The sequence below is a fragment of the Astatotilapia calliptera genome, chromosome 15 (genome assembly GCF_900246225.1).
Source record: "Astatotilapia calliptera chromosome 15, fAstCal1.2, whole genome shotgun sequence".
Taxonomy (NCBI): Eukaryota; Metazoa; Chordata; class Actinopteri; order Cichliformes; family Cichlidae; genus Astatotilapia; species Astatotilapia calliptera.
This window is the reverse complement of record NC_039316.1, coordinates 32,220,636-32,344,239: the sequence shown is the minus strand read 5'-3', so window position 1 is coordinate 32,344,239 and position 123,604 is coordinate 32,220,636. Positions and strand designations below refer to the sequence as shown.

General features: G+C 41.8%; 7 protein-coding genes and 1 non-coding gene across 15 annotated transcripts; 6 read left to right on the top strand and 2 right to left on the bottom strand.

Moving 5' to 3' along the window:
* Positions 1 to 7,111: 7,111 nt before the first annotated feature.
* On the bottom strand, positions 7,112 to 35,952 carry LOC113037257 (protein bicaudal D homolog 1-like). Its single transcript, XM_026194139.1, has 11 exons — positions 35,707 to 35,952; positions 25,693 to 25,905; positions 23,749 to 23,904; positions 20,948 to 21,252; positions 20,535 to 20,709; positions 18,363 to 18,857; positions 16,072 to 16,250; positions 15,423 to 15,801; positions 14,568 to 14,762; positions 12,841 to 12,992; positions 7,112 to 12,032 (listed from the first exon to the last, which is right to left on the bottom strand). Exons 1-11 carry the CDS (start codon positions 35,938 to 35,940, stop codon positions 11,027 to 11,029), a joined length of 3,489 nt encoding a protein of 1,162 aa, XP_026049924.1. The 5' UTR covers positions 35,941 to 35,952; the 3' UTR covers positions 7,112 to 11,026.
* A 296-nt stretch (positions 35,953 to 36,248) lies between these two features.
* strap (serine/threonine kinase receptor associated protein) lies at positions 36,249 to 48,892 on the top strand. Of its 4 annotated transcripts, none has more exons than XM_026194136.1 (10): positions 36,249 to 36,312; positions 37,290 to 37,483; positions 38,520 to 38,655; positions 41,106 to 41,187; positions 45,284 to 45,356; positions 46,004 to 46,103; positions 46,190 to 46,327; positions 46,490 to 46,626; positions 47,476 to 47,667; positions 48,217 to 48,892. In XM_026194136.1, exons 2-10 carry the CDS (start codon positions 37,372 to 37,374, stop codon positions 48,276 to 48,278), a joined length of 1,032 nt encoding a protein of 343 aa, XP_026049921.1. In that variant the 5' UTR covers positions 36,249 to 36,312; positions 37,290 to 37,371; the 3' UTR covers positions 48,279 to 48,892. The 4 variants fall into 4 exon arrangements, with proteins under 4 accessions (XP_026049921.1, XP_026049922.1, XP_026049920.1 ...); XM_026194137.1 differs by lacking the exon at positions 36,249 to 36,312 and adding an exon at positions 36,994 to 37,161; XM_026194135.1 differs by lacking the exon at positions 36,249 to 36,312 and having other exon boundaries at positions 36,994 to 37,483.
* A 72-nt stretch (positions 48,893 to 48,964) lies between these two features.
* Positions 48,965 to 59,524, top strand: tmpoa (thymopoietin a). 2 transcript variants are annotated; one of them, XM_026194132.1, is made up of 6 exons: positions 48,965 to 49,864; positions 53,419 to 53,536; positions 53,861 to 53,986; positions 55,648 to 55,775; positions 58,120 to 58,220; positions 58,616 to 59,524. In XM_026194132.1, exons 1-6 carry the CDS (start codon positions 49,625 to 49,627, stop codon positions 58,968 to 58,970), a joined length of 1,068 nt encoding a protein of 355 aa, XP_026049917.1. In that variant the 5' UTR covers positions 48,965 to 49,624; the 3' UTR covers positions 58,971 to 59,524. The 2 variants fall into 2 exon arrangements, with proteins under 2 accessions (XP_026049917.1, XP_026049919.1); XM_026194134.1 differs by lacking the exon at positions 53,861 to 53,986.
* Positions 59,525 to 61,402: 1,878 nt separating this feature from the next.
* On the top strand, positions 61,403 to 66,879 carry slc25a3a (solute carrier family 25 member 3a). 2 transcript variants are annotated; one of them, XM_026142457.1, is made up of 8 exons: positions 61,403 to 61,612; positions 62,055 to 62,217; positions 62,964 to 63,088; positions 64,498 to 64,677; positions 64,936 to 65,117; positions 65,600 to 65,772; positions 65,941 to 66,051; positions 66,428 to 66,879. In XM_026142457.1, exons 2-8 carry the CDS (start codon positions 62,076 to 62,078, stop codon positions 66,586 to 66,588), a joined length of 1,074 nt encoding a protein of 357 aa, XP_025998242.1. In that variant the 5' UTR covers positions 61,403 to 61,612; positions 62,055 to 62,075; the 3' UTR covers positions 66,589 to 66,879. The 2 variants fall into 2 exon arrangements, with proteins under 2 accessions (XP_025998242.1, XP_025998241.1); XM_026142456.1 differs by lacking the exon at positions 62,964 to 63,088 and adding an exon at positions 63,935 to 64,059 and having other exon boundaries at positions 61,404 to 61,612.
* Positions 65,187 to 65,386, top strand: LOC113007211 (small nucleolar RNA SNORA53). Its single transcript, XR_003269889.1, has one exon. It is a non-coding gene; the product is annotated as a small nucleolar RNA SNORA53 (small nucleolar RNA).
* A 12,361-nt stretch (positions 66,880 to 79,240) lies between the features above and the next one.
* On the top strand, positions 79,241 to 89,247 carry ldhba (lactate dehydrogenase Ba). Its single transcript, XM_026142292.1, has 8 exons — positions 79,241 to 79,417; positions 83,213 to 83,349; positions 84,434 to 84,551; positions 84,648 to 84,821; positions 84,913 to 85,086; positions 85,175 to 85,292; positions 87,930 to 88,053; positions 88,376 to 89,247. The coding sequence occupies exons 2-8, from the start codon at positions 83,221 to 83,223 to the stop codon at positions 88,541 to 88,543; spliced, it is 1,005 nt and encodes a 334-aa protein (XP_025998077.1). The 5' UTR covers positions 79,241 to 79,417; positions 83,213 to 83,220; the 3' UTR covers positions 88,544 to 89,247.
* A 10,357-nt stretch (positions 89,248 to 99,604) lies between these two features.
* Positions 99,605 to 113,614, top strand: gys2 (glycogen synthase 2). Of its 2 annotated transcripts, XR_003269760.1 has the most exons (17): positions 99,605 to 100,477; positions 103,052 to 103,233; positions 103,981 to 104,172; positions 104,309 to 104,494; positions 106,111 to 106,255; positions 106,606 to 106,723; positions 106,828 to 106,948; positions 107,032 to 107,138; positions 108,028 to 108,087; positions 108,188 to 108,266; positions 109,885 to 109,998; positions 110,253 to 110,379; positions 110,486 to 110,581; positions 110,682 to 110,845; positions 111,384 to 111,464; positions 112,470 to 112,567; positions 113,048 to 113,110. XR_003269760.1 is itself a non-coding variant. In XM_026142474.1 (16 exons), exons 1-16 carry the CDS (start codon positions 100,354 to 100,356, stop codon positions 113,264 to 113,266), a joined length of 2,115 nt encoding a protein of 704 aa, XP_025998259.1. In that variant the 5' UTR covers positions 99,611 to 100,353; the 3' UTR covers positions 113,267 to 113,614. The 2 variants fall into 2 exon arrangements, 1 of the variants encoding a protein (XP_025998259.1); XM_026142474.1 differs by lacking the exon at positions 112,470 to 112,567 and having other exon boundaries at positions 99,611 to 100,477; positions 113,048 to 113,614.
* Positions 113,615 to 114,068: 454 nt separating this feature from the next.
* Positions 114,069 to 118,481, bottom strand: spx (spexin hormone). 2 transcript variants are annotated; one of them, XM_026142476.1, is made up of 6 exons: positions 117,029 to 118,481; positions 116,500 to 116,583; positions 116,297 to 116,354; positions 116,108 to 116,170; positions 115,221 to 115,307; positions 114,069 to 114,661 (listed from the first exon to the last, which is right to left on the bottom strand). In XM_026142476.1, the coding sequence occupies exons 1-6, from the start codon at positions 117,032 to 117,034 to the stop codon at positions 114,597 to 114,599; spliced, it is 363 nt and encodes a 120-aa protein (XP_025998261.1). In that variant the 5' UTR covers positions 117,035 to 118,481; the 3' UTR covers positions 114,069 to 114,596. The 2 variants fall into 2 exon arrangements, with proteins under 2 accessions (XP_025998261.1, XP_025998260.1); XM_026142475.1 differs by lacking the exon at positions 114,069 to 114,661 and having other exon boundaries at positions 114,847 to 115,307.
* Between the last annotated feature and the right edge of the window lie 5,123 nt (positions 118,482 to 123,604).

Genomic DNA, 123,604 nt, shown 5'->3' with positions numbered 1-123,604 from the left:
CCTGGACTCACACAAACTTGATACTGATGTGAAACTAGAGGCCTCTCTCTCACACACATCCCAGTGATCTCTCACCCTGTACAGGAAGCTGCACAAGGTCTTGGTGCAGGTTAGTGTGTATGAATGTGAAGAAGCTATCTAAGTGACTGTTGTATGATATTCGGTCTTCGTCTGTTAGCCTTGCAGGGCTGAGTGGGGCTGCAGTGTGTAAGTAGGACAGTGCTGATTGATGCTGCTACCTGAATAAAAGCAAAGAGTCAAAGCGTGCCGTTTCATCATTCCTACTTCTGTGATCGCCAGTTTGACCTCATGAACACAATAAATAAGAACACAGCTGGCACTACAGTATAGGGGAAATAGCCCATTCTGTTTTCAGTAGTCTGAGGGACGTCTTTTTGGTTTGTGAAGACATTTCAGCTCTTATCAAGGAGCCTCTTCAGTTCTAACAACTGATGGAGACTCCCATTTAACCCAGACTTGGTTTGTGACCTTGGAGATGGTCCTGAAGGTCACTAACCCAATAATCATCATGTGATTTGTCCGAAGCCGAGGTGTAAAACAGCTATGTAAGGGTCCAAGCACTCCAAAGTGCACCGCACAGCTTAGACTACATTTTCATCCATTCTTGCGCCACTGCTGCCAGGATATCTGATACATGATGTGTCTTGGCTGTGTGTTGAAATCACCTCCCCAGGCACCCTTGTCAGACAAGCATTGTCCTCCACAGTAATGAGAAGAACGATTTAGCACCTTTTTATAGTGTTAACAAAATGCTTTGATCCATCCTTCCATTTTCTTCAGTTTACCCGGGTCGCGGGGGCAGCAGCCTACACAAAGAAGCCCAGACCTCCCACTCCCTAGCCAGCTTCTCCAGCTTATAAATAAAATCTCTCCAGTGTGTCCTGGGTCTGCACTGCACTACCCAGAACACCTCACCCACGAGGCATTATTGTCTGATGCCTTTCAATGTGGAGGAGTAGCAGCTCTACTCTGAGCCCCTCCCAGATGGTCACTTCACACTGGCCTGTGAACCACTCCAGTGCGAGCTGGAGGCCACCATCCTGATAAAGCCAACAGAATCACATCATCTACGAAAAGCAGAGAGGAGATTCTGAGACACAACTTTTCAGTTTGGCTTTTAACCCAGTACAGAAATGTTCATTTTATTCAGATTTTGTTGTCTTTCTGATGTTGGTGTTCTATATTGTACTTTTATTTTTACTCTGGCAGTAGGGTGAGGCCCCACCTCACTTTGGTTATAAGACACTCGTGGCTTAGTGAATGTAACCTTCACATACTAAAAGCAAAAATAAAATTTCTGGTTGAAATGTTGTTGCCACCAACAGAACCTTAAGTCAGCCATTCCCTCAGTTGAAACTGACACCTTTGCCAAGCTCGACCTAACGACCTAGCCAAAATGTTCAGTAAGGATCTAGCTCTCTCTCTTCCTTATGGTGCAGATGATTGTTCAACAGACAGAACATGAAGCCATGGATTGTGCATTACTGACTCATTAGTACAAGGAATGATCTGTCCTTCATTATCCCCTATGCACAGGTTTTTTCTTTGTAGAGAAGAAAGACAAGTTCCTTTGGCCCTGTATCAACTTCCGTGGTTTAAGATAACGACAAAGAATAAATGCCCTCTACCCTTGCTTACCTCTATTTTTGAGTTGCTCCAGGAGTGCGACTGTTTTTACCAAGTTGAATCTCAGTAATGCTTACATTTGGTGAGAATAAAGGATTGGGGATGAGTGGAAGACAGCAATTAATACACATCTGGGTCACTTTGAGTACTTGGTGTAATGTCTTTTGGTTTAACAAATGCTCCTGCAGAAATTTCAGACCCTCAAACGATGTCCAGAGATTTCATTAACAACTTTGTCAATCTTGATACTCTTGATCTTGATGATACTCTCATCTTTTCCAAGACTTCTTTGGTTTCATTGTGGAAAGAGGTCCTTTAAAGTCAGACACAGTAAAGGTTCCATCAGGGTGGAGTAACGGAGGGAGCTAGCAATAACAGTCAGGCAAGCAAGCCATGTTGCTCGGCCATACTCGCCTCTCTCGACTAACCCACAGAGGATGCCTTGCAGTGGGTGAGCGTCTTTACTGTGGCACAAAAGGTCATTTTGTTTCTACTTGTCCGGTGTGGCCAAAAGGCTGTGCCAGCCAATAAATCTAAGGATACTGGCAGTCAATATCTTCTCCCTAACAAGTAATACCTGCTAAGATATGTCATCAATACAGTTTGGTAGACTGTGAGGCCATAAAGTTTCATTAATTACTATCACCTATAGATCTGGTTATCAAAATGTCAAGATAGTTTTCAACGTCTGACTGATCCCCTGACTAGAAAACTATCCTTCCACCCACCTGCATAATTGGCTCCCTGGCTTTGAGGCCAAGGGAAAACCCTTGGCCTCAAAGCCAGTGATGTCTTCAGCTTTCTGGACTTTAAAAAAATATTGTGGAAAAACCTGACCGGAGAAGAAATGGGAAAAAAGTAGTAGTAAATGTTTATATTTCCTTATACAGAAGTTTAAAACAGGCAACAAGTTTTGTTGTATAAAAAGCTAAAGCCTTGTGCATACTTTATGAAGTGCAAATGAGGGTTTAACCATTCTGTTATGGGAATGTTTTGGGGAAAAACACTGGGATCACAAGGATGGAAAGGGCTGCAGACGGAGGTGAGAGAGAGGCTGCAGTCAGATGTGGACAAAATGATAAACTTGAACATTTCTGCTTTTTTCGTCATTTATTATCATCTTAACATTGAGGCAGACAGTGAGCTTGTTTTTTATTTTATTTTAAGATAAATAATACTACCCTTTATCCAACGTTCAATTGGAACCTCTCCATAATGCTCTTCTTCTATAATTATTAAATTGATGTGTGACGTTTGTTTTATTTATTTAGCAGGTTCTGAAATACATTTTATCTAAAAGGTTTGAAATTAAATGATCTAAATCATTTGCAAAACAAATAAAACCTTTAAACTTCACCTGACTTTGTATTATTGTAGTTCTAGGTATTGTTGTTACTCAGATTAAACTCAAACACCTTGCTTCCTCAAACCCCTGTTTACTTTCTTCATCTGTAGTTATCCCTCTTTGTTTTTTGCTAACCTCTTCCTTTGAATATTATCTTGCGATCACATAATAAAACCGGGCAACAAGCCAACTGAGACATAATAACCACAGTGAATGACACAAATGGAGGATCTGACCAGCACTGAATGGGTTGATACACAGATAAAGAGGGACTGTGGTTCATGTTGCTCTCCTAGCAGTAGAAACTGTCTCAGTAATATTTTTGATTTTTCAAAGTAAACATAACCAAAGATATTGTGGAACAGTTCTCTGGTCGAGTCTATGCAGAAACGGTTTTGCAGTTCTTCTGGGATGACAGTATCACAGACTGGTATTATGGGCTCTTTTCAACAGGTGATGAAGACTCACAAACGTCTTCTGAGCAACGGAAGAGGGTCGAGGAACTGCCACTGCTGACGATATGAAAGTTCGAGTTAGAAATCATTGTTCAGACGTTATGCAAAACAGATTAAGACCAGAGTAGAAATATATCGGCACCAATCCATTTATGATTCACCGTTCTATTTATGACATCAATACAAGTACACAAAGATTGCATGTTGAACATGGGGCTTCATTCACTCCTCATTTGGTAACTTTAGATTTTTTTTTTTTTTCAGTGTTATGATATTGGTTCTTCTTACCGGGATACACTGCCACGGTCACACCTCCAAATTTTGGAGTGTAGAGAAACTTGAAGCTTAAAGAACCTTAAAGTATGAGCCACATTAAACCATACAGTGTTTTAAGTACTTTATCTGTGTCACATATTGTGGGATAAAGCCAGAGTACTCAGAGAAACCCACTCAGGCTAACGCGTTGATGCCGCGCAGCCCCACACACGGGGCGATACGCGGTAACTCGCTAACGGAGATTTGCCGCGTTAATGCTGTTATGGCGTTAACGTAGTTTTAACGAGATTAACGCTGACAGCACTAATAATTTCTTAATTTGTTCTGCGAGCATGTGAAAGAATCTGACTGAAACTTACAGGTGACAACAACATAATAATCTAATGTTGGATCAGAGTTTAAAGCGATGCAGGGAGAATGCTTGCCAACAGATATCACACACCTGCTGATATGTTGTGCCATTGCTGTTACCTGTGATCAGTGCTAAGAAGGACAAACCCTCAGCTGTGGGGAGTGAATACGGAACGGCACTGTGGCAGAAGGCTACTGACAATCTGCAAGAAACTGACACTGTTAGATGGACGCAAACCAACTTTGAATGGTATTATTTCACATTTAACCACTTGAATAATAAAGGCTTATCAACAGGAGATTTAACACTTACCAACACATCCATGAAGAAAAAGGTCAAATTTGAATTTAATATTTCATATAAAGTAAGATTAAGGCTGTATATTTGCAGATTGTAGAGAGGCAGAACTACAAACATCTAAATACAAATGAAAATCATGGAAATTTGTCAAGTGTAAGTGACTTGAGCAGTGATCAGTAGCAAAGAATGACACATGGTATTCAATTGTATTTGCAATATACATTTACATAAAGCTGTACATTTAAAGCTTTGAAATACTCAGTATGTACACCTGCTTATCAAGTGGTTAGAAAGCAAACAGGCATTGAACACATTCAGCTGTATGACATTTAATAGTCTGGGTGCCAAAACGACAGATCAATAGCTGTTTGCACAGAACACCCAGTATGATCACAGCATGAAAAGAAAGCATGAATCCCGGTGTTGTGTAGTACATTCAGCAACATGATACTGGAAAAGCAGATTAAAATGTTGGTTATAAATTCAACAAAATTATTTGTTTTTAAATGCAAGCAGTGCAGTGCCCCTGCCTCTGACCAAAGTAAAACTCATACAAAGTGATGGAAACTACAAAAGATACAAAATTAGTCTAGAACTGAATACATAATAAGTGGACTTTATTCCCTTAATTAAATTGAATCATTCTTGGTGGGTCTATGGATGCATTTAAGAACAGTAGAAACATAGCAGCCACTTAGTTCCATGAAAGCTAAAGTGAAACTCATCTTAAAACTTTACATTTCCACAAACCCTGGTGTGAATTTTTCTGTTCCTGCTCGTGATGGTACATTGCTAAGTATATTGATAGTAAGCCAAGGAGGTGACCTCAACAGCATGTTCCATAAAGGACAAGAGGGGCAAAAACAGAAACCACTTAACCCCGGGGATCCAGTATGGCCTTCAACAACGCCAAATCATTTCTCTCCACATGATCATATAAATTGACAGGTGCCACATGATCCCACACCAAAATCGTTACCGTTACATAATCTGTTAAATTTATGTGGCTATGCTACATGAAATGCTGTGATTATGAGCCACGGTGAACAAGTAAACTGACATTAAAGTTTGATAAAAGTGCTTCAGGGTGTGCTAATAACTGAAGTAAAAAAAAACTGTTTCCTCCCTATTGGACGATTCTTTTTATACTTCGTGTTTATAGCTACCAGTTGATCAGAACACCAAAACTACTTTGCTGTGTGTTCATAAGAGGGAAAAAAAGTTACAGTTGCATTGAATAAAATAAATATGTGCATTTATATATATAATTGCTGCCCTTTTCATAAACTCCTGTGGTGTTAAAAGGCTCTAGGTATTTCATATGACCAGCATGTGAGCATTTAAGGTAAATGTTATCCCTTTAAATATTTATCTAGACTCATTTTTTTAATGTTCAAGCTTTCCTTGAATCTTTCTTGTCTGGACATCTAAACTATGTGGCTCTCTGTTATACACTGTCTGGAGAAGCCAAATGTCCAGATACAACTAATTATTCATCTCAGGCCACAAATCCACCAATGGTTAATGTAGCCATCTTACAAATTGAGCACTTTGAAGACACTTCATGGTAAGAGGGACTCCCACAGGTTTCAGAGAGACCTCCATTTATACCACCTGTTATGACCCTAATAGGGTCTGTAGGGATTTTGATTTCTCCTGCCTTAGGTGTTGTCCTTTCCCCAGCCAACTTTACTAAGCAATTAAGGCGGAGATTTTAAGGCTGGAGAAAGGGCGCTCTAGTGCCAGAGAGTCTTGTTGGTTTGCAGCCAGGGACCCGTGTGTGGTAGCTGTTTAATCCTGTTCTGGTAGCACTTTTTGACTTACTTTTATATTTAGTCACCGACTACAGAGCCTTGTTGTGTTTCCATTCTTCTAAAGGCGATGGCGACTTGTCTCTTTAAGCTTGATTAGTTAGAACAGATTAATAAGAATATTTAATCTAACCATGTTGCCTTCACATCTTCTTTTTTTAAACCACATTTTGTTGCTTTTCCACATCCCCTGGACCTTTTAGGGAAACATGACAACAACCAACCAGTTCCACCAATTATTCATCGGATTTCTTTCAAGAGGGGTAAAAATCCCTCCAGCAAATAATCTAAGTTGGATTTCCACAACATCCAGAAAGACTAATTGACTAAATCAGGGTTCTAATAATTCACAAGTATGAATGTCTTAAATTTCCTCTGTAAAAAACTGAACAGAAAATTGGACTACTTATTGTGAAGTTCCTGAACATTTATAAAATATCAACTCCTGACAAGGATCCGTTTTGGGGGAAAAGAAAGCTCAGAACTTACTTCAAAATCAAAATTGGAGGATTTTTGAGAAACAACTGTAAAAAAAATATAAACAAAAAACTGGTATGAATAGGACTGGACTGGTAGTCTGGCATAATTGAAAGGCCACTGTGAGGATGAGAAAGCGAGAGGTGAAATTAACAAGGAGAGAAAATAGATGAAGAAAGTAATCAGAAAGGGAGCAAGTAAAGGATTCAAGTAAAGTGAACGGCTACTTTAGCTATTAGCAGTGGCTAATGGTCAAAGTGTAGCTTTTTGCTACATGTGTGCAGTGCAGCTAAGAACTAACAAAACAACAACTGTAACAACGTGATTAACAAGAATAACTGTTTCAAAACTGTGTGTGTGTGTGTGTGTGTGTGTGTGTGTGTGTGTGTGTGTGTGTATGTATGTATGTATGTATGTATGTATGTATGTATATATATATATATATATATATATATATATATATATATATATATATATATCTTTGAGCAATCATCTGGATTGAAAATGCCAGGACCGATTTTGTGACCGCAGACAGCCATGCTGCCCATCACTGTAACTTGTCTTTCTGGGTGGGAAGTAACAAAGTACAAATATTTTGTTACTGTATTTAAGTACAATTTTCAGGTATCTGTTCTTTACTCGAGTAGTTTCATTTTCGACTACTTTTTACTTTTACTCCCTACGTTTTTAAACAAATATCTGTACTTTCTACTTCTTACATTTTCTAAACAGAAAACGTTATGTTTGCTTTAACGGATTTGGGTCGAGTTACTTTGTCACTGCGAGCCTTCAAACATCAAACCCATTTGAAAATAATCACTTGAAAGGCAGTCCTGCGTGTTTAATAATCACCGGAGGATGTTGCATAAAAAAAGAGAGGACATGTACCACAGTCGGGTTAAAGTGGGAAGGTGTTTTTAACTTTAACTCGGACAACATGTGTCCTCTTTGGCTTCACCGATGTAACTAAAGTGATATACTGTATGACGCGGTAAATATGTCTCTGAGTGATAAACCTGCAGTGTTGCTGACAATACTGTTGGCTTTCCCTGTTTCCTGTAGCCTTCACTTAGTTCACTTCTGCACTGAAATCAAATTGTAGTATTCATCATGACTACAAAACAGTACAAGCATTGTTCTGCTGTGATCTTCTACACAGTTGTCTCCTGGAGCATGATTTGGCACACAGCCCTACAAACACGAGTAAGAAATCACATTTTTTGTCTGCTTTTTCCCAGCTTACAGTAGCTAAACATATTTATGTATTAAATGACTTCTGTAATGAACTAACTGAACGCTTGTGGAGAAGGAAATGCAGTATGACTGTTCTAGATCAGGACAATGTGAATGTGTTTGAAATGAAAGGACCGCAGTGGATAAGATTTGACGTTCTCTTAATCTGCTACATGTAACCAGTGTGGAAACATTACTGTTATTGTGTGCCTTAGTGAGTGACCTCTGTGCCTGAAGAACTGACCTCAGAAAGCTGTGTCTCTATTTTGTAAGCCCTGTATGCTAAACCCAGCACAGTAAACTGGCCTTACAGGGAGGCTGTCATACAGTCAATGGGCAGAAGAGACTAACAATGCTGAGGGCAGGTGTCTGTAGAAGGCCAAGCTGTGACTGTGAGTCAGTCTAACGAGCGTGTGAATACTCAGTGTGTATGCTAGTGCACGACACATTTTGTTGTACGTTATGGTTAAGTAACAAAGACACGAGGACTCAGACATCCTCACTCCAAAGAAGGCGACTGCTGGTGCGTGTGCTGAAGGCCTGACACCCCAGGGGTGCTCCTTGGTTTATTTGGCTCTGCGCTTTGTCAATGAATGGCACTGCAACAAACAAATCGTTTATTTATTTATTTATTTATGTTTCTGACTGTTTTTAGTATCAATTAAATCTAAAAAGCAAGTGACAGGCCACACAAAGTTGATCATTTTGGCTCCAGATTTTTTTCACGAACAGTATCCAGACCAAAAAAAGTATTATGACTAAAAGTAATCCAAGCCAAAGACAAATACGTAAAGAACAGCATTTTAGCCTGAGGTACAGGAGGAGTAACATGTAAAAGGAAGCACATTATCTGTTTGTGTCCAGGTGAAGGCAAGCTGCCAGAGCAGGCTAAACTGTAAGTACCGTGCAGCTGGTTCCTGCTGAGATATCAGGTGTAACAGAATTTTTAAGGCCCGTCAAGCATCTTTCAAAATAACTGTCAGTAGACTCACATCACAAGAAGCTTCACATCATCTGTCAATCAAGAAGTGGTTACACAAGAGGCCAGTTTCAAAACAGATATCAACCTTGATTAACAAGCGTATTTCTTTTCACTCACTCACTCGGTTTAGCCAGTCTCTTCTCCCAGTTCAAACCACACCATGATGCTACAGGTCATCCAGCTCCAGGATGACTCGTGCCAGGCTGAATAACATATGTCAGGTTCACTAACTTTGGTGAGGTGAGCCCTCAGCTATGCTGAAATCATTCATTCTTTTACAGATGCTACACTGTTGGCATGCCATTACAACCAAGTCTACCATGACAGGAGTGAGTCAGAGTAATGCTTAATCACTTCCGCTCAGTGTCTATGACAGCATATTACAGAAAAAGTGATTTTAGGGAAAATAAATACATGAAAGAATTCAATGATGGTTCTGGAGGATATGGTAGCTTTCCAAGAAAACAACACAGTGATCTACTAACTAATGTGTTAATAGCTAATGTGCTCTTCCCTATATATCCATGCCATACATGCAGTGTGTTCTGTGATTATGTTCATGGGTCAGCGCTTCTTAAAAAGAATATGCAGAGAAAAGGATTTCCTCAAAAAAAATCCTTAAAGGAATGAACACTGATTAACTTAAGCTAGGTTATTCATTTTTAGGGTAAATATCTGGTAAAGACTATAAATTGGTCTTGGAATGATGGATCCTTGAAAAATCTAAAATATTTGGATGTCCAGTCTCTGCTATCAGATTTAGAGGCCTGTAGAGAGCACAGTGTTGAAGGTGGGGGCTGCTGTATTCTGTACATTTCTCGTATACAAGGCACATAATTCATATTGTTTAACCCTCACATACTGTTCAGGTCAAATTTGAGCAGTTTTGACATTTCACAGCAGGAAAAACATCCTTCATTTCGTTCTTTTGCCACAAAATGTGATGACTTTTACTAAAATGACCAAAAATGGACAAAAAGAAACACACAGAAGTGTATCTTTCCCTTTGAATCGTTTCAGGCAAATCTGAAATTTGATGGGTTGGAGAGCCTGACGCAGCCTTGAGTACTGCGCAGAAAAGAAAAATCAGAAATGTGTGGCGTCTTCAACTAATAAAATTATTAAACTTTTTCTTCCTTTTAACGAAAACTCTAATCTTTGGGGAAAAAAACTTAACCAGAAAACTGTGTGTTGGCTACAAGAACACATGAGATGAGATGGTACGGTTGGTATACTATAGTATCAACTGATCATACGGTGATCATACAGTTTAAGGTCCCTCATCCCAGCTTCCTGTTCATCTTAAAAGATTTTCTCCATCCCAAACCTTCCAAACAGCCTTCAACTGCAATTACACAGACCTTTCAAAGGCAAGCGGAGGGACAGTGAACATGCATAGCTGAGTGTATGGCTATATATAAAAAAGAACACTGGGTGTTGCTAGAGATGAACAAAAAATACTGAGGGATGAGCTTTATCATGGCAACACCCTGGACAAAGAAGACCACAACGGGAGGAGTGTCCCAAGAATGTACACTGGCCTGCAGCGAGGGAAGGAAATGAAAACGAGCAGCTGTAGACAATTGTCCACACAACCTGTGGGCTCCACGAGAGTAACTGAGTGCCCAAGCTATGCATCATTATCTGTGCCATGAGGATTTTCACCGTGGTCTAGGACAGAGGACCCACAGCAAAAACACTGCTTCCTCTGTGTCAAAAATGTGTCGGTTTAGAGGATATGAGACAGACTACCAATCAATGTGAGTATTAAACTGAATACAGAGTACAGTGTTTCATGTGTCATGAGCCCCATCTAAACATGTAAGTGTCCAGTCAATGTGTAGTCAACCTGATTCATCTAAATGCTAAAAACTTTGGAAAGTCTTCGTTAATGTCCTCCTGTGAACCAGTCAGCAGTCTCAGAATAAAAGAAGGCGGGGACGTTTGTGCTCCATATAATCCCTGAGCAAAGTCACTGAACATTCAGAACCCACTGGCCACGGCTTAGGCACAGGAAACGGGAAACCAGTCTGTCCTCCTTTCTGTGAGCCCCCTCTTAGGTGATAAAAGAGAAGCGTTATGGGGGCTGCAGTTTGTTAGAAACGGGGAGCTCAGTGCAGTAGCCTTTGACAGACTTGCAGTACAGCGTCATTCCCGGGGCCTGTAGGAGCTGTAGAATCTGGGGTAGAGGGGCGTGTAGTGTGAGGAATGGCTGTAGGAAGTGGAGGTGCCAGAGGTGAGGTAGGAGCTAGAGGGGGTAAAAGCAGAAGGGGAGCTGTAATAGGCAGATGAATAGCTGTGGGAAGAAGATGGGGAGTAAGGGAAGGAGTAAGGGGAGGATGAGGAGGGAGTGTAAAGGACGGATGAGCGTGTCATGCTGGGCAGGGGACGAGTTCGAGGTGAGGGGCTCCACGTGGACCGTCTGAGACCCAGACCAGGGGACCGATAGGGAGAGGAGGGAGCAGATCCTGGCTGGGTGGGCCTGGTAGTGGGGGAGAGAGGAGGGGTGTGAGTGTGTGGAGTGCAGTGCCTGGATAGGCCTGAGGGGCGAGCGGGAGCAGGGGAGATGTTGGCGCTGAAACTGGGGGAGTCGACCACAAACGTCCGCACCCCAACCGTCCACTGGGAGTGAGAAACCCTCAGAGGGGTTGAGGGTGGGGTCTGTGCTGAAGGAGGCGAGGGGGGCTCCAGAGAAGGGGGGCTCCCTGGCATTGGAGGGCCACTCAGCGAGGCAACCGATGGTAATGACGGACTGTGAGGGGATGCGTGCGAGGTGAGGGAGGTGGTAGCTGAGGCCAGAGCCGCAGTGGCTGGGCTAAGGTGGTCAGAGGGATCATTGCGAAGAGCTGGTGTGGGGCTGATAGAAGGGAGGCTGCCAGGGGCCAAAGCTGGACTGGACCCTTGAGCAGGATTGGAGGCTGTAGTCAAAGTCGAGGGACTTACTTTGGGGGTGCTGGTTTTTCCACGGGTCAACCTGCTCCCCCGGGTGCGATGGGACTGCTCCTGATCAAAGGCCAAGTCCTCCAAACGCTGGGTGAGGGCCAGTTTCTGCTGGATGGCCATTCGCAGCAGAGAATTCAGTGTCTTCTTCTCGTCCTCAGCAGCGGCTAGCTGTCTCTGCATCTCATCCAGCTGGGTAACATACTGATCACAACTGCACAAAGCAGACATTTGAGTAGTGTAGAAAATGAACTAAAATGTAAAATGTGGAAAGAAAGACAGATGATGTTTGCACTCTAATTGGATAGCTACACATTACCTGGTGGAATGTCTAAGTTTGAGTATGGTGAAAAAGATACGTGATGCTAGTTAATAAGCTCCAGATAAAAGCAGCTGGGTGCTGTGTGGAGCATTTGTAAAGACTGAAACAAGTAAAATGAGGAAAATGTAAATGCATGAAATATCAACCTATTCTTTAAGATGACAAAGTCTGTTGACTGAGAGGAAACACAAAGCTGAGTTTTTGGACCGTTTGTCTTTAGAAATAGAGCTGGGCTGTGATGTACATTAGTACATTAATGAAGTACATTCCTGGTCGTCTGTGTGGGTGCTCGGTCATCCAGATCATGGTAATCCTAAGGAGCTTGGAAAGAGAAATGACTGGACTTCTTATTACATCCTGGTTAAATTCTTTAGAGGCTTTCCCTGACACACTAACCCACAGGTATCGAACTCCAGGACTCGAGGGCCGGTGTCCTGCAGGTTTTAGATCTCACCCTGGGTCAACACACCTGAATCAAATGATTAGTTCATTACCAGGCCTGTGGAGAACTACAAGACATGTCGAGGAGGTCGTTTAGCCATTTAAATAAGCTGTGTTGGATCAAGAACACATCTAAAGCCTGCAGGACACCGGCCCTCGAGGCCTGGAGTTCGACACCCCTACACTAACCCAACACATGGATTCTCAAAGAGTTTCTGGAAATGTTTGTGCTTCAGTATGTTCTGTTTTGTTCTCTGACCTGGTAGCAAACATGGCTCGCAGAGAGGAGAACGTGGCGGCGTCTTCCTTCAGGGCCTTTAATTCGTTCCTCAGCTTTGTCATGGTGTCGGTCACCATGGACTTCTCCGCCTCATACTTGCTCTTCAGGTTGGCCAGAGCCACTTCAGCTGTCTAGTTAAACACACAGACATATTAGTGACTGTATATTAAGCCCCTTTTCCATTAGTACCTACTTGGATAAACTGGTTTTGAATTACTGTGAAGTGTCTGTGAAGGTTCATCGTAGTCTAAAAAGCTTGGAAAGAAAAGCATCTGGACTTTAAGTTTCTTGAAGACGTTTCACCTCTCATCCGAGAAGCTTCTTCAGTTCTAAAAGCAATTTGTGGAGAGTTCCAGATTTTCAAGCCCTATTGGGAGTGTCCCTAAGAGGTTCCTCTGTCTAGGGAGAATCAGAAGGGCAAATGGAACAATACTGTCAACCCTTATGTAGCAGGTTTGTCAGAGAAACTCCGGAGAGCCTTCTCAAAGCACGACATCCAAGTGTACTTCAGACCAGCCACACAGTCAGACAAAAACTGGTTCATCCCAAAGACAAGTTTAACAATGTGGTGTATGCTGTACAGTGTAGTGAGGAATGCTCAGACCTCTACATTGGAGAAACCAAACAGCCACTTCATAAACACATGGCACAACATAGAAGAGCCACCTCCATAGGACAACACTTGGCTGTCCATCTGCATCTAAAGGTCAAAGGTCACTCTTTGAGGATGCCAATGCTTACAATTTGGACAGAGAGGACAGATGGTTTGAAAGAGGAGTAAAAGAAGCCATCTATGTCCACTGTGAGCGACCATCTTTGAACAGAGGAGGTGGCTTATGACACCAACTGTCTGCCACCTATGATCCAGTTTTGAGATCCTTCCCAGACGCCTTAACGCCCACTCACATCCTGGGTCATTTGACCTCAGTAAATCACATGATAGGGTGGGGCCAGGTTTCACAATGGGTTCATCCAAAACCTTAGCTGATTGTGATTCACACCTGTTTTCACACCTTGGCTCGTGTGATTAGGTAGAGGATCAATAGGGTTTCCAGGACCCTCTTATGGACACTTATCTGACAGCCAATTGACATGAAGTCACATTTTAGTACCTGCTCAAATCGCTTGGAACCCCAGCTGAGCAGGTACCTGGTATCAGGTACTATGACCTTGATCCAAGTAGGTACTCGTATAACAGGGGTTTTAGTGTATATTATGCATACCGATTCAGAATGACTTTCCTTGACTATTTGTCTAGAATATTTAGCAGTGGACAGCAGTAATCAGTTGTTTGCAAATATCATTTATATGTTTCATATGCATAACGGAGAGGAAGAAAGCAAATGTGAGATGTACATGGCCAACATGTGAGGAAGTCCAAGAACCAGTTTTTAGGAAGAAGGGAAGTTGGCATCTGTGACTGTTAGAAAGAAAGCACTTAAGCATAAAAACCAAACTGCTCCGTCCATTCAAACCAACAGTTCTTTTCTTTTTCACTGTCTATGAGAGAGTAGAAAAGCACTATATAAGAATCAGTCCGTTTACCATTTATTTACATGCTTATGTCACTACTTGTTGGGTTGGTGCTTAAAACTCTCTGAGGGGTTTTACTTTTTTGTTAAATACACGTAGGGAAATGTCAGCAATGGAAAATTATTGAAATATTGTTGCCTATAATAACTTAACCATCACGTTTCCATACTCACCTGTTTGTTAGCCTTGAGCACCAGTCGAAGAGTGGCTATCTGCTCTCTCTTGGTGCTGAGTAAAGATTTGAGCTTCAGGATCTCCTCCATGCAGCTTTCCTTATCCTTATCCAAGAGAGGAACCAGTTCCCGGGCTGCAGTCCTCTGTTTGGACAGCTGCAGTGACCTGTCCACTGCCCGCTGTAGGTGTTTCACCTGGGGAGGAGACAGGAGCAGATAAGAAACAAGGAAACCACTGGAGGTGTCACATCTTATGCCGGAAGAAAACAAGGTGGTAGAGAGGAGGAACAACGATTAACACTATATTGCCTAAAGTATTTGCTCATCTGCCTTCACACGAACATGAATTGGACCATGTCACCACTACTCTAGAGTCCAGTGGTGGCGTGCTTTATAGCATTTGAATTGTGTTTGGTGATGTAAAGCTTGGATGTAGCTACTCGGCCATGGAAACCCATCCCATGAAGCTCTCTACACACTGTTCTTGAGCTAATCTTTACAAGTTTGGAGGTCTGCAGCGATTGACTCGGCAGAAAGTTGGAAACCACAGCCACTATGCACCTCAGCATCCGCGGAGCCCACTCTGTGATTTTATATGGCGTACCACTTTCTGACTGACTTTCTGTTGATCCCGATTGCCTCCACTTTGTTATGTACCACTAACAGCTGCCTGTGGGATATTTAATAGTGAGGACCTTTTCTTTAAAAAATGTTTGTAGAAGCAGTCTGCATGCCCAGGTGATTGATTTTATACACCCATGTTCATGGAAGTATTTGGAACACCTGAATGCTTGTAGGGATGAGAAAAGACCTTTGGCAATATAGCAGCACATCAGGAGGTACAGGCAGATGTACCTGGTCTCTAATGATGGCGCTGAGGTTGTAGATGTTCATGGGCTCCCTGCGCAGCTCACCAGCAGGCTCCATGGCTGGCGATGAAGATGACGATGATGATGAAGAGGCACTGATGCTAGGTGAGCGGGTTGGAGGTGTGCTAGGTGGCAGGCTCTGCTCAGATGGCACCTGAAGGACCTCTTTCTCCACTCTTCGGCTCCCTCCATGTAAGGGCTCTTTGGATGGAGACTCCGAGGGCGTCCGCGACTCTCCTGGAGTTGAGGTTGTTGAAGCAACAGCAGCAAGCCGTCTGGCTAGGCGTGGTGTGAGAAGAACTTTGCTGTTGTCTGTACACATGGCTTTGAGACTAGAACTAAGGCCCCTGAGGCCCCTGCCTTGTCTGGAAGAATAGAACAGATAATGGAACAGAACCTTTAGTGTCATAGGTGCTTTAAACCTGTTCTTTCTCAACTAAGACATCAAGTAAAAGAAAGCAAGCAAACAGCTCAATGCTCACCAAACCCTCACCCTTAAGCTCCCAGGCCTCTCGTAGATGATATTATTTTTTAAAGAAGTTTTTATAGAACAGACAAACACACCTATGATGTGAGTGGTTTTATTTATTATTTGAATTTCCATGGATACTCTAAGAGCAGTAAAACAGTCACACCTGTAGTAATCCAGCATGACACGGTTGGGCGTCTCATCGTTGCACAGGCAGACATGGTGGTAGAGCTGAGCGAGCTCCTCACTCAGGGTTACCAGCTCATCCTGAGCTGCGTTCAGTGCCCCTTGGCTCTCATTGGCTGCTGACTGAACAGCCTGCAATTCAAACTCCAGGCTACAAATCTGAAAAGAGAGGAGAAGGAAATGAGAAAAAATTAACATATGCACAATTGTTAAGTACCTGGGACACATAAATAAAGTGTCCCAGGTACTTAAATTTAATAATCGAAATTTTAATCATATACGTAATAATTTAAATATGAATGTTGCAAAAACTTATTTTTACTCAATGATCATCTCTCATATGGACTATTGTTTGACGTCCTGGTCACTTGCTTGTCCAACAACACTAAAACTATTGAAAACATTTATAAAAGAAGTTTAAAACTACTTGACAAAAAACCGACTTCCCACCACCACTGTCATGTGTTAAAAAAAAAACATAAATTACTGAACTTCAATAACTTAGTGAAACTTAAAAGAGTGAGTTTAATATATAAAGTCTGACACTCCCTTGCTCCACCACCACTAAAGCAGTTCATTAGGCATAAAGAAAGCTCAGACAGGACCACTCGAGCTACAATCCGAGGAGACTTGTTTATACCCCACAGACGGACAGCATTTGGGCAGAACGTCCTCTCTGTTAAGGGAGGCCATCTGTGGAACAGTCTTCCTCAACCCATTAGAGAATGCTCTACACTCAATTTGTTTAAGGCAAAGGTTAAAAACTGGTTATGGACAAATCAAGTGTGTGATCATGTATGAGTTGTATAGTTTTAATGTTTTATTTGGGAACAGAATGGTGTGTATGTGTAAGTTTGGTGATGGAGTTTTTATTATGAATGAATGATGAATTTTTATGAATTATTATGTCTATTTTTTTATGTTTAAGGACAACAGATGGAAATTAGCCTTTGGCTATAATCTGGCATGTTTACATTCATGTAATTTTTTTTTTTTTTACATTTATGTTCATTAACATGCACTGTCCTAAATAAATAAATAAAATAAAAAAACAACAAAAAAACAAAACTGAAATTGTAGTCCCCCAAAAAACAAAAAGCAGAATATTGATTGATGTCCCAGAAGTTCAACACTAGCTGTTTCTCAGTGAAATTCTTTCTCTTTCTTGGCTCTTGGTGGAGGTGGACGCATCTTTTTCCCCTCTCCCTCCCTTATCTTTTCCCGCTTGGCTTTTATGTCCTTGTCAAGTCTTGTCTTGAAGTTCTCCAGAGGCCTGCTAATGTACTAATCATTTGATTCAGGTGTGTTGACACAGGGTGAGATCTAAAACCTGCAGTACACCGGCCCTCGAGGCCTGGAGTTTTCTACCCCTGAGTTAAACAAACCCTTCTCATTGCTATGAGCTGAAGGATAGTTGGTATATTCCAGTCTGCTCCTACCATTACCACTGAGCCTACTCTTTACCATTGATATCTGTGCTTCACCCACATTATTGTAAGTGCTTTTCTCCCCTTACTTTACTCAGTGTCCTCATCCTTTCCATGAACTCTTTGTTGTTTACTTAGCTGTTCGTAACCAAATGCTGTTCCCTTCAGAACAGAGATAATAAATGTGTCACCCTGTTATTCAGTATCTGAGAACTGGAATAGAGAACCATCTCTTTGCTTTCATTCAAACATACTGCATATCGGCTTCAGCTTTCATTCCCCATCTGTCCACTACCTTCATTTTCCTCCACCTATCTGTGAGCCGACTTCCTTATTCTCATGCACTATTCTTACAACTTTGCCAAATCAGTTTTCAGGTTTGCAGCCCGTTTGTTGCATGACTGCAGGAGCTGGTGTCACCAGCACTCTGTAGCTGACATCACCATCCTGCCTTAGCTGGTATAACCACTGTAAAAACCTATATAAATCTGTGAAGAGACAGCTGAACACTGTTTGAACTGAACACTCCTCTCAGAGAAAGACAACAGCAGCCACATTCATTGGAAAGCAATAAGTGATACTTTCACATCCACCTGTCCTCCCGCAGCCACCAACCCCGAGTCTGATAGACAGGGAGGCCAGTTCTCTCTGCAGAGGGCCTCCAAACACAATCCACTAGGTTTCATTCACTCAACACACAAATTCATGAAACTGGCAAAACTAATCTTACCTTCACATTAAGTTCACAGTGTAAAGATAGAGAATGTGAAACATTCACTCTCACAGACTCACAGGAGAGGAGAGGAAACAGACTCTATGACAACAGGCAGTATGACTTTGTTACCTTATCCCGTCCCTCCCGGCAGTTCTTTTCCAGAGAGGCAACCTGCCTCTCCAGCTTCTGGAGCTGACTCCTTTGCCTTGGCTTCTCCTCCACAGCTCCCTCCACACACTGAGCAAGCTTCTCATGGAGCACTTTTAACTCTGCCTTGAGCTCCACCACCTCTGTCACAGCCACACGGTACTTGCACTGCAAGATCTCCAGACTGGGAGTTTGGTATGAAAATACCAGACTTTTACTCTTCTCCTCTGCAGTTTCTCCTTCCTCCTCAGCCTCATCGTCTCTATCCAGCACCAGCAGACTTTCACAGTTGAGTTGAGAGGTGGGACTGCTACAAGCCTCCTGGCTGACCCTTCGATGAAGACAGCGGAGAGCAGAGACTTTCTGGCTCAGGCGGAGGGTCTTCTCGTGCTGCTCAGTTAGGGCCCCCTGGGTGTGCTGCAGCTGAGTCTGGGACTCCTGCAGGCTCGTCATCAGTGCTGCTTTCTCATGTTCAACCTGAAGAAGCCAAGTGCATGATTAAGGAAAGCCGTATCCCGCGTGACTTAATAAACTGCAGTTTCTGAGGTTACAGTGATGTCAACATAATTGTTGTAAGAAAGTAAAAAGATAAGAGGTGCAACCACAATCCCATTTCTGAAAAAACTGAGAGGCTGTTTAAATGAAAATAAAAACACAACATTTAAATGGGAAGTAATTCAGTGACAGTAGCACAGATATCACAATCTGACCATCTTCTGGAAAAAATCGTTTTAATATCTAAACGTATTAAAAGGGGAAAACCAAAGATTACGCTGCTACTGATGTGAAGATGTGAATTAGAACCCGTTCAGGAAGAAACTGTTCTGAGCCGGTACTTGCCGCCAAGGCCGTGTATACTTGTGTCCATGTTTGACACCATCATCATCTAAGCGACACCTAGAAATGTTTCCTTGTCTGCCACCAGAATGAGATTGTCCAGCACTAATTCAAACTAAAGTTCATCAGCAACTGTGCAAACAAACCCAGAAGCAGCAAGCTGCAACCTGGAAGCCACTGGCTGTTGGTGGCTAAAGCGTAGGTGGACGTTAGCTGTTAGCCTAGCCCTTATCTCACTGATATATTTCACATACATTCTTACTAACTGGGCTTCCTGGGGACCACAAGAACAATTTACTTTGAGAATCACACAGATGCACTGATTTCCAGTTTTCAGCCAGGAACAGTTATCCCAGAAGACCAATTATGAACCGGTGTGTTTCATGCACATTTTGTGCACAGCAGCGAGCCACATGCTACACTGTTGGCATGTAAGTGAGTGAAGACATCAGTGCATCTCTAGTCATAACAGCAAAACAGGAATAATAGCCAGATATATTTCTTCTTAAAGCATTATTAGTTATGTCATCCAAAGAAAAGCTGATTTTTTTGTTGTTGGTTTTTTGTACTTTTATTCAAAGTACATGCTACATTTTTCCTCAAAAAGTACATGCTACATTTTTCCTCAAAAGCTTATTTATCATCCTCACAGTTTTTAGTCATATTAAACAAACACTTTTTGTGCTCAGTTTAATCCCCCCAGGGTCAGTAAATCTCTCCAGCATGCTCTGGGTCTGCCACTTTTCTAGCCTAGAACGCCTCACCCACGAGATACTCAGGAGGCATCCTGGTTCTCTCTATGAGGGGAAGTAGCAGCTCTACTCTAAGCTCCACACCCTACTTCAGAGGAAGCAAATTTCTGCTTATATCTATGATCTCATTCTTTCTATCTCCTGCTTCATTCACCCTTCACTCACGAACATCCTTAAATTCGTGCATTTTTGTGCTTTCCCGGTCTTGAACCACGGGCTCAAACTGGGAGGTGCTGATTCTCTTCACACTTGCTTCATACTCAGCTGCACAGCACTCCAGTGCAAGCTGGGGGCAGATGAACCCAACAGAACCATCATCTCCAAATAGCAGAGACGAGATCCTGAGACCACCAAACAGTCCACGGCTTGGCTGCTCCTAAAAAGCCTGTTCCTAAATGCCTTGAACAGAACTGGTGACGAAGCAGTCTGACTCACTGCTGGTAATGTGAAGCAGACTGGGTGCGGTTGTAGAAGTAAATTAATTTACTTTGACATAAACTATTACATTTATTAAACTGACTGTCTTCCTTAGTCTACATGTCAGGATGATATCATTGGAACGTACCGCTATCAGCTGCTGCTTGAGCTTCTGAATCTCTGTCAGGTTCATCTCAGTAAGTAGGTCTGATGTGGCGGCCCCCTCAGTTTTCAGACACTGCCTTCTGCACTCTCCATTAGCCCTGAGCGCTGAGCCCACAGCCGTCACTGGTCCTGAGCCACTCTGAAGGTGACCGTTACATCTGGCAGATTAGAGCAGAAAGTGTCTTGTCACAAGCTATAGTGTCAATAACAGTAAGAAGAAAAGTTTTAAAGCAACTTCATGTAAGCAACGACCTTTGAACACAAGCAGCTGTGGCCAGTGACCAATTAGTAACTGCTGCACCCCCCCTTACTCTCCCATTTCTGCAGATTACAGTCTGAATGCACTGGGTCGAGGAGACAGGTCTGTGTGCCTGTGTTTGTAGGTGTGATATCCACCTTGTTGGCTCCTCTGTGTTTGGGGAGAGCAGAGTAGTTGGGGTAGCAGTGCCACTGGGCGGTGCTGAGGAGAATATTAGATTTGCACTCCCAGTGTAGGCCACATCACACATGCTGAGGTGGTGAACAAGTTCTCTTCGCAGGTGGTTCTTCTGCTCGCGCTCACTCTTCAGAGACTCCAGCGCCTCCTCCAGCTGGGCGTCTGAGATGTCCTTCAAACGCAGTGCATCCTGTAACTGGCTGGTCAGCAGCTCTGTCTCCTCCTCCAGAACTTTGATCTCATGTTTCAGGCCTTCATACTCCACCTGAACAAGAGTGGACATTCACATTCAAATGTATGAACCTTTATTTTGAGTTGCTGCTACATTGTTTAGGTGATTAATATATATTAAAATCAAAATTGCTTTGAAATGTTTGTAAACACAATATATATTTATTCTAAACTTTATGCATATATTTTGTGCAATTGCAAACCTAAATACTTCAGCTTAGATAGGCATGTTGATGCCCAGAGTGACAAGTAGGTCCAACTTTGTAAAAAACACATTCCTCCTGCTGCTGGTATCACTCACCAGGCTAAGCAGGTTTTGTTACTGTGGTCACATGCCACAGTAGATTGAGGGCTGCTGATGCTAACAGACTCAATAAACTGATCTGCAAGGCCAGCAATGTTGTGGGGATGGAGCTGGACTCTCTTAAGGTGGTGTCGGAGAGGCGAATGTTGTCCAAGATAAAGCCAATGTTGGATAATTCCTCCCACCCACTCCATGACATGCTGGCTAGCCACAGGAGCACGTTCAGTGAGAGACTGAGATTACCAAAAAGCACCACTGAACGACACAGGAAGTCATTCCTGCCTGTGGCCATCTCCCTGTACAACTCATCCACCTAACACACTGTATACTGCAATAGCTACACCCTTTTTGCACATGCTCTTCTTTCTTATTTAGATATTAATCAGTAAGTGACTTAAATGTATATATTGTGCTATTTCTTACTTCCTGTATTGTCTGTTATTCTTACTGTTTGGACTGGAGCACTATAACCAACATAAATCCCCTAGGGATCAATAAAGTATTCTGAACATCTTCTCCTTGACAGTTCACAAATAAAGCCAAACCCCCACCTTTTGTTTTGCCAGTAGCTATCTCCCCATATGTGGGTGAAACCAGGCAGATCCACATTGGTCTCAGATGTACTGATTCAACCATGTTTCAGAAAAACATGAGTGAGCACTGACGGTATATGTGGTCGGGCGTGGTCTGCGGTGCCGTGCAGCGAGGGTGGACGCACCTGCACGGCATCCTTAATCAAGCCCGCCGAGTTAAAACACAGGGACTCGGGGGTTGGTGGGAGTTGTGGTGTGATGTGATTTAAATAAAATGGCTCAAAACTATGATCCCTGGACCCGCCGCGTCTCATTTACACCACAGTATACTTTCTGAGTTTTCACCAATATCTCTAGATTATCACTTTTGTTGGGCAGAGCTGACATTTCTCATTATGACTGCTGCCAGAAAGGGTCTCTATCTCTGATTCCAATCCTTCACCTTTGCACCAGCACAGCAAACACAAAAACACCTCTTGTTACAGGCCCTGGCCTTGGAAGAAGGGAACCAACCTCCTGTCAAGCAAATTCAAGCATGGTAACCCACACAGATGGTTTGCTGTTGGAACCTGTGGTTACTTCCGCGGGAAGTCTATTGAACCAGCTGAGGGACGCCGGACCAGTCAGCGACTGATTGAGCACAGGATGGTATCTTCTAGATTTGCTCCGTTTCAATGAAAAAGAAAATCATTGAATTGAATTTCATCAGCATAACAGTGATGGGAAATGTCCTCGAAGGGGCTCAATATATGTTGGAGGGGAAGAAGATATATTAAAAACAATAAAGGCCCCAAAACCGAACCTTGAGGGACACCGTAAGTAAGGGAGGTAGAGGATGACCTGAAATCAGAGACTGCCACAGAAAAAAAAAAAAAAAAAAATCGGTGATGTAAATATGAGGAGAACCACTCCTAGTCATTTAACACTGAACAGGTAGAAAAACCAACTGTAGTGACTGACTGATTGAAGATTCTCCATAATACAATGTAGTGAATCCACAGACATTGGCCTGACAGTGGATGAATACTGAAATGCTGCACATGCTCAGCGTCTGACTACTCTTAATGTCTTACCTGTCAAACTGGAAGTTCCACAGGAAAGTGAAATGAATCGGAGATTATGAAGAAATCTCATCTTCGCCCATATTCTAAATCACTTTGTGTGCTTCATTTCTTTTATATCCATATGTTTGGATTGTGATAAAATACTAGATGACAAGGAGAAAATCTACAGATGCAGAAAGGCCCTGGAAGTTTTGGACCCAGGACCACCTGTTTGCTCTAGCCTGACCACATATTGTCATCTGCGTGGGCATACCTGGTATAAAGCTGGGACAGGCTTCTGACTCCCCTGCAATTGTTGCTGGTTAAGTGGGTAAGAACACTAACTAATGGATGGATTCTCAGAGTTCACTCAGAAAAGAAGTATACAGAAAGACAGAGGGCTGTCAGCGGCAGCTAGGGACATAGAAGGGTAATCTTTTCTTTGTGCTAGATGAATTGTGCTTCTTTAACTTTTGGACCTCTTAGTAGATAAGTACACCTTTGATTGACATCTGAGCCAGCAGGGAATATACATAACTGTCTGGTAACTGTAGCTAATAAGTCAAAGACAGCGCTAAAGTCTAATGACCTTCAGCATCATACATACACTTTGAAACAGTTTCACGACGTTACTTGAGCACTGTCTGTACCTGACTCTGTTTAAGGGTTGACACCAGTTTCTGCAGAGAGATGTTCTCCTCCTCCAGCTCGGTGTAGTCCTGGAGAAGCCGTGACTCTCTGAATTTGTATTCTCTGATCTCTTCTCGCATTCGGGTCCGCTGTAGCTCCAACATCTCATTGCTCTGCTAAGACAGCACAAAATGAGAGCTGGAGCTGCTTATGACACAGTTCTCACAAAGGAAGGTAATGTAACCAGTATTTAGAGTTTGCAGGATGAAATTTTTATAAGAGGGAAGGTGAAGGATGGATTACAGTATATCTCCACACAAAACCATGAAAAACTGACATAAAAAAAAAATGGAGAATGAAGCTCATATACAGTCGTGGTTAAAGGTTTTGAGTATTTGCAATGTTGTCCCTTCTTTTTCAAGACCTCTGCAATTGGCCCCGGCATGCTGTCAATCAGCTTCTGGGCGAAATCCTGACTGATGGCAACCCATTCTTTCATATTCAACACTTTGAGTTTGTCACAATTAGTGGGTTTTGGTTTGTCCACCTGCCTCTTGAGGATTGATCGATCGCAAGTTCTCAATTGGATTAAGGTCTGGGGAGTTTCCTGGCCCTGGACCCAAGATTTCAGTGCGTTGTTCCCCAATCCACTTAAGTTATCACTTTGGCCTTATGGCACAGTGCTCCGTCATGCTGGAAAAGGTGTTGTTCTTCACCAAACTGTTGGATGGTTGGAAGAAGTTGCTGTTGGAGGATGTTTTGGTCCCATTCTTTATTCATGGCTGTGTTCTTTGGCAAAATACTAAGAGAGCCCAATCCCTTGGATGAGAAGCAGCACCCCACATGAAAGGTCTCAGGATGCTTTACTGTTGGCACGAGACAGGACTGATGGTAGCGCCTACCTTTTCAGATGCCCCAAACAATTGGAAAAGTGCTTCATCAGAGAAAATGTCTTCACCCCAGTCCTCAGCAGCCTACTCCGTGTACCTTTTGCAGAATATCAGTCTGTCCCTGATGGTTTTTTTGGGGAGAGTGGCTTCTTTGCTGCCCTTCTTGAACCCAGGGCATCTTCCAAAAATCTTCGCCTCCCTGTGCGTGCAGTTACACTCACACCTGCCTGCTGCAATTCCTGAGCTCACAGCTGAATCATCTTTAGGAGACAGTCCTGGTCGTTGCTGGACTTTCTTGAGCGTCCTAAAGCCTTCTTCACAACAACTGAACCTCTTTCCTTGAAGTTCTTAAAGAGCCAATAAATGGTTGATTTACCTGCAATCTTAGTAGCAACAACATCCTTGCCTGTGAAGCCCTTTTTATGCAGCACAATGACGTGTTTTCTTGTAGGTAACCATGGTTAACAGGAAGAACAATGATTTCAAGCCTCACACTCATTTTAACAATTCCGGTCTGCTTTTCTAATTCAGTCAGCATGACATAATGATCTTCAGCCTTGTGCTCGTCAACATTTTCACCTGTGTTAACGAGAAGATTATTGAAAGGATCTCAGCAGATCCTTTTATGGCAGCGATGAAATGCAGTGGAGGCTTTTTTTGGGATCAAGTTCATTTTCATGGCAAAGAAAGACTTTGCAGTTCGTCGGATCGCTCTTCATAACATTCTGGAGTAATGAAATCATAGCAAATTGCCATCATAAAAACTGAAGTAGGAAAGTTTCTGAAAACCAATGTTTGAGTCATTCTCAAAACTTTTGGTCATGACTGTATGTAAAGGGTTTTTAAAGTCTGGTTGTACTGAAGTCTCTGACAAAACAGCCCTTCCAGCCCCTTGTCCATGAACTCGGTAGTCACTTTCTTGATGAGAATGTGATCGAATTTCAAGTCTTATTAAACATGCCATGATCATGATTTTGATGACACTTTAAAAACACTCTATCAAGTTATCCATAAGTCTAAACGTCCAGAGTAAGTATCTCTATTAAATATGAGAGCCTTATGATTGTACCGTACCTCCCTGAGCTCCTGCAGCAGGCTGCTCAGGTGCTCGCTGTCAGCCTGTGCACTGGAGGCAGCCACTCGACTGTGATTCAGTTCCAACTGGAGCTCCAGGAGACGACCCCTAAAGTAGGCCTCCTTGGTGGCAGACTCCTGCAGCAGTGTCTCCTCATTGTTCTCCCCGTCCTCTGCGACCTTACGCTGGGTGGAGTATGCCTGGCCGAATGCCTGGAACAGGACAGGAGGGGAAAGGATTATTTCTCTTGACTTTACCTGGGGAGAAAGGTACAAAAATGAAAGTCCCTTTCACCTTGTATAAATGATACATGAGTGATTAACAAGATTTTTTTTATCCTTTATTTTTATATTGTTTCATGTACTTTAACGCAATTAGTAGAGACCAAGGTAATGCATGCCAGATAGAATAGAAAAGTGCTACATGAGACCCGGTCCATTTAACTATCTATTTATTATTTACCATCCAGAGTAAGTATCTGATTAGTGGCCATATTTCTAAGATTTTTAGGGCCTAGTACAAGAACCTCTGTTTTATCTAAATTTAGAAGCAGAAAATAAAAGGTCACACAGCTCTTTTTTGTCTCTAGGACATTACTTCAGTTTGACTAATTGGTATTTGATATCTGGCTTCATGGGCAGATAAAGTTAGGTATCATCAGTATATGCTATGTCTTCTAAAGGAAACGTATGTAACATAAACAGAACTGGTCCTAGCACTGAACCCTGTGGAACTCCATAATTAACCTTAGTGTATAAAGAGGATTCTGTATTTACATGAACAAATTGGAGTCTGTTAGATCAATATGATAAAAACCACTGCAGCACAGTACCTGTAATACCTACGGCATGCTCTAATCGCTTTAATAAAATTTTATGGTCAACAGTATCTGACGCTGAACTGAGTTCTGGCAATGGTTTAACTACTGCCGTGAGCCTTCAGCAAGTGACCTAATTTAAACATTGTATCAGACTAAGTTGACAGTTCCTCTGTATGTTTTAATGCAGCCTTACTTCTGTACATTTACTGTATGAAACAAATGGCAGTGGATGGAGCAGCTATGAAGTTCACTTTTCTTCACATTCCAATTTGTTGCAAAAGTGATTTTTTTTATAATAAAGCTATTCAAATTATTCAAATCTTTGCAGCCCTAGATCAATCCATCTCTGTTAAGAATTGTTAAAATGAGTGTGATGCTATTACTAAAATAACTGATAGCTACAGCTCTAGATTGATGATATTTAAGATTGAAGCATTAATTAATGGTAGGACTTTGATGAGCAGTCTTGTGGGAATGGGGTCTAAATGACACGTATTGCTTTTTGAGATTAAATAGAACAGGATACGAAGCATTAAAACATGTTAAAAACACAAAAGCCTTATTAAACGCAGTGTTGGGCCCAGAAGTCTTATTAAGTCCTGTTAAATAAAACCTTAAAGTGAACGAGGGCTTACTTTCTTCTTCACATGACTCTACCTCACCTTCTTTGCCTCCATCATAATTACTTTGACTTCAGAATGCAAAAATAAGTCGTTTTTAAGCATTTGCTGTGACCAAATCTCTTGAGGTTGCTTAACAAGATAACATCATTATGTGTTACAGTAAGCTGTCACCGGGTTGGACTCATCATAGGCCCGTACTTAATGAATAATTCATCACATCCTCTCCATTTTTGTGCGGATGCTTTGAAACCCTGTCCAGGCATGCATCATTTAGACCTCCAGGCTGTTTTTAAGAGCAACTCAGTTTTGGTTGTTCCTTCCACAACTGACAGAGATCAGAAATAGAGGCCAAAAACAAGTCACTGCAGCGTCTCGATCTATATATCTATATATATCTATATATCTATATATATCATATCTCAGCAATTTTCAAGCAAAGCTCCTCCTGGATGAGAATTACTTTCTACTAACTGATTTTTGCCAGCATAAAGACTTTTCTTCCAAAGCACCTGCAGAGTGAAAGGATCCATCCCACAACATTAGGTGAGTAAGGATGGCAGTGTCTGATGACTATAAAGGGAGGGGTGCCATTGGCTGCATGACATCACAGAGGATAACTGCACTCGGTCCCCTTCTGTTTTTAGCCTCATCAGCTACACTAATGAACTCACTGCATTTTCCCCTCTGCTTCACTTGTCACATATCCCATTCACTCAGGCTGACTATTAAAAGACATGCGGTGTTTGTTTCTGACCTCTTAGCATCAGAGTACTTTTTTTGCCTAAAACCTTAACACTACTGTGCAAACCTGTTAACCAGCACCTTATCAACAACATTGCCAGTGCAATAAAAAACATTCATAGAAGAAAAGGGACATAGAAGAACACCATCAGTCCTGAAATGCCCTGCCCAGAACCCAGACCTCAACATTGTTAAAGCAGCGTGGCATCATTTTGACAGAGAATGAAGGAAAAAGACAGAAACATCAAAGAGATCTGAATGAACCCTGGACACCTATTCCTGAAGTATTATTTACAGAAATCACAGAAAGCTGCCTGACAGTGTTCAGGTTGTGCTGAAGAATAAATAAGAAGACTTTTGCAAGTATTGTACATTGTGCATATTCTTACAGATATCCTGTTTGTATTATGTGAGTATAAAAAAATGATAGTGATGACATCCAAATACCAATGATTAAAATGTCCTGCATAGGGAGCAGATTTAACAGAAACAGTAAAACCCCCGAAATGGAACCTTATGGCACACCGTAGGAAAACAATAGGAAGAGTATGGAATTACATTTCTATCAAAAGTCAAGTGTGACAAAAAATACAATTCAGGCAACTAATTTAATTTCACGGGTGCAGGTAGATGGATAGGAACTCAGCAGCCACACACACAAAGAAGTCATCCCAACATGGGCGTGCTGCTTCCTTGCATTTGAGCAATATCTTTAAAATTAGAAATATCCTCTTTCATCATTCGTTGAAAACTGGTTCATGCATTTATTACTTCTAGGCTGGACTACTGTAATTCATTATTAATGGGCTGCCCTACAACTTGTTGAAAAACCTTCAGTTGATCCAAAATACTGATATAGACTAGAAAGAGAGAGCATATTTCCCCCAAATTGGCTTCTCTTCATTGACTCCCTGTTAAATCTCAAGTCTCCTCACAGATCTCATAGTACCATATTACCCTAGTCTAAGACTGCTGGCTGACTTGTGGTTCCTTGAACATTTAACAGTGAAATGGGAGGCACAGCCTTCAGCTTTCTGGCCCCTCTTCTGTGGAACCAGCTCCCAGTTTGGATTTGGGAGCTGGTTCCACACTCTCTGCTTTTTAGTCAGGGTCACTATAGTTAGTGACCCTGACTCATCCCTTAGTTACGCTAAAATAAGCTGGTTTAGGTCATCTTATTAGGTCTAACTGTCAGACTACGCTAGTGACGTGGATCCTGGTTTCCTCCACGGACATGACAATGCATACCCTCATGTGAGGAGACTAGGGCTGCAGCTATCAATTATTTTAGTAACCAAATAATCTATCAATTATTCCATCAATGAATCGAATAATCAGATAAGAAATACTTTTGTTTTATTGATGAGCAATAATGAATGTCTTGATGCATGCTCAATCATCCAGGTAAGTAAATCTCCAAAAGTTGATTCTGTTCATCTGGACATAGTGTTTTCAGTGGGAGAAACGTTTCGTCACTCATCCAAGTGACTTCTTCAGTCTCCAGAAGTCTCCTGAAGAAGTCACTTGGATGAGTGACGAAACGTTTCCCCCAATGAAAACACTACGTACAGATGAACAGAATCAACCTTTGATGGGTAATAGCAAATATTCAAAAGAGAAAAAAATTCAGAATGAACTGCTAATTGGGTTCCATTTTAGAAGTTGCAATGTTTTAAAGTTTACCAGCATAAGACATCTGTTAAGAAAAAAAAACCAATAAAAAAACTTAAATGCTAAATTTTATATTTATATATATACTATTTACTCGATGAATAGTTGCAGCCCTGGATGAGAGCATGCAGGCAGTCCTGGAGGATGAATGAATTTATGACAATGTCTGCCCCCCATGCTTGCCTGACCTAAATCTGCAAGAACACCTAAGGGACGTCATATTTCACTGCATCTGACACTGCCAGGTTGCACCTCCGACTGTCCAGAATCTCAGTGATGTCCTGGTCCAGGATGGTTTCCTGTGTTCTTGGGCCACTTAACACAAACTTTAAAATGTGTGAGGGATTGCCTGAATTAACACTTAGGAGTGGATTTATTCAAGCATGGTCATAGGAAACAACATTAGTAGGGCTGGGCTATATCATACCGTTCACGGTAATACCGGTATAATGTTGGGCAACGATAGGAAAATGAAATATCGCCATAGAATATGGGTAAAACGCGCATGCGCAGTGCCTTTGTTTACATACGCACATGGCGGCGATGCAGAATGAGAAGAGCGAAAGTGGATCGTTGAATGAAACGGATGAACCAGAATTGGTTTGTAAAAATGCTGCAACTTCAGTGGTGTGGGACTGGTTTGGCTTTCATCCGTCAGATACACAACAAAGCACTATTTTTGGTAGCGCATGCTAGCGGGCCGTCGTTATTACCGTGTTTTTTGGAAAATACAGCACACTTAAAATCAATCCTTTGATTTTTCTGAAAATCGACAGTGCCCCTTATAATCCCGTGTGCCTTATGTATGAATTCTGGTTGTGTTTACTGACCTGGAAATGATTTTATGTACACGGCGCTCGAAAATCTGTCAAATGTTTCAGTATGACTTTGCTAAGCTACGAACCCGCACCGCTTGATGGATTGTCGGAGCATTACGGCTATCGTAGGCGGAGCCTCGCGGAGTGATACGTACTGTGCTTCAACATAATATTACCGTATTGTGTGTGTATAACCTCTTTTTAAGTTTTGTGGATATTATCAGAGGTGTGGACTCGAGTCACATGACTTGGACTCGAGTCAGACTCGAGTCATTAATTTTATGACTTTAGACTTGACTTGAAAAAATGTTGTAAGACTTGTGACTTGACTTGGACTTTTACACCAATGACTTGGGACTTGAATTGGACTTGAACCGGTTTACTTGAAAAGACTTGATATTTCACCCCAAATATAAAACTTAACATGCATATTATATAGAGATTGAAAATGTGACGTCATTCACGGGTAGAACCGCAAAGGATTCTGGGAACTCGTGGCAAGCGGTACTAGCGCACGCAGGCTTTCAATTGAAATCAGTCACACAGCGATAAAAAGAAACACAAAAATGTCAAGAAGCTGTTGTATTATTAACTGCAATAGCCGGTCGCATGACAGCCACGGGAAGCCGACGGGTAAAGAGATCGGTTGTTATCGGATTACGTCGTTGAAGAGAAATTGTTCGAGCCATGTTTCCGAAGTAACAAAGACGCGACGGATGGTCTGGATTGCAGCCATTCAAAGATCAAATATAACATCCCAGAACACTCCAGCTCACAGGTTAGTCTGCTCCAAGCATTTACACGAAGGTCAGTGTCTTTTAGTAGTTAATACGTCATTTTCATAACATAATTGGTGATATAGGTTACAAGCTGAACAGAAATTGTCGCGCTATGCTCCTTTGTTTATTGTGCATGAATAGTGAATTGTCCTGACACAATATTGCGTTTCGCTTCTGTTATTATGGTACATTGACAAAAACATATACTTTTATTCACAGGATAAAACAGGTTTTTTGTATCACTAATTGCCCAGTACGATTACAGCATACAATATTGTTGTCACTGCTACATTTCTGTGATGGGTACTGTTAGGTATTTTAGTACCATGGGAGCATTTACTGGATATTGTTTTATAGTGACATTATACAGGAAAACTCTGTCATTCAATAAGGCCCCTTTGTTTTAGTTATTTTTCTCTTTGACCCAAGAATTGATGTGTGAGAATCACAGGCTGGTACAAGGTTGAAATACCACAGAGATCACTCCCTCAGCTACATTAGTTTCTTAATCTTTTAGACGCCTGTTGAAGGCCAAATGGTTTGTTTCAGATTTCACTAATGAAAGAACTCTTCGTTTTGTGCCTTGAAAATATGTCGCTGAGATAATCACAATTGTAGCTGAACTGATACACTACACAAAGGATGCTTCTTCACCCAAGGGCAGGAAGACGCTGCCTTATCTTGGTCTGTACTGGTTTAAACTGATAAATCTGCTGTCTCATGAATTTTACCCTCTATATAAACTGTTGTACTTGTGAATAAAGTTGAGTCACTTTGGGAAGACAATCTAAAGCAGTCTCTGTTTTCTTGTTCTCCCAAGCTGCTCCCGAGCTGCTCGTACTAACACGCTGAATGGCATGCTTGAATATTACTTGAGAATATATTTGACTGTGTTACAGACTAAGGGACATTCTCTGCTGATAGGTGAAGGTACATTCTCTGCTGATAGACGTCCACGCCTCGAAGGAAGTCGATCCACGGATTAGGCCCTGGAAACCGTTTCCTTCAGGTACCAGAAATTATTTCCACTACTAATTAATTACCGTTGAGCTCAAAGGTCCTATTAATAAACGGTTAACGAATGTGTATTTATGACGACGATTTGTGAGACTGGTAAACTTATGATACGTACGATGGTCTTTCGTTCTACACGGTGCATTTCAAGGTCCTGTACCCATCCGTCGGTAAACTGTACCTGGGCTTGTTGCAGTGACCGGAAGTTACTAAACTTCATGAGTGTATGCACTCACTCCAAGAACCGTATGATTATAAATATGCATATAAATATGCTACGATGAGATAGCTGACTTCATCTAACTAGCAAATGTTTTCCAGGCTACGTTGGTGATTCAGTTTTTTTTAATATGTATGATATTTTTGTCATGCGATTTTAAAGCCTGTCCTACAACCGCATCCAAGAATAACATGCAGCTTATCTCAGAACTGTGAAAATTATTCTTGGAGCTAGGTTTAATTGAGCTGCATTTTAAAGAGGTGCAATTTCACAATTTGTGTATATTTTCTAAGTTCACTATTTTGTCATGTGTTGAGAAAAACACAGATTAAAAAATTACATGGTCTAATATTTACATTTAGCATAACTGCAACATGCTTTTTTTCGGGGGTTTTTTAAAGACTCGAAAGGACTTGAAATTCAAAGTTTCAGACTTGTGACTTGACTCGGACTTTTACACCAGTGACTTGAGACTCGACTCTGACTTGCCTGACATTACTTGAGACTTGACTTGAGACTTGAGGATAAAGACTTGAGACTTACTTGAGACTTGCAAAACAATGACTTGGTCCCACCTCTGGATATTATACATGGTTATGCTGAGGATATGTCGGCCAATTTCCACTGGAAATGCCTTTTGTTTAAACTGTCACCAAGGAATTTGCATTTGCACTGTTACATTTTTCTATAACTTTAATGCACTTAAAAAAAGCTGCTTGTTTAAGTGAAAATACATTGATGGGGTTTGTTTTTTTTTGCACTAATAAAGTTGAGGAATTGTAAAGTATTTTGTCTAGTGTCAATTATATCGTCAGTTATATCGTTATCGCAAATTTTCAAATGTATGATAAATATTTTTGGTCATATCGCCCTGCTCTAAACATTAGCTCCAAAAAGTTACAATTTCATGAGAATTATTTTTTGCAACCTGAAGACAACAAACACAATGCTAACTTGTGCTGCTATTAGTACACGCTAACTTAGTCTTAATTGTTGCTGTTCATAGCAATGAAAACAACTGTACAATATCCCAAAAAGTTGATTCTGTTCTGTCTGCATCTGAGGCTGAATCTCATGTGGTTCCTGTAATCACCATCTTACGTGCTGTTTGCTCATACTGACATACACATTTAGGCTGTCCTTGCCAAAGTGGGTTAGAATTTCTTGATGCATGCTAGATGATTGAGCATGCATCAAGACAAACTGTAAAAAACACAAAAATGAATCATGGATTCAGTCCTGCTCCTGTAGGTCATCTCTGTCCTGAATGTATTTTTAAAAAGAAGACAGAAGAGAAACAGATGCAGTAGAGATGTAGCCTGGTCACTTGAATTTAAGAAATTCCTTATAGAAACCTAAATATTCTCTAAATTAATGGAGTCGCATGGACACATACACATTCTCACAAACTGGCAGATTGGTGTTAGCATACAGTAGCTCTCCAATAAATGTAAGTCAGAAAAATTACACAATCCCAAAATTATCCCTGAGACTGACTATGAGACTCACTGGAGGTGAATCATTATCACCATTAAGCTCCAGTGTGGATAAAAACCCCATGCAGAATTACATAATTCTATAAAATATATTGAGTAGTAAAGCTGAGTACTTAAAAGTCTTGAAAGACAAACAACCTACACGTGGTGAAATGTCCCAATAACACGAGAGGCGGTGTACACCCTGGACAGGCCACTAGCTTGATGCAGGGTTAGCACAGAGAGACAGAAACCAGTCGATTATGAGTGAACACCTAATCACCAGTTAACCTAACCCGGTTAATTACGTGTCTTTGGACAAACACATGGAAATTCCACCACACCACACTCCGCAAAGATTCCACAAAGTCAAATTGGGGTTGTTCTTGCCAGGAGGCAACAGTGCTAACCACTGCACCACCTGCCAACTAGCATGAAGGAAACCAAAGTCCATGGGGAGTATGGTTGCAAAGCTGAAACTTAAAAAGAAGGGGACAACCAGAAGTGTAGCCTGCACCGTTTTTTAACTCTAAATGGAGAAACTTCGCCCAGCCTGGACACTGCTACTATATCTGGTATGTTGACTGAGATTTATATAAAGCTCTTCTAGTCTTACTGACCACTCCAAGTGCTTTTCTACAAAAAGCCACATTCACACATTGATATAGCCCTTTATTCTTTGCCATAAATGCTTCAACTTTGCCACTCAGACAGTGACGGACTGGAAATTTGGGGATTTGGTATCCTGCCCAAGGACACTTTAATATGTAGACCTCTCTGATTTACCCTGAGATTGAAGGAGAGTGAATACTAATCTCATGTTCATTATATGGACACAAACGCAAACAGGTTTATGAGGTTTCAGCGTTGTTGTATTGTATTTTTTCCTATTTCTTAAAGACATTTTCCATAGATGCAAACAAAGAAATGGGCAGGTGTGGCTCAGGTGGTGGAGCAGGTCAGTGGATTGACTCCTGACTCCTCCAGTCCTACTTGTGCCCACAATTAACCTTGGACAATGTACTGAACCCTGAGCTGCTCCTGATGCATCTATTGGAATTTGAGTGTGAGTGAATGTTAAAAAAATGCTTGGGCATAGATTAAAGCACTGAATGCGTATGTATGGGATTGAGTAAATGAGACTTGCAGCAGGAAGTCCTGTGAGTGCTCAACAACAGCACCATAAAAGTACCAGCCTATGTAATAATAATGTGTTTTGTTTCCAGCAGCCTGCAATACAAATTCCTAAAGATACAATTTAAACTGGTTCTTTGAAAAGTTGCCTGTTATGTGTAGTCATAGGGTGTCTTTTCATGTTCGAATGATTCATAAGTCAGTGTTAAATGGATTTAAAAACAAAAACCATTCCTCTGAAAATCGTCAGGTACAAGGACTGGAGTGAAGATGAGTGGAAAAAGCTGACATTGTCCAAAAAAGCCCATGAGAAAGCTAAGAACTACTGAAACCAGTTAAAAATGACAAGAAAACCAGACTCCTTGGAAGCATGATATAAAGAAATGGTGGGTGTATGAGGGGAATTTAGTATTTTGCCCAGAAAGTTTGTAGTGTGTGAAATATAATGACTTGATTTAAAAACAGATTAAATAAAGAACATAAAGCAACTAGCCTGTATTACAGTACTGTCTTTAATCTTTGACAAGCTAAGCCATATTGGCTAAAGAGCTGGCATGTCCAGCAGGTGTGACTACAGGTGAAGTGTGCACAGACAGGCTTTTTAATGAACCACCCTGTGAGCTCATAACATCCTCCAGCGGGTGCAGGTGAGAAGGTGCTGTCAGAAACGCCTCACGCTAATCAGATCAGTGCATGGATTTCGAGTAAGGAGTCATACCCCTGCTGACCCCACCTCCTGCAGCTGCTCCAGCTCCACCCTTAGCGCCTCCTGCTCGGCCTCCAGGTCGGCGTACTGCTGCTTCAGGCTCTGGTTCTCCTCCAGAACCGCCAGTCCGCACTCCGCCGCCCGTATCTTCTCGCGGTTGGCCTCCGCCAGCTCCCGGGTCAGGCGCTCCACCTCGGCCCGATATTCCTCTACCGTATCCCCGCATCCTGCTCCTCCGGCAGCCATCGTTCCTCTGTCCCTCCCTCTGCCCTCTCTTCCCTGCGGCGGACGAACAGAGAGCCCTGCCAGAGGGAGAAAACAAGCCCCACCGCCTCCTCTGGGGGAGTCCCAACGTCCTGCAACTCAAACAGCACCAGCGAGCATCCACGGCTTTCACAGCGCTGCTGCCATCGCAGCGGGAGTATCCTCAGCCGTGCGATGCTCGGAAAGATGCGTCCTCTCTCTCCTCCCTCTGATTGGTTTTTCTGCTTATTCACCGGCAGCAGGACGCCATCTCTGCCTGCAGCCGTGAAGCAAGGCACCTTCCTCTCTCCCTGTCATCCTGCTGCACACTGAGCGTTTACAGTAATACATCCATGCACTCAGCGCCCTCTGGAGGTAAGAGTATAAATACATTCTTTCTGTTTTATGGGGGCGAACGAAACAAAGAGTTTTAATAGTTTCATTCCTGGTGTGAGATCTGCCGGTACCTCAACACTAAAAACTAGAAAGCATTCGCATACAGCTGCACGTCTTTTACAGCCTTAGAGCTTTCACGGGCTCTTGAAGTGCGCTCATCCAAGTAACACTGACACTACGTGCTGTGATAATATTACATACATAAGTAATACAAATAAACAATCAATCTCTGTTTGAAATATTAGTATAAGTCCTGTTTACAAAGTAGCTTTGATGCCTTCCATGTCACAACGTTTAACTGTGTCTTTTACACGATGAAAAGTCTGAGTTAAAGTCTGAAAACGAAAACGAGCTGACAGGTAGCTCATGAAGAATAGTGGTGGGTAGATCAACCCAGGTATTGATAATAACGATAGATATTTATAGAACATTTCAACTATAGAAGCGCCATTAAATAATTATACATCTAATAAATAATGACACACTGCTCTCCCCCACATAAGCCTCCTTTATGGGTGAAAGGTATTGGTATGGACATTACTGTCCGTTTTTACTTGATAACAGATCGATATCAACATTTCTCTCAGCACTGCTGAAGAAGCCTTTATTCAATATTTGTTCAATCAAAATTTAAAAAGTATCAATGTCCGTTAGAAGCGATGACACTTTTACTATGAAAGGCATCGGAAGTGTTATCGTCATGATTAGCGGAACTGGCGTAACACACCGGCAACATCGTCGTCTCTATGGTTGTTTGGCCGTGTCGCACGTTGCTAGTTAGTTGCAATGTTGTAGCTATTAGCACGGTAGCCGTTCCTTCGCTGGAAGGTAGAGCTGTACGACAGACCTACAGTTTATTCTTTCTGATTCACAGTGTGAGCAGCAGCTAACTGCTATCCAACGGAACATATCCTACAAAGCTAGCTTGTTATCTTGTTTTCCTTCTACTCCGCTAGTTTTCCTAGCTTGCTAGCTAGCCGCTAGCATCCAACCGTCTCCTCTATCAGTGCAAACCGTCTCCCGGCCGGCCGGAGGACCATGGCGATGAGACAGACTCCCCTCACCTGCTCCGGTCACACCCGGCCTGTGGTGGACCTGGCCTTCAGTGGAATTACTCCTTATGGATACTTCCTCATCAGCGCCTGCAAGGGTGAGAGGTGTTGGCAGGACTATGAACACAAAGTAGCCTGTGAGAATCTGGTGTTACTTCTGGACGTGGTCTGTTGCGGGTTGGGCTTTAAAATGAGCCCTTTATAAAACATGATGTTCTTCCATTGATTGACTTTGTGTCTTTGTATTGTTTTCTGGTGTCATTAAGTGTGTCTGTGTGCGCTCGGGGGCGCATATGTGTGTGAGCCTGAGAGAGAGAGAGAGGCACATGCGGCTAGCTTAACTACTGATGGTTTACCTTCCTCCTAAAGTTTGATCTCGAATTGTACAACTTTGTTGAAAAAGTATAGAAAAGATTACATCCTGTTTATCATTATCTGATCATGTCCTAAAGTCCATGATCAGATAATGATCGTCTCTGGGCTGTCAGATGGTATTCATGTCACTGAGTTGCTACAGATCTGCAACTAAACAGCCCTGAGAAAGATGGTGTTTGAGAGCAAACAGTGTTCCTATTCCTAGATTTACTAGGTTAAGTTCATTTTTTTCCTTTTCTTTCTTTTAGGAAGAGTCATTTATTAATAGCTTGCATGGAGGATGCTGACTCACCAACTAATCAGTATTGAAGTGAGCAGTAGTGAAGCTGTTACAACTGAAGGCAAACATTTTCTGAACAGTGAAAGTGTGCCTTCAGTGTCAAGGTTGTGCCTAACTGTTCCGGGGTTAAACCAACACATTGCAAAAGATGCAGCTTTTGCTTTTTGTTTGCACTGCACTCTTAACTTTCACTACCACTTAGCAACTAATTGGCAAGTGCTTGCAGACAAGTCTGCATGTTCCATACAAACTGTGACGTGGCAGTCTGCTAGCAAAAAGAGCAACCGCAAGGAGGTTTTCAATGCAGTACCAACTCTTTACAACCAATTTTACCTAGCAACAACCAAATGTCACCCTAGAAGTCAGTGACCCCTGCTTGTCGCACGGTCAGCAGGACCTAGCAGACACCTGTGGATTATCCTTACTGCCCCCTGCCGTTACACTGTGATGCTCACATCCTCTCTGCTTCTCTCCATCAGATGGCAAGCCCATGTTGCGCCAGGGAGACACAGGGGACTGGATAGGAACGTTTCTGGGTCACAAGGGCGCTGTCTGGGGAGCCACTCTAAACACAGACGCCACCAAAGCAGCGACTGCTGCTGCCGACTTCACAGCGTGAGTTCACACACTCAGACTAAACTAGCCTGAAAGAGGCAGTTATCCTCAGTGCTCCTCTCTGTGGATAATCTGTCATGCATCCATTGGCAGTGTTGTATTGTTGTATGTACTCTGAAACCTCAGTTCATGTGTGATCTGGTCTCATTTCATTTCAAGATAACCTTAAACGGCTGTTTTGCTTCATGCTATGGTATTGAAAATCGATCACTTAGATGTGAGTGCTAGTACAAGCTTCAGGGACCTTTCTAGCTTGGCTATAGCAGTGACGTAGCCCACATGCCTTTGTGATAGACATGGTCACCATGGTGACCCTTGCTTTCCCAGCATCCTTCTAAGAAAAAGCTTTACACTGAATAAAGTAAAGCCATTTTTATTAGTGTGATCATGAGCTGAACTCTGTGGACAATAGAATATCTTGCTGCGCCTATTATTTCATTCTTATCTATCCCTTTGTTCCAGCAAAGCAAGGACAATTCAGTGACACAACAGCTAAATCTTTAGTCCCGCTAAATGTTCTTATTTTCCAAGAGTCTGTTATAAGCCAATATATTGATGTACCCGTCATTCTCACTGATTTGTAAGACGAGGCTCTGACTTGTTCTATCACATGTATGTCACAGAGGAAACAGTTTTGCACACTGAGCTTTGAATGAGTTTTCTGCATATACAGTGGGGCAAAAAAGTATTTAGTCAGCCACCGATTGTGCAAGTCCCCCCACCTAAAATGATGACAGAGGTCAGTAATTTGCACCAGAGGTACACTTCAACTGTGAGAGACAGAATGTGAAAAAAAAATCCATGAATCCACATGGTAGGATTTGTAAAGAATTTATTCGTAAATTAGGGTGGAAAATAAGTATTTGGTCAATAACAAAAATACAACTCAATACTTTGTAACATAACCTTTGTTGGCAATAACAGAGGTCAAACGTTTACTATAGGTCTTTACCAGGCTTGCACACACAGTAGCTGATATTTTGGCCCATTCCTCCATGCAGATCTTCTCGAGAGCAGTGATGTTTTGGGGCTGTCGCCGAGCAACACGGACTTTCAACTCCCGCCACAGATTTTCTATGGGGTTGAGGTCTGGAGACTGGCTAGGCCACTCCAGGACTTTCAAATGCTTCTTACGGAGCCACTCCTTTGTTGCCCGGGCGGTGTGTTTTGGATCATTGTCATGTTGGAAGACCCAGCCTCGTTTCATCTTCAAAGTTCTCACTGATGGAAGGAGGTTTTGGCTCAAAATCTCACGATACATGGCCCCATTCATTCTGTCCTTAACACGGATCAGTCGTCCTGTCCCCTTGGCAGAAAAACAGCCCCATAGCATGATGTTTCCACCCCCATGCTTCACAGTAGGTATGGTGTTCTTGGGATGCAACTCAGTATTCTTCTTCCTCCAAACACGACGAGTTGAGTTTATACCAAAAAGTTCTACTTTGGTTTCATCTGACCACATGACATTCTCCCAATCCTCTGCTGTATCATCCATGTGCTCTCTGGCAAACTTCAGACGGGCCTGGACATGCACTGGCTTCAGCAGCGGAACACGTCTGGCACTGCGGGATTTGATTCCCTGCCGTTGTAGTGTGTTACTGATGGTGACCTTTGTTACTTTGGTCCCAGCTCTCTGCAGGTCATTCACCAGGTCCCCCCGTGTGGTTCTGGGATCTTTGCTCACCGTTCTCATGATCATTTTGACCCCACGGGATGAGATCTTGCGTGGAGCCCCAGATCGAGGGAGATTATCAGTGGTCTTGTATGTCTTCCATTTTCTGATGATTGCTCCCACAGTTGATTTTTTCACACCAAGCTGCTTGCCTATTGTAGATTCACTCTTCCCAGTCTGGTGCAGGTCTACAATACTTTTCCTGGTGTCCTTCGAAAGCTCTTTGGTCTTGGCCATGGCGGAGTTTGGAGTCTGACTGTTTGAGGCTGTGGACAGGTGTCTTTTATACAGATGATGAGTTCAAACAGGTGCCATTCATACAGGTAACGAGTGGGGGACAGAAAAGCTTCTTACAGAAGACGTTACAGGTCTGTGAGAGCCAGAGATTTTCCTTTTTTTGAGGTGACCAAATACTTATTTTCCACCCTGATGTACGAATAAATTCTTTACAAATCCTACCATGTGAATTCATGGATTTTTTTTTCACATTCTGTCTCTCACAGTTGAAGTGTACCTCTGGTGCAAATTACTGACCTCTGTCATCATTTTAAGTGGGGGAACTTGCACAATCGGTGGCTGACTAAATACTTTTTTGCCCCACTGTATGTGTCTTCTGACTTTGTCTCTTGTATAAAGCAGCCTCTGCATTCACACATATTACACTGACTGACACACACACACACACACACACACACACACACACACACACACACACACACACACACACACACACCCAGTGTGAGGTCACTGTTAACAGCTCCCTTGTGGACTTTTGCAGAAAGGTGTGGGATGCAGTGAGTGGAGATGAGGTCCTGTCTCTGGCACACAAACACATTGTGAAAACTGTCAGCTTTACTCAGGTCAGTGCACTTCATCATGTGTTTCTGTATGTGTTTCTCTACTTGTGGGTTTAAATTGATGCACACCTTTCACCAAGAACAGAATATAGTTGATAAGGTAACATTTTAGTCCAGTCAGTGCTGTGAAACAAGTTCTTTGTCAATGTTGATCACTAACCAGAAGTTAACAGGCCCTGGCCTGCTCAAGTTCAAATCACCATTTAGTAAAAGATTTAAGATTTAAGCTCAAATGTTTAAGTAAACATTTGAGCCTGCATGCCCGTAGTGATTCTAGGGCCAAAGCTTTAGCAGTGTTCAGCTCCAGTTACAATGTCAGGCACGCGGTGCCTCGTAATAAATATTAGTTAAATATGCTGTTTGCAAAGATTCACCGGATGCATGTTACAGTATTGCCTTCAAAAGCAAACAGATTATCTGGATAACCTATTGTAGTGCGTGAGGTGTTTTCTCACCTATAGTTGGTTTCCTCTGGTCTGAATTGTTTGATGAGTTTGCAAACTTGTAGCTTTTCGAGCCAAAATGCAACACTACAAACCGCGTGAGAATGTTCAGTCTGCTCATTGGCTAGATGTGTCTGGGATGGAAGAAAGTGCTGTGTTGTGTATTATTGGAAAACTTGGAGAATTTACATTCATTTCACAGGTAGCTTCTAGCCCGTACAGACCTTTGCACATCTGTAGTACCTTGTTCCATCCCAGAATACAAAGCATTCTGTTCATCAGTCTGAAAAAACGTTTCTCCCACTGAAAACGTTTGTGGGATTTTCTTACCTGGAAGATTGAGCAATCATCAGGAGATGGCTACATAACTTATTTTTTAGCTCAAGCTTGTAATGTAGAGGTTTGGGTAGTTGGTTCTGATCGGGGTTGAATCACGTTGATTTAAATGAACTAAGCGCACAGCTGTGAAAACACCTTAAGAATCACTTAGAAGTTCTCCCACTCCTGGTGAACTCTGGAATAGTGTACTCAGATGGACACATTTGGGGCACCATGAATTTTGAATAAAGCACCACACTTAAAGAACTCAGAGCAAGTGTTTACCCACAAAAACTTCACTTTCAAAGTGAAAAAATAAATATTATACAAATACACACACACACACACACACACACACACACACACACACACACACACAAACAAGGTAGAGAACCCACAGAAAATGAGAGGGATTCAATGATGACGTTTGGATTAGAGATGGCACGATACCACTTTTTTATGTCCGATACCGATACCGATATCATAAATTTGGATATCTGCCGATACCGATATGAATCCGATATAGTGTTTTTTAATCAACAAAACTGTTTTTTAAAATATCTTGCTGCATTTTGCAAGTCTGCAAGTTCATACTCAAGTTTAAAACAACAACTACACTAAAGCTATTCTGTTATACCTGTATACAAAAAAAATATTTCATAGTTCAGCAATACTGATCAATCTAATAAACTTAGACCTACACCATCCTCCCTATTCTGGTATTTTAAAGAGTACTTAGCGTAAATATTAAGCAACCTAACTAATAGGGTTCCAACTCCCAGCAACAACAAAAATAAATAAATAAAAAATAGGGAACCACCCCTCACGCTCCACCTCATGATGCTTAATCAACGTAATCAACCTTAATTTGATGCAGTGTGAAAAAAAATGCACAGAAATCAATTATTTTCAAGAAATATTAAATAGATTCAACATCTTTCTTCAACAAAATTGCAGACTGCACAGATGGTACCTTCCCAAAGGAAAATGTACTATAGCTTACTAGGGTGTATATATTAGACTTAATAGTCACTATATACAGTAATTGACTTCTATTCATTTTACATCAAATTAAAACTTTGGGTGTCAGATAATTATTTATTAAAAGCTAGACATTTTAAATGAGAATAAGAAAGAAAAGTATGTCTTTGTGCCCCCTTTTCCCTGTTAATGCCCTATCGGCCCCCCTGGCTAAACTTTGCTAGATCCGCCCCTGCACAGTTACCAGCCGTCAGCTACGTAGAAAACGATCCTGGTGTAGAAAGTAATATTAAATAAATTCTAACAACAGCTTATCAAGCTTAAACGTGCTGCTGTTGTTCAGCCGCTGGTTTGCTCGTTCTGGCGCAAAGTGGGCCAAAAACAAACAAAAGAGAGGGACTCGCGACAGAAAAGCCGATCAGCTGATCATTTAAGCAGTTTCACGATTGAAGTAGCAGCCGGAGAGCGAGAGGCAGTCGCTCGTTAAGCTTAACGCAGGAATGCTTTACAAACATTCAGAGATGGACTTACACACTTGCTTTACTTCTCTCGGGGATAACTTTGTCGGAGATGAAATGCCGGGTTGCTAGCGAAGCTCCAAATGCTATCCAGACCACGACAGGTCCCGCATGCCACAGCTGCTCTATCACGTGATGCATACTGCTCCGACGTTCTGAGGCGAGTTACGGCGTGTTGCAAGTTTTGTGAGGTGCTTTCGTGATATTTAATGGATCGGATTACATTTTTTATTTTTCTCCGATATCCGATCCAGTAATTTAGGTCAGTATCGGACCGATACCGATACGTAATATCGGATCGGTCCATCTCTAGTTTGGATACTGGTTGACAAAGTGAGAGATATGGAGGGCACATGAAGTGGCAAGCTCCTGTGTCTGAGTCTCGGTGGGATCTCAGCAGTTTCACAATCACAGCAGCAGCTCCAAAGACTGCGAGAGGAGGAGGAGAAAAGTGCCTCTGCAGACCACGCCCTGGCCTTTACAGCCATAACTGCACTATAGCGCTCACAGCTCTGTGGAACAATGAAATGTGTCACTGTCTGTGCTTTTCATGCTTTGTTTTTTGAGCTTGTTTTTTGCGTTTTGCCTCGTCCTCATTGAACTCTGCTATAGCTTCCTGCTCTATTCCGGCTCACTTATCAACCAATCAACATTCGGTAGCATGTCTCACATGGGTGACAAGTAGGGATGGGTACTGGTGTCCGGTGCCATGATGGCACCGGTTCTGACATAAACGGTAGTAACCAGACCGAAAAGCAACGTACATTTCGGTGCTTTATTTCGGTGCTTTTTTTTTCCTGAGCTGTGATACACTTTAGATTCTAGCCAATCATTTTACGTTTCCGAGGATAGTAGGCGGGGCCAGGTACGTACGTACGTACGTTCTGTTAAAGCAGAGCTACAGATTAAAAATGTCCAAGGCGAAGCGGTTAAAAGTCTGGCTGTACTTCATAGCAAAATATGCAAACTCAGCAGCCTGCAACAAGTGCTTTAAGCTGATACTGTGATACTGTCAAAGGAGGTAACACCTCAAATCCGATGAAACACCTGGCGACGCATAGCGTTTTTTTTAAAAGCCCAGAAATGCGCCGTATTTGATAGCTTGCTGCGAGACCTCACACCGAGCACATCTACTGCGGGTGGGTTGCCTGTTATGCAACATCCCCCAAAAACACGAAGAGGAGAGTCCTGGCCCCTAGCCCTGCCAGTGTAGCAGAAATGATGACGGATGATGATGGCAGCAGCAGCCGTTCTTGTCTGCGTGAGTAGGCTAACCACGTTATTACATTAATGCATGTAAGGTGAACTAGCAAACATCATCATAGCTACATGCTGCTGTCTTCTTGTTTAATGGCAGATACTCCCTTCACCCTGGCTAAAAAGGCTAAAATGACCAAAGAAAAAGTGGAAAACAGTTAAACATGAGAGGTTTAGGACAAAGTTTGTGTTTTTTCCATTGTTTAAGCACTGCTTCCAGCCAAGAGTGATACCATATATGCCCCATAGCTGCAGAAAAGGCACACATTGTTATCTTTTTACAAAAAACAGCTGAACATGAGAGGTTTTTGGACCAATTTTGTGTTCTCCATTCTTTAAGCACCGGTTTGAGCACCGGTTTGAGCACCGGCACCGTTTCAAAAGTACCGATTTGGCACCGGTATCGGATAAAACCTAAACGATACCCATTCCTAGTGACAAGCCCCCACGCCCTCACTCCTCTTACAACTGAAAACTGTTTGCAAAATGACACATGTGCAGGATTATAAATCCAGCTTTACTCTCTGTGCTTGTTGGGTGGGAGTGAAGAGCCTCCCATGAATACGTGCTTCTTTTTGACAGGACAGCAACTGCCTGCTAACTGGAGGTAACGACAAACTGCTGCGTATCTATGACCTGAGCAGCCCTGAAGCAGGTAAGTGGACATGCTCATGCACACACGTGTATGTGTGGACCATATGACCAGTACATGCTCCCACATATCCATATGTACTGTCACTAGACCATTACTAGCCACTTGCTGCATGTACTGCAGAGCTGTGTGGGTGGTTATACAGCAGCCGGCAGCATTGGTTTGTGCTGGAACACACAGTAAGACTTGGTAAAATCACAAAATGATCTGCATGATCACTCTTTTGAGATGAAGCTGACAAATTCATCAAGTGTAAATAATTATATACAATGTAACAGTTTATTGTGAAAACTTCCACAGCAGCAGGTGTTACTATGGTAACTCATGAAGAAGGTGCCGTCTGTGCTGGTGGAGGAAGTTGCCTTTATCGATCACTTGTTTACAGTGAGCAGATGGTTACTGTCAGCACAGCTTGGAGCAGTTCACAGCTCACTGTAACCTCACAGAAAGATCCTGGACACGTCAAAACCTAGATATGCCCCAAAGAAGAAAATGCAGTTATGAAATTTTATGCCCTGAAGGTCAAAGGTTGAGCTATAGCAGGTGTAGAGGTAGCCTGCAATGTGATGTTTACTGAGGCACTAAACCAGGAGGAAGTGATTCTGGGTGTGGTATAATGTGTCTGGCTGTTGCTTCTGTGTCCCTGTCAGCTCCACAGGAAATTTCGGGCCACACGTCGGCCATAAAAAAGGCTCTATGGTGCAACAACGATCAGCAGATCCTCTCTGCTGCTGACGACAAAACCATCCGGTCAGTGCACTGTGACACACGCCCTCACCTGTCTTACCTCTCACTTCTGACAGTAGACATAGCAACCACTCTGTTCATGTGTGTAGGCTGTGGGACAGGAGCTCCATGGAGGAGGTGAAAACACTGACCTTTGACACGTCCGTGAGCAGCATGGAGTACGTAGCTGATGGACAGATTCTTGTGATCACGTATGGAAAGACCATCGCTTTCTACAACGCTCTGAGGTCAGCCTGCAGCCACACCCGTTCATTGTCAATGAGTGACGTGTATAAAACAGAGGGCATCCACCACCTCTATTAATGCTGAATTATTACTGACTTTGTTATTGATTAAGCATTCATCATTTATAATTTAAATTTGTTTCTATTTTTATTAATATTATCAAGCTTGGAATTGATCAAGACTGTGGAGGCCCCAGCTCCTATCAACTCAGCCTCCTTGCATCCAGAAAAGGACTTCTTTGTTGCCGGTGGTGATGACTTCAAGCTCTACAAGTTTGACTACAGCACTAAGGAAGAGCTGGGTGAGCAGCAGAGTGCTCCATTGTATCATGAAGAGAAGCAGTCTGACTCCTTTAATGAAATTAGAAACAGAACCTGTCAATACAGAATAAATGCAAGTCATAAACTCGTATTTTATTCACAACAGAACCTAGGAAACATATTGAATAATCGCACTGAGCAAACCGTTCATTTTGAATTTGATGGCAGCCACACAACTGTGGAAGAGAGGACAGGGCTGTGTTTCCCCCTGTGCACCATCCTCGCTTCTTTTAACTGCTGAGGGGAGCAGCTGCTGACTTTTCTCACTTTTCCGCTGAGCCCTGAATGTCTCAGCTATCCAATACTTATGTCTGGCCTTGTCCCTTGCACACAGAGACGTCACCAGATTGTCGTAGTCTGTACACGAGTTTTTACTGAATGTGAACCTCTGGCTCTCTAACAGAAATGATCTTTTCATTCCCACTCGTGTTCCTGACCAGGACATTCCACGAGCTGATTCTTTTTTTTGTTTGTTTTTTTTCTTCCCCCAGTCTTTTGCTGCCAATGTGTTGCTGAGATCAAATTCAAAATGAGCGTAATGAAAAACATGTGTTGCCAGCGTGCTAGAGCAGGAGACTAATTTAAAAACATCTGGGTTCACGAGGTTCTGTTTTCATTTCAGTTTCACATATCCCAACGTTTCTGTTCTGCTGTCACTAGAGAGAGAGGGGGTTGTTTTTTGTTTTTGTTTTTTTATTTGTTTTTTTTTTAAACTCGCTGTTTGACCAGCTCAGCTCAGTTCATGACAGGATCTACTTACTTATCTGTAAATGTAAAAAAAAAGGTTAAACCCTGATTCTTTGGTCAGTTACTCCTTTATGTTTTCATAGACCAATCGGAAACTGATGGTGCTGCTGCTCATGTGTCTGCAGAATCCTACAAGGGGCACTTTGGTCCGGTGCATTGTGTTCGCTTCAGTCCTGACGGGGAGCTGTATGCGAGCGGCTCGGAGGACGGCACTCTCCGACTGTGGCAGACAGCGGTGGGAAAAACCTACGGCCTGTGGAAGTGTGTCCTTCCTGGTAAGTCTGAACTCTGAACTGATGACACGTGTTCATGCTTTCATCTGGATTCAGTTACACTGTTGCACTGTTACTGTAATGACAGCAATGCTGAACGAATGAATGAAAAAGTTTTTATAAAGATTAGAGCAATACAAAGCAGTCTTTGGCAACACTGTTTCAGTTGTGTGGTGTTGTGCACTGTATATGCACAAGAGACAAAGGTTGTGAGGCGGTGCTGCTGCTGACCAGTCATCTGTTCTGACCTCAGAGCTCTGTGAACTATCCATATGATGTTATACCACAGCGTAGCACATTTTTCAAACCATGTCATGACCACATGGAAAATACTCGAGTTTAAACTGTGGCAGCATGTAAAATGTTTGTGTATGTGTATATTTACAGAACCTAGTATGATTATACATATACGTGTGTGTGTGTGTGTGTGTGTGTGTGTGTGTGTGTGTGTGTGTGTGTGTGTGTGTGTGTGTGTGTGTGTGTGTGTGTACACACACACATACGATGATATTACACTGTCATGTATCACATTGTTCTTCACTTCCTTCTCAGAGGACCTGGGGAGTGAGAACCCTGAGCAGCTGTACACCTCCACCCCTGAGATCAAAGCCTGAGGAGAGGGCGTCGCCTTCTGGAGCCTCAACGAGATCCACGAAAGGAGCCAAGTCCAGAGCATTTTCATCCATCAGAACTGATGTGGACACTAAGACTGGCCTGTCTGTCACAGCATCAGTCCACTCACCTGCACACCGACAGTCCATGGACAGCATGGGCTGCAGAGTGAAGCAGTAGAGCTGTGAGTGTGAGCTCGTTGCTGCCTGCTTTCTCTCTGATCAGCCCACTTCTGTCTGTCCTCTAACTTCTATTAATGTAGAGCCGCCAACCCCAAACTGCACGACGTCGTCATCATCATCATCGGTTTTGGTTTCAGTGTTGAGGTGTTTGATGAGCTGGACCAAGGCTTGTTTTCTGTTCATGGTTACAGGAATAAATGAGTTAGTGCTCAAGTTCTGAGGCTTTCATTTCTTAAAGAAGCATTGCTTTGAGTATTTTACAGTGTTCTGCTTGAGTATCTAAAGTTGTTCTAAAGTGTCCAAATCAAAGCTAATATTGTTTTGTGACAAAGGAGAGGAGATTATTTCTTGTTTGGTTTCTGTCTTCATTTGTGCACAGTGATGAAATAAACTGAGCATTACACTTTTATTTGAAAGTAATGCACAAAGAAAAAGGGACTTTGAGCTTTTATTTCTTGACCGTCGTGCCTGCCAAATGTGCAGGCTTACTGTAAATACACACTCCAGATGCTGAAAAGAACATAACCATAACGTTTGCTGGTGAGGAAGGTCTGGGAGTTTCTCTGCTAACTACACTTTTTGTATTGAGTAAACAATAGTTCATCAGTTTCAGAGAATTAAATCTATAAAATAATGTAGCACTGGCTGACTTCTGCAACAGAGCTGATCATCAGGTGTGAACTAGAAAGCACAAATATCCATAACTGTGACATCTGAGCAAATTTTCAGTGACAGAACCCAAAAGGATCTTCGTGTCTAACATGATCACATTACATCTAATGGTGTTCCTGTATCCAGTTCCTCAGTGAGCAGTCTGTGAATGAAGAGCTGGATTTCACTGGGCATGAGTTCTGCGCAGTGACTGAGCCTCTGGCTCTGATCAGTCCCAGCTTGTAGCGGAAGGAGGTGGGCTTTACCAACTGCCACTTCCGGTCAGGACCGTGCAGCATTCCTCATTTCTTCCCACTTTAATTCCTTCCTTCTCCCGAGAGGAGGGAGCGAGAGGATAGACAGCAGCTCATATCCACGTGCTTCTCTGAAGCACACACTACTCTGCCAGTTCGGTCCAGTGGGCGGCGCTGGTTGCCCGATCCGCCATCAGCGGCTCCGCTGTTTTCTGCTAGCTGTTACTTGCTGACCCGTTGCCCGGTCGTCTTCTCGCCGACATGCCGGAGTACCTGGGCGACCCCTCTGTGCTCACCAAGGAGAAGCTAAAGAGCGAGCTGCTGGCCAACAACGTGGAGCTCCCGAGCGGCAACCCCACGAAGGACGTGTACGTGCAGCTGTATCTTACGAAGCTGGCCGGCCAAAGCACACGCGCCGCGGCTGCAGCTGCGGACTCGTTCTCCAGCGACGAGGAGCTGCCTCCGCCCGCGCTGCCTGACACCAGCCGCTCCTCCGGTAGAGTAAGTGCTCTCCCACTCCCGTCTCATTTGCACACTTCCACACCCACCAGGATTACTCAGCCACCAAAATCCACGTTCTGAACTCGTCGTCTGTTAACTACTGTAAATGTTCGCAGCATAGTTTCGGATGTTCAGAACACATCCATCGGACACGGCTCACATTGAAACGTGCGCTCTCTCCTCACAGACATAACTGGAAACGTCATTCCGATTGAAAGTATAAGGCAGTCTCGTGAATGAATCGCAGAGCAAATCCAGATCACTTCCCACAAACCAGTCTCACAGGTCTCACCTCCCCACAGAGTTTCCTTCTTTGCTTCAGTTCCAGCCCCATCCTTACTAATCCCGCAGCAGCTGGGGACTCTCCATCGTGACGCAGAAGAAAGTTTTAGCGCACATACAGAAAAGATGTAGACAGAGACACAGACACAGATCTGTGAATGAAGGTTTCTGCCGACTACATTGAACTGGAACGAGAGCCTTTTGATAGTTTTCAGCTCTGCATCAGCGCGCTCATGTGCACAGCGGTTACTCGTTTTTGTAGGTGGGATAAAGAGTTTGAGGTTAGAGGAGCTGGCAGACATGCACTCAGTCAGGAAGAGATTTGTTCTGATGCTGAGGAGGAAATGGGACAAACTGGCAGGTGTTCGAACTGATGTCTGTTCAGGTCTGACAGAGCAAAGTGTCTGAAAACAGGAGTGACACTACTATTTAGCATTTTATTATAGACCAGGAGGCGGTGTTGAAGTCTGCAGGGTATCCTTCCTGAAGCAGCCCTCCCGCTTTGTCCCTTGGGGAGGCTGGCACTCCAGCCTGTTTTTTAGCGGGTTTCTCATGAAATAGCTGAATTTGGCTGTGACGCAGATTGATGATCAGTTCAGGTTGTAACAGAAACAGTGCATCTTACACGTTTCCACTTTTAAAGTGAGTGGGATGTGTGCCCACTTTAAAACTACAGGCAGTACTAGATGATACTAGTATGTAGTTTTTATAAAAAGTACACATTTCCATGTTGTCCAAAGGCCTGCTGTTTCAATAAGAGTATAATGATTGCAGAGGTGATGTGTGAGAGTGAATGAATAGTGGCATTGTAAAGCGCTTTGGGTGCCTTGAAAAGCGCTATATAAATCCAATCCATTATTATAACTGAGCCACCATGTGCTGTGGCTCTTGCAGTGAGTGTTTAGTGCGGTTTCATGGTTTAGGTGGTGGAGCAGACAGATGTTTTCCTGCAGCTGCTTACATTATCATTGTGAACATTGAGGAAATGCTTTTGCTAGGAAGAACTCCGACTCAGCATAGTTGGTGTCTTGGCACTAGAGTGTTGATGCCGTTTATCTTGTGAAAGCTGCTGCTGCTCACATACCTGAGGGATTACAGGCTGCAAAGGGAGGTGCCCAAAAATGAATTCCTGACATTTTTCAGTGACTGACATGAAAGAGGATACTCGCTGTGACTCTTCGAGTCTGCAAAGCTTCATGTTTTCAGATTAGATGTTGGTCTGAATGAGATTTGGATGGATTGTTGTAAAGTGTGAGGAATGTGTGAGCGTCTGTCCAGGACTCTATGAAGAGTCTGAGAGTCCACAGTGAGTTTGTTCCACAGAGCTGTGAGCTCTTTAGTTCAGTTATGGCTGTAAAGGCCAGGGTGTGGTCTGCAGAGGCACTTCTCCTCCTCCTCCTCCTCCTGATTGTGATTGTGAAACAGCTGGGTTCACATCCAGCTGTTTCACAATTGTCATTGTTTCTAATACAGAGTTTCACTTCAGCTCTTTGTATGTTAGAGCTTTGCTCTCCCTCTGCAGACAGACGGCAGTTCGTGGAGTACAGTGGACAGCGAATGTGGTCGCTCTGCTTGACCGTAAATTCTACTTCAATAACCAGGAGTCACATTTTTATAGCTGTGCATTCAACACACACATGTACGCTCCTTTGGAGCCATGTAGCGCCTAGCTAAGAAGAAAGCTGAGGGTTCCTGTCCACCAACAAGCTATCGACAGCTGTCCTGTTGAGTCTTCAGAAGTATGATGTCGCTGCTGCATTCAGCAACATATTTACTGTACGTTTATTTGATTTGCTCCAAGGCAGAGCTGCCTTTAGTTTTGTTAATTAGGAGACACAGCATCATGCCACTATGCTGGCCTCACAAGTAATTTCCTGTCAGCCGCTAAGTAAAACTTCAGACTATGATGAAGCGCCTCCAGCATCTTCAGACGGTCCCATTCTCCTCCCTAAATATTTCCCCTGGCAGCTTCCTTTCAGGAAATTAAAGAACGTGTTTGTGTACATGAGTAAGTTTTCACATCTGCTCAACGGTGGTTTAGGAATGAAGTATTCATAAAATAACGAATCTTCCTGCATACTACTCCTGGATTTTTGAAAAAGGCTTTGCTTATGTGCAGTGACAGCAGTGTTATCCAGAACGTTACAGGTGGTAACCACCTTTCTGCTCTGGAAAATTTCTGCAGTTTGACTTCTGTCGTTCACATGAGTTCCCATGTTATGAGCAGAGTCCTTCTGCTACACTATTCCGGGTGACAGAGGGGGGGAGAGGGCTTTTCACCCATCTGAGACGCACTCCTGTGCACTCTTCCAAGATCCTGACTACACATCACCTGAACCAGATGACATAATTGTCTCAAAATGTTGGGCCAGAATAGAGAAGGAGCGATAGTGGGGTTCAGCACGAGGGAGAGAACTGCAAAAAAAAGAAAGAAATCCAGCACTAAAAGCACAGGCAGTGACTGCAGCGATATGTTTCCTTGTTTCTAACACAGAGTTTCACTTCAGCACTGTCAGGTTTAGAACTTCACTTACCAACAACACAAGCAGAGTGGCCCACAGACTGTACACTGCCTCCATCTGACCACAGAGCTGTCTGCAGGCAGAGAGGAGGTGCTACCTTTGACCATAAAATCAGCTTCGGGGAGAGAAAGAAGCATATATAACAATAGATGTACAAAGATATTTTAAGTGACCAACAACAGATTGGTTGGATTAGGGATCATGTTGGTACAGTAACACAGAGTCATAAAGGTACCTACAAAACGGGTAACTTCTTTATTGTATGTATAACCCCTTTGTAAATCCTGTTCACTGAAGTCTGTTAACCAATACGAATACATAAAAACACATGGAAACATCGGAATTGTCAATGGTTAGTGTTAATGTTTATGGTAACAATTTAATATTTGAGTGTTGTTGAATCAGCAGCTTTACTGACCTCTGACAGTCCTAAAGTTTAACATGATGCACGCTAACTACTCCAGCTGTAGGTGTGTGTGTCTGTGTGAGGCTGGCACTGCAACTGAGTATATAATTCAGTATTCATTTTTAATGTTGCTTAACGTCTAAGTATTTTTTAATTTATTTATTTTTGATGGCTTGGTGAACTTAGCAGTGTGTGTGCTGGTTCTTTGAAAATGAAACTGTGTTAGGTGACTCTTGTCAGTCATTACTTTGTGATTATTTGCCTTCAGGCTAAAAAAAATCTATCGCTGGCTCCGTTCTGGCTCTGATCATTTGTTTTGTGTGCTGCCCTGCTGTTTTCCACAGAAAGCCACCAGGAAAACAGACAAGGTTCGACCGACTGAGCTTGATGTGACTGCGCTGAGTGACAAGAGCCTGAGGGATGAACTGCTCGAGCGTGGACTAGACGTGGGGCCAATTGTGGGTGAGTGTAATCCTGCTCACCATTGCAGACACCATAGTGGGCACAGAGACTGCACTCACTGCGCATTTGTAAAATGACAGATGCAGACAGTCCCAGGGGAAAATTGGTTGCAAAGAGGGTGTTGCACCAAAAACGTTGTTGCTTTGGTCGTCAGCAAGGTTGCTGAGATTGCTTATAGTTTGCTTGACTGTCTGCAAACAGCATTTATTCTATGAGCTGTAGTGAAACTTGAAAAAATTAGGAAGGGGACAGATACTTCTCCCATTACTGGATTAACCAGGTTGGTTTCACTGCTACAACATCACCCTTGTCTTGTCCTCCCAGCCTCCACCCGGAAGCTGTATGAGAAGAAGCTACAAAAGTTGCTGGATGAAGGGCCTCCACAGCCTCCGCCACCACAGCTGATGCTCGTAGGCTCAGAGTCTGACCTCTACAGTGACAGGGAGGACGGTAGGAAGGACCCACGGTGCAGCTCATTCAGCGCTGCTGCACTTTAATGAGTGCTTGGATTTGAAATGTTCCCTCATCACCTATATGAGAAATGTGATATCGTGTGTTGATGAAGGGGATGTTGTGTGTAGAACAGATGTCAAACGTATGTCCTGATACAGTTGTATCCGGCCTGCAAGATAATTTCATATGTCATTTATTGATGGCCTGTTAGTACGTGGGGGCTGAATCTTCAGCCCTGCTGAAAAATCATGGAGGCAGAGGTGGGGGCTTTATTTTGAGGGGCACAATCATATCACAATCAAATACAGACTGGGATCGTACCATTACGTGAAAGGAGGAGGGGGGCAGACGTTCCAAGACAGCAGGTGCAATTTAGTTTTATTTATATAGCACCAAATCACAACAACAGTTACCTCAAGGGGGCTTTATGTTGTGTAACACATGATCTGCTGAGGCATGTATTCAGACATCTTTCTGTAGCATGGGGTCAGTGCAGCTCCAGCTCCTGACCTTTGTCTGCCACTATCTTGGAGGTTTTGAGGAAAAGGTTGCAGTGCTGGAGGTCCATCATCTCTCCTTTAAGACAGTCCTCCATCACATCAACCAGAGCCAGCTCATCACACGGGAGAAAATTCACTACTGTATTTCTACATATCCACATAGCCATATTAAAGGAGCTCCAAATTGCCTGCAAATTCCAGACTCTGGAGCTTCCCAAGACTCCAAAGATAAAGAAAAAAATTTGTTGTCAATTTGTTAATTCAATTCAGTTTTATTTCAGTTTTAACCACAACAACAGTTACCTCAAGGCTGCAGCATTGCAAGGTAAAGAGCCTTCAGTAATACAGAGAAAATGAGAGCAATCATATGACCCACTGTGAGCAAGCGCTTTGGCGAGAATGAAAAGGCCACACCGCCTTTTAACAGGAAGAACTCTCCAGCAGAACCAGGCTCAGCGAGGAGCAGCAATCTTCTGCGTCCAGTTGGGGTTAGGGGAGGAAGACAGGACAAAGAGACGCTGTATAAGAGAGCCAGAGGTTAATAACTAATGATTCATCGTAGAAAGGTGTATGAACACATAATGAAAAATGGGACTGAAGAAGAAACACTCAGTGCATCATGGGAATCCCCCAGCAGCCTAGACCTAGGGTCACCTGATCCAGCTCTATGTGATTTATAGCATATAGTTACTACCTGAACTATATGCCCTAACAATGGGCGCAGAGCCATTGCAGGGGGGAGGGGGTAAAGAATTCTTGGACACTGCTAGCATAATGGACATGTTTTTGACAATGTAACAAAATCTAACCAGTTAATGTAAAAAACAGTTAACCTGGAACGCCAGGGCTGAGCGCTCGGTACACTCTGTCAGCTGTTAGCAGAGCTAGCGACATCTCTACCACCAGTTCAAAGCAATCAGATTATCTAGGATTGACCTGTCTTGTTAACCCCGCCCCCTGACTTTGATGGGTGAGGCTGACCAATAAAATTAATTCATGAACACAGCAGCAGGGTCAGGAGTGCCAAAATGAATTAAAGAGATGCATCATTAAATAATGAATTAAATGTGTCAATAATTAATAAAAATTGGAAATGAATGAATAAATAAGGTATTAAATGTTTTAAATAGTGTTTTGTGTGACTGTCCGTTTTGCCAGAGGTGATTGCAGCTGGTGGTCCAGAGCCTGTGGAGGAACCAGAACCAGCTCCTGTGGTTGAGAGAACAGTGAGGAGCAGAGAGAAGACGGTCATGTCCACTCGCAGCCACAGCAGCCAGCACGCTGCGGTAAGACGGGTGTTCACCGCACTTACAGAGAACAGACCTGTCACTCTTTCCGCTCAATGTCCGTCACTGGCAGCAGAACAAAGGGATGTCTGGTGCTCTGTGTCAGTGCCCGGCTGCTGTGTTAGTAGAGCTGCGTGTCGCTTACTCACCGGGACCCCCTGTGATGGCTTCCACTCATCTGTGACGGCAGCAGCTTGACACGGACCGTTCATAATTCCACTGCTGGTCACTCTTTAAAGCTGCAACTCTGTTTGTGTCACACCTAGAAACGGGCTAAGCGGTGAGGGGAGTCCCAAAGAGGCTCTTAGGTGTCCGTTACTTGATAGCATCCAACGGTAATCTGCTCTTACCCATGTTTACTTTGTATGCCGTCAATGCACTGTAGCGGAAAGTGCGTTCAGAGAGGTTCTCATGTTTTTAATGGTTCTGTTCTTCTTGACTATTAGGCTTCTAGCCGAGAGCAAGGCCACGGGTATTGTGTGTGGAGTTCGGAGGGACCACATCATGCGTCCTTTAAAAGGCCTGTAATGAACCAGGCTCTGTATCTCTTGCTCTGTGCTACATATGAGAAACTGCTGAAAATTTACCTGCTAAATTCTCATAGAGCTCTTATTCATGTATGAAAAGACGTACGTGAATATGAAATGAAATTTATACTGCACCAGAAAAACTAAAGTACAAGTGTGGAAGTGACCCACAAGTCTTTGCTTCAGGAACAGGACTCCCTGCTCCTCTATCAGTGAAAGTGGAATGGTTCCAATGACCGGACTTTTTGGATTTTGACGATCAAAGCTGTATGTGGCAGCAAGAAGCAGATCATTGTGACGTATCATGCAGATGTAGTAAGTGTAATATAGTGGGACCCCTGCAGCTGCCTTTAATCACAGTTTCCTCTGACACGGCATGGTATCTTCTTCATCCTCGAAGCTCAAGTGCACTCACTCAAGCTCAGTGTGAGACTGCTTCAGTGGATCAGCTTGCTTCTAGTCACACTCAAACCACATGATGTGGATTAATTTCTCCACAGTGCCTGTGATATCTGTCTGTTTGTGTCCTTGTTTACTGGAGCCACCTGAAGCAGTCCACTTTTAGCCCTCTCCCCACTCTGTCTGTACAGTCAAAGCTGCTTAAAGAGCAACATGGCCAGACTCATTTGAAGAAATAACAGCAGTGTGAAGTTATGTAATGTGAGTGCTGTGATCTGATACTGTGCTGCTGGTTGTAGCAACAGAACCCCCTGCTGCTCAGGCACTGCACATGCACCTGCTGAGGTGTTTTTCCATTTCATTTCTACCAGTGTTGCCATGATTTCAGTAAGTACAGTTGTGAATATTGTGGAGGTTCTCTCATTGCTCCGTAATCAGATTAAGGGAAGTTAATGAATATAGCGTGGTCTTCAATATGCAGTTCACTTAATTTACTTCCTCCTGGTGAAGTAATAAAACCACCATCTCCTTTTCTTAATTTAAAAAATTCAAGACAAACTTCAAGTCAATCTGGTTTATGCTGCTACCAGATAATCTGAATTTCAAAGGGTTCCACTGACAAATTAACGGGACTTCATTAAGAACACAGAACCCTTTACGAGAAAGACTGAGGTCCTTTACTTTCTGTCAGATGAAGGCCAGCAGCAGGCTGAGGGTGGCAGATGTTGTGAAAAATCATTTGAATATCTAAACCAAACTGACTTTCTGAGATTTATTTAAAAGAAAGTTAAAACCTTTGCAAAGGCATGAACGGGGTTTATAAAGGTCAATTAATAACAGCTCCTTTATACCCATCGTGTGGATACAATGTTGTCTGTTCAGCTGTAGGCCTGAGACTCTCCAGCAGCCTCTTTGATGAGAACTTAAACTTCTTCACAGACCTAAAGAGGTGACGTTGTCTTCTTTCTCAAGCCCTCTGAAATGAACCGGCTTGAAGTGGGAGACACGGAAAGTGTTGTGGATCGTCACATTTCTGGATAACTCAAGACAGTTGAGAGATTAAGAATTGATTTAACCACAAAAGGACGAATAAAGCAAAGCTCAGTTTATCTGGGAAGACGAGCACACTCGCTGGCCTGTTTTGGACTTGGGACCAGAGTCCCGTGGTACTCAGCCAGATGTTTGTTTTACTGAAAGGTCCCGGGTAAGGCAATGCGGGTGGTGCTCCGTATGCGACAGCAGCATCAGATAGGGTGTTGCTTTTTCCTTCGTTGGCACAAAATGAGGCGATCGATGTCCAAGGGAGGCATCGAGGGGGAGAAGTGAGTGGCAGAGGAGGACACGATGGGCTGTGCATCTACACTGTCCAACAGTGTGTTCATTTCCCAGCTTAACCTTGATTTCTCTTGTCTGTGTAGGTGGAGAAAATCGCAGCCAGTGATCAAACCCTAAAAGTAGACGAGAAAGACGTTCTGAAGGAGCTCTTTCTTAATGACCGGAGCGGTCCAGCGGGAATCACGTAAGTGCAGTCGGCTGTTCTTTTCTTACCGGAAATGAAGTTTGATGTTTTTAGTCAGCAGTAAAATAAATATTCCGAGATCTTCTAAAGTTGGCACCACAGAAAGCAGGACATGAACCCCAGAGCGAAAGTAAAAGATATTAAAATTACTACTTTAACAAGTGTGAAGGGGCCAAATACTAGTCCATGGCATTGTAAGTGGAGCAGAAGTCTCTACAGTGTCTTTTAACTTGGCATGGCCAGGGTCAGTAAGTGCTGTCATAACAAGGATTTTTTTTGACAGCAGTTACTGGATTGACCGAGACTCAGAACAGTGGAAAGTCCAGTACATTATCTGCTCTACATGACGAGCTGAGGTCTCTGTGAATATTAAATCTTAAATGTTTCTCTTGTAGTGCCACCTGTCGCCGGCCCATCCGAGGAGCAGCAGGGCGCCCTGTGACATCCAGTGACCTGTGGAGTGATGACAGCCTGTTCTCTCCAAAAGCCACCAAGACCAGCATCTCCTCCTACACTCAGAGCTACTCAGTAAACAGAGTATCCAGCCTGCCACCCAAAACCACCTCCTCCAGCCTCCCACCTGCAGGGCAGACCCAAGCAGCACAGCGCAGCATGTCTCTGTGGATAAAGCTCTTCCTGTTGGCCATCGTGGCCACTTTCCTCTTCCTCGTTTACCAGGCCATGGAGACCACCTCCATAAACCCATTTCAGACCTCAGACATGGAGGTGGCTGCTGGTAGCACAGCATAGAGAGCACAGCTGGAGACTGAGAGGTGAAGAAGACTTAGTCTGCTTTAACTCGTTCATGTTTCATTAATGTTTAAGTGTGTTAAGTGTTCTTTACATTTTGCTGCGATCACAGATTTTGTACTATTCTACTTTTTTGCCCTCATTTCTGAATAAGCTTTTATAGAGAAGAGAAATACATTTCAATGACTCTCATTGTGAAAGCACCCAGCAGCCCTGTCTGCGGTTCATCCTTAAGCTAGGACCTCAGGTGATGACGAAGCCAGTCACTAATCAACACACACAGGAGCTTTCAAAGACACAGGAGCCTCGTCGTTTTGTTTTTAGTCGTACTTGCATGGTGTGAATGTGTGTGTGATTGTAACTTTTCAAAATATGCCTTAGTATCTCTGTTCTTAACAGTCTTTAAGAGTCTGAAGCTGCTATTCTGGTTTGTACCTTGGACCATCTTTGTTATTGAGACACGGAGGCTTCTTGTTATAGTTCAAATGCTTTTTAAAGCCTGCCCCACTATTTTCCTAATCTTCTCTTGTAATAAAATTTTATACCCAAATACATTTTCTCAAACAATGTATTACATTTTCTCTTAAGTTTAATGAAATTCTGATCAATACTGCAGAACAGGGGTGTCGAACTCGCGGCCCGGGGGGCCACTTGCGGCCCACGCCACTCCTACTTCTGGCCCGTATACTCACATGAAGAACTAGAATGCTAATGAAGTGACTTTTTTTGTTAGGCAGGATTTGTGTGCAATGTTACAATGATTTAATATGAAGGCAATATGAGCAGAGAGTACAGACATGCTGAGGCTGTGTAGTTCAGTGAGAGAGTCAAAAACTAATGTGTACACTTATGTCTGCACTTTTATTTTGTTAAATACAAACAAATGATAGCAGAAGTGCTGCCACGTGTCCGGCCAGAAAGAGAGGACCAATGTGTTTATTTGGCAGTTCAATGAAAGGCTTCAGTTATTCAGTAACTACTGACAATTATTGCACTGTCAGCAGTTACTGGAAGGTCAGGAGAAAACCAGTCTTACTCCTTAACACTTACAGTGCCTTCCACTATAACTATGCAGTCTAATGGCTGAATTATGCTTCAGTGGGAAATCTATAGTGTACCTAACATACATAACTGGAAACTCTTTTTAACCGCTGTAATGTTAAGAGCCGTTTCTGGTCATGACAGACTGTCTAATAACCCTGGCCTTGGTATCTGTTGTGCTGGTCACACAGTGGATATTTTCAGGAATTTGAACCAGAGATGACGATAACTGAACAGAGAATGGGGAAATGAATACAGACTGAATTTAAACCAGGGAGAGAACTCAAAGTTGCATAACTAAACTAACCGTCAAAATAAAGCAGGACTGAAAGAAGGACCAGGAAAAAGCTCACACCCAGAAAAGGGTGTAGAGCCTGCTTCAGGTCAGTGATGAGTTACTACCCCAGGTGGAGGAGTTCAAAGATCTATGGGTCTTGTTTGTGATTGAGTGAAGAGTGAAACGGGAGATCGACAAACTGATCATTGTAGCATCCTCCAGAGCAGGGGTCTGGAAGTCCAGTCCTTGAGGGCCGGTGTCCTGAAACTTTTCCATGTGTCCCTGTTGCAACACACCTGAATAAAATGAGTAGGTCGTACCAGGAGGAGGCTCAGTGGCACACCCAGGACATGCTGGAGATAACTCTCGGCTGGCTTGGAAAAGACTCGGTGCCCCCCAGAAATATAAACTGCCCTGAGGCAATTGGTGTTGTGAAATGCGTGAGTGATCCTGGCCGTGCAGTCATTACTATTTAGGTTGGCGTAACCTCTCTGGAGCATGTAGATTAATGTATCATCCACTTCCAGATTTGGTTGATCTGGGAACTGCCCAGGTGAGCCAGGGCCAGTCTTTCCGTGACCCATGTGGACATGGGCTGTGAATGAAGAAACTGTTCAGCTCATTTCCTATCTCCGGGCTGCCCACCGGTTGTCACTTTAAACCCAGTGATTTTCTTCATTCCACTCCACACATCCCCTGTGGTGTTCTGCTGAAGCTTGAACTCCAGCTTCCTCCTGAAGGACTTCTTGTATTTTTCTGAGCTCTTAGGCTTTGCTGGACTCTCCTCGGAGAATAAACAAATCGTTTTATCTCTCTCTCTCTCTCTTTATATATATATAAAAATATTTTATACAGGACTTCATGAGTATTGTGCAACTGATACATAATTACGTGAACATATCCACTGTGTTTGTAGCCCATATGTATTATCACAGCAGGGCTGCTGTACATCGAATGACCAGCAGATGTCAGTACTTCCAAAGGGGCTTCATCACACCTTCAGAGCAAAGCTTTACCCAGCCGGAACTTTGAGAACTAATTAGAACTATGAGAGGTGTTCCTCTCACAGTTCTAATTAGAAGTCACTCTATAGAACACAAACACCTGAATGTTGAATATAATATGACAGTCCAGTGTGTTTCAACTACCCAGTCTTACCTGTCGACAAGGACCGCCTTGATGACGACTGAAGACTTACTTGTTGTGCCCCACCTCCCACTATTGGTGACGTCACGAAAGGACAAATCATTTTAGCGCGAGGTCATTCGGCCTCTTCGAGCAGCCGGTTACAGCGAAGCGGAGGCGCCATCTTAGGACACTGAAAGTGAGTCGTGCTTTTCTTCTTCAGAGAGAACAGAGGAAAGAATTAATGGCGATTAGTTTGTTATGGACGTGTAACTGTCAAACCGCGATTCATGTTGAAAGGCGGGTTTATTTTATTTCTGTCTCTAATGTCAAGCGCAGACACTCCTCCTTTAGGTCGCGTTAGCTTGATGTAGCATAGCATTTTACCGTGTCGTTAAAGCCAGTGTAATGCTAGCCTGCCGTGCATTTTGAGCACATGTACAGCTGGTTGGTAACCTTTCGGCGACTTTTATTAACGTTAGATAACTGTTGTAGTTTAGGTGCGTTGAGGTCATTAAGCCAAGATTTTCCTGCTGACAGTCAAACTAAGCTGAGCAGCACGTGACCCACTCGCGAGAGTGGGTTGGTTGTGTTAGCAGTTAGCTTAGCTCACGCTAACCTTGTCTCTCATTGCACTGCAGCTCCGCCGGCAGGACGCCACCATGTATCCCACTACACTGACGCAGATCGCCCGGGCCAACCCGTTCAGCGCCCCCCTCTTCACCCTGCAGAAAGTGGAAGAACCCCTCCAGAGCCATAAGGGCCAGAGGAGCCGACGATTGGCAGCAGCTGCCACCGTAGACGGTAAAGCCGGCCGAGACTCCGAAAGGTCGCTGCAAGGCTAGCGTTAGCTTAGCTGAGCAGATGTACCCGGTTGCGGCTAACTACTTTCGCACATTATATGTAGTCGGACTTACTATTTGAGCAGGCACGTGTACTCGATTTGTTTTATGTACGGGTTAGGTGGTCCGGAGGACTGTTGGATGATGATGTTGGAGCAGTCGGGCCTGCCCTGCATACAGGCCGCCCGTGGAGGACACGGAAGGACACAGCAGCGCTCAGCCTTTGCACAGCAATGCGCTGTTTGACACACTTTAAGGATTTTCTGAACGCTAATTATAACAAAAATGAATGTGACCCTGACTCTGAGCTGCTCAGGGGTCACCTTTGAAGGCAGATGGCGCAATGGCTGTGGTACACAGTACAACAGTGTTCTTATCTGGGGCCTTGCAGTCTGCAAACAGGTTTTCAGAGAACCAAGTCTCAGCACAAGATTTGAACTTCCTTCCCTGCTCAAGTCTAGGCCCAGCCATTTGACATCAAGCTTGGATCATTTGTTTTTGAAACAGAAACTGCAGTTTTTACGTTTGTTAGTGTTTAAGTTTGGAAGACAAAATATCCAATTTCCTAGTTAAATGATACGGGCAGTAAAAAGCTCTTTGGGTAAGAGGAAAAGTGGATGACAAACTTTCCATAAGCTCACTGCTCCAGACTCAGTCATGCTGAGCTCATATTGCCCTGTTCTTAAAGTCTGTCCTGTGTTTCTTCAGAGGGAGACAGTTGTGAGTTCGGCTCACAGAAGTATTTCATCCTGTGTGGCTTTGGTGGGATTCTGAGCTGTGGCACCACACACACAGCTGTCGTTCCCCTCGATCTGGTCAAATGCCGAATGCAGGTCTGTCGCTGCGGCTTGCTGCCATCGTCTTTGGCCCACTTACCATAATTCTGTTTGTCCTTTTAAAAAAAATTAATGCATCTTTCCATGGGAGAAATGTCACCAGCATAGTTGTGGTGAATTTGTTTTTGCCATTAGTTCCCATTAATCTGACATGTTGGAGTGATCATAACATACCTGCATGATTTTTCACGGTATTGTTAAATGAATGCCACCCACAGAAGAGGACCAGTGTCTGAAGGTCAGAAGGACCGACCTGAGGGAGAACAGTTTCTCTTTTGACAGTTTTATTACACACAGCTGAGTTTGGCTTAGGCAACACACTGACTGTTCATTAACAGGACTGCAAAGACAGCCGTACGTTTGATACGACAGTTTCTCTGCTGTGTGTAATCATTCCAATGAAATGAATATTGTTTTATTTCAGTTTAATCAGACCATGTTTTTAATCAGTTGGGGATCCTGCTAATGTTTTGCATTTGTTTTTAGACTTACTGACATATTGACGATCTGTTGGAAGTTTGAAGTGTGTTAAGAAAAGCAGTAAACGAGGAGAGAGAACTGCCTAACTGCAAAACATTACTGTGGTCCCTGACCGCTCATACTGAATTTGTACAGTGATTTGATCATACTGTCCTAATGATTGGTGGCATGTTGGTGACAGAGGCATCCATAATGGAAGGGTGTTGGCACTGAATTGAAACAGTTGCGACCTGGAGCAAAACACACTTATTTGGTGTTTCAGTGGTGACTCCTTCCATTACTTGGCCCTGTGTTTGTTGATTTTTGTCCTGTTGCATGTGACCTTGCATGCTGCATGTCTTTGTCCCCTCCCTTCTACCACAGAGGAAGTCAGCTGCGAGTTTGGCTCCTCAAAGTACTATGCTCTGTGTGGCTTTGGGGGTATCCTGAGTTGCGGCCTAACACACACAGCAGTGGTGCCCCTCGACCTTGTCAAGTGCCGTCTGCAGGTTTGTATGGAAGCTGAACCTCCCAGTAGCCAGCATCTACGCCAGCCTCTCAAACCTTCAACTAATGAGTATGTTAGCAAGGAGTCTACGAATTATTGTATATTAAAATAAATATCAGTCATTGAGTTGAAGTGACTTTGAACAAACAAAGACAACTGTTTGCTTCTTGAGAATGTGGATCCTGAGTGTACAAGAGCTTGTTAAACCAAGCAAAGCAGAAATGGACAAGTTTAATTAACAGTAAATGACTCTATTTGCCCTCACACAGTATTATTATAAGTGTTATTAACAGTAACCTGACATGAAAACAGACGTCTCCAGTCCAAGTATGTTCTTAGTGTCAGCCTTCTGGTGCTGGTTACCTGCAGACAACACTACCCCTAAAACCCCTGTGTTCAGAGCTGATATGGTGATCACGCCAGTGTTTCTGTTCCTTAGGTGAATCCTGATAAATACAAGAGCATTGGCAATGGATTTGCAGTAACGGTGAGAGAAGATGGTGTCAGAGGTCTGGCAAAGGGCTGGGCTCCTACCTTCATTGGCTACTCCATGCAGGGACTCTGCAAGTTTGGTTTCTATGAAGTGTTCAAGATCCTCTACAGTGACCTGCTAGGAGAGGTGAGTGGAACTTTTTGACACTTGACTGGGAACGCCTGCCAAAGCAGGGTGGGCACGAGTCATGCTTCTGGTCTACAGAAGAAAGATGGGATGAGTTTAAAGGAGTCCTTTGAGCGTTTATTGACCATGAAGCTGCTCTGAGTTGTCACATTATTTTGGAGAAATCTGAACTGCCTTCTTCATGTGTGTAAATGCAGTGTAGGCTATGTGTGACTTGCTTGGAACTACTCTTATTTTCTCCCACTGTGTGACCAACAGGAGAATACGTACCTGTGGAGAACCTCCCTGTACCTGGCTGCCTCAGCTAGCGCAGAGTTCTTCGCTGACATCGCTCTGGCTCCAATGGAGGCTGCCAAAGTCCGTATCCAGACCCAGCCAGGCTATGCTAACACCCTCAGAGAGTGTGCCCCCAAGATGTATGCAGAGGAGGGCCTCTGGGCGTAAGTTTGTTCCATAACGTGTGGTAGCACTTGATTGAATAATTAAACGGAGAACAAGTTTGTGATGCTAACACGCTCCTTAGATCCACCTCTGGAGGGCGCTGTTCTCTGAGCAGAGCTCCTCAGCAGCTTTCTGGCTGTACAGTTGGAGGTGCTTGAGTCATTGGCGTGTGAGAACAGTCTACCTGTCCCCCAGCCCATCTGCTGCACTGGCAACCCTGTCACTGGGCAGGGATCTCCCAGTGCAGCGAGCCTGGGGGACGGACACATTCAACATAGTCTCTGCATAGAGCTGGAAGACAGTTTGGAGTGATTTTTTTTTTAATTTATTTTTTAAACTACATTTAACCAGCAAAATGTGTAAGCTACACAGGTACCTGAGCCTAAAACTTACTTTAAAATTAGGGGATATTTATCTCTATATGAAGTTCTAGTGCCAAGTGTCTCTGAGCTCATTCCTTGTTTTTTGCCTGTAATCCCAGTTTCTATAAAGGAGTGGCTCCCTTGTGGATGAGGCAGATCCCCTACACCATGATGAAGTTTGCCTGCTTTGAGCGAACTGTGGAGATGCTCTACAAGTATGTTGTCCCTAAGCCCCGCAGTGAGTGCACCAAACCTGAGCAGCTGGTCGTGACCTTTACGGCTGGTTACATTGGTGAGTTTGGGGATGTTTCCCTGCTGATGTTGATTAAATGCTGCCATGTATTTTGAGTAACTACTAGACCTTTAGTTGTAGCATGCAAAGTAAACTCCAATCATTTTTGCTGTATAAGGCTAGAAAATCAAGGTTGAGGTTTCTAATGTCTCGTTGCTTTGTGTGCAGCTGGTGTGTTCTGTGCCATCGTGTCCCACCCTGCTGACTCGGTCGTGTCTGTGCTGAACAAAGAGAAGGGCAGCACTGCTATGCAGGTCCTCAAGAGGCTGGGACCCAAAGGTTTGTATCAACATTATTTCAGTTGTTTCATCAGCAGTAGTATGAAACGAGGTTTATGACCATCCACTGCTGGAGGAGCAGAGCTTCTCAGCAGCTCCTATGTTGTGGGAGGAGTTTGAGTCATGGCATACCTGCAATCAGGCCTCAGTTGTGTCTCAGGGGTTCAGGAGTGCAACTTTGTGAACAATTCACTTTTACACTGCTCACCTCCTGTACTTGGTTTACATTCAAGTAGGGTTGAATGATGACTTTGTGTCTAGCACATTTTTGTGTTCAGTGGATAGCAAAGTGGCTTTTGTGTCTACTGAAGTAGGACTTGATTGACCTGAACCACTGTTTTGTGAGGTGAGGAATAACGGACTGCTGTCTCTTTCAGGTGTGTGGAAGGGTCTTATTGCCCGTATCATCATGATTGGTACTCTGACAGCCCTGCAGTGGTTCATCTACGATTCTGTGAAGGTGTACTTCCGCCTGCCACGCCCCCCTCCACCTGAGATGCCCGAGTCCCTGAAGAAGAAGCTCGGTCTTACAGAGTAACCCATCTTGTCACTGAGCTGCATTCTCCAGAAGCAACACATTTAAACCCCCAAATTCCTACAGCACACAGCAGCCACTGTATTTATGTCCTCAGCTCCTGCTGCTCTTCAGGGCCCAGGGGTGCTACTTCTCATGTATATTTAAAAGCAAAACGGGCGAGAAGATGGAGCCGTCACTCTTGGCTGATCAAGGGTCTGACATAATTTTTCTCTGTAGAAACATCAGTCTGGTTTTATCAGTTCCTGTCCTTAGATTATTTGGAAATTCTAATTAAATATTTCCTGGAAAACACCTGTTGTCTGTTTCTGCTTTGAATTAAAGCGTTTGTTTTTAAGGTTATACAACATCTATCACAGTGCATCTGCCCTGTGCAGGAATATCAATTTTAAAGGAGCGCTACTGCTATAACTGGGAAGGTTCTGTGTATTACACTGAAATTTGCAGTGGTTTAAGGTGGTGTAGTTGTGATGCATCATATGCTGCTAGTTTCAGTTGCCTGAGGTCATCAGCATGGAGAACCAGATTTCTGTCAACTGTTTGCGTAGTGTAATACACTCACTGGAAGATCGGTACATTTTAATTAGAGATGACTGACTAGTCTTTGTTCACTGTTCAAGGTGTTCTTGGTGGGCCTGTGTTTTAGAGTACCACCAGAGGGAGGTCTTACTCCACCTTCAGGCTGAAGAAGTTGAGAGGGATGTTTCTCCTACCGAAAATGCTATGGAATTATATTTGGGTACGAAGGGAGAAAAATATATCATCTGAGCAAATAACTTCATTTGATGGCCACATTTGTTGTCACTCATGCAATCAACAACCTACCCATGCAGAACTCTGCAGCAATGCACACAAACCATTCAATATGCTGCGCAAGCACTGCTGCAGTTTGATGCACTCACTCTATGAATCAAGTGACTGGAGGGCAGAGCCCAAAGGAAGAGAACTCACAATGCAATTGGCCACACATAAGCAGTGTTCAGAATGAAGTTTCCCAATTATCAACAGTTGCTGTGCAGTAGTAGAAAGATTGACCATTGTCACTTTAATGCTGAAGAACAGACCTTTTCTGATTTTTTTTTTTTTTTCCTTCAAAAAATTATAGTGAGCATCAGGAAAGATCCTTATTTAGCAAATATAAACCTGGCCATTTCATTACCATACCCCACAACCTTAAATTTGAAACTATTGACAATTTAAGTGTAAAGTTAAATGATTACTAGCATCTTAGCTGCCTTTTCTTTTAAAAGCCACACTATTAGCCATAGTTGATGGTCACATAGGCATTCATTTTACTCTTTTACCACGTTAATTTTACCTTAATCACTCAGCTGTTGGGACTGCGGTCCTCTACTTCTAGTTGGCTAGAAGTAGGCCCATAGGCTGTGCCTATGAGACCTGCTTACTATTTGTTGTTGGTATTTATACACCTCTCTGCATTTAATTATTAGTTATTATAATATCTGGAGTCCAGAGGAGGTCTTTGTCCAGTCTTCCTCCCCTCACGCCACCCAGTCGCTGCCCCTCCCTAAGCAAGTCAAGTCAAGTGGCTTCATTGTCATTCCAACTAGGGCTGGGTATCGTCACTGATTTCTAGAATCGATTCAATTCCGATTCACAAGGTCCCGAATCGATTCGATCCACGATTCGATTTAATTCGATTCGATTCAATTTAAATCTGGGAAATTTTGACAGTCAGAAATATAATTCAGATCAGTACATTTACATATTTTTGTATCTATAAAAAGGAAGCTGACACTCGCAAGACTTTATCCAAGCTGTGAGCATCACAGCAGATGCCTTTGTGTCAAAGTAGCTGAAGATAAAACACAGAAAAACATGTAGGTGATTTTCCTGGCCTGGGATTTTATAAAAATATTCTGCAGTACATCAAAAACGAAAGAAAACCATTAATTAATGAACATTACCTCTGACGTTACAGCGGTTTTATTAGAGACACGGCTAAGCATTTTGCATTTTGAATAATATTAAAAAGTTTAAATTTGTTCAGTATTGAACAGCAGAAATGAGGTTTTCTTTTCGGAAGAATGTAAAAGGGAAAAAAACAGCGGCCGACAGCGCTGTAAGCAACAGTAGACTTGTGCGTAACAAGCAAGCGAATAATGAAGAAAGCAAAACTGTTCGAGAGAGAGAGAGAAAGAGAGAGGGAGAGGGAGAGAGAGAGAGCTGCGCATTGCAATGGAAGCAAAACAGTAAAAGAGTGAATTCATGACGATGTTTATGTGAAGCGTTTGGATCTTCTTTTGCTGCTGGTTCGGTCAATATTGTTTGGAGAGAGATCAAACTAACAGCCTTAGAATCAGCACATAAAGGGCGTGAACACAAAGCGCGGACCCGGATCAGCGAGCTGTCGGCTTTCACTTTCAGCCCCGACTGTGAGAAAGGCGACATCTAACTGATTCTGATCCGCGGGTCACGCCCTGTGTTTAAGTCTATGTGAAGAATCCGTGTACCTGCTCTCATTTACTGTTTGGTGGTTCTTGAAATTTTTTGTGAGATGTCACCAGAGATTCTGGCATTTCGGACAAAATAAATTTATATTAAAAAATCGATTCAGGATTTTAATGAATCGATTTTACGTTATCCAAGCCAGAATCGATTTTAATCGATGAATCGATTATAAAAACCCACCCCTAATTCCAACCATGTGCAGTGGTACAGTACACAGTGAAACGAGACCATGAAGCTACATATGACATATAACAGACAATCAACACAGGACTTTACAAAGTTCAATGTGCAAAAATTGCAAATAAACAAAACAAAGAGTGCAACACCAGACAGAGCAGAACGATATAGACACAACAGTGGAAACTGAGCATTGTACAAAAAGTAACTTGGAGGTGTGTGTGTGTGTCAGTGCAGTTACTCAGTGTTCAGGAGTCTGACGGCCTGGGGGAAGAAACTGTTCGGCAGTCTGGCAGTGACGGCCCGAATGCTCTGGTACCTCTTGCCAGAAGGCAGCAGGGTGAAGAGTGTATGTGAGGGGTGCGTGGGGTCCTCCACAATGCTGGTGGCTTTGCGGATGCAGTGGGTGTGATAGGTGTCTATGATGGAGGGAAGAGAAGTTCTCCGCCAGGTGGACACCAAGGAATTTGGTGCTCTTGACAGCCTCCACAGATGCTCCATCAATGTTAAGTGGACAGTGATCTCTCTGTGCTCTCCTGAAATCTTTTGTTTTGTCCACATTCAGACACAGGTTGTTGACTCTACACCAGTCCATTAGATGTTGCACCTCCTCTCTGCATGCTGGTGTGAGATTATAGCATAACATATGATCAATTATTCCATTGTCCTCATCTCAGACTGTGGTTGATGGTTAATGTAGAAGTCAAAAGCTGGAATTGTGCAATAGATATTGTTCATTACTGATAGATCCTATTTTCTAGTACAAATGGCACAGTTTTGTGTGTGTGAGAGAGAAAGACAATTTAGAATTTTATTTTTATATTTTTTTGCTCTATAAAAGTGATTGATTCTACTATTAAATATCCAAGGAACCAAAAGTAAGCTGTCTGACAGCATAGTGCTGTACTCGGGTGATATAGTACTGTGAGGTCTGAGGAATATAAGATGGGGCCTGATTATTCAAGACCTTCTATGTGAGGAAAAGGGTTTTTAATTTGCTTCTGGATTACCAGGGAGCCACTGCTTCCTGTTAAATTTTGCAGATACATTTGCATGCATCCACTATCATACGCTCACGTTGTGCCTCATGATCCTAATAGTGTATTTGCTAAAATGATGTAGTAGAGCTGTGGAACATAAAAATCAGACACTGCATTTCAAACTGAGTTAAAAGGAACTACTGTGTCACAAATGAAATGATAGCGCCTAGCAGATTTACCTGATGCTCATCTAATGGGCCTGAGCCTGGCCTGGGTCACAGAAACTCCCCCTTACACACACACACACAGACACACACAGTGTGCTGTTGTACTGATGGTGTCATTACAATCCATTTGTTGCCCACAAAATGGGCAGCTTCTACACTGGCAGCAATAGTGTTGTCTTCTATTGGGATAAGGTTGCATCTCAGTGGGTACAACAGGGCCGCCTGGCAGGATAAGGTTGCCGGGGGTCATGGGAAATGGAGTCTATTTATGTGTTCCCTGTTTGTGAGGCAACACTGTCATCTGTGAATGATTGAATAAAACATCAACACTATGGGGGATAAAAAGGTTTGTCAGACGCTCAGTTTACTCATCTCCTCTTTTTGGGTGGATCGCTCCAGTAATTTCCACGTTTAGGTAGAATACGAAGAATCCATTGATTTGATAAACTAACAGGGTTATTGCACATGCTGCTTGAACAGTATGTGTGGCCTATTTTAGTACTCCATCTCCAGCACGTCCCACTGTTGATGGAAATAGCAGTGGGCTCCATCAGGGACAGTCAGGGTTTAGCCTTCATTATCAGGTCCACTTTCAACTATGTTTCCATTGCACTGCGCCAAGTCCACACAGACAGGCAGATCATGCACCGAGGACCCCGTAAACTTGCTTTTTTCCTTTCTTTCTCTCTTTCTGTTTTGAGTTTTAAAAAAGTGTTTGTGCACTTTAGAGTCCAAAAGATTTCAGTTTTTAAAATATTTTTACTGAACACTGTAATGTGTCCTATGAAAAAACATATTAGATAACCTGCAAACGACTAAAAAACAAATGTATATGGATTGTTACAAACTTTATCATTTAGTGTTATTTTACATTAACAGTATTTTTGCCAACGTGAATGGTTGAACGAGGGCACTGGGTATTTCTGTCGCACCCTGTCCAAAGATTAAACCAAAGTTGAACTCTGTAGCATTAACTTGACTCACCTTGTCTGAAGGAAGAGAAAACCTTCTAATTAGCAGATGATCTGCTCTACCTCCTTAGCTACAGGCACCTCATGACAACAAAGGAGTTGGAACATTCTGACTGCCCTCGAGTTGCTCAACCTGGGGTCCAGACTTAAAGCTGATTACTCCAGAGCAGGGGTGTCAAACTCATTTTACATGATAGGCCACCTATCACTCTTAAGAAATATCTTTAGCAGTGCACATTCAGGCCTGTGAGACTCATTTAGACACTCAGACACTGAGCCATAGCTGTGTGCTACATGCAGACATTTCTGCATCTATGCCATTCAAAGACACTTTGTATATACTTTAAGTAATATTCAATACTAAACTGTCACTTTAGTCTTTTTCAAGGAAGCTAATTTTTAACTCTGTATTGTCAGAACCCCCCCCCCCCCCAACTATTTTTATGGATTTGCTACTACTAGGGAGACACACACGAGGTTTAAGGCCTGGACAAATTTGAATCCTGCACAATGGAAAATAGCTGAAAAGAAAAACGGGTATGACTTTATCCAGGTCCTAGTCTTATAAAGTCTGCACTCAGCTTTGCGGTTTACAATAACAATATTACTGAAATTTAGCCAGATGCTGCTCATTTTATGTTTTCTTTCGTTTCTTTACTCTTTCCCGAGATGCTTGCATTTAAATCCGGTGTTGTGCCAAAAATGATCGCCAGCTGCCAAAAACCGATTTCCGGTATTTGCCAAAAACTGATTGCTCCTATTTAAACTGCTATAAATAACTTGTTGGTCTATAATACGTGAAACATATGTCAAATGTATCCCTCATCATCTTAAGCCACAAACAACAATCCTGTAAAAAGGTAGAAGCCACAATCAGTATTTGGCAGTGGCTTTTATATATCCTTTATTTATCTTGACATTAAAAATGTCTTTTTTTTTTAAGTTCAAGTTGACAGCGGAAATTGCAACAAATATAAAAAATAGTTCTGTAAACATATTTTAAGTGGACAAAAAGGACCGGATTGGTTATAATCTAAGTACAATAAGACAGAGCTATAAAGATACTTGAAAAACAGGTCATTTTTAAATTTTATATGTAACCCCTTTGTAAACCCTGTTCACCGAAGTCTATTTACCAACATACGTAAGGATATTACACATAAAAAAAACATACGGAAACATTGGAAAACAGTTTTGGGCGCAACACCGGCTCCCGGCTGTCCCCTATCTTCTTTTACATAGTGATATGTTCCCAGTCTGTCTTTGCATGTGATTGGCCGCATGATATGCCCATCAAAATAAAGTCCCGCCCCTGCTAGCATGGATCAGCAGGGCTCCAGGACTGAAGATTCGACTATTAATAACGGACATATGAAATTATATAATTGTTAAGCTGTGTCCCAAAACCTAGGCCGCATCTTTCGAGGACCCGGCCTTCGCGGTCTGCGTGGACCGGGTCCTAGTTTAATTATCACATGGAGAGGAATAACATTCCAAGTGGAGTTGAGATATTTTTGTACATTTTTTACCCAATTAATGATAAATGTGTTGTTTAAAGTGCTAAAATCCAGAAAGTTTAGACCGCCTTTATCATATGTGTTCAAGAGAACAAGTTTCCTTAAATACTGAGTCTTATTTCTCCACACAAAGCTAAAGAGCATCTTGTCAGTGTCATTTAGAATAGAGTAGAATAATCCTTTAATTGGCCCCTAAGGGGAAATTTGTGTGTAACAGCAGCAAGAAAGACACATATACAAACAAACAGTACACAAGACACAGAACAGAAACATACAGTTTTTACATATTTACACCAAGGACAATGGTTCTGTTGGAGTGAATTGTTAAATGTTGTCATTTTTATGCCACCTCTGATGAAAGGAATTCCACTGTCCTTCCCCCAAGATTCTCGAGGTTCTGGGTGGGGGGCTGTAGTGTTTTATTACAGACACATCCTTGTGCTTTTTGATCTAAGCTTCCTGTGGTCAGCAGGAGGTCACACACACACACACACACACACACACACACACACACACACACACACACACGCACACATTCTTACAGAAGTTCACACATATACATACAATGCCTGGTCTTAGGACCATGTGGGCGTTGCTTTGCTGTGATGTGTTTTGTGTGAACTGTCTCTCAATAAAAGGCAGCGGGAGGAAGCCAGATTTGGGGTCATTTTCGTGGTGGACACAGACGAGGCCTCCCTTGCGCAAGTAATCGATCGATCGACTGTCTTGTTTTCTTCATGATGAATAAGTCTCTAGAATTAGCGGGGCTTGTGGAAACACAGACCCAGCAGTTACCAAAAGCAGAGTACTGTATCATTATTGAATTAAATTAAATTAAATACAGATAAGAGGCAAAACCTGGTTATAGTGTGAATCGGTTGATAAAATAGTGCAAGTTACAGTGCTGATGTAAACATCTATGTTTGTTGGGAGCAGTTCTGAGTCTGACAGCTGCAGAAGAGGAAAGACCTGCGAAACACTCCTTCATGCATTGAGAATGCAGCAGTCTGTCACTGAAGGAGCTCTGCAGTTCAGCAACATTTAAGAGTTTTTTTCTCCTCATGGATAGACAGAGCTGCATATATTAATCGTAAAATTCGCTCTGCTTTGGTGATCAAAACTCTTCCTCTTAAGAAGAGATCTCTAGGGGCCACTGGTTTAGTCTACTTTGAGTTTTCTGGAAGACAGATTTCACATTTAAGGATGTTCCTCTTGGTTGATCCTTAGTAATTATTATTCCCAAGTATCTCACTTCATTTTTAACTTGTATAGTACAAATAGATGTACTGAAATATTCCTTAAGTTCACACTTGTTAATATTCAGATCTACGCCAGAAGCTCTAGAGAACGCTTCCAGAGCTGCAGACGTGTTTTTGGTTCATCAGAAAAACAGCAGTATCATCAGCCATTTGACTGATTATCAGATTTCTGTCCAGCAGTGAGATACATGTGAGATCTAAAGCTCTTGTAAAAAGAGGTACAGAGATGCAGGGCATCCTTGTCTAATGCCTCTTGACAGATCAACTTTAGGACAGGTTCCACTAATTAGTTTCACTGAGCCATTGCAGTTTCTGTATAGAGTCTCTATGGATTAACAACAGTAACTTTCAAAACCAAATTTATGTAAGGACTGTACAATGGACTGGTGTTCCACAGTGTCAAAGGCTTTATAAAAATCTAAAAAATAACATGAATCAGAATCAGAATAATCAGGTAAATGGTCTTCGTGAGTTTGGGAATCAGTGTGTTCAGTCACTGAGTCATAGTGAGTGGAAGACTTTCTTCATTGAGACGTTCCTTCACATAAAAACGAGCTAGCTCAGTAGCAAAAAACCTCATGAAATTCTGCAGCTAGACTGTCTGTTCCTGGTGATTTGTTATTTTTGAGAAGATTAATAGTGCTCTACACCACTTACTGTGACTGCATATCATTTAAGGTCCTAGTAGAAATGGAATTCAGCAAGGAGTCTGCTGAGGCCTGTGGGAAATTGGATCTTTAAAGTTGTTTATAGAAGATAAAGATCTCTCCTGGTCAAAAAAACACAGCATCATGGTCAGTAAAGCCCTACAGCGACTCTACTTCCTCCACAAACTGAGGAGAGCAAGAACTTCGACCCCCATTATGAGCACCTTCTAGTGAAGCATTGTTGAGAGTATCCTCGCCAGCTGTATCACTGTGTGGTACGGCTCCTGCACTGGGTCCTGTTGGAAAAAGCTACAAAGAGTAGTGAGAGCAGTGGAGAGGATTGTGGGTACTTCTTTTTCCTCCCTCCAGGACATCTGCTGCACCTGCCTCACCTTAAAAGCCTTCTGCATTACAGGTGACTCCACTCGTCCGTCCAACAGTCTTTTCAGTTTGCTGCCATCGGGATGGCAAACTGTTGTGTATATAAGATTGTATTGTTCTCAGGGCTGGACTGGGACAAAAAATCAGCCCGGGCATTTTGACTAGTGACCGGCCCACCATGGTATTACAGGAAAATCCATAAAGCCTTTATAATAAACTTAAACCTACACCAGCCTCCCTATTCTGGTATTCTAAACAGTACTTAGCAAAAATATAAAACAACTTAATTTATAATTACATATACCTAACTAATAGGGTTGCCAACTCCCAGCAAAAAAAGAAAAAAAAGGGAACCACTCCCGTACCCTCTGCCTCAAGATGCTTAATTGACAAAACTGATTTTAATTTAATGCACGTATAAAACAAATGCACAGAAATCTATTCTTTTTCTCCAGTAATTAAATAGATTCAACATCTTTCTTCAACAGAATTGCAGACTGCACAGATGGTACCTTCCCAAAGGAAAGAATACTATAACTTACAAGGGTATATACTAGACTTAATATTTACTGAATACTATAATGGATTTCTGTACATTTTACATCAGATGAAAACTTTGGTTGTAAGATTCAGATAATTATTTATTAAAAGCTAGACATTTTAACCTTCCTGCCTTCTTGGGACCTTTTTGTGCCACTGCTATGTGTTAAATGGCTGCCATTTCCACTGTGTTCAGTGGAATATAACCAAACTTGCCACAGGATAGTTTTTACCTGTCAGTGTGAATTCCTTAAATCAGCCTAAAATGGCTGAGCAGCAGAAATCCCCACACCCATCACCCTGGGGACCATTTTCTGCCCATTGACTTCCATTATAAACGCTATTTTTCAACCCCAAATTATCATCATATGATTTTATTTTTTCTTCTTTTCTTGGATGTCAATGAAGACTCAGGGCCTTGAAGTTTTAATTTTTTAATTGCAAAAAAAATGCAAAAAAAATAATGGCAGGTCAAAATGTATGTTGGTGCCAATCTTTGGTCCATCTAAAGGCCTACTTATAATGACAATCACATATTACTTCAACTGGTTTTTTGTGGAAATATTTAGTTTCGTTTTTTGGTTTTTGGGGCTTATAACACAGGGCGCTCATGTAATAACACTGGGATTTGAAGGGTTAAAACAACGAAAATATAATTAAAACTTTACATGAATATTTCAGGGAGAAGTAGTTTTACAAGGTTGGCTAATTTAAAGTGGAATAAAATATGGATATATGGTCTTTTTATGGCGTGGCTGAGAATGGTCCCTAGGGTGATGGGTGTGAGTTTTTTAAAGGATGGCAGGAGGGTTAAATAAGAATAAGAAAGAAAAGTATTTCTTTGTGCCCCCCTTTCCCTGTTAATGCCCTACCTGCCCCCCTGGCAAAACTTTGCTAGACCCGCCCCTGCACACGTAGCTGTCAGCTACTTAGAAAAGGATCTTGGTGTTATTTGTCTCTCAGAAACACTTCATAACTTCCCTTCACCTCATTCATGTCACCTAAAAGGTAAACCTGTTTCCCCGTCACCTGTTCAGCTCTGATGATTCAGTAAGGACATCTCCTGGTTTCATCTTCATGTTTCCTTCTCACCAGATATCCAAACCGACATCATGACCAGCAGTTTTTACAGCTGTGGCTCCAGCAAACATCAGCTGATACTAGAAATTAATATTAAATAAATTCTAACAACAGCTGATCAAGCTTAAACGTGCTGCTGTTGTTTAGCGCGACCTCCGCTGGTTTCCTCTTTCAGTCATGAAACTTCATTGATCAGTTTCATGACTGAATTAGCAACTTTCTAGCTGAAGTAGTACGGGACAAATCACGTTCCTTTTCACCTCAACTTTAAAGTTCGACCTCCTTCTGTAATTGGTCCAGCCCAGAGTCGATCATGACCAACTGGCCAATCCACCACCATTCATTTATACCATTAAAAAAAGAAGAAGAAAAGAAATAAAACCCCGTCGGCCGATAAAAACGAAAAATCACGAGCGGCCCACCGGGCAAATGCCCGGTATGCCCGATGGCCATTCCAGCCCTCATTGTACTGTATTGCGCATATGATTTTTATCTTTTTATCTTTTATATTGTTTAAGTGTAACACTGAGGGCCTTTGGAGCAATGCAATTTCAAATTCCCCTGTTTGATCTGCACATACAAATTTTGACAATAAAGCTGAATTTGACTTTGACCTAAATGTAGCGTACTGCTGAAAATGCAATGTCCAGATGAACAGAATCAACTTTCTGAGATTTTCTTACCCAGGTGATTGAGCATGCATCAATATATTTAATTTTGTTTGTTTCAAACTAGGACCTGAATATTTGATTACTGTTTTTTGGGATTGTTTTTTTTGCGTATTTCTTCCTCATGGAGACAAACTGATGACTGTTTATAATGATGGCTGGGAGAAATATTGGAAGCCGTTGAAGTGTTAGAGATAAAGAGAATGAGGAATACTGATAAGGCAAGAATGCAGCTACTATGATGGGGGTGGGGTGTTTTGTGACAGACTTTTGACTCTGCATGTCTTCTTGCACTTTCCCCAATATTCCCTTTCTTACTTCCCTTTCTGTTCACATACTGATTTTCAGTGTGTCTGACTGGGTGCCTTAAGGTATGAATGTGTTGCTGGATGAAGAGGGCAAGGCTGCAACATCCTATTGTTTTCGAGTTCCTCTCTCAGTCCTTTGTATTTCTTCAGCTTTTCATGTTCCTGATGTTGCTATTATTTGGCATAGCTACAGCTATCACTGTCCGGTTGGTTCGCCATCACCAGTTTATCTGTTTGTATCGGGAAGTTCCAGAGGATCTTAGCTCAGTCATTCTCAGTCACCCTCGGGGGTGTGTCCTATTTTGACCTTGGGACTTCCAGGCCATATTCGGCACAGATGTAAACTATGCCAGCCACTTCGTTATGGAGTTACATGTATGCACTGCCTGCTAGCATCTTGCACCCTGCTGGTATGTGCTGGATTGTCTCAGGGGCATCTTTGCACAGCCTGCACCTGGTCTTCCTGTTTTATCATAGAGAGTCATTTGATTGTTGGGGTTTTCTCTGTTTTCTTAGTATTATTCACACCTTAAAGCTCCTTCAGGCAACTGTTGTTATGATTTGGCATTATATAAAGGGAAATGACTTAAATTTAAATTGAACTTTGTGCACTCGTCCAAACTACTGGTAACAGTCCTGAACACATCCCAGTTGGCACAGACCAAGTAGCCTGAAGATATTATTTTACCTCACTGGACCACTTTTTGGATTTCCTCACGACAATTTCAGAGATTTTTAGTTTCTGCCTGTATGCAGGAATAAACTGGGTCATGACATGGCCAGAATGAGGAAGTGAAGGAGTTAAATGAGGAAGTGAAGGTGGAAATTGTAGATACATTGCTAACTGTAGTGTAATGATTTTCCAGAGTCGTTTACTCTTTCGGTCAGGCATTAATTAACAGTCTGCATTGGGGGAACTCGTGCTTGATAGTTTATTTGTTACAATCACCAAGGAACAATACAAAGAGAGTCTAGGTTGGTATGGTCCATAGTGGGAAAACAAAGATGCCAGTTTAAATATTGCATTTGCCTTATGCATTGTTGTATTTACCAACAATGAGCAGTTTCCATAATCATTTTTATTAAAAGTAGTCCACATGTAGTTTACCAGTCTTTAATGGCAGCAAGCGGAGAACGAAACTTGGAACCAAGGGAACATAATTTCACAGCACACTGATGTGGAAATTAGTCTTGCACTTTAGATATCGTTTGACGTTCATATATTTAAATGATCCAAAGTAAAGTGCTTGTGAGTACAATGATGTTTATGACTGGACGTCTTTATTGCTACAGATGGCAAAACTGCAGCTGATCTGAATCACTGAACGAAAGTCTTCATCTTCACCTATAAACAGCGCATTGACCACCACTAATGCTAGAAAGGAGTCTGATTAAACAGGTGTGAATTCAGGCAAGCAGGCGGACCCGCACCACCTCTTTCTCATAGCCAGCCTATTCACATCCACCTCCCTCTATACCCTCCCCCTCCTCACAGCAGCCCTTTCAGCTCCACACCACATTTCTGTTCATCCTTCACCAGCCACCGAACATCACCTTGTTCCTCCTCCGGGACCAGATAACGAATATCAGGCTTTCTATAAACCTGTAAGTCCATGTTCTTGTTGTTGTGGCTGTTTTCTGAAGCGGCGTCGTGTTCGCATCAGAAATGGATGCTCCGAGTTAAAACGGCAGCTAAAGGAAACCATTTTCAGTGAATAGGAAGTTCCACTAGTGTCTGCGCAATCTTTGCAGCATCGTTAAAATTGGGGCGATTTCACGCTTGTTTTGCACAGCTTTAAAACACTGTTTAATATTAGCTTTTTAAAAATGATATAAAAAAATTATTTCAATTGGAGAGGCCCACTCAGGAAGCTAGAGCCGTGATGCAACGCGAATGTCGTCGTCCTTCCCTTTATGTGCGTTCCACCACATCCGTGTCGACTTATCGTTATCTACAAGTAATCGTTTTTCCCGCTGTGCGCGTGACTTTGAAATAGTTTTCTCTGCGTGAAAGCGGACGGCAGGACTCGGGCCTGGACTCTTACGTAACTAAATTACAATGCAAGACCCTTGAGGCATAGCACAAACTGGAAAAACGAACTCGGGGCGTGTTGAAGACGTGATGTACGTGGCTGACGGCTGGATTGTGCAATGGTAATTTTTTAGAGGGTAGGAAAAGACGTGCTGTTCAGCAGCTACATCCTGTGTAAGTGTGCACAGAAGGTGATCCTTTATGGAGACAAAGCACCCCTCCCCCACGGCCTGTTCACAAATTTCTTTGACCTTGGTATAGCCGAGAGGTTGGAGCTTGTTGGTAGGCTAAATATGACACAAGGTGACCTCGCTGGCTTTGTTCTTACCACTGACTGGCAGCTAAGGTCAGTGGCTTCCAAACACAGGCCCTGTGAACTTCAGAGATCTCTTTTTGGATCCTCGCCTAGCAGTTTTCGTTCAAATCATGTGCTGTATAACTGTATCTACAGTTCACACAGTCATTTTATTATATTAGTCATTTTGTTGCACTGAAATGTTACACTGTTAATACATCAGATTTGGCAGTTTCTGCAGATTGGACGTAATATTTTGGTAAGGTCTGGTTTATTTTATTTTTGTCTTTGACTTTTTTGACCTTGATGTGTGAGCCACCATATTTACAGCTGCACAGGTCAGGACTAAGGCCTCAGCCCCAAAATACAACTAACTGTCATTTAACTGTTATTTTGAAAGAATAATTTCCTGTTCTTATTGAGCCTCACTGGCTGTTAAGAAAGTAAGCAGTGTAGTATTTGGAAAAAGGAAATACTTTTATGGCTTTCAGCTGAAGATAACAGATAAGATAAACCTATATTAGTTCCACATGTGGGGATTTTTTTGGTCATGGCACAGAAGGTACAATTTAAAAGCAGTAAGAATTAGAAAAGAATAGAATAACATACTTTGTTATATTGGGAAATTGCACTCGGTACTATTGCACATCAAGCAGACATGGCGAAAGTTATCATTGTGTATTGGGTGTGTGTGTGTGTGTGTCTGCACGTACGTGTGTGGTCATCTGGAGAGACCATGTTGTAGAGTCTGACAGCAGTTGGACGGAAAGACCTGCAAAATTTCTCCGAAACCATTTCTGTCATCATCTACATTTTTATTTCCGAGTCTCCTGATATTTTTTGTCTTTTCAGGCAGAAACTTGTGCTCCAATGTGAAAATGAAAGAAAAGAGAACGGAAATAAAACAGTAGTTGACTCGTGGAGATGATCTTATTTGATTATTCAGCTTAACAAATATTCTTTTGTTTTTTACAATGACGGACTGATGTCACATAATTTGGAAAAAAATAAAAATGTTAGTTGATATAAAGAAAATACTTGTAATAAAAATGATTTTATTGTTTAGTGGTAAAATGTGGTATAGGCCTGAGCCACATTGCTTTGGGGACTAATGATCTGTCCCATGATGATGTTCATCAGTCAATGTAATGTGCTTTATGGAGTAACCTTGGCAACCGGCTGACACTGTTGCCAAAATTTATACCCGTGTGGTCTGTGTCAACAGTAGCACATAGTTCTATTTGTGGGGAGGAGCAGTTTATAGGTTACAGTGTAAGGTTTCAGAAGAGTTTGCAGTTACAATGTAGCAGATTTAACTCCATCACAGTCATGCTGTTTCCTCAAAGCTGTCTCTGACCTCAACACTCCAAAACCCAAATACTTACATCTTTTGTGTTTATGGTGTTTTTTTTTTTTGTTTTCTTTTTTAATGGTGATGTCACATCATTTGTGATCAAACATATTAGCCAAAGTCAACCTTGAGTGTGGTAGTGTTTAATCATTTTAACTTAATAATGATTAACTAATGAAATGAACAGCTTGTGTCCAAAACTCACTTTGTTTGACTTTTTGATGGCGTTTATAAAACCAACCATTGGACCCAATGTAGGTCATTTCACAGTAGACCCTCTGCAGGTTACTGAGACATTTCAGCCCCAAATCACATTTACATATGTTATTATGGTTTGTAAGTGTTTCATACCGATTTAGATGGTTTTTTTTTAAGTTTACAACTCGTACCAAACAAACATAACAACAAAAAATCTTCTTTTTGTATATACAATAGAATTTTTGTTCTCACTTGTAGAAAATGGCTAATATTTGCATAGAAATGGTCTTACCCAGTTTTAAAAATTACAATCATTATAATTATTATAATGATAGAATACACAAAAGACAAGATTATTTTGTTTTAACCTCCAGTGAATCAGTCATTCTGAGACTGGCTCCTTCTTACTGCCTGCAGTCTGAATACGGCCACACCCCTGTGTAAAGTGCTTTGAGTGCTCAGAAGAGTAGAAAAGCGCTATATAAGAACCAGTCCATAAGGAAACATTTTACCTGTAGGTGAAGTGGAGAGAGCAGTATCAGTGTTGAAAGAATAAACCCTACACCAGTTGGTGTAGTGTCTGAGGAGAAAGCCAGAACCTTCCAAACTGTTTCCACTGGTGTTTGTGGTTTAAAACGGTGTGAGAACAAGGAGCACCTGGGGCCCTGTACCAGGAAGCATGGTCAACAATCACAGTTTAAAATAAAACTCCGAGGTGTTCCCGAACAGCTGATCACAGGTGGTTCAGTCAACTCTGAGTTTAGCACATGCATAAAAGGGGCTCCAGCACCTCTGTGCCTAAGGACCACCCTCCGTTCATTGTGTAGCTGGTTCCTTTGGTTGTTGTTATGAATGTGCCAGAGTATGTGTTTATGTGGCTTAACTAGTTTTTCAGGGTTTTTCCTACAAGGACAGTTTGACTGATAAAATATAAGAACCCTCACCCAGTAATAGGCCCAGAATGTTTAAAGAGGACTGGGAGGAAGTAAACTGGAAATGGGACAGTTTTAGCTCAGGTGAACATTTGAGCAAACCCACAAACCTGAGCTTTTGTAGTCTTTCTGGAAGTTTTTGGCTGAGTTTTGGAATTAAGACTGGAGCTAACTGGAATAGGAGCACTTGTTTTTTTTTTTTTTTTTTCTCTTCTGGTGCTTAAAACAGTTTAGAAGAACTTTTCACAGATAGTTTTGGTCAGTAATATTTGCAGTTAATATTGTGCTTTTCTAGTCACACTTACCACTTGGAGAACGTTAGGATACGTAAGTCACATTCATGGAGTTTTTTTATTCTGTATGCATCAAAAAAAAAATTTTTCCTGCACATGCCCAATTTAGAGTGAGCATTTAACCCAAAGTTCATGTGGTTTGAGCCAGGAGCCTTCAGTGCCCTCTACTCTACCACCGTGCTGGCCCATCTTCAGCAGCAGCAGTCAACACAATCTGTTTAAATTTTTTTTTTCCCTTTGTTTTATTTTGTCATTTGACAAGTTGACTGAATTTCCTGTTTCTCTCTGTCTCCCTGCAGGTGCAATCATGTCCTCAGTGCTCCAAAAGCTTATCAGCCCTCAGGCCGGCAGCGCTGCTGAGCCTCCCAGGAACAAGGTGACGGTGGTCGGGGTGGGCCAAGTGGGCATGGCCTGTGCTGTCAGCATCCTGCTGCGGGTAAGACAAACTCCGCCTTCAGCCAGTGTGTGAAGGAAAACATAAAGCTGTGATGAAATTTAATTATAAAATGACCTCCTGTTTCCACCATTTGATCTAAAGAAGTGAGCACTCCCTGGGAGGCTGCTGTGTCTAGAAAAAGAGATGAGTTGTCACCACCAAAACATTGTTTCTCATTGGTTAAACCTGAGATGTGGTAACACAAAGTACCGTTCAGTGTGTCTCGTCTGTGCAGACCCATGCTCTACTGTCATGTCTTTGAAGTTTGGAGTCAGTTTCTCTGACAGTCTTAACTCATCCTCTGTGATTTATGGAAATTCTGGCCGTTTGACAGTTTTTCACTGATTTTTTTTCAGACGTCATGATTTTTATTTTCACCAAACTGGTGAAGAAACTTCCACAAACTCACTGCTGTCTAATTAAAAAACTTCTGGAACCAGCCATATTTCTATAATAAGCAGAAATCTGTGTCTCATTTATGATCAGTCCCATCTGAGAGTTTCATGTTTAGTGCGAAACTATATATATGTTTTCATAGCAACAATCCACAGTCACATTTGCTTCATATTGCATGTTAAAAAGCCCACAGGAAACCTGAACAGATCTCCTATAAGGACACATCCTCATACACCTCTCTGCATTGAATCATTAGTTATTATTAATCTCTGGCTCTGTTCCACAGTATGTCTTTTGTTCTGTCTTCCTCCCCTCACCACAACCAGTCGCGCCAGACGGCCGCCCCTCTTTGAGCCTGGTTCTGCCAGAGGTTTCTTCCTGCTAAAAGGGAGTTTTTCCTTTCCTCTGTTGCCAAAGTGCTTCCTCATAGGGGGTCAAATGTTTGTTGAGGTTTCTCTGTATTATTGTAGTGTCTTTACCTTGCAATGCTCTAGCCTGGAGGTAACTGTTGTGAGTTGGCACTATATAAATGGAATAGAATTAACAAATTGACAACAGTTTTTTTTTTTTTTTTTTTTTTTCTCCCCCCCATCTTTGGAGTCTTGGGGAGCTCCAGAGTCTCCTGGAATATGGCGGAGATGTGGAGAAATGTGTGGAAATACAGTAGTGAATTTTCTCCTGTGGTCAGGACCTGTGTGATGAGCTGGCTCTGGTCGATGTGATGGAGGACCGTCTTAAAGGAGAGATGATGGACCTCCAGCACGGCAGCCTTTTCCTTAAAACCTCCAAGATAACGGCAGACAAAGGTCAGGAGCTGGACCTGCACTGACCCCCATGCTACAGAAAGATGTCTGAATACATGCCTGAGCAGATCATGTGTTACTCTTTCCTTCCTCCTTCAGACTACGCAGTGACAGCCAACTCTCGCCTAGTCGTGTTGACTGCTGGTGTTCGCCAGCAGGAGGGAGAGAGCCGCCTCAACCTGGTGCAGAGGAATGTTAATGTCTTCAAGTCCATCGTCCCTCAGATTACCAAGTACAGCCCCAACTGCACAATCATTGTGGTCTCCAACCCTGGTAAGTGCAAGAGTTTCATAAAGACCCTTAGGAATACTATTTATTTATATTCATTTGGTTTTCGGCATTGTGTGTTTGTGTTTAAATGCAGTTGATGTGCTGACATATGTGACCTGGAAGCTGAGCGGTCTGCCGAAGCACCGTGTCATTGGCAGCGGCACCAATCTGGATTCAGCCCGCTTCCGTTACCTGATGGCTGAGCGACTCGGCATCCACGCCAGCTCTTTCAACGGCTGGGTGCTGGGTGAGCACGGAGACACCAGCGGTGAGTCCACACCCGAATTAGCTTCTGTCTAATAACAGCATTATAAAATCATATCTGCATGTAAAATCTCCATGAATTCCTGCTTCAGTGCCCGTGTGGAGCGGAGCAAATGTGGCCGGAGTCAACCTGCAGAAGCTGAACCCTGATATCGGCACTGATGCCGATAAGGAGCAGTGGAAGGCCACACACAAGGCAGTGGTGGACAGGTTGTACTTTGAACTCTATACCCTTTTTTTTTTTTTTTTTTTTCTCAGATATTTGTATTAAGTTTTCTGCATCCATTTTTACAAAAGACAAATTAAACAATATGCCGTTTTCTTTTTGAAGAACATAAAACAATATGAAACATACACTCCCACCTCATAATTATAGGAGTACCAGTGGGTGTACAAAAAGAAAAAAGAAAGGATCCAATCTAATAATACGAATAGTAAACCCTGGAGTACAAAATAGCAGTTCCTGAGTGTACAAGAGAGATGTGGAGAGTTTCAGAACCCCCACACATACACAGAAAAAAACAAAACAAACCAACCAAAAAAAACCAAAAACATAATGAGTGGTCAGCTTAGTTGTAGAGATAAGTCAGATCGGTAAGAGAAAAGAAATATGTATAAAGTAGGTAAATAAATACCATCATAAAGCGCAGGCACAATAGAGTCCGTATAGTTAAACATAAGATAAAATAAAATAGAATAAAGTCTGAGCTGGCTAATTGGGAGCGTTGCGGGACCGCAAAGTCTGAACATGGTCAAAAAAGGGTTGCCAGATCTTAAGAAATTTGGCCATAGACCCACGCAGGGTGGATTTAATCTTTTCAAGTTTGCTAAAATGCAAAGAATCTCTGATCCAGATTTCCCAGGATGGGGGAGAAGGGGACTTCCAATATAACAATATTCTGCGTCTTGCCAATAAGGTGAGAAATGCTACCAGATCCGCTTGGGGCGTCGGCAAGACAACTGTATCAGGAAGAACCCCAAACAAAGCAGTTAAGGGCACAGGTTGGAGAGTTAGCTGGATGATCTTTGATAAAATATTAATCCAGTATTGTTTGAGGGATGGACATGACCAAAACACATGTATTAGAGAGGCTGGTGTTTGATGACAATGGTCGCAATCAAGGCTAAGGTTGGGGTATAGTTGAGCTAGTTTGGCTTTAGTCCAGTGTACGCGGTGCAAAATCTTACATTGAATCAACCCGTGTTTGGCACATAATGAGGAGCCATGGACCCGGTACAGAATTTTATCCCAAAAGTCATCCTGAATCACACACCCCAAATCCTGCTCCCATGCCATTTTAATAGCCGAGGTTGAGGAGTTGCCAAAGGAACATATTCTCCCATACAGACAAGAGATCAGGCCCTGTGATGAAGGGGGAGGCGATAGAAGGTTATCAAAGTCATGACAAGGAGGTCTAGATGGGAACTGGGAAGATTTCTCTTTAACAAAACTCCGGATTTGTAAGTAGCGAAAAAAGTGACTTTTTGGAAGGCCAAATTTCAATGAGAGCTGTTCAAAGGAGACAAGTGTATTCTGAATATACAGATCAGAAAAAGACCTGATACCCAAGGAGGCCCACAAATAAAAAGCACCATCAACTAACGAAGGCTGAAAAGAGGGATTTTTCAAAATGGGTGACTGAAGGGGAAAAAAGGGCAACTTAAAATAACGACGAAATTGATACCATATTTTCAAGGTAACTTTGACAATAGAGTTATTATAAAAACCTCCACTCAGAGGCTGCTTTTGGGCATAAATCAGGGCTGGTAAAGAGGATAAGGCACAAGAAGAAATCTCCAAGCTCAGCCACGCAGGGGGAATTTTCATGCCCTCCACCTGTAGCCAGTACCTGAGACCAGCCAGTACCACTTTCTCTTTTTTGTCTTTTTTTTTTTTTTTGTTCCAAATGTACCCAGAGAGAAACTTGTCCAATTTAACAAAAAAGGAAATTGGGATAAATACAGGGACACACTTAATTGTATTTATGCGCCCTGCTACAAATACCTTTTATTTTAAAGTCAAACTTTTTCAAACATAATCTTACTACCTAATGCAAATATGTGTGTGCCATCAGTATATAAGTAAATGAAATCCTCTTCAGCATTCAGTAATCGGTAATTATCTGCATCACAAGCATACAATCAGAAAAATGCTGCTGGGACACTTAAACTGACCGCTAGAAGTTAAAACAGAAAATGGTAAAGGAAGGCGCATGGTGATCTGACAAATCAAACTAACAGATGTTCTGTTTTTGAAGCCAGTATCCTTCTGTAATTAAATATGTGTGTCATTCTGGGAATGTCTGCAGTTATTCAAGGCCACAAGTAATTACAGTTATACAGAAGGTGGCTCCAGTGGGAATAGAACCTCTAACCTCAGTCGTTGTATTTAGTTAGTTTCAGAGCTGAAGCTAATGTAAGTGTGCAAGGACTCGCTTCAAGGTGTGGGTTCTGTTAATAATTGTGCATTTAAGACCAGAGAGATGTTATCAAATTATACATGAAGCTGCTACTGTTTATCAGAAGCAGCAACTGTTACTGTGTACTATAATGTGATTTATTACAACAGGCAAAGAATGTCATTCATTCAAAGTACTTTTTTTTTTTATTTTTTTTTTTTATATGCATCCAGCATCATATCGCTTCAAAAAATAAACATATTTTCGACTTGCTATAAGAAGATCGAAGGCTTTATACATGTTGCTCAGAATGATTTACAATCCTGTAACTTTTTCCCCATAATAAAAGCCTTCCTGTCAGTGTGCCTGGGTAAACTAATCGAGCTTCCTGTAACACATTTAATATCTAATTGCAGACAGATGCTAATAATGGTGTTTTGTATCTCAGTGCCTATGAGGTGATCAGGCTGAAGGGATACACCAACTGGGCCATCGGCCTGAGCGTTGCTGACCTCACCGAGAGCATTGTCAAGAATCTGAGCCGTGTCCATCCCGTCTCCACCATGGTCAAGGTCAGACACGCACACAGACTCTGTCTCGTACAATTGGGGTATATTGTCTTACTTTGGCATGCAGCGTGCATCAAACCACCAGCCTTCTGACCTGCTCTGCCTCTTGAGCCACCGTCACCCCATGAAAACCATTTTTCACGTGGCGGCTGTTACACAGAACAGCACGTTGGCTCTTTAGGCCAAAGCTACATTTGCTGTAAATCACCAGTTAATTCTGTAGTGAATTCTCAACATTAGTCATGATTTATGAATCCCCTTTGGGGTTTTGAATTAGAAAGGGCATCTGGTGTGTTTCTTCATTTTGTGTTTGTGTCTTTTCCAGGACATGTACGGTATCGCTGAGGAGGTCTTCCTGTCCCTGCCCTGCATTCTGAACAGCAACGGTGTGAACAGTGTGGTCAACATGACCCTCACTGATGACGAGGTTGCCCAGCTGAAGAAGAGCGCTGACACACTGTGGGGGATCCAGAAAGACCTCAAGGACCTGTGAACACACCACGTACCACTCCCATGATGCAGTGAGGCCTGTCCTCGCACACGCAGTCCTTTCATAATCTTGCCCATTCTTCTAGCTTTGTGTTGCCTTATTTTGAAGAACAGTACCAGTGTTTTTAAGACTGTCAGGGAACTTTTCAGTTTTACATCATGTTTCTGCTCACTCCATGCCAATCACCAGATTATTTGTAGGTCTAAAAAAACACTGGTATGCTTTTTTTTAAAAAAAGGGCACATTTGCTTTCCGTCGTGCGCTAGGCCTAAGTTACTGTCGCGGTGATTGTGTTAGCACATCTATGCCCTTTGTTCCTGTACTGTCTTTGGATCCAGAGTGTCAGCCAACATATGCACTTAGAAGTCCACACAAAACCCCCAAGAAAAACACACAAAGTGTCACTGACTGCTTCAACTGCATTTTCACGTGTTGTTTTAATTTAGAGCAGGGAGTCACTGAGCAAAATAATCAACAAAGCCAAAGGACAGCCTTCCTCTGAAGTTGCTTCTTTGAAGCAGACAAATCATCACATACTTGGGTCTAGATGGGAAATCTTTCTTTCTCTGTGCTGTCGAAGCGAGGTGCAGTAGCAGTGGAAGCATGTGGGTATCCAGCTAGGACTGATTTATGGATACGAGGTGTGATTTTTCTGGCCTTGTGTTGTAAACAGCAGTGTGTGACTTAATAAAACTACACCTCCTGAATGTGTCTTTGATGTTTGTTCATGTTAATGTTACAGCCTGTAGCAAAATAATGAATCTGTTCTATCATCTGGTGGAAAAGTACAAATAACTTTTGATTGTGTTTGATGTAAAAGACAAAATGCAATAATTTAGAAGTCATTTGAAGGCTTTCTTGGCAAAATGTGATGAAGACAACATATCAAAGTTAAAAGTGAAATAATTTTCATTTTCTGAAATATTCATTCTAAATCTTGTGTCAGGAGCACATTTCAAAAAAGTTGGCAGGGGAGCAGTTTTGTATTACCTGTTCATTTAGCTCCAAGGAGACACAAAAAGTTTACTATGAACAAAGTTCAACACAGCCAGCTTTCTTTGTCTTAGCTGGCTCGGGGGGAAAAAAAATCCCTAAATCTCCTTTTGGAGATGACGGACATCATAACCACTTTCTCTGTTAACCATGGCTCTCTGCTTTAGACTGTGTGCGCTGACTTAAAAAGAGGGGTTTCATAGGTCGTGATTTTTCTGCACTGCAGAGATATTATCAGACGATCTGCAAAGAAAATACAGCAAAGGACAATACTGTCACAAGTATGAGACAAATGCTGCAGAAACGGGTTCATCTGATGATTTGTCAAACAGAGGGGGGAAAAGAAACATCTTAATTCAAGATAATTTTTTGTAATTACTGGGTGTCCTCTCAGTGTTGCTGTTTAGTTAATGCGATTGCTTGTACATCTATTTTTGGTGTGTGTTCTGTTTTATTAGCTGCAGTTCCAGCAGAGTAAGATATTTGATGTGTTCCTTCTTCAAAATAGTTTATCATTTGGAATGATAACCTAAAAATAATACTGCAATATCTCAAATCGAGCTGATCAACATGTAGATCTATAAAATCTTAGGCATTCCAATGACTTATCTGTACTGATAAAACTTTACTTTAAAGACTTGGAAAGGTAGCCTAAATTTGTTGAGTTAAATCTGAAATATTTAGTATGACTAAAAGTTTCAGTGTGTCTAAAATTGTACTACCACACATACACAGTACATTTGCACAATAACTGAAACTAGCACCACTGAATGAACAAGAACTACACATGGGTGTGCCATGGGTTCTCCAGTTTCACCCACTGTGGCTGACTTGTACATGGAAGAAATGAAAAAGAGGGCCATGTTATCCTACCCTGGAACACAACCACACCATCTGTGAATTGTGGTACATCCTGAGATTTGATTTTCGCCCAGGTGTCATCCACATACCTGAACCAATGACTTTATGGGGATGTGTTTTTATAGTTATTAAGTAGGTTTTAAGCACATGTAGAGAATCCCTTTAACAATGTGTTTTATTTACATTGTTAAATAGTGTAAGGATAACTCTTGTGAATCAAATAAAGGAAATAAGCTGTAATAACAATAACCAGTATTCTGCCAAAAAATGGTCTCATGTTCTGTAGTGCTATAGTGGACAATTACAACATTGCAAAATTTTATTATTGTTATTGGTAAGAGGAAATAATTAATAAAAACAAACTACCACTGAAGCCAAGAGAAACTAAACTAAAACTGCTCAAACATTAAAAAAACTAAACTGAAACAATTAAACTCCCTCTGGAACCTAAATGGAACCAAACTGAATGAATTTGTTTTTAAAAAAGGAACTAAAAATAAAAAGTAACTTGAAACTAGAAGAACTCAAACTGTCAATTATTGACTTGAAATGCAATAAAGAAAAAACAAGTATATAACCATGGAACAAATGACAAGAGGGTTACCTCAATGTCAACTTTTTTTTTTTTTTTTTTTTAAATGCTTTTTTTTAATGCTTTTTTTGTTTTGTTTTTTTTAAAGGTATTATTTAATATTGGTACCTTTCCATGTTTGTTATTGTTCTTAGCGTCTTGGAGTGACTGTGATCACCTAATTTGCTCTGCTATAAATAAAATATTCTGATTCTGATTCCCAATAGACGCTAAATGAACATACCTAAAACCGGAGTCATAGAGAATCTCAAGGGTCAAAGATAGATGTTTTCAAAGGTTATTTCTACATATGTCCCGGTAATAAGAAGCGCTTTGATCTGGATTGATTCAGCATTTTTATTTTATTTTTTTACAATTCTACTAAACACATTTGACTATTTTCCCTGTTATTTAGTTTGCAGTGCCCTCTTGTGACTGCAGTCAATTAAATCACTTCATTACTACTAAGGATCTCCTCGTATAACTCATCAGATTATTAAGACGAGACACAGGACAAGACATGCTCTCTAAAAGTATTTTATTTACATAGTTCTCCTCTCCATTGTAGCATCTGAAAATAATTTTACATTAAAGATAGGTGCAAAAGTTTTAATCAGGGAAACCTTTTTTAAATAAAGAGTTTTAAGAACACTGCTGTCGCCGTTTGACTTTCCACCACAAATAACATACTTCCCCAGTTCATGTCCTCTGTTTCAGGTGGGCACCTCCAGTTCTCGCAAGAACAGAGAGAAGGGTGAAACCTTTTTCGTTCTGGCTCTTTTAACAGCTCTTCTGTAAATGTAGCCGTTGTAGCGTTTTCCAAAGCGAAGGCTGAGAGGGTTGTAGTTGAAATTACTTCTGCGATCATTGCAAAGGAGCTGCCTCTGGTCCTCGTTCTCTCTCAGGGAAAAGCAGAGGCTCGGATCCTCTGCCAGGAAGTCGCCTGCTGTTCTCCTAAATGCAGAGGACACTGCTCCTGAAGGCAAACCCCAGACACATCAGTCCACAACTGCAAATACACAAACACAGCAGAGTACGTGCAGCTGCAACCTGCTACACAATCTATTGAATCAGTCATCACCACACACACAGTGTTTGATGAGGTAACTCATGTATTTTTTTTTTCTTTTTTAGATTATTTTAGTTTGACATGTACTTTTGTTTTTAAAAAGAGGATTTTATGACCATGAAATATCTATGTGTCAATTATTTTTATACCAAATTATGGGTTTATTGTTTGTTTGTTTTTTAGCTTCATATCAAAATTAAGACAGTCAATTACGACATCATAATTTTCACTTAAAACAACCACAGGAGTCAACAAAGCCTTCATGGTTGATGCAAATATTTCATATGGATACCCTGTCTATTACTGATTATGTCCAAATCCTCTGCTAATCCATGAATCATAAGGAAAATACAGTCCTAATGATAGTAAGACTGTATATTGCTTTCATAATGATGAGAACAGGAGGCTCAGCGCTTCATCCTACAGCTACAGTTACTCAAACTTTTCTGCCCCACTTCAAAAGATGGAAACAGTTCAGATCTCACAATTTTAATATCAGCATTTTGAACAAGCCTCAACATTTTCCTTTAAGTCTATTTTGTCTGCAAAAGTCAGATTCACTTGATTTAGTTTTACTCCACATTGTTCTGGTCATCGGTGCAGTGGGGCCTGCAACACTGAGAAGAACTGTATTACAACAAGATAGTGTGCCAAAGTATTACGAGAAGGAAACAGGCACAAACTGCAGACATAAACCCCATCAAGCTGCTTTGGCATGAAGTAGACAGAAAACTGAATGCAAGACAACCTAAAAGTGCAGCAGATTAGTAGGAACAAAAAGTATATACATTAGAATCCGTATACCTATAGCAGGCTCAGCTTCTGAATGATTCAAACATTTTGATTCAATTTAGGGCTGAGAATTTCATGATTTTTTGCACCCCTCTAGCCTGTATTCTGAGACGTGAAACTACATTTTTTCAAACCCTTTATTTTTAGTGTAAATTCCAAATTCACAAAGCCTATAAAAACCTAACTGGCTGCAACTCTTGAGGCGACACGTTTCCTGTCTGTACTAATAGTGCTAAATGAATAGCATAATGCTGTAATAAATAACAAATAAAAAATATTAGACTTCAGTAGCCACCTGTTGCATGTGTTCTCTGTGCAGGGTCGACTCCTTGCAGAGCTGCTCCCACACTCCGTCCATCCTGGATAGCAATGAGAGCGCAAACCACAGCCAAAGCCAGTAGTCTCATCTTTCAACACCAGATCCAAAAATTGTTTGTCTACTGAGCCTTCCCTCCATTCAAACCTGTTTTATGTCTCCACCAGGTGACTGCCTGCGCCGCTTGGCTGCCAGCCAATCACAGTGCGTGCATCTCTGTCCTGTAAATTGTAGAGCTGATTGATGCTGCTTAAGTCATTTATCAGCGCTTCTACGAAATGCTGAGAACATCATTCAGTACAAATCACTATGCTGCATAAAAAAACCAAACACTTAAATCAAAAAAGCGATGAAGCTGTTGAGTAATGTTGCAGTTCAGTTTTTAATCCCATCTGCAGTCAATCAAAAAGCTGGAGCGGGAATGTGGAATGAGTCGTCGCTATAAAAATATTCTAGTTTTTTCATTCTCCGTGTTGAATGCTGTACAACTAGTACAGTGCAAAAGTCTTTAGACACCCATAATTTCTTTATATTTTGCTTCAAGTGAGTCTTTTGTAATTTTTTTTAAAGTGATCTTGATCACTAGCAGCTTCGTGAAGGGGTTTCAAAGTGTGTATTTGCTACTTTGCTACTCCTGCATCCTGCATCGTCCCGGTCCCCAAAAAGAACCGGCCCAATGAGCTGAATGACTTCCGACCGGTGTCACTGACGTCACATCTTATGAAGACTCTAGAGCGGCTCTTCCTCAACTTCCTCCGACCACAGGTACAACATGCCCAGGACCCACTACAGTTTGCATACAAGGCGGGTGTCGGAGTGGAGGATGCCATCCTGTACCTCCTACACAGAGCCCACTCACACCTGGATGGGGGAAAAGGCACGGTCAGGATACTGTTTCTTGACTTTTCCAGTGCCTTTAATACCATCCGGCCCTGTATGCTTCAGGAAAAACTGAACAGGATGGAGGTGGACCCCTGCCTGGTGGCTTGGATCTCCGACCACAGTACGTCAGGCTGAAGGACATCACGTCTGACACTGTGGTCAGCAGCACAGGAGCACCACAGGGAACTGTGCTGTCCCCTCTTCTCTTCACCCTGTACACCTCTGACTTCTGCTACAACTCTGAATTATGCCATATTCAGAAGTTTGCAGATGACACAGCCATCATGGGGTGTATCTGGGATGATCAGGAAGAGGAGTACAGAAGTCTGGTGAGGAACTTTGTCGCATGGAGTCACACAAACCACCTGCAACTCAACACCTCAAAGACTAAGGAACTGGTTGTGGACTTCGGGAGGTCCAGAGAAGGTCCACTGCCGGTTCAGATAGAGGGGGAGGAGGTGGAGGTGGTCAACAAGTACAAGTACCTCGGGCTGTGGGTGGACAATAAACTGGACTGGTCATGCAACACAGAGCACCTGTATAAAAAAGCCCAAAGCCGACTGTACTTCCTCAGGAGGCTGAGGTCTTTTAACATCTGCAGGAAGCTCCTGAGGATGTTTTACCAGTCAGTGGTTGCTGGAGTACTTTTCTATGCTGTGGTGTGCTGGGGGAGCAGCACAGCAAAGAAGGACTCATCCAGGCTGGAGAAACTGATCAGGAAGGCTGGCTCTGTGGTCGGCATGAAGCTGGACACTCTGGTGACAGTGGCAGAGAAAAGGACATTAAAGAAACTGATGGACATTATGAACAATGCTGGGCATCCTCTGCACACGGCCATAAACAATCAGAAGAGTCTGTTCAGTGACAGGTTGCTTCTCCCCAAGACAAGAACTAACAGACTTAAAAACTCCTTTGTCCCACACGCCATCAAACTGTTTAACTCCTCTCTGGAGGGGAGAGGGAGGGGAAACAGGAGGACAAAGGAGGGGGGAACAACTAAGCTGTAGTGCCTCTTCACCTCACTGTTCACTACCTTGTGGAATACTTTTTGTAAATAGTCAACAGTGCAATAGACTCAATACTTGAAATGTGCAATTCACTTGTATTTTATTTTTTATTCCTATTTATCCCCTTTGTATATTTTATTTATATTTGTCTCTGTATTTGTGTATATATATATATATATATATATATATATATATATATATATATATATATATATATATATATATATATATATATATATATATAACAATTCTGTAACTGTAACTTCGGTCGTTGCTGTGCTTTTTGGAAGTCGAATTTCCCAGAGGAACCCACCCGAGGGATTAATAAAGTTCTATCTTATCTTACTCATTTTTTTGTCCAGCTCTTGTATGTCATCCTTCTTTCTTTCTTTTATTTTTTGTTAAACACTTAACAGGGACCCGAGTCATTTAAACATAAAAAAAACCACACATAACTGTATGGATGACTGTAGAAAATAGGGACGACCTAACAGCTCCCCCAAAATGAAGCCAAAACATCTCTATCGCCCCCTGGTGTCTGGCTGTAGGATAGGTCACCCCCCCCCCTTTCTCAAGTCGTAGGGCCTGGGTTTGAGGTGAATCCATTCCATGCATACTCCAAGAAGTACTGTCTTTATCATCACCCACCTACTTTCTTTTAAATAAATAAATAAATAATTTTTTTTTCATTATTTACAATACCAGAAAAGAGAGGGGGACCCCCCAATAAATAAATAAATAAATAAATAAAATAAAATGTATGAGGGACATTTGCAACACTCAGGTCAGAAAAAGCGCACGTAACATCATCAAGGACCACACACACCCACAGCACACACTGTTCACACTCCTGTCATCTGCCTGCTACAGGTGTGTGAAAGCAAGGACAATCCACAGGCTATCAGTGTGACAAAGTGGAGAAGCAGTTGTAATTCTCTCCATTTGTCCCATATGTGTTTACCTTTTTTTTGCACATTGTACACATTATTCTGTTTCTATGTATTTGCTATGATTTGCTATTTGTCAAGTAACATTGCTTCACTCACTATCCCGGGTTTGTTTGTGTAAGCGTTTTGTTGCCGGCAAATCAAACATTCTGCAAATTAAGACAAATACTAAGTTATGTTTCTTTATACTTTATTATGTTACAGATTAAGTCATTTGTTCATACTTACTCTGTCTTTTCAGTCATCATGAGTGTCAGGTGTGGGGAAACGCCCGCTTGGCATTTCCTCATTTTAAAGTCCTGATCATGTCACACATGACATCATCAGGTCAAACCATGTGGAGGGGTTTCTTTTTCCAGAGAGATGCTTCCTTTTGTTTGTGTTAATGTTTAAAGGGATTTGTTGAATGTTTTTCCTTTTGTTAATACTGCCATTTAGTTGTGTAAATGTGCATATTAGAAGTGTGTAGAGGTTTTGTGTTTTTAGATAACCTGAGTAGAGTTTTAGATCCCTCAGTTGAGTGAGTGGTACTGGCTGGGCAATTGGAGGGAAATTGATGGCCCTATTTAAAGCCAGTCTCTACCAGATGCAGGAGAGAGGAGAGGTGAGCTGTGTCACCAGAGCCATGTTATGTTGAGTTTTGTTAAATGAATTGATTTGGGGAAAGTTTTGTTAAGTTATACATTAAATTAAGTTCACTGCAAATAAATTGCTCACCTTGGAAACCCAAAATGTCTGCATAGTCTGCTTCCCTACCACCTTCCTTGACGTTCGAGTGTGACTACCTCACAATCAGGCTACTGAATCACTGACTTACGCTTGAACTGTGATTATCTTTGACCTGTTAAATTGTAATTTTTTACATCTATATCTAACATAACACAACTTCATACAGTCTAAACATTTTAATATAGCACATTCTGTGTATATTACCACTGTGACAGTGTTGCAACTACTGGCACTTTAGATTCTGACTACACCCACACATAAGCTACATAAGCACTTGTTTTACTTTATTATTTTGTATGCTCAGACTTAAACTTATTCTTTATTTTAGTTAGTTGTTATTTAGTTGTGTGAAGGGAACCTGCAAAGTAAGAATTTCATTGCTCTGCATAACCACTTGTGTTTTGTGGTGTATATGACAATAATCTTCTTGAATCTTGACAGTAAATAACATCTGAACAAGATCATTTTGAACAAAACATCTGAAAATGAGCTGTGAACTATGAAGTAGAAACGTGAACTATGAGCTGTGAAAACCAAAGGGGCTGTAAATCGTCATAGCAGGAGCTAGAGAGACAACTCAGGGAGAGGATTGTGGCTCAGGTGAGGGTCAGTGGCGCTTGAACACACAGAGATGGCAGCGATTGGTCAGGTAAGAAGAGTAAGTAACCTGGAAGTGTCTTACAGATTTTGTAGGTGGCGGTTGGCGTGAGAGGAAGGCAGTCGAAGTGATCCAGGTGTCCAGAATCCGAGTGTCCAGAGGGAGTGTTTATCGTGAATCCTTTGAGAAGGAGCAGGGAGGAAGGCAGGCGGGTAAATGGATATCTAACAGAGCTTGGGCTGTGATCATGATTACTGAGCAGACAAGCGTTCAGAAGTGGTGAGTAATGTTGAGAGTGAAAAGATGTACCAGACGATTCCTGAAAACCACAGACAAACACCAGGGAAGCATACACCAAATACGATGATGCACAGGAATAACTTGTTGGTCTGGCGAAGACTTATTGAATTGATCCCTAGGGGAAATTATGTTGGTTACAGTGCTCCAGTCCAAACAGTAACAAAAACAGACAATACAAGAAGTAAGAAATAGCACAATATATACAATATATACATACACATAACTCACTTACTAATAAATATCTGAATAAGAACAAAGAACATGTGTTAAAAGGGTGTTGCTATAGCAGGATGTGTTTGAGTGTGTGTTGAGAGCGCTGGTCTTATATGCAGGCAGCCCCAAATTGCCAACAGGCGCAGATCATGATTGGAATGAGGAAGCTGCGCCCAGAGGTGGGAACTCCAGCTCTGCGGAAAAACACACAGCCACTCACACGGACCATGACAGTAACATGTTTAATACCTAATTATCACATCAAAAATTGTATATACACTCCACACCAGTTGGTGGCGGTAGTGCCCCATGCATCAGATTTATATTTTTACTGAAATGAGACCAGGTAAAAGTTTCCGCAACATTTACTTAGTCAATATAAAGTCATGAGTTGTCACTGAACCAGTTCTATGCAATCAACTACAGTGTGTGCAATAGAATTCAATTTTCAATTCAGTTTTGCTTATATAGCCTCAAGGTGCTCTATATTGTAGGGTAAAGACCTATAATAATATTGAGAAAAACAATCAGATGAACCCCTATGAACAAGCACTTTGGCGACAGTGGGAAGGAAAAACTCAATTTTAACAGGAAGAAACCTCCAGCAGAACAACGCTCGGGGAGGGACAGCCAGAAGAGAGCCAGAGATGAATAATAACTAATGATTAAATGCAGAGGTGAGTGAAAAGGAAACAGTAACTGCATCATGGGAAGCCCCTAGCAGCCTAGGCCTATTACAGCTTAACTAACAGAGTATTCAGGGTTACCTGATCCAGTCCCAACTGTGTGCTTTGTCACAGTTTATTTTTTTTCCATACAGAGGCGTCTAAAAGCCGAAGGCTCTGCCTATCTTTGTACATGGAAGAGGAAAGAAGTTGCACAGAGGTGTGTAAGACTGCAGCTCTGCTTCATGGTCCCAACTCTGGATAGTTACATATTGGGTGGAAATGAAAGCACTCCATTCAAAGTGGGATGGATGCTGCCTCACCTAACAACACCAGACTTTTCCCAGAAAGTTTCCCAGTTATCTGTAAAGCACATAGCTTTTTGCAGTGCAGTGATTATCAGTTTCCCTCATAAGAAGAATATTCCACGCTCTAATCAAACCCTAGTGCTAGGACCCCTTGTTGTAGGGCTGCCAACGTTAACGCGTTAATGCCGTCATCAAGATTAAAAATTTTAACGCAATCAAACCATCTGCAGCACAGAATGGACAAAACTTTGGACAAAGTGCCCGAAATGCATTGACAGAGACATTTCAGGGATTTTGAGTCATTCTGCGCTCCAAATGGATTAATTGCGTTGAAAATTTTAATAGCATTAATCGTGACAACGGCGTTTACATTGAAAGCCCTAGTTTGTTGGTTTGTTTTTATTTTGTTTTATTTTGCAAGCTGGTCGTTAGATGCCGCTCCAGCCGGCCCGCCCCTCTCCTCCTGTAAGCAGCAGGCGCACCTTGCAAACAGAAGGGCGAGCAACTTTCTTTTTTTTTTTTTGCAGATGCCATGATGCTGCCCTGGGGAACCGCCCATGTTGCCCATATCAAAAACTGCTGCCTAGGGGTATGTTCTCACCAGGAAGTCCGCATAGATGTATGGTTAGATGTGGCTGGTAGACTAAAGCACTTTGACTGGTCACAAAGATGAAAAAAAGCTACATAAATCAGTCAGCCAGTGTAAGAGCTCATTGAGGCCTGCAAAGAGTCTCAGTTAGATACAAATTATTTTACAAATTTTGATTTTTGCTTTTATTGGTTTTAGAAATTCAGATTACAAAATCATTCCTTAGTACAAACCATTACAAAAATAGTCTTAATTAGATAAAAGTAGTTGGGGTGAGTTTTTTTTGGTAAGGTTTAAGGAGAGAAGTGTCAGATTGGCACAAGCTGCTGCACCTTTGCTAATCAACTCTGCCTTGTTAAGCAGCAGCAGGGTGGTTCCTCACGGAGCACATGTGCATGCTAGCTAATATAGTTGACTCAGGAGTGAACAGCTTCCGCTGATATAATATCTGACTTTTCTGGAGTTTGACACTACTAAGGGGCGAAAACAGGCCTTATTCTGTTTTTTGCGTGAGCGAGGAAATTTCCCTGTAGATGTTCAGTAGTTTGTAGAATCCTTATTTGGTTGTATTGAGTGGAATGTAAAGGTGTTTTTTAGTATCTGCTCTAAAAACAACACTTTTAAGCTAACATGGAGTCAGCCTAAAGCGGATTGATCACTTTAGGCCTTCACTCCTCAGAGAGATAAATAAATAAATAAATAAATAGTAAGACTGAGCACACAGCTGCAGTTTGTTTTTATCACACACAACCCCAAAACCAAACCTTTCACCCTGACATGATTATGGAAGGTAGGCGGGGTGGAAGTGCTTTGCCCTCGTGACTTTTTTTTTTTTTTAATAAGTCTCATCTTTGCCTTCGGAGAGGAAAGCTCTTTCTGGCCTCTAGCCACAACAGGTTCGAAGGTCCTACATTGAGATTAAGCGGAGCTTCTTCCCAACAGTGACGTTTGTTGGACCCCCAGAAACTGTAAGATGCCTCTGTCCCGTTCGCTTTCCATGACATCCCTGACCGGGGTGCTGCCGGCCTGGGAGGAGGACGAGCTGCCTGTGGAGGACCTGCTGCTCTTCGAAGTCTCCTGGGAGGTCACCAACAAAGGTCAGTTTCATCAGAACTGTATTACTTCTATTTCCATTTTATACAGTAAAACACTGGATGTATCATTGTAGTATTTATTTCATTTGAATCAGTTAGCTCATATTAATGTGTTTGAGTCAATATATTTCAGTGTGCGTGTGTATATATTTGTTTTTTTTAAATTACTCTTGTGGCTAGAAAAACAATATACAGAATGTATAAATATCTATGAATCAAAGGAATTAAAAAAAACTTGTGAAACCATAATGAACAGTAACAAATGTGTATCTTTAAAGTATCAGTATTTCAGTTTAAACATTACTTTAATTTGTATCTCTAATACATGCCATGTGACAATTTCCTGTTTAAAAAAACCCCCTCTGTCTGTTAATATTAGTAATATTTTATGAAAGAGTCACTCTTTGCCCCTTGAAGAGCAAATATTGCACTGAGTGTGCTCCCTCTGAAGAGTTAAACATTAAGCTGATGCTCATGTAGTGTCCTAAACACAAAAAAGATAAAATGACTGAATATTGAATTGGTTTGCATGTGTACAGCAGGTGTCGTGTTACAGTACTAATTGTGGCTTTTGCCTCGAATCACTGAGAACATTTTATGCATAGTGAAGATTTCTGCTGCCTGTTTATTCACTCTTACTGGCAGTTTGGATTGAAGTTGGATATGGAAACTGCAACTTTTTTTTTTTAAAGATGTGACAATAGCACATTGTTTCATGTTGTGTTTAATTACCTTTAATTTCAAATTAATGAATCTAAAAATGTAAATATTAATTTGAACATTAAGGTTCAGAGGTTATCAGGCACTCTGCTGTTTTCTCTGGCTTTACTGTTTATATGATCCCTGCTCTCTGATGCAGCTCAGACGTCATTCTCCACTGAATGTTTTGGTGATAATATCAGTATTTGTCTTTATGCTGCCTAGTGAGACTGAAAAACATTACCACATGTGCTTTGACCCCTACAAACCAGAAATTTTGTGTCTGCTACAAATGGCACCAGTGCAATATCAGCTCCTGGTCAAAATGGGTTTGTATAAAAGATCTGTTAAAGCAATTGATGGCCCCTGACTATTTTCAGTGATTTAGTGTTTGACTAAATGACTGAACAGCTGATGATAATGTATGTAGGTATGTTTTGTGTCTTTCTTTCCATTTTTGTGTATTTTTAAATGACAATCTGGATTATGTCTCTGCACATAATAAGAGGTTATTTAACAAAAGTAAACCAAAAGCAAAAACACTGTATAGAAAAACTAGGAACATCTTTCATACTTCCATAGGAATTAGGAGACTGAAAAGCAGCCAGTTGCTGCTACTAAATGCATTTGATTAACTGATCTGGAAATGTGAACAGCTATAGAAGTAGCAGTAGTTTAATTATCATTCAGGTGTCTGTTCACCTAATGCCAATGAAGATGGAAATCAAAATTATGAGGAAGCAATTTTTGTTGCCCATCAGTCTGTAACCGGTTATAAGGCTGCTTCTTGAGCAATTTGAAATCAGTCATTCTGCAGAGAGGGCATTAGCAAGTCAGAAAGCACTCAAAACAGTTTTCAGTCTTTCAGTTGACATTCCAGCAAATTCACCCCAATGATACTCAGAAACTTAACCCTCTGGGGTTTAATTGGCCATTTTTTCAATACTTTTGATTTTACCTTGTATATTTCACATTTTTAAAACTGTTTACCTTGCCTTGTTTAAAATAATTCTTGTCAGCACTCCTTGTTTGATTTGGGGGGTTTTTCTTTTCATTTTGACGTACTGTATTACCTCTAAAATCAACACACAAATAATATGAGGTTAGGAAAAGTTACACTTCTTTTTTTTCTTTTTTTTTTAACTGCAAAAACTACAAACATGTTTGACAAATCATTTTCAGAACTTGAAAAGCAAAAGAAATTGTAAATGTAAAAGAAATTATGCACAAGTTTTGCAAACAAAGTTATATAGAAACTACTTTCCTAAAAATGTAGCAAGGCCTCAGGCGTTTTTATATAACCATTTAAAACTATTTACAGAATAATCAGGTGTTCTGCATCAAATAGTTAAAGTTCAAAATAAATAACTGGATTAAGAATTAACGTAAAAATGGCGTTGACTCCGACAGATCGCTTTTTACGTCACGTAGCTGCGCAATGAACGCAGTTTTTGTGGGTGGCAGAAAAAAGCGGCGTTCAAAGACCGGGAAAACTGCCCTTTTTTCCGCCACTCAGAAGGGGTGTTGAAGGCGCCCCCCACCCCACCCCCTTTTTTCTGACTAATTAAACGGCGATCTTTAACGCCATTTCTTAACCAGACGGGTTAGGAAAAGTGGCAAATTGTAGCACTATTGGCTTGCAACAGTTAAAAGTTTTTACCCTTTTCTTTCAAACACTGACAGTCTTTTTTTTTTTTTTTTTTTTTTTTTTCCCCCCCCTCCACAGATTACTGTAGTAATGTGTTAGGAGTCTGTGAACATACAGACTGGTTCCTATTGGACTTTTTACAAGAATTTTTAAAAGACAAGTCAAGTCAAAAGTTTGAAACCTTTTGCAGTGACTTCAGGTCTTTTCACTTGCCCTGTGTGTCACTATAGTTGGGGGAATCTACACAGTCATCCAGACCAAGGCTAAGATCACTGTGGATGAATGGGGAGACAACTACTACATGATGGGACCATACTTCGAGCACAACTTCAAGACTCAGGTGGAGAGCTGTGAGCCACCAAATCCTGCCATCAGGAAGGCCATGGATGCCCTCATCCACAACGGCTGCCAGGTGAGGGATGGGAGAGGAAAGATTATCTGTGTACCAGTTGACACACCAAAACCTACTGAGTTGACAGGCATACAATTTGCTTAACCATAAAGGGGACTAGTGGGTCTGGGGGTTCTCACCCATGAAATTAGTTATTCATCATTGTGAAATGATGAATATCACTGTCATACAGTTTGGGCTGCCCTGGATGTACGCTGTGTATGATGGGAATGATGTGATTGCTGGATGAGGATGGTCACTGAATGGTAGTTACGCAGGAGGCTCAGATGCCAAATGCGTGTTTGACCACTAGAGGGTGCACATATGCTGATGAGACAGTTGCAGATCAGACTGTCAGAATACATTTAAGGAAATAACAATTAGCATGACTTTAGTAAAAAGCTACACTAAAGCTGCAAGGCTCCTTGGAGATGTTTAAAATGATCCCTAAGTTATATTGTCTAATTTTAAGAGCAGATAGAAAATGTGTTTGTAAGAACACAACTTGGCTGTATATTGCTGTCATGCAAAAAAACAACACAATATAGTGATCACTTTATACTTCAAATGCATGCATCCAAAATTTCTCTTAGCAAAGTGGATATAACCAGAATCTTCATACCACCTACGCCCTAAGTAGGGTTAGGGTTAGGCTAACCTCAGGCTAAAACTGTTGCCATGAAACTGAATGCATATCCTGGGATAGAAGCACAGAGGCACTTAAATCTGAAAGTGTCCCTAATAAAGCTGAACTTGTTTTTAATGCAGGTTCATTTTGGTCGCTGGCTGATTGAGGGCAGCCCCTACGTAATCCTGTTTGACATAGGCTCAGCAGCCTGGAACCTGGACCGCTGGAAAGGGGACCTTTGGGACACCTGCAACATTGGTCTGCCCTTCCATGACCGAGAAGCCAATGACTCGCTCATTTTGGGCTCCCTTATTGCATGGTTCTTCAAAGAGGTGCATTATAAGTGAACCTAATTGTCTTGTTGGCTCCTATGCTGAGTTTTGGATTTATAAAAATAAATAAATCTCAATATGCATCACTGAGATGGTTGGCATAAGTAAACATGGCAGCTTTCTTTTGTGTTTTTAGTTGACAGACCACCTTGGAGACAAACCTAATGTCATCAGTCACTTCCATGAATGGCAGGCAGGTCCTGGACTTATTCTCTCTCGCTCACGCAAAATTCCAATGGCGACAGTATTCACAACACATGCCACCCTGCTGGGAAGATACCTTTGTGCTGGGAACACTGACTTTTACAACAACCTGGACAAGGTGAGAGAACAAGAGAACTGCCTTACAGCAAACAGACACATAGTAACACTGTTTGTAGTTGGCCTATAACTGTCATGGACACCAAGCCATTCCCTTCTTATGACTCTAGTTAATAATACAGGCAGGAAAATTTGTCAATGTTTTATTGTGAATCAGAGCTTGATCTTTACAGCTGATATGTTGCCTACAATGTGCATATTAGATTCATTATAAATAAATTTCAGATAGTTGAATTGGGTAGTACTTAAATCCTTTTGACCCTAATAGAAGGGGGAAAACATCAGTGTTTGTAAACATAGGGGCACTACAGTAGGCATGTTATTTATATTATCAAATCACAATAGTAATCACTTTTATATTTCATATTGCACGGCCTTTACACTACAATATGAAATGCAAAAAGTGAGCGAAGAAGAGAAGCCCACAGCATGCTGAGGCCTATTGCAGTGTACCTATGAAAACAGAACAAAAAGCAAAGTTCTTAAGAGTCTGTCTCCTGGCACCCCACGTCCATCACAAAATACGCGTGCAACTCACACTCGCGCCTCTCTGCCTACAATGACCAGCCATAAGATTTATGCTCATATTTAAAGGTTTAGCTCTTTTAGGACTACTTAGAGCATCATTAGTAATGTTGAGCTACATTTGGAGATGTCAATGCAATGTTTGTAATTGGCCACACAAGCTAAAGGTCAATGTGGAGCTAAAGGTTACTCCTTGACCGAATGGATAATTGACAGATGATTCTTAGGACCATCACTTATTCTGTCGATGGAATCTTGTTAACTGAGAGTCAGAAAATGCAGCCAATGTGGTAAAACAAAGCAGGATCATTTCCAGACTTACAAACTGTAAATGAACTTTAAAAGAGATTTTTTTTTAAATTCATTTAATTGAATAAATGAAATGCAATATTTTATTATGCTCTTGTTTATGCTCAACTATGCCTGAAATGGATAATTATACATGCTGTTATAACCAAACCTTTTTGTGGTCCCACGAGGGTAGTCGAGATCTTGCCTTGTAGGATTAATGAGGATGCGGTGAACTAAACTGGTGCAGTCTCATCCTCATTTTCCCAGTATGTTTCATGACAAACGCTCATACTCGGACACTCGTGTCCTCTCTTGCTCATTTAAACATGTATGCACGCTCGCATCCACACACAGCATAACTCTGTATTTGTTTGTGTACCTCCCTCTGTTTTGTCTTTTAGGTGTTGTATCGTTGGTGTACTTTGTTACAGAGGAAGCACGTCTGTTTGCATCTCTCTCGCCCTCTTTTTTTTTTTTTTGTCCCTTCTATTCTTCCACTTCTCCTGTCTTTTGCCTAGTCTTCACCCTCTGTCCACTCCAGCATTATATCTACAAGCGATAATATGAATAATATTTTCTTTTTTAAAATAATTGCAACAAAAACATTCAGATGAGAAAAGTAGACCCTCTGTAGGCTCCTCTTGTTACAGCAAATATATTTGGTAAAAAAAGGCATTCAGAAAAATATTCTGCTGCTCTGGGCAGGTTTAAAAAAAAAAAAAAAGCTTGATAATTAAACAGGTTTTGTAAAGTAAAATGAATGTTTTTGTTTTTTCTGTTTTTAAAAATTGTGTGTGGCAGTTTAACATTGACAAGGAGGCTGGTGAGAGGCAGATCTACCACCGATACTGCTTAGAGAGAGCAGCAGTTCACTGTGCTCACGTCTTCACGACAGTCTCTCAGATCACTGCTGTGGAGGCCAACCACATGCTGCACAGGAAACCAGGTGGAAATTTTTCACTATACTATCTCCACAAGAACGTAGTTTTACGTTGTCTATTGGTTTTCTGACGATCCATGCAACACAGTCATGCAAGAAATGTTTTTACAAATCACACTACAGTCCTGTAGATAAATACATATCATGATTGACTCATTTGTAGTGATAACTAGCAACAGTAACTTGAAGTAATCAGTTTCTGTATGATGTTCACACAGTCACACAACTGTATTCCAGGGATTGATGGCAAAAATACCTTCAAGTTTGAAATAAAATGTTGAAGCTAAACACAAAGTAATTTTGATACCGCTGTCAACGGAAAATGAATAAAACCATCTTTTCCTTTGTTGGTACAGATGTGGTCACCCCAAATGGGCTGAATGTGAAGAAGTTCTCAGCCATGCATGAGTTTCAAAACCTGCACTCCACCAACAAGGCCCAAATCCAGGAGTTTATCAGGGGACACTTCTATGGGTTTGTTGCTTTATTAAAAAGTAGTCCTGGCAGCTCTCGAAGTTTGTTGTACTTCATAAAATGAATTGAAAATTTCATTTTATTAATCTTTATTATCTCGGTAGTCACCTGGACTTCAACTTGGATAAAACCCTCATCTTCTTCATTGCTGGGCGCTATGAGTTCTCAAACAAAGGAGCAGATATTTTCCTTGAATCACTGTCCAGACTGAACTATCTGCTGCGGGTGAGGCCGTGTTTGTTTTGTGCCTTTTTGGTAGTGTTGTGTTGTACACATCTAATGGAAACCTATCGTCACCGTCTCTGCAGGTCCACCGAAACGATGTGACGGTCGTAGTTTTCTTCATCATGCCAGCGAAAACTAACAACTTCAATGTGGAGTCACTGAAGGGGCAGGCAGTACGTAAACAGCTTTGGTACGTCCTGCTTTGCTGATTATTTGTAGCAATTAAATAATTCTGTACAGTACATCCATTTTTTTTTTTTTCCATTATATACTCTAAATGTGATGAACAATACCCGGGGAGGGGGGGATCTGGAAATCTGTTGGGATTTTTCTCCCTCACTGATCACTTGGGGAGCTGCAGTTTTTGGCAAAATTGTAAATCCCACAGGTTGTAGTGCATCTGCCTCCCAATTTAGAAGAAGGCTATAAAGAACGGCACATGAATGAAATCTGAAATGGAGCCTGGGAATTGCAGGGCCTTCTAAGTTGTCTCTGCCATGTTGTTGTTGCCATGCAAAAGCAGAGGCTGTATGCCAACAGGTAATAAGGAAGAAAGTGCACTAATGAATGAGACAAAGGAGTGTTGTTAGGAGAATTTATTTTTAGGCGCTACTGATGCTCAAGTTCCCTGAACTTCTCGTGTAGCTGTTCGCCACCTGTTTGTGGTGATCACCTGCACAACATTTATTGCTTCAAGCTTGGGCTTATCGACCTTTCTGGGCAGCCACGACACATCAGACAAATCCAATCTTCACTTGTAAATAGCAGACAGTTTGAGACAGCCTGGTATTGATCTGATTTGAAACACAAACCTGATTTAACTGCAGCCTGAACAAAGTGTTTACCTCCATTAGGAAGCTGTACTGAAAGACTCGTCATTATCCAACATTGATTTAAAAAAATGTGTACTTCCTCATGAGTGGTTGCCAAGGTGGGCATGGTTCAGCAAAAATGCAACTTAGGAACTTTGCTCCTTCCCTGCTTTAACTCTTAAACTCTAAATAATAATGATTTTCTGTTACTGTTGGTGCTTCAAACTAACAACTGCAGTGGTGATAGATTTCCTTTGCTTTTAACAGGGATACAGCTCATGCTGTTAAGGAGAAATTTGGTAAAAAGCTGTATGATGCTCTGTTAAAGTAAGTATTTCTACTTGCTGAGGTATTTGATGTTGATATCAAAGTGTTGTGTAAATTTGCAGATCGATGATGATGATGTATGTATGTCTTCTTTCATTAGAGGGCAGATCCCTGATCTCAACAACATTTTGGACCGAGATGACTTCACCATTATGAAGAGAGCCATCTACGCCACACAGGTGTGCGTGCGTGTGTGCGTGCGTGTGTGCGTGAAATAATCTTTAATTCTACTTCCCCTCTTTCAAGTAACTGACTACCATTAGTCCTTATTGATGATGACTTAGAAAGATTAATATCAGTAAATTGTACCAGTGTACTGTTTCCCAAGACAAACTGTGTTCAGCTGAAATCTTTACACCTAAGGTGACACTCTTGATAAGAAAATGTTAATATCTGTAAAATGATGTGGAAATTGGGATCTTTTCAACCAGACAGAAATGACCTTTTTACTACATAAAGGGCCATGTTTATGGTTGCGCCACTATTACATTTAGGCACATACAAATTTCAGGATAACTTATTTCAACAACATTAAAGATATAACTTTCATTTTGACTCAAATGTTAAAGCTATGCTGGAATATTTTATTTTGAATTTCATATAACATAATACAATTTTATTTTTTTAAATTGTCATCTTGCTCTGTTCATTTAATTTGTGGGTCCTTTTGTAGTCTGCTGTTAACAGTGTGGATAACATCGCAGGCTGTCGCAGTATTAGCAGAGAGTGCGGCACATGCAGTTATTCAATCTTCAATTGAAGTTCATACAGCACCAAATCACAACAGTTGCTGTAAGGTAGACCCTACAATAATACATGCAGAGTAAAACCCAACAATCATATGACCCCCCTATGAGCACTTTGGCGACAGTGGGAAGGAAAAACTCCCTTTTAACAGGAAGAAACCTCCGGCAGAACCAGGCTCAGGGAGGGGCGGGGCCATCTGCTGCAACTGGTTGGGGCGAGAGAAGGAAGACATGTTATCACGATAACATATGTACACTCCCACAGTAGATAATACGGCCTCATTCTACTAGCTTACCAGCTCAATGTCCTTACTGCAGAGTGTCTTTTTGATAGTTAGATGGTGTAACTCTGGACACTTATCATTCAGAAACACAGCCAGACCCCCCCCTTGTCTTATTTCTGCTCTCCTTGGTCAGCCTGGATTAGATGCAGATAAACATGGACTGTCTTACTTTTTGGTGTTAGTGTGGTTAATTGGACGGATAAGATGCCCACTGATGCCAGGGCCACCAATTCATCCACGTTACTGTGAAGAAATCTCACATTCCACATGAGATGATGGGTCCGTATCTTCTCCTCTGGTTTCGATGCCTGATACCAGATTCCTCCTAACATCTTAGGGCAGCTCTGGACTAGAACGGAGTCCAGCTCCTGCCAAGGATGGTTCCAGATCCTGACTATATCTAGTTGATATCTCTCAACCTCTCACAAGCTCAGGCTTCAATTCCACCAGAGATGTGATGTTTTATTTCCTAATAGCCAGCCCTGGTATCTGGAGACTGGACCACCGCCCTCCTGTAGAGCCTTTGCCTTTGAACATCGCCTGTCACACAATGTACCCAATGCCTATAGCGCCTTCTAACCCTAACCTGCAGGTGGTGGACCTACTGGAGGGAAGCCAGTGTAGCTTCTTTGGGCTGCATCTGACTGGACCCCATTGCCTAAGGGCCTGGTCACCAGGCACTTTTTAAAATCACTCAGGGGTCACTTGAATTCCTCACTTTTATGTTTATCTATCCTAATCGCATACTTTAACCTCTTGGCTTGCAGAGGCACAGCCTCCCTCCAGTAACCACTCACAACATGCTGGACGACTCAGCAGATCCCATCCTGTCCAACATCAGACGTGTTGGCCTCTTCAACTCCAGGAACGACCGTGTCAAGGTAAACAAAACATTATGTCAGCCATGTCAGGTGTGATAAGATCTCTCGATCTCTCTATTGATGGAGATAGATATTAATTTTTAAAATATATATCTAAAATGTGGAGAGATCTACTGTGACTACACAGTTGGTCTTTAATCTATTAACTTGTAGTTATTAAAAACAAACAAACTGGCTTAACTTTTATGTTTTAATTTGTGCTATGCTGCCAAATAAGGACATGGGCAACTCTTATCTGTGTGTCACCCTCTCAGGTTGTTTTCCACCCGGAGTTCTTGTCCTCGACTAGTCCTCTGCTGCCAATGGACTACGAGGATTTTGTCCGTGGTTGTAACCTTGGAGTGTTCCCTTCCTACTATGAACCATGGGGCTACACACCTGGTAGACTGACCATCCTCATGTTGTAGCCAGGCATACATGTTTCTACACAAATGCTTTATACTTCCCCTGTGCATATTGTTTAGGGCTTCTGTCTTCTGTTCTCCAGGTGAGTGTACTGTAATGGGCATTCCTAGTGTGACCACCAATTTGTCAGGTTTTGGTTGCTTCATGGAGGAGCACGTGTCGGACCCTGCTGCATATGGTGTGTGAGTGCATTCACACTCATGGGTGCACAAACACTGTGAATTATGTGTGTTCATCCTTATGGATTATGTTCTTTCCCCCCTCCTCCTCTCTGTCAGGTATCTATATAGTGGACCGACGCTTCCGTTCTGCTGAGGAGTCCTGCAACCAGCTAACTCAGTTCATGTTCAGTTTCTGCCAGCAGTCTCGGCGGCAGCGTATCATCCAGCGCAACCGAACTGAGAGGCTGTCTGACCTTCTGGACTGGAGATACCTGGGACGGGTCGGTTTCTGATTCTGAAGCCCTGAATAGTTACTTGATTAAAGTCAGAACAGGACACAATCAGAGAAAACGGGAGTCTACTACTGAACTATATTCTGGTTCAGCCAATAAATAATCAATTTCATTACTGCTTTTGCCGTTTACCAGATACAGGTATACAACAGTGAACAGCAAGCTGCCAACTTTGGTTGTGCTAGGCTATTCCACTTACACAAGTCAAATATAGGGCTACCATGCTGTGGCTCCTGTGAACTGTGGTACAATGTGCCATGTATTGATCTGCTATATAGTTCACCCTCTCCTTTAACAGGATAACGTGCTGACCTCCAAGATGATTGCAAAACAAGCATACAAGATTTCATAATTGGTCCATATGTAGAACAAAGCATGCACCAACTTTAAAACTACTTTCGTCGTTACTGAAGGATGTATTCTTATGGTCAAGATTAATTAGAGGTGGTAGTTCAGACGCCCACATTGCAAATCTTTCATTGAAATGTTTGTTCAGTTCTTAATGTATTTCTGGCTTGTTTGACAGTTCTACATACATGCACGTCACCTGGCCCTTAGTAGAGCTTTCCCAGACAAGTTCAAGATGGATCCCATGGCCCCTCTGAAGGTAAGGAATCCTTTACAAGGGATTTTGATCATAGTTGTGCACAAAACTTTATGTAGAGTAAGTGTTGAGGAGAAAGTAGAGCTTTGTGAAGTGATTTAAAGAGTTTACTGTTTGTGGGGATTATGTCTGATCCCCTTTTGTGCTCAGAGGACATCCTGGCCTTTCTCGTGTGTTTGGCTGGCCTCTTTTTGCCCAAAGAGGCAGGAAATGACAAAAAAATGTTAAACAGAAAAACTTCATTTTTTTTTACATTTTTTTTATTCTTCCTTTCCCCTCAGTTCTCATGAGGCTAGGACCTTTGCTAGCTAGCTGTGATCCTGTGTTACATTTACAACCTAATTGAAAGCATGAGAAATGTACTGGCGTTACTAAATTCTGTGTGGTTCTTGTACCAAACAAGTTGATGCCATGGGATCCTAATGATCAGCGGCCCTCACATCACATGTGAGAAAGTCTGAGAGACTTGTTATGGTCCATGAAAACATCACTTGACCCTCTTCAGATTGTGGCAGGTAGATTGATTGCATTGTCGACTCTCATATTTGGTCTCTACATAAGCCTTGCTTCCATCTAGATGCTTGCTGAGGGTCATCTTGTTTTATTTATCAAGTTTAACACAATTCAGTCAGATTAAGAGAGACATACAGGAAATGTTAGTAAACATCTCAGGATCTCATGTATCACAGTCTAACTGACAAACTGCGGTATGTGAGATAGTTTGTCTAATGTTCAATACAGCAACTCCAAGGGGAACTTGCTGCGTCCATTCTTGTTGTCCTTGTACACATCCCACTTAAAATCAGACGTAAAAATCTGGCTCATGACATCGCCAGAAATACTGATTTTTGTAGTGATTGGATATGTTGGGAACAAGAGGAGTACACAGGACTGGTGGATCATTTTTTTGGAGCAGAGAAATCCTCTGCTTCTGAATGTGGGAAAAGACCAGAAAGGTGATGGATATCTAAACGAAGATGGTGGCTACACGTCCCGTGTCTATCGTAGGACAAGATGCCGCTGTGGTGCAGGAGTTGACATCCAGATACTTCTACATTAAAAGGCTGAATTGGAAGACCAACACAGAGGCTGTATACAAGAAGGGGGTGAGCATCCTCTATTTCCTAAGGGAGCTGAGATACTTCTGGAGAATTTCTGTCAGTTTCTTGTGGAGAGCGGAGTGGAGCTGGTGATGCCAACAGACTGAATAAACAGATTAGGAAGGTTAGTTCTGTGACTGGATGCAAACTGGGAGTCTGAAATACTACAACTATATACATTTTGTTGTTGTTTGTTTTCTTTTCTTGATGAAGTCAACTGCTGTAACAAGAATTTCCTAAGTATTTAAGAGTGCTTTTTAAATCCAATGTTTCTAAGCGATTATCAGATAAAAATGAGCATTTCATGGTTCTAGGCCAGCCTGCCAGCTTCCTTTTTACTTTATTAGGCTCCTCTGCTCACCTGGTAAGAGTTCACACACTAATCATAATTAACGATCTACTTCAACTTTAGATTAGTGTAGCAAAATTCACAGATCTGTTTAGGAATCACTGACTTACAGTGACTGGGCTCATTTGTCTCCACAGACGGAGGGTTTCCGGTATCCCCGGCCCTACTCGGTTCCACCCTCTCCTTCTGCCTCTATCCATTCCACGCCCCACCACAGTGATGTTGAGGATGACGATGATGAACCCTATGATGAAGATGAGGAGGCCGAGAGGGACCGGATGAATATCAAATCTCCATTTGTGCTCAATGCTGTGCCAGAGGGGAAGAAGCAGCAACCAGGAGAGTCAAGAAACTGAAATGCTCCAGAGTAGCTATGGCCTTTACAGTTGGATGGACTTGACAGACAAATGTGTGCGGTGGGGGGGGGTCACTGCCTGGTTAGCCCCACAGTCTACACCACAGTAATGACGACCCCCCCCCCCCCACATCATCACCTTTTGTTAACAATTGTTACACTTATTCTGCTGCCAGGCAATAAAGTCCACCCTGCATAACAAACTTTTTATAAAGTTTGTAGAAAGGTTAAATCTAAGTTTATCATCTGTCTTCAAATGCTAGCTCGCCAAAATAACTTTAGTCAAGCAGAGTCTGAAAAATGCTAACTGAACATTACAGTTATTTAAAATAAACTTGAGTAGAACAAAGTGTCTGTCACAGGCTTTCCATTCGTTTGTTTGTTTGCATGAAGCGATAGAGGGTTGCGCTTTAGGAGCAATTTAGAATGAGCAATGAATTTGACACTGTAGCCTTTTAATTTTAGAAGACTAATTTTCAGATTAGAGAAAGCAAAACCAAAAACGATGAGATGAGACGAGGGACTGTCAAAGTAAAACAGGAAGTATAACACAGACGTGGACTTTACACTGAACAAAGGGACCACTGAGCTAATCTGAAGGCCGAAAAGTTGAGGTTGGAAGGTCTGCAGCATTTGACTTTGCAAAAATTTGGTTACATCTGTAAACTATGCGTCTCAGTATCCACTGACTTTTTGTGATTGGACTTGTTGCACAAGTGACATTTGGAATCACTAGGATGATGCAACTACCACTTCACATAAGAAAGTGATGGGCAAAATCTAACGACTACTTATTGCCTTTTTTTTTTTTTTTTTTTTAAAGTACACAATTTTTACAGTGCACTTTGGTGTTACCACACACCTCTACACAGTAGTTTAAATATGGCAATATAAGGGAACAAGCTACATGACGTGATTTGATTCAAAAGACGCTTTGCTTCACTCTGGACTGAAATGGTTTGTATATGTTTTGAGTTTTCCAAGGTAATCTTGTGGTCTAATATTGCAAAAATTCTGATGTACTCTATTTTATTATTTATCATCACGTTTACACTTATCTTTCCTTGAATTTCCAAGTAACCTAATTTCAGTTCTGTTTAAATTCTTGATTCATATTTTTGAAATCTGGAGCTTCTTGATTTTGTTTTACAGGGATTGATTATATACCTGAAAAATAACACTGCCCATAAAAGTAGAAAATTTGCCCCAAACAGTTTCAATTAAACTCTTTTTATTAAAACATCACATTTCATATTTAGAGAATTTATATTTACAGCTTCCTTTTCCCCCACACAGAACAAATCAGAGGTTGTCTGGCAATGATACAAACATTAGAAATATTCCCTCTTCCACACTGGTAGCTCCTGGATATACACCTCATCTGCGTTTTCATCAGCTAGAAGAGAGGAACAGTAAAAGAAAGTATGGAATTGAAATTGAGCAAAAAGAAGAACAAAACACACATTTTGAACTAAATGCCACAAGATTTGAGATTTTTTTTTTTTTTTTTCTTCTATTATTGCCTTTTCACTACAATCTGAACTTTATTCGAACTGGAACAAATTAAAAAAAAAAAAAAAATTCAATCTCTTTTCTTTATTAGGGCATAAAGGCAAATTTGTGTTGCAAAAAACCTTCATAAAACTGCAATGACACAGCCATGCTGACAACTACCATAGTACCATAGTTCCCACAACTTGAACTCTAACACCTAAATCATCTGTTTTCTCACAGAGATATTAAAGGACAGTTAATCTTTTTTTTTTGTATATTTGGTCGGAGTTGCACTATGACAGTGTACAGTATATGAGTTACCCAGTCAGCTCTAGAAATATCTACCTTCTCTCAAAAACAGCTGAAGTGGCCATCATGGCATCTTGTGATGCTCAAAGCATGAAAAACATACATTTGAAAAACGTGTATATAGAACCCATAGGTCCAGATTCTGCTCTCACCTCCCTCTCTAGCTTGCTGTAGGAAATTAAGCAGAACAGTAGCAGCCTGGTCCACAGTCAGCTTCTCTGTGTTGTGACTACGAGTCTCTGACAATCAAGAAAACACAACACACAGTCCTGAAGGTGATTGCAGGTCAAGGTCCGCCATGAAAACCACTTACTGTGTATAAACATGGAAAGTTTTTTGTTTTTTTTTGTCATTCTTTTAAATAATGAAAGTTAACTCTGTGAGGTCTAAGTCACCATCAGTGTTTACCATAAGCCCTGTGCAATCAAAATGTCCCCCCCCCCCCCCCCCCCCCCCCCCCCCACACACACACACATATCCAAAACCATTTATTTTTTTCAAGAGGCTATTTTGCTTTCAAATTAGTTATGGTTATCACCAATGATGACTAAAGGTTCTTTACTTTTTTTTTAAAAAATTATTCATTTGTTATTACTTATTATACAAAGGGCAGCACGGTGGCACGGTGGTTAGCACTGTTGCCGCACAGCAAGAAGGTCCCGAGTTCAATTCCAACATCAGGCCGGGGTCTTTCTGTGTGGAGTTTGCATGTTCTCCCCGTGTTTGCGTGGGTTCTCTCCGGGTACTCCGGCTTCCTCCCACCGTCCAAAGACATGCAGCTTGTGGGGATAGGTTAATTGGATAATCCAAATTGCCACTAGGTGTGAATGTGCGAATGAATGTGAGTGTGAATGGTTGTCTGTCCCTGTGTGTTGGCCCTGCGACAGACTGGCGACCTGTCCAGGGTGTACCCTGCCTCTCGCCCTATGACAGCTGGGATAGGCTCCAGCGCCCCCCCGCGACCCTGAAAAGGACAAGCGGAAGCGAATGGATGGATGGATGGATTTGTTATTACATTTTACAGGATACTTTATTGTACCTAGGTGAAGAGTGTCGTAGACATCTCCTTCTTTTCGGTCCTCTGAGATGAACCTTCTTCCCTCTGAAAAAATGTTTTTAAAAACAACTTTATGGTTTATTTACATAACTAACTAAATAAGTAGATAAATGGTGACAGTAAATGTTTATCGTCACCCTGTTCCTATTATGTCAGTAGCTAGATACATACGGGTGCCCTTGAGGTACAGCATAGCCTGCGGGGTCCAGTTTCTTCGCTGGAATGAGCCCTTTATAGAAGAAATAGTATTTGAAGCTCAAAGCTGGAGATATTTTTATGACTTTAGAATACTGTCAGAATATGAATAATTGTTTTGGTAATCTTGTAACAAAGCAGTTCAACAGGGGAAAAAAATTAAATCAAACCAGCCGTACCTTTGGCGTGCTCCGTGACTGGGAGATAAATGTTGCCAGTAATAAAAGTGTGAGTACATACGCTATTGTGACAGTCTTCAAACCCTGTCAGCAAAAAAGAAATGATCAAATCATGTCATCAGCATCCTTCATCTTCCTCACAGACCGACTCACTCAGATATGTGCCTTTATATTCACTTGAAGAAATCTTTTAATAATTAACTCAGTAACTGTGAAGCCTCAGTGAAAAACGTGTATATGCAATATATCTGTGAATACAAAGAAAAAAGTGAACTTTTAGTGAGGACATCTCCAAAATTACTTTGATATTGCTGATTGATTCATCTTTTAGAAAGTGAGATATTAAAATGTTTAGTTAAGATAACATTTTCCTAAATGACATTTTCAAGAAAGAATGCATTTCACTTTTTTGAGGATGCAAAAAGCCCAGATATTTTAAAAAAAAATTTCCAATGAAACCTGTTTTAAAAGAAAAATAAATAAATTCCTTCCACCAAAATACTGCAAACGTTTCATGCCTTCCACCTACCTTCATGGTATCACAGGTCCTGTAAGCCTGGCGCCTGCAGAGACGATGAGAGAGTAGAAGGTTCAGGGTAGCTGCTGGTGGTGTTTCCTCTGCCTCTACTTATATCCTCTGTGAACCTTCTATGCTCTGTCAAGATGCTGCCAGCAATAGGTCATGCAAGTTTGATGGAAAGGGGGCGGTTAGGAGAGTGAATGAATTGTGCCACTAATCGATCCAGTTCCTTTCACAGACAGCTGAAGTCTGTTGTAAAATACCTGTGAATTGAATCAAGCTTCTCTAAACACTTCCTGCTCCCCAGGGTGGTTTTTCAAAATTAGTCGGAGCTGCAGGCCATTAATATGAAATGTGGAGCACCCTGGATGTTCATAACAACAGCAATATTCTCCTCTGTGGTAATTTTTAATGTTTGCACCTTGCTTACTGGAGCAGTATACGGAGAGATGTGAGTTCATTTAATGAATCAAAAGGCAACATATCCACTAATGAAAGGAACAGTCCACAGCCTACAGGAGTGAATGAGTGATGTTCACTGTCAGTAATAGAAGAATATCACTAACTGCCCTATTTCCCACATTGTAGCTGGTTACTCAAAGATGCCACCAAGCATTTGTGTGCATTTTTTAATACGGTTACACTCATGGGGTGGCTGTAGCTCAGCAGGTCATCTGCTGATCAGAAGGATGGTGGTTAAATCCATAAGAATGGTTGGGCCGAGAACTGCAGGAGGTGAGATTTAGCTGTGGCGGTGATGTGAACGAGGAGGGACTCAAGGAGTTGGGTCACTGCTGCTGCTGCTGCAACGTGGGAAGGCTTGTCCACTGCTACTGTGATGTGGAAAGGATTTCCTGCTGCTACTGCTGCGAGGTGGAGGAATTGGGAATGTGGAGGTGATGAACAGGGCTTGGAGCGTCTCCTTAGCCTGGGTCAGAGAATGGGCAAACTCCAAAGCCACAGAGAGTTGGTGCAGGTGATGATTTTCCCAGAAAATGGGCCCTGGATGACTCATCTTTCAGTGGGATATCAGCAGAGTTAAGGATGATACTGCAAAAACTCAATACTAACACACCTCAATCTGTTAGGATCAACACCATCACATGTTTATCCATCCTTTATCTACAACACTGGCTCCCCTCAGGGCTGAGTCCTCAGCTCATTTCTCTAAACCCTGCTCACACATGACTGCAAAGCCAATTTCAGCAATAACCTCATAGTGAAGTTTGCAGATGACACAGCAGTGGTGTGGTCGGCTCCTCAAGTCAGTGAGACTCACAAACAGCTTCTTCCTCTGGTCCATTCAGATCGTCAACAACACTACCCCACCCACCTCACCAATCTGAGCCATGGTTTGAGTAGCCCCCATCACTCAGGCCAATCACACACAGGCCACTCTATTCGGTCTTCTCTTTGCACCACTTCCAAGCATTTTGCATCTTGTTTTGTAATGTGGGCCTATTCTCTCTCTCATTTTTGGATACATTCTCTTGTTTTGTATACTTTATATCCCACTTGATTGTATTTATTTCTCCTGTTTTATATTTCTTCCTGCTGTCTACTATTTCTTTTTTGTTTCAGCACAGTTGGTGTGGACACCCAGAATTTCATTGTACATGTACAACAACAATAAAGGGCTATTCTTTTCTTTTGTTCCTTGTTTGTCCTTGTTGTTTTTGGTTTTACTGGTGTTCATTTGACACTGCATTTACCTTGTGATGTACAGGAGTGTTGCTTTTATCTTGACATTAGTACTCATCATTTTGAATTCTTTCTTTTCTAAACTGCTCATATTTTAATATTAATTAGTGGACATTTTAAAAATAAAATAGGCCATTTAATTAATTTGCCTATTTGTAGTTTTTTTGTGCGTGTGTTCATCTTCATCTACTTATGAGCAGTGTGCATGATTTGGTGTTTGTGTTTAGGAGATACAGTGGGGCAAAAAAGTATTTAGTCAGCCACCGATTGTGCAAGTTCCCCCACTTAAAATGATGACAGAGGTCAGTAATTTGCACCAGAGGTACACTTCAACTGTGAGAGACAGAATGTGAAAAAAAAATCCATGAATTCACATGGTAGGATTTGTAAAGAATTTATTCGTAAATCAGGGTGGAAAATAAGTATTTGGTCACCTCAAACAAGGAAAATCTCTGGCTCTCACAGACCTGTAACGTCTTCTGTAAGAAGCTTTTCTGTCCCCCACTCGTTACCTGTATGAATGGCACCTGTTTGAACTCATCATCTGTATAAAAGACACCTGTCCACAGCCTCAAACAGTCAGACTCCAAACTCTGCCATGGCCAAGACCAAAGAGCTTTCGAAGGACACCAGGAAAAGTATTGTAGACCTGCACCAGACTGGGAAGAGTGAATCTACAATAGGCAAGCAGCTTGGTGTGAAAAAATCAACTGTGGGAGCAATCATCAGAAAATGGAAGACATACAAGACCACTGATAATCTCCCTCGATCTGGGGCTCCACGCAAGATCTCATCCCGTGGGGTCAAAATGATCATGAGAACGGTGAGCAAAGATCCCAGAACCACACGGGGGGACCTGGTGAATGACCTGCAGAGAGCTGGGACCAAAGTAACAAAGGTCACCATCAGTAACACACTACAACGGCAGGGAATCAAATCCCGCAGTGCCAGACGTGTTCCGCTGCTGAAGCCAGTGCATGTCCAGGCCCGTCTGAAGTTTGCCAGAGAGCACATGGATGATACAGCAGAGGATTGGGAGAATGTCATGTGGTCAGATGAAACCAAAGTAGAACTTTTTGGTATAAACTCAACTCGTCGTGTTTGGAGGAAGAAGAATACTGAGTTGCATCCCAAGAACACCATACCTACTGTGAAGCATGGGGGTGGAAACATCATGCTATGGGGCTGTTTTTCTGCCAAGGGGACAGGACGACTGATCCGTGTTAAGGACAGAATGAATGGGGCCATGTATCGTGAGATTTTGAGCCAAAACCTCCTTCCATCAGTGAGAACTTTGAAGATGAAACGAGGCTGGGTCTTCCAACATGACAATGATCCAAAACACACCGCCCGGGCAACAAAGGAGTGGCTCCGTAAGAAGCATTTGAAAGTCCTGGAGTGGCCTAGCCAGTCTCCAGACCTCAACCCCATAGAAAATCTGTGGCGGGAGTTGAAAGTCCGTGTTGCTCGGCGACAGCCCCAAAACATCACTGCTCTCGAGAAGATCTGCATGGAGGAATGGGCCAAAATACCAGCTACTGTGTGTGCAAACCTGGTAAAGACCTATAGTAAACGTTTGACCTCTGTTATTGCCAACAAAGGTTATGTTACAAAGTATTGAGTTGTATTTTTGTTATTGACCAAATACTTATTTTCCACCCTGATTTACGAATAAATTCTTTACAAATCCTACCATGTGGATTCATGGATTTTTTTTTTTCACATTCTGTCTCTCACAGTTGCAGTGTACCTCTGGTGCAAATTACTGACCTCTGTCATCATTTTAGGTGGGGGAACTTGCACAATCGGTGGCTGACTAAATACTTTTTTGCCCCACTGTATATATAAAATCTTTAGTCTATCCAAGCTGTCTCAGGGCGAGAGGCAGGGTGCACCCATAGACAGGTTGCCAGTCTGCTGCAGGGCTAATACAGAGAGACAGACCACCATTCAAATTCACATTCAAACCTATGGGCAATTTAAAATCACCATTTAGCCTAACCCCAGTCTTCTAAGTATTTATTTACTGCAATCTGAATCAAGAAATGCAAGAACTTGACTGACGCAGAGTGGGAATAGACAAACCTTGTTTAGCAAAGCTGCATTACAACAAGGACTTTTTAACCAAACTTTACACATGCAGGGATGGAACAATCAAGACCAGCTTTTTCATTTAGTTAAGAACATTTTTATTTATATAATTCTTTCCAAGATAAATATCACAAAGAGCTTCAGAACAAAAACAGTAAAAAACAAAAAGGGACAAAAGGTTTCCCCCAAAAGTTTTTGTTTTTTAGCTGCTTTGTAAAAAAACAGCACAGATGAGTCCACAGGTCACAGGCTCAGTGGGAAAGAGTTCCAGAGTCACTGTGGTAAAAGCTTTAGTTCTCTGATCACAGGGATCTGCTCGGAAACATCATCATATCAGTGATAAAAAAAAAGTTCTTAAAGGTGCTCAAAATGTGCTGAAAAGGGAGAAGATTTAACAAATACAATAAAAGCCCCCAGGTGGAACGTTATGGCACATTATAGGCAAGAGAGGTGGAAGAGGACCTGTACTGGGAAACAACACAGGAAAGGACTGTTCAGACAGATATAAGGAGAACCAATCCAAAGCAGACCCAGATACAAGCACCACGCATGTAGTAGTCAGCAGTTCAAAGGGCAGAGGTCAGGTCAAACAAAACAGAACATTCTTCTTCATCATTGGATCAAAGGAGGAAGACCTGTTCCAGTTAAATGAGCTTGATTAAAGACGGACTGAAAATGATCCAGAAAGCTGTATTTGTCCAAAACAGCTGTAAGCTTTTAGCCACACCCTTCTCTAACATCTTTGCATAAAAAATAATTTTAGATTGGCCTGTAAATGAGAGAAACTTGTTAAGCTTGTTTTTGTTTGCTTTTTAAGTGGCGGGATTCTTAAAATGAGTAGGCACTTAGCCAAAAAAGTGCTAACTATACAATTAAACATGTCAAAATCTTTCTATAATGCATCATCCTTTAATCGAAGCAGGTGAATGTATAAATGAGTTGAGTTCAACAAATGCTCCACTTTTTGACAAGAACACTTTAAACTGCAAATCCTGTCATTTGTCTAAAGTAAAGATTTTGAAACAGGAGCTGACCTCACTGTAACACGATATATGTTATCTGAAATGGAAAGAAGATCGTAAAACCACTGTTGGTCATTGTGAAGGAATAAGACTGTTCAAAAGCAGGGAATTTCACAGCCGCACAGGAATGTAAGACGCGAGCGCTAACCACACAGTAACATGATGATCACAAATAAAGATGTCCCCAGAACAAATACAGTCCTTATTAAATGTAAATAATAAAAGTAAAAACCAGGTCCAGTGTGTTTCCTTTGGTATATGTGAGGCCAGACAAATGTTGGGTGAAATAAAAATTGCAGGTTCCTACAAAACTGCAAAAAATATATATCTGATGGGGAATTTATCAGAGTACTTGATGGGCAACACAAATATACCCTGAGAAAAAAGAAGCATATTAGCAGGTGCCCTTTCCAAGAGTTGAGGTGTTGTAACTAAAATAGTTACCATCATCAGGCGAGAACGCTGAATCAAAATATTTTGATTTTTGATTTATTAGTAGCAGAACAATCTTCCATTTAGTCTGAGTGCTGGATTTCTATTTTCCTCTCAGAGGCAAGAACTTTCCACATGTAGGGAACCTTGCTCAGAAGATGCTGGCTCTCTTCGTTCAACCTTTTTATGTAAACAAACATTTTTCAGAGATAAAGTTTAACAAATCCATACACTGAGATACTGAAGACATTCAATCTGACTTTAATACACATTTTCAAGCCCAAAATAGCCTCGATCTTTCTCACTCATTTTGTTCACAATTGTTTTGGAAATATTGATCAAATAATGATTAAATGTTGGCATTTTTACTCGTGAAATCTAAATTAAACAATTAAAAATTTATAATGAAATAAATACTGAGCAGGCTTGAGTTTAGTTATTGGTGTGGCCCTCTTATGTCTTGTGTGTTCTTATACCTTTATAAAATGAATTACTTACCCCCATCTATGGTGTATAATGGTGACAAAGTCATTGAACATACGCTACATTTTAGTCTAGGTTAAGCTTTAGAGCTGTTAGTTATCTAAAGTGTTACCTTAGATAAATCAGTATACTGACTGCGGGCATGGGCTGTTGAATGATTCTTATGTGCACATCTCATAAACATGAGAGTAACTTTTTATGCACACCTATTTCAGCTAAGAATATTTGTTCACACATATTAGTGAATTAGGCCCAAAAACCTTAGAATAGATTCAAGTGTTGCTTTTTTTGATCACTGTCATGTCAACACTGAAAACACTGAAAAAGCCTCACAGGCGAAAGAATTTTACAAACCTACTCGCTTATCCAACTCAGTGTTTTGGGGGCTTGAGCCTATTCCACATGCTGTCCCCTTTGGTGGAAGCAAACAGGAAAAGATTATAAAAAGTAAGACGGATGGCAAAAATATTATTCAATATTTACTGCAAACTATTTGAGTACTCTTTGAAGACCCTCCACAACACTGTCAAAAAAAAAAATGCACATAGTTGTGCCACACTTGTGGTGCCTTAGCTTTATCTGGCCCAGCTGGGGAAAGTTGTTTCCTTTTTTATTTTGTAATAGTATTTTTTCAGTTCCACACAGAAGTTTTTATTGATAATAATCCTGTTTGGCTTTGTAGCCTTCTCTTATTTATTTAGCAACATCTAATATCACAGGTCTGATGCCTATAGTTAGTAGCATGTCATCTTCTGTTTAAATGTCTAATAGCAGTCACCCAACAACATTTCCTACTACCGGTTATTAAAAAAAAAACAAAAAACAAAAAACAAGTAAATCATAAAAGCTAAAAAAA

What these genes read in the sequence shown, in the direction of transcription:
- LOC113037257 (XM_026194139.1), bottom strand. Translation starts at nt 35,940, where the DNA reads ATGGCTGCCGGAGGAGCAGGATGCGGGGATACGGTAGAGGAATATCGG. An exon ending in AGGAGGTGGGGTCAGCAGGG is followed by an intron (nt 25,906 to 35,706) that starts GTATGACTCCTT and finishes GTCCTGTTCCAG; the next exon opens with GCATTCGGCCAGGCATACTC. An exon ending in CAACCCTTAAACAGAGTCAG is followed by an intron (nt 21,253 to 23,748) that starts GTACAGACAGTG and finishes ACTCTTGTTCAG; the next exon opens with GTGGAGTATGAAGGCCTGAA.
- strap (XM_026194136.1), top strand. Translation starts at nt 37,372, where the DNA reads ATGGCGATGAGACAGACTCCCCTCACCTGCTCCGGTCACACCCGGCCT. An exon ending in CCTGAGCAGCCCTGAAGCAG is followed by an intron (nt 45,357 to 46,003) that starts GTAAGTGGACAT and finishes TGTCCCTGTCAG; the next exon opens with CTCCACAGGAAATTTCGGGC. An exon ending in GTGGAAGTGTGTCCTTCCTG is followed by an intron (nt 47,668 to 48,216) that starts GTAAGTCTGAAC and finishes CTTCCTTCTCAG; the next exon opens with AGGACCTGGGGAGTGAGAAC.
- tmpoa (XM_026194132.1), top strand. Translation starts at nt 49,625, where the DNA reads ATGCCGGAGTACCTGGGCGACCCCTCTGTGCTCACCAAGGAGAAGCTA. An exon ending in ACAGCAGCCAGCACGCTGCG is followed by an intron (nt 55,776 to 58,119) that starts GTAAGACGGGTG and finishes TTGTCTGTGTAG; the next exon opens with GTGGAGAAAATCGCAGCCAG. An exon ending in AGCGGTCCAGCGGGAATCAC is followed by an intron (nt 58,221 to 58,615) that starts GTAAGTGCAGTC and finishes TTTCTCTTGTAG; the next exon opens with TGCCACCTGTCGCCGGCCCA.
- slc25a3a (XM_026142457.1), top strand. Translation starts at nt 62,076, where the DNA reads ATGTATCCCACTACACTGACGCAGATCGCCCGGGCCAACCCGTTCAGC. An exon ending in CTTTACGGCTGGTTACATTG is followed by an intron (nt 65,773 to 65,940) that starts GTGAGTTTGGGG and finishes CTTTGTGTGCAG; the next exon opens with CTGGTGTGTTCTGTGCCATC. An exon ending in CAAGAGGCTGGGACCCAAAG is followed by an intron (nt 66,052 to 66,427) that starts GTTTGTATCAAC and finishes TGTCTCTTTCAG; the next exon opens with GTGTGTGGAAGGGTCTTATT.
- ldhba (XM_026142292.1), top strand. Translation starts at nt 83,221, where the DNA reads ATGTCCTCAGTGCTCCAAAAGCTTATCAGCCCTCAGGCCGGCAGCGCT. An exon ending in TGAGCACGGAGACACCAGCG is followed by an intron (nt 85,087 to 85,174) that starts GTGAGTCCACAC and finishes TTCCTGCTTCAG; the next exon opens with TGCCCGTGTGGAGCGGAGCA. An exon ending in CCGTCTCCACCATGGTCAAG is followed by an intron (nt 88,054 to 88,375) that starts GTCAGACACGCA and finishes TGTCTTTTCCAG; the next exon opens with GACATGTACGGTATCGCTGA.
- gys2 (XM_026142474.1), top strand. Translation starts at nt 100,354, where the DNA reads ATGCCTCTGTCCCGTTCGCTTTCCATGACATCCCTGACCGGGGTGCTG. An exon ending in TTGCATGGTTCTTCAAAGAG is followed by an intron (nt 104,173 to 104,308) that starts GTGCATTATAAG and finishes TTGTGTTTTTAG; the next exon opens with TTGACAGACCACCTTGGAGA. An exon ending in GTCGGACCCTGCTGCATATG is followed by an intron (nt 110,582 to 110,681) that starts GTGTGTGAGTGC and finishes CCTCTCTGTCAG; the next exon opens with GTATCTATATAGTGGACCGA.
- spx (XM_026142475.1), bottom strand. An exon ending in GCTGTACCTCAAGGGCACCC is followed by an intron (nt 116,171 to 116,296) that starts GTATGTATCTAG and finishes ACATTTTTTCAG; the next exon opens with AGGGAAGAAGGTTCATCTCA. An exon ending in CTACGACACTCTTCACCTAG is followed by an intron (nt 115,308 to 116,107) that starts GTACAATAAAGT and finishes CTTGATTGTCAG; the next exon opens with AGACTCGTAGTCACAACACA.